Source organism: Musa acuminata, chromosome BXJ2-1, assembly GCF_036884655.1.
Source record: "Musa acuminata AAA Group cultivar baxijiao chromosome BXJ2-1, Cavendish_Baxijiao_AAA, whole genome shotgun sequence".
Taxonomy (NCBI): Eukaryota; Viridiplantae; Streptophyta; class Magnoliopsida; order Zingiberales; family Musaceae; genus Musa; species Musa acuminata.
In genome coordinates, this window is record NC_088338.1 from 11,581,208 (window position 1) to 11,693,948 (window position 112,741).

Here is a 112,741-nt window from a genome sequence, read left to right on the forward strand (position 1 = left end):
CTACTGGGACCCACGTGGACTCCACCTGCGGGGCCATGGCTGAAACCGACATCGGGGCAGCGAAACAGCGAGTAAGACAAACGGGTAAGCGAATGGCTGCTCGTCCAGAAAGCGAACAGAACTCCGAGGCGGTCGAGTAAGGGATTCCCCACCTTCGACCGGCGCTACTTTTCCGTCGGAACACGTTGCAATACACCTTTGGCTGAGCCGTACGGAACGACGCTCGCCCCCACCTCGTACGAAGCGGGGCCCACCCCGTTAGATGAACGCGTCAATCTCAAAAGGCCACGCGTCGTCAATCAGTTTCCCTTCTCTTCTTTCTCGCTCTCCCCTTTTTTTTTTTTTAATCTTTAATCGCCTCTCGTGGGCTTTCTCCACTTTAGAAAGCCGTCGCGATGCGCCTGAGGCGCGGATCCGGCGGGGCGTCCGCCACGCCGTCCATCGAATTCCTGCCAATCGCCGCTGAGGAGCGGTGGGCCCCACGGAAGGGGAAGAAGACGATTGGTGGGGCCGTGCTCCCGGAGTGGGTGGGTCGGCATCCGGAGGAGCGACCATCGCGCCGTCCATCGACTTCCCACCAATCGCCGCTGGAAAGTGGTGGGCGCCCATGGAAGACGGTTAAAGGCGATTCGTGGAGCTGGAGCTCCGAGTAGGTCCATCGGATCCGTGCCCACTCGCCGAGTGTTGCTGATCTTAGACGATCGCTTCCCCCTCTCTTCGAAGTCCTCTTTTCTTTTCCGGGAAACCCCAGCAAGGGACACTTATGGTAACAAAGCAACAGGCCCTCATAAAAGAAAACCCTTTATCTTTGTCTCACCTCCTTTGTTTGCTCTTGCTTGCCTCTTCCCATCTTCGTCGGTCGGTGAGATCCGAGATCTCCTCCCTTTTCCTTATCTTCCCTGCTTGCGTTCTACTTTGATCTCGTTCTGAATCTTTTCTTTTGGATCGATCCGAGAAAAGAAGCGGGAGGAAGGGAGGGGGGAAAGAAGAGGATGGTGAGGGGAAAGACGCAGATACGGCGGATAGAGAACGCGGCCAGCCGGCAGGTGACCTTCTCCAAGCGACGGAGCGGGCTGCTAAAAAAGGCCTACGAGCTATCTGTCCTCTGCGACGCCGAGGTCGCCCTCATCGTCTTCTCTTCCCGGGGGAAGCTCTACGAGTTCGCCAGCTCCAGGTTAACATTCCAAACCCACCCTTTCTCTCCCTTTGCTCTCTTACTGCTGCTGCTGCTGCTGCTGCTGTCGTTGTTTGTGTGTTGCTTCTTGATCTTCTTGTTGCGAGCTCGTGCTTAGGGTTTGGTGAAATGAAGGATGGCCACATCGCACGTGCCCCGTACTCATGCTTTTTTCCGGATTAATATTTTAGCCATCTACTCAAATTTGCAGTGGTTTTCAGCATATCTTTCTATCAATTTGACGTCATGTAGTTTTTTCCTCTTTGAATTACTCCAAACCAAAGGAACTTGGAATTAAGGATACACTGTCTAAACATTATCCCATCGCGATCTAATTAGGTTATCATCATCCTTCTCCCTGTCGACGTCTTCCATACGGCCTATTAACTGTTCTAAGGAGTGAAACCTAGTAGTCTTGGGTCCCGGGTCATTGAATTCCGTCTTTATCTTTTCCCGTTGTGTACTTGTTACTAAGGGAAACAGTATGCCTTTTCCTCATGTCTGTGATCCGGTATACGTGATTTGTGATGCATATGTGATCTGATTTGACGTACAACTACCGCGTGTATATGACTGTGCGAACTCCACAATGATCTCCTATGTATTTTTATTTTCCATACATGTATTAACTCCTATAGAATTAATACGTGATTAGTCCATACATGTATTAACCCTCTTTTACTTTCCATACATGGTACACTAAGTTATTAACTAAGAGTTCAACAAAAAATTTCTTTTTTTTGGTCATATTGCATGCATTAATTGATCAACAAACTTCTAGCTCTATGTTATCAGGGTAGAGAAACAGAAGTGTATTAATTTTGTTTTATTTTGGAACACACTCCATATATTTGAAGTATCTGCATAGACAGACAGTGTATTTATCTTCACCATGAAAAAGACTTTTTTTTTTCATTCAGAACAACATGAATCTTTTGCAGATTGTTTCTATGTTTCATTTCTTTGCCATACCATGGTAATAAGTTGGCTTATCTCAGTTATTAGTTGCCACCTTAAGTGTTTGATGTGATAACAGTATCTTAATGAAATCATGCAGTCCTTTCCCATATTACTTGTCATAGAACATAACTGGGTTAGCACAAAAGCAAATTCTGCATTCGTTTCAAAAATCAAGTGCGTTTCAATAATTCCCTTGCATTTCAGCATTTCACATGTGATCCATTCTCTCGTTTTTTAAGTACACCCTTTTGTAAATGTTACTATGACCTAGGCTTTCAGAATTGAAATGACTTTCATTTTCATATGGTAGAACTTGGAGCCATATGCACTATTCTTGTGATCTTTTGGTGGCCAGAATTTAAACTTTTCATCCTTCTTTTTTTTTCCCCCCTTTTGCAAGATTACCCACAAATGCCTGAAGTTCTTATAAGAATTTATTTATCTTTCATCCTTAAAATCTAACATCTATCCAATATCATATAGCCAGCGTTTTAAACAAGCTAAAGATCGGCTCAAATAAACTCATATTCACAGATGAGCTCGGCTTAAGACAAGCGAAGCTAGGTTGGACTAGTCCCAAGCTGTAATATGCTTCTCTGGATTGAATTTTACTGAATCAACTTCTTGTTTGACTGCGTCATGTTAGAAAAAGGTGACGAGGGAAGACATCGAGTTGCATGTTCGTTGTTGACACGTGGATATATTCCCTACATCGACACTCATATTGGTTCCATGGACTACTGTACCATTTGAAATAACATGATAGTAATGGTATATATCGGTTCGAGCATTGGGCGATATATAAACTAACTCTATTTTAATGATTCGGTTAAAAAATAAAAAAATAAAAATAGAGAGGCCCAATTTAACTCAGTGTTTAAGGAAAAATAAATAAATAAATTAGGGCTCACGAATGTGAGCCCTCCTTTCTCATGTTGTTATTATTGTTGTTGCTTGATATGGGATAAATAAATAAATAAATAAATAAATAAATTTGTTATTACTAATTTAACTCAGTGTTTAAGGAAAAAATAAATAAATAAATTAGGCCCACTATTTTTTGCTTACCCAAGCAAGAAAGAGTGGGGTATTTATAGACCCTAAATGACTTCAAAAATAAAGCCAAAAAAGGACTTATCCTAGGTTTTTGAGGTATTGGCGGTACCATCGTCATTACTGGATGGTACCACTGCATGTAGCCCTGCCAGTTGATAGTACCACCACCCAATCTAGGCGGTACTACCGTTTGGCAGACTGACACTGGGCGGTACCACTGCCCAAGTTTCCCGGAGGCATACACTATCTCACAGGTGGTTCCACCGCTTAACCTGGCGGTACCACAACCTGGGCTAGCTATGGGTCACTGAATGAGCCTTCCACTTAGCCCAAAATATCCCTAACTTAGGTCCAATGGGCCCCTAATTGAGTTAGCCTGATTATATCCGAAACTAACTCAATTAGACCTAAATTACTTTGATCTAGACACAATCGATTATAAACACAAATCCTATGTTGTCTGACATGTTATTGGTTCATCCGGCACTTCGTCCGATCCTTTGGTGTATTGCTCGATCGGCATGTTGACCTCTCGCAACATTTGATTTCTTTAGCGCAATATTCGATCCTTCGGTCCAATGCCCGAACTCATGACACAAAGTCCTTCTAACATGTCAACTAGTCCTCCGACTTGACGTTCAATCTTATGACATGATTCACTCCGGTCCAACGTCTTATTCTTCCTGCTTCAATCAATTTGTCTTTCTATGATCAAAGTTAGTCCTGTGTCACTCTAATGCATATTAGATCATAACTTCATCAATTGATTTCATCATCAAAATTCAAGATTTGACAATCTTTCCTTTTTGGTGATGACAACTAATTGATAATAAAGTTTAAACTAAACTCCCCCCTTCGTATTGAAATAAAGTAAACTCGAATTAAAAAAAAAAATCTTTTAAATTCAAGTCAAAATAATATTATTGCATGCATTATAATATCAAATCATGAGTTAAAATATCATTACATGAATAATTTGAAATCATCATATTTTTAAAACATTAAAGTACATCATACCATGCATGATTCAAATTTTAAATCATCATCATAATTTCTCCTCCTTTGTCATCAACAAAAAGGAGAAAAGTACAACCAACAATTATTTTTAAAACATGCAAACTAGTAATTTAGCAAGTTTTACATTACTTTAGAACATACAAACTAGCAAGTTTTTAATTATTTTAGAATATATAAGCTAGCAAGTTTTTGAGATGTGCAAACTAGCACTTTTGATTCTCTTGAGATATGCAAGTTGGCAATTCTTACTTCTCTTTTGAGATATGTAAGCTAGTAATTCTTTGCTTCTTTTGAGATGTACAAGTTTTAGCAATTCTTTCTTTTTTTAAGATGTACAAGCTAGTAATTTTTGCTTCTCTTTTGAGATGTGCAAGCTAGCAATTCTTCGCTTCTCTTGAGATGTGTAAGTGTTCGCAATTCTTACTTTTCTTGAATGTGCAAGCTAGCAATTCTTATTTCTCTTTTGAGACAAGCAAGCTAACAATTCTTTGCTTCCGTTGAGATATGCAAGTTTAGTAATTTTTACTTTTTCTTGAAGTGTGCAAGTTAACAATTCTTTCTCTCCCTTTGTTATTATAAAAAAGAAGGGAATAATACAATGTTGTAATTCTTTTCCCTTTAAATCAATTTTCAAATTATGATAAAAAAATTATCAAGAATAAATCAATTTGGTGATGATGTACATATAATTCATGAATATAAGAGAGTCATTTGGGATAAATAAATTATGACATGAAAGATATTAATATCAAATCTTGAGTACCAAAATATATGATTTATTTTGACAAATCTCCTCTTAAATAACAAAATTTTTTTTTACGGAATCAAATAGTAAAAGATCTTCAAAAGAAATTTTAAGTCATGAATCAAGAGAAAAATCATGATTCATTTGAATAATTCTTTTTAATAAAACGAAAGAATCATAGTGAACGATCTTGATTTATATAAAAATCTCAAGTTATAATTATCAAGATCATGGTTTGTTTACATAATTCTTCACTTTAGTAAATGATCAAAAGAAGAAATCATAGAAGATAAAAAAGATTTTGATTCCCGTAGAAGATACCTAAGTCAAGAAATCAAGAGAAAGTTCATGATTCGGTTGGAAAAATCTTATTTAAATTCAAATCATCAAAATTACTTTTATAGTTCAAGAGATTCAAAAATATCATAAATAGATTCATTAATCTCTTATTAAAAAATTCGATAAGCTTAAGAGATACAGAAATTTTTAAGAAAAAAATATTTTTTTTTTGGTAGTTTCAATTCATACGATTGATTTCATACAAGCATGCCCTTGTCTTTTATGCTAAATCCACACATCATCGTTTAAAATCGAAAAACAAGTTTCATCACAAAAATCGTCAAGATAAACATTTAAGCATTTATAGAATTATTCTTATTTGGTATACAAGCATTACATTCAAATTTAATTTTATATCACTTATTACACAACTGCTTAATGAGTTATGTCTACTAACAAAACATCTTCAATCAAAGGTTTGATTTGTTACAAATAATTTCAATGCTAATGATCATTCCTTTGTTGTTTCAGCTAGTGAGCTTCAAAAAGTGTAGTGGATCTCCGATCATAAGCTTTGAGCATCCACTATCAAAATTTTATTTTTGCTCCTAGCTTTCGATTGTAGATATTTCTATAAGAAAGGTGGGTTTTGCTATAGGTACCAATTTGACTTTGAGGTCCTGTCTTGTTTATTAGCATTAAATCCTTTATGGTTCTTTTAGGAACCCAAACAAATTTATGCGAGCTATAATTTTTGAATGAACATTTATAAGCAAAATGACTATGTCTACCACAAAAATTATACTTAGCCTTGGGGGGACATGTAATGTTAGTCCTTCAACAAAAGTAGTTGGCTTTTGTTGAGTGTTTCTCACAAAGTCGATTCTTTCCTTTCTACGTATATGACATTTATTAGCAATAATCATATTTAATGATTTGCTACCAATTTTAATTTTTTTAAAGTTTATTGTAATAACAAATTTTCCTTTTTGCATGAATCTAATTCTTCACATTTAGTACAAGGAGTTAACAAGCATTTATCATACTCATTTTTAAAAATTTTAAATTCATTAGAGAGAGATGCATGATTCTTTTTTAACAATTTATATTTTTATCAACTAATTTAAAATCATCATATAAATCATGAAAAGTATTTAGTAATTCATTGAAAGGTAAATGAGTTTTGATGAGTCACTTACCTCGTTATTAAGAGCCATCATTGTATAGTTCGCTACCTCGCCTTTCTTGGTTTGCTCCTCATCTATGGATGTACTTGATTCGTCCCAAGTCCCCTTGAGTACTTTCTTCTTCTTTGGTAACTTATCTTTGGAGTGCCCTGGCTTCTTGCATTCATAGCAATTTGTTATGTCCTTTTTGAGTTCATTTTTAGATTCTTGTTTTAATTTAGTCTCGTTCTTTTTCATGAACTTTTTGAATTTTTTTGTGAGTTCTATGTCATCTTCACTTGAGCTCTTGCTCGAGTGATCTTCTTTGGTTCTAAGTGCAATAACCTTCCTATTCTTTGGAAGGTTATCCTCATATTCGTCATGTACCAAATAAGTCATTTCATATGTCATTAATGACCTGATGAATTCTTCTAATAAAAAATTATTCAAGTCTTTTGCCTCTTGTATTGCAGTTACTTTCAGATCCTAACTTTTTGGAAGGGATCTTAGAATCTTATTTACAAGTTCAAGAGAAAAATATTTGCCAAGAGCTTTCAAACTATTAACGACATCCATAAAACGGGTGTACATGTCTCCAATGGTTTTGCTTGGCTTCATCCGAAATAATTCAAAACTATACATTAAAAGATTAATTTTAGACTCTTTAACTTTACTTATGCCTTTATGTGTAATTTCGAGTGTGTGTTAAATATCATATGGAGTTTCACATATAGAAACACGATTAAACTCATTTTTTTCTAAAGTGTAAAACAAACTATTCATAGTTTTTGCATTTAACGGAAATAATTTTTTTTCAAAATCACTCCATTCACTCATAGGTTTAGAGGGCGTTTGAAAATAAAATTCAACTATATTCTATACGTTAAAATCTATAGAAAGCAAGAAAACTCTTATACGTGTTTTCCAATACGTGTAGTCCGTCCCATTGAACATAGGAGGATGAGTGATAGAGTATCTCTCTAGATTGTCAGTAAAAGCCATTCTCTTAGGTATTAAATCAATCGAGAAAAACTTAGCTCTGATATCAACTGTTAGGACCGTTTCGATACTGGGAGGGTGAATCGGAGCTTTCAATAAAAACATGAGTTTTGAAAAAATTTTGTTCAATGAAAAATCGTATTGGAAATGTGCTTGACTTAGAGCAAATAAACTAAGCAATTAACTCAGAGTAAATGAGCTAAGCAATTAACTCAGAGAGTAATAGCAATAACAAGAAGAATGTAAATGCAAATCAAGTTTATAGTGGTTCGGTTGTCGCGACCTATATCCACTCCCGACCTCTTCCGTCGAGGCTATTGGCATTCACTAACGATCTTCTTTTAATGGATGAAGACCAACTACCCTATTTATAACTCATTTTCTTTTTCATAGGTTTAGGAGATAACCTTTACAAGTCTCACATCTCTCTTAGAATGATTATAAAACTTTAAGAGGACGAGGACACTTAGCACTTTTTAATCTTTTTAAACTTAGAATCATAGCCTCCTTCTACTCTATTTCTTGCTTACCCAAGTAGGAAAGAGTAGGGTATTTATAGACCTCAAATGACTTAAAAATTAAGCCAAAAAAGGTCTCATCCTGGGTTTCTAGAGTATTGACGGTACCACCACCTGTAGCCCTACCAGTTGGCGGTACCACCGCCCAGTATAGATAGTATTATCACCTAGCAGAGTGACACTGGGCAGTACCATCGCCTGACACAGACAGTACCACCGCCCGGGTTTCCTGGAGACGTACATTATCTCACAAGCGATTCCACCGCCTGACCTATTGATACCACCACCTGGGCCAAGGGTCACTGAATGGGCCTTCCACTTGGCTCAAAACAACCCCAACTCAAGCCCAATGGGCCCCTAATTGAGTTAGCCTGGTTACACCTGAAACTAACTTAATCAGACCTAAACTACTTCGATCTAGACACAACTGATTACAAACATGAATCCTATGTTGTTCGACATATTATTGGTTCATCCGACGCATCGTCCGATCCTTCGGCGTATTGCCCGATCGGCATGTTGACCTCTTGCATCATCTGATTTCCTTGGCACAATGTTCGATCCTTCGACCCGATGCCCGAACTCATGACACAAAGTCCTTCCAGTACGTCGACCAATCCTCCGACCCGACGTCCAATCTTCTGACATGATTCACTCCGGCTCAGCGTTTGATTCTTCCTGTTTCAATCAATTTACTTTTTCATGATCGAAGTTAGTCATACATCATTCAAACATATCATAACTTCATCAATTAATTTTATTATCAAAATTTGAAATTAAATAATAACAACAGACCCAAATGGACATAAGAAAGGGGAAGAGCAACAAAAAGAAGAAGAAGAATAATAAGAAGCTTCGCTCAATCTCTTCTTGTTTTTACTCTTTTATCTTTATAGAGCTTAAGAAACTCAACCTTATTGTTCATACAATAGAGTACCTTCTAAATTGAGCATCAAAAAATTTGGTTCCTTGGGAACTCTCTCCTGTTTTGTAGGTTTCTTGGGGGAAGGACGCTTGTCCTTCAGCGGGACTCTTGGATCTTGTTGCACCCAATTATATTGGGATAACTTAGGAGTCCTGTAATTGATAACTCACTAGTCCTATAATTGATAAGAATTTGACTTTGTCTATAAACATAGATAAGGAGTTGTCGGACCACATTGTTTTGCGTTGACTTTTTATATGCTCGTTAGTTGTTAATCTTTAGTTTCTCTTTTAGTTTCAAGTTCTTCTCGCTCAGTTTGAAGTTATTCTCGCTCTCTCCAACAAGTGGTATGAGAGCCTAACATGTTCAATCTAAAAAGATAAAAGGGTTAATTTTGATCCCATATTAAAATAACTAGATTAGATTATTTTAATTTGACTAGTCTTAGTTCTCTTTTATTTAAATGCTAACTTACCTAATTTACTAGAATATTTAGGTTATTAGAAAAAAAGAGAGAGGTCGTTTAATCAATCTTTTAATTTCATTATTTGAAACACAAATATTGCAACCTTTTAATTGGACAACAATTTTCTCCGTCTGACTCATTGGTTAAAAATCATAGTCTATACAAATCTTTACCTGTATGTATGTTGCTCAACATTTTATTGCATGAAAATCAATATATGTCTATATTAATGGTGTGTACAGAATCTTGAACCTATAATCTACACAAGTTTGTACATTGTTGAAACTAGTAAGTTTTTATTTGTTTTGAGTCTTTTGACCAATACTAAAGCATCCGCGTTACTTGTTCCACTAGTTGAAGCTGAATGTACTAACTTCTTGTTGTTGTTTTAGAAATGGTAATCTTGATCTTTTTTCGGAACTATATCTTTTGAGAATGACAATAAGTGCCTTTTCCAGATGTACATTCTCCCCATTAGTTTCATGAACTGACCTCTATTACCTTTATTCCTCGAAATATCAGTGTACAAATGACTATTGAACGGTATATGATGCACACAAAGGATGCTGGTATCAGTAAAAAAGCAACAGAACAGAGTACGCAGGTACTTCTTGATTCTTTGTTTAAGAGGTATTCTTCTGAAACTCTGGAGCCAGTGATGTCAGGTATGATATAATGTTCTACAAAAAATCATATAATTAATGCAAAAATGAAGGACACAAAAGGCTGCAACACTTTTAATGGCATATGTATAAAGCTTTCAATGTTGTATCCATCATGTGCTTATTAACTTCAGAGTTCACCAAGATAAGAACAACGCTGTGAAATATGGCTGGCTGTTTGTAGATCTAGTTTCACAGTAAGAATACTCTGCTAGTTAGTCAGATCACATTGGACACAGCCAGAATGTTTGATATCTTTATTTGCCAAAGATTCATTTAAATATCAATTTGTATATTGTTTCAATATTCTGAAATCATGATACCCAATCTGCTGCAGTTGAAGTTTGAAGCCACAAGCATGACAGAGAGGATCAAATTCCTTGAAGATCAGAAGCGGTGCTGTGAATTGGCTCTTCTCTTTTTTCCACAAATAAAATCCTCTTTTGGTGAATGCAAAAAAGTACAAACAACTCACCTGTAGAGTTTAAACGCAGGAAGTTATTGGGCGAAGACTTGGTATCATGTTCGGTGGAGGAACTGAATGAGCTAGAGCTTCAGCTAGAGACAAGCTTAAACAGCATCAAGCAAACAAGGGTAAATATGAGTAGCAGCCATTTCATTTGTTTTGGTTAAGACTCATCAGTAATGTCATGTTCTTTTGTAGCGACGACTTTTACTCGAGAAAATTGCACGGCTAAATGAGGAGGTAATTTACATTTTTTACTTTCTGTACCATTTACAAATATATCAACTTAATATTTCATTCAAATCCAGGAGACAGAGCTTCTAAAGGAGAACGCATTGTTGCGGCAACAGGTATGCCGACAGAAAAAAAAAAAAAAAAAAAAAACCTAAATACTACTCCAATATATATAACTTGAAATTGCATATTTAGGTGAAGTACAAGTCGGAAGCTACGCCAAAGCAAACTGCTATCCAAGAAGCTGATTTGGATGATCATGCGAGCCAAGAGAAGAATATGGAGGTGGATACAGAGCTGCTGATTGGAATGCCAGGAAGTGGTTAGGCCAAGCAAACAATATTGTTTAGTAAGACAAAAACAGGTATGTTCATGTCATATATGCAATCTATGTACCTTAAGAGCAATAAATTGATGCAAGATCTGTATTTAGTGTATTATTGGCAAAGTGTAGAGTAAGTCATTGTAACAATATCCGTTACCACTGCCTTTTTCTTGATATATCTGACACAACTTTTTAATAGAGAAACCAAAGTTGTTTGCAAAATCAATGAATTGATGTTTTCTTTCTAAATCGGATCTTATGCAGTGGCCGTCCCTCGTGATGTGAGGCCGTAAGCTGGACCCGCATCTGTCTCCGGTTTCTCATGTCGTATTCCTTCAGTAGCCTGACATCGTGCACGCCTGTGCTCTCTTTCGTTCATCAAGAGAGTGTGGGTTCCATTTGGCCTGCCTTCGAGAACGGTAGATTTGACCTTGCCATGGTACATTGGAGCCACCACAAGTCTCAATCACCAGCGTTTCCCTTCGGTAAAAATGAAGGACACAACAATAATTCCCAGGAAACCACGAATCCCTCATCCTATCAGGTGTACCTCACCTGCTCCTGGCCTTCCGTCCCCATCATCTGGTCATGTCGACGATGATGACGCGCGCCACAGTCACACCCGTCGGTTCTCAGTCGGGGAGGGACATGTAGGTGAGTAAGAGGCGAGGCCCGCTCCATGCCGAAACTCAACTCACGAGTAGTGGCGCACCCACGTCCTGCTCCCTGGACGTAACCCAAGTCGTGACCCGAGTTGCAGCGATGGCCACTGTCGTTGTGACACGGTAGCTACCAACGGATCTGCGAGAGGCCTGAGAGCCTCGTCCGAGTCTCGACACGTATCAGCCATCGGAGAGAAAACACGACAGACAGTTCCAGGAAAAGGTGGAGCATCCGGCTCCCCTACGCCCCCGTAGGGCAAGGACGGCACTAGGCGGAGTCAGATGAGGTTGGTGGGGATTTCAGAGTCGAAGAGGAAGGTGGCGATGGTGAAACAAGAGACACGAAGCGTCCCTCTCTTCTCCTTAAATATTGGGAGCAGCACTCCGAGAGGAAACCTCGTAAGAGTGAGTGGTCGCGAGCATCTCGTCAGCATCATCATCAGATGGGGAGACGAAGAGTGGAGCTGAAGAGGATCGAGAACAAGATCAACCGGCAGGTAACCTTCTCGAAGCGCCGTAGCGGCCTCCTCAAGAAGGCCTACGAGCTCTCCGTCCTCTGCGACGCCGAGGTCGCCCTCATTATCTTCTCCAGCCGCGGCAAGCTCTTCGAGTTCGGCAGCGGCGAGTAATTCCTTTACCCGCTTCATGCATCGCATCTTGTAGCTGCCGCTCCATTTATATGGGTGGATAGCTTACTTCACTATGGGCTGTCAGTTAGGTTTCCATTTCCATGAATGAGAGGGAGGAGGAAGGATACTGTCTCTTTAATTTATTACTTGGTGAACAGCAAAAGTTGAGACATCCGAGTATCGAAAACTGCATTCAACTCCCTTCCGGGGTGTTAGATACTTTTGCCCACTTCAAGGAAACCAGCCGACCAAGCCAATCTACATACCCATTGTTTTCTCTTTCTTCTGTAGTGCCTTTCCTATTCCTTCTCTAGATGTCCGTCAAACAAGGCTTAGGTATGGTGTATAGTTCATACGTAGACGGAACGGGTTGGGAAGAGAAGGAATGAGTGTCAATCATGTAAGTCCTTTTTGTCTGTATCCAATTCCTTATTTTCTTTCCTTGCTCTGCCCATCACTTAGGTTGCAGATATAGTTTGGAGTTATTACGTAGGTTGTTCTCTTCTTGGCGACTTGGGGTTCCTTTGTTTAGCTGCATTATTATCTGCTCAAGAATCAGAGAAAACAAGTTAAATTAGATCGGAACTATTTCGAGGTTGGATAGATGCCGAAAATGCTGCTCTATTCCTATGGGAATACATAGGAATTTCTTTGGTTGATCTATGTGAAAGGGAAGAGAGGTTCTAGATATAGGCTACAGATTTGCTTCATTACCCAAACAGTTCGTCAGGAAAAGACACCCTCATGCATGTATGATCTGCAATGGTATGATCATGGACGAAGAAAGGAAGCTGAAAAGGATTTGTAAGATCTGTAGTGGGATTCTTTGTAGATCATGAACCAGTGAAAAATATAGCGCTTACCAACTAGCTATTTTCTTATTGGTAGGGACGCCCTTTTCAGTAAGCTGAAGCCAACACTTCAAAGCTGAAACAACAATTTCTGTAACCGATACAATCTGGTTGTGGCTATAAACATAGAATACGTAACATTTAGAGAAAGGTGGGAAGTATATTGATTTCACTACTTCTGAATCAAATAAATGAAATATGGCTTGAAGATAAGCTGGAGGGTGTTCTTACAGATCGAGGGTTAGAATGACTTGTTGCCGTCAATGTCCTTCGAAGTTAAAAACATACTGATGGTGTGGTTTCTTGCTGTGCTGTCAGGCAGTCAAGCACTGAAATAAGGCTCATTTTCCTTCAATCTGTGGCAGCAACAAAAAATCTGCTTGTATTAGGGCCTTGTTTTGATGCAACAAAGTGTTGATCATATTTGTGACCCAAAATTCTTTGGTAGATTATCAACAAACATTTAGCTCCATGTCATGTCAATTGTAGTTTAGTTTGACGTCATAGTCTAAGAACAATGATAAGTGATGGTTCTTTTCTTTATGTTGAAAGAAAATGCTGGTTCATATCTAATTCTTTCAAATCAGTTTTATCAGGATATTTTTAATATAAATCATATTTGATTTTGTTAGTTTTTGACTCACTGTACTGATGTTAATTCTAAATCTTTAAAGTCATGTTTTTTGGGATACTTGGACTTCATAATGGCCGAAAGAACATTAAAAAAAAAATTGAGTTATGTTGGAATTAGTCACTTGAATTTTTTGTGGAAGATCAAGAATCGAGTAGTAAGCTTCAATCTACTTATCTATGGATAGATAAAATTTAGTTGCTCAAGACAGTTGTTTCAAGTAAAAGCTTTGATGATGTCCTTTCCTAGTTGTTCTTTGAATCCCTAAATTTTGTTGTCTCAAAGTGTTACTGAATTATAATGAAAAGAAAATGCTAATGAATATTAAAGAAATTGGAGCTGAGAGAGCTGTCAAATTGAAATTTGGTTTTTAATATTTTAATATTGTTGATAAGCTGTAAATGAAACTGCATTTGGCATTCATAATAAATTTTAGAAAATAAGTTGGAACTATGTTTCAAGGCATAAAAATTCCAGGAAGAAATAACCTCAATTGGCACCTGCAAACTCTCAGAAAATACAAAATTGATGCATAGCATGTTAAAAGTGCTTCTTCCATCTCGTCATGTGAAATGAATCAATACATCAGTACAACACAATCTGATGAGCAAGCCATCATAAATGAGCATAAGTCTTATCAGATAATGATAAGCTTAACAGTGTGATGGTTTACTGAAATCTCTAGATGAGTTTAGAACACAATTTGAATAATATATATATTCTCTCAATATCTAAGTCCAAGTCTGAAGACCAGAGTTTTGTATGTGTTAGAGTCTCCTAAGATTCTTAAATGAACATTATTGAGTGTATTATATTGACTGGTAAGCCAGATGGAGGACATTAATACAATGTTCTTAATGAAGTCAACCATTTGGTGCTTAGGAAGCATCCTATATGTCCAATTTGAGTATTAGCTGACATGAAGTTATTACTTGATGTAGTTGAGAGCAATCAAACGTGGATAATAACAATTAAACCTAATGTAGCACAATATTCTAGGAGACCAGAAACATGTAGGTGATGCAGAAAACAAGATGAAGAGGATTAAACATGTAACTCAATATTGTTTGGCAAAATGTATGATCATATACACTTTTGCTCTTTATTGAAATGGCTAGTGGTTTCCAGAATTAGCACTTTGAATGAAGCACAGATCACAGCAACATGAAGAAGAAGAAGAAGAAAAGGAACATAATCTTGGTGAATAAGTTTATTTTTGTCTAAGACTTGAGAATTTATCTGATCAGGTAAAGATGTCTTGTGACTCCTGAGAGTTTAATTCTAGTCTTGATTAATGTTATCCAAAATGGCTGTGGGTTTATGCTGTAAGAATGTGTAGAAGTAAGTTTGGGCAGCATGATCTTCTCATGATGTCTGTTATCATAGTGAATATAATAAACTCTGTTAAAACTCTAAGAAATCAAACCTGCCTATTTCTAGAGAAATTCAAATCCTTTCCAACAAAATAATAGACTAGAAAAAGAAAAAAACATGGACTCAGTTTCTTGGTGCCTTATGGTGATTAAATGTCTTAAATCACAGGAAGAAGATGAGTAGCCTCCCATAATATGCCAAGAAAACTTGCTCCCATTAGAGTTAACATAAAAACAACTCTCAATTACATCAATAAATTATCCTAATTTAATTTAATTTTTCAAAACAAATAAAATGTGAACAAATATAAATAAATTCATATAGAATTAAAAATTATGCAAGAAGCAACTTGTGTGTCCTAACATTATCATGCGTACATTGACAAGAGATCAAAAGTATTCCTCCTATTATGATATATGAATTGACAGCTAAAGAATGGAAATTAATGGAAGATGTTATAGAAAATGACAATTTTGCTTTCTGTTCTTTGAGCAATGTTCAAATCATTTAGTCAGGATCTTGTGACCTACACATATATAAAAATCCAGATATAAAGTTTATATGATAACTGTATCGATATCGATATGTCTGAGAAAAAAAGAAAGAACAAGCAAACAGAAGTTTATATATTGTTTGTTATCTTACATGAAATGCAGCAGTTGAGATATAGTTTCTTGAACTTACTGCATATATTCAAAACCAACATGACAATTCCCAATAATTATTTTCTAGAATTGCCACATTTTTTATGTAAAGCCATCAAACTGCATTTTTCTTTGTGTGCTTGATTATGCTTATGCAATTAGATATAATGAAATTGTTAGTTTGATGACTTGTTATATTCTATGTTTGAGCCTTTTTGACGTTTGACGAATTTGTTCACCTTGAAATCCATAACACTTTGCTCCCATCCTGTTCTCAAATCTTTGATGAAGCATGATGTCCATTAGTCCTCAGTGTGATTATTCAGGTTCTTAATCTTTCAGATTAGTCTTCCCTATGTCTTCTATCACATAACTTGATCAATGACTAGAATTCCAATGTCTCATAAAAAGAAGAAAATATGTTTCAGCTGAAGAAAGAGTAGAACAAGAAAAGGACTTTTCCTTGACATATAAAGATCAATCAAACACATCATCACAGTCACTACAAAAATATCCCTGGATTTCTAGATCGAATAAAAAATATTATTTTTCTCCATAAGGAACCTTTAAAATATGATCTACTAATATTGGTACCAAAAAAATTTTAGTCAAAGCATGTCAAAACATTGTAATCTACACCAATCTATCTTTAGATCCATCAGTCTGTAACAATTCGAGCTAAGCAGATTCTTACCTTGATGCTGAACTTGCAGCAGAGTGGTTGGAAACAGCTTGTTGTTTCCCAAAGCTTGGTTTTCTACTAGAGATGTTTTAGACTGCCTGCACTGCCAAAATGCATTGGCCTATCAGTGAGTGAGTGATACATAGTACATGTACAGTAATGCTGCTGCAAACCCTAATGTTACAAGACCTACTTACATCATGTTGTATCATTTCCTACCTCGAGCACCCCATCAACTTATCTTTGTGAAAGCTGGAGAACAAGTCCTGTTCACAGTGTCAGATCTCCATTCTTTTTGTGCTCCGTTATATCATGTCACTGAAACGACCATTGCTAGGGGCAGTGCTATCACTATAAAGTCTCTTCCAGGAAATATGGGTACTTTGTTCATCCTTCCTTTTTCTGTCTCTCTTTTCATAGCAACAAGACAAGCTTCCCACCACCACCAATATCACTCTAGTATCTCTTTCTTCAAAGCAGGAAATGATATTGCTTTTCCAAATCAAATTTAATGCTCTCAATGCACTTTTTTTCATATCATTATTATTACTCAAGTCACAGTTGCTGCATGGAATTGCATGGGTAGACAGGTACAACATATCAGCAGAAGGCTTTTCTCCCAGTTTCCTGGATCCGTAGAATCGGAATTCATCACTATGCTACACAGTTGAGATGAGAATAAAGAGCTTGTAGACAAACAGTCTCCCTGCAGGCGCTTCTCTCTAAGAATTTGATGCCATGTGACTGTATTGGTTGATCTGAAACCTACAGAAACAACAAGCAAATGAAGATGGCATCACCATCCATCTCTTTTCGAGGACTATGGACTGGATTAAACAGTGTTCCTTTTTGCTACCATGTTTAGGCTCATCCTATCACAACTCTGAAATATTTTGGTATATAATGCATAACCTGATATGTCATTTTTTACTAGGGTATGTAAAACACTTGAGCGGTATCAAAGCTATCGTTATGCATCTCAAGAAACTAATGTGGATTATCATGAAACTGAGGTAAGTATTTGCCTTCTTCAGAAGCAGCCTTGATCATTTTTCTTTCCATGTCATATACATGCTTGTATAGCTATCATTACCAATGATCTGCAGCTAAGCTCTGGGTATATGATGGGATACTAAAATTTCAGTGCCAATTCATATGTTCACTAAATAAATATACATAATGCTAACTTATCTTTAGTGTATGATGCCAGACTAATTCCTCTTCAGAGCTAGTAAACCAAAGTCTGTAAAATGTAGTTAAACATGAGAGTAAGTTCTTTGAGCATCAGTAATCTATCATTAGCTTTGTTCTTCAATGAAACTGAAGTGCATTTAATTGTATTATATGGTACATAGATTCATGTCAAAATAATCAACTTGATCTGTTAATTAATAAACATTCAAGATATAATGGAAGCCTTTGAACTATAAATGTTACTGTGGATTAGGAAGATCTGCAAGGGCCTTAGAGGGCACCAATTATTACATATATCAACTGTTACATTGACATGGACCAACGAGTGTGTATGTAAATATGTGTTATCTTATTCTCAAAAATGAAATATGGAGTGTGCATGCATATAGGATCTATCAAAAGCATGAAGTTAATCTTGAACAGATTATTGACCTTGAAGAAGGATTCTATGGTAAAATGAGCAGAAGAGATTGGTATTGCAAGATCCCCATCTTCTCTAGATAAAATTTTATGCTGAGTCGTATTCTTTGACATGTTTCCTAAATTCATCTTGCCTCACACCAAGGAAAATAAGTTCTGACAGAATATTTTTGGTGGATTTTCCCTGTATTTTCCTCTTTTGACAGCTTTACTCATCACGACTGCAGATTCCTAATGATAGCAATTCTTTTGTTGTTTCTTGTGTTAAGACACAAAGCTGGTATCAGGAATTTTTCAAGTTGAAAGTAAAATATGAGTCTCTGCAACGATCATACAGGTCAGTTTCTTTTATTGGATCATCAACACTTGTTTGACTTCTATAGCATGTTCTATAGATCTGTTGATGTTTCACTGGAGAATCAACTGCTTATGGCTGAAACTACTATCAAAAACAAAATGTAAACGTGAATTATATTCAGGCATCTGCTTGGTGAGGATCTTGGAACACTAGGTGTGAAAGAACTGCAGCAACTTGAAAAACAACTTGATTTGGCATTGTCTCAATCCAGACAAACAAAGGTATTGACTTGTCATTGTCTTCTTGCACAGCATTTAACTTATTCTTTTCCATCTAATTCACTAGTGTAAAGAACCTTAAATACATGATACAATGTATTTTACCTCTTAATTTTTTGATTCCATTCATTCTAGTTCTTGATTCTTTGTATGTTCAGAAGATTGAACGTAGTGTACCTGATTGCTTGGAATTTGCTGACATTTTTTACCCACTTTTATCTATGCATGAGATAATAGGTAATGATGAAATTGCATATGAAGACATAAATTTGTAGGTAGTATAAACTTTGGCTTCTTCGCCTTCTCTTGCCTGATTGCTTGGGATTTACAGACACATGCTACCCACTTTTATCAATACATGAGATAATAGGTAATGATGAAATTGCAGATGAAGGCATAAATTTGTAGGTAGTATAAACTTTGGCTTCTTTGCCTTATAGAAGACTGATTGATAGAAGACAGAGAATTATAAATACCTGATGGTAGCAATGTTCCTTAAATTCTATGAGAATTAAGTTACATACTGTAAAACATCATGAGTGGATGATTAGATAAAATTAAGATATAAGATATGAATTTGAGAAAATCAGTTTAGGATATATGATATTACTAGAAAAGATATAAATGAAAAACAGTTACTTTCATGGATAATTAGGTAAAGCTCAAATTAGAAGATAAATCACATCTGGAAGAGATGAATAAATACTTCAACCAAATAAAAAAAATTGATTAAACTAGTAATCTAAGTAGAGATAGAAGAACATGTACGATAGTCTTACTATAAAAAAGAAAAGGAGATTTGATTGGTTTTAGTTTGAGAAGTGATATTGCTAGGTTAATAGTGGCAAAAACTGGTATATATGACCACAAATACTTGAGACACTACTAATATACTAGAGTTATATATGATCATTGATTTGGTTGACTCATTATGCCAAACTTGTTACAATTTCTAATTTTTTACCATATATATGTGATTTCCATCTCATATTTCACTTCTCTTATGATAATCTCCACTTGATAAAATTTTGTTGGATGCAAAATTTAGTTCTCATAAACTTCTTCTTCATGCAGTTAAAACTATTGATGGAGCAGATAGAAGAACTCCAGAAAAATGTAAGCTATTTCATCCTCCCTACTGGCTGTTTCTCAGGAAGTACATATGATTAATGTTTGAGGGAGTACAATTTCAGATGTTTTGTCGCTGACCATACTGTGTGATCTTTATTGTCCCTATTATTTTCAGCTTAGAATCCTTCTTGTCTTCATCAATGTATACCATTCTTCTAAACTATACCTACTTGCTTTCACTGTCTTGATTTAAATGAAAGCACCATTTTGTAGATTAACATGACATTGTGTGTGTGCGCGCATATACTTCATACTGCACATGAACCAAAACCTTTCCTCAACTTAATTAGCTTCAAGCTGACATGTTTACTGCCGTTAGAATCACATAGCTTTGCACAAAAAAGGTCTTATCAATGTGCTGTGTGAGGAGCTTTCACCTTGTCCGTTGCATTTGCAGGAGCGTCACCTGGAAGAGGTTAACAGGAAGCTAAAGGATAAGGTTCTCTTTGATCCAAGATGAGTACCTCCACATAATTCTCTTCGTGCACCTTGATGACCTACTAGCTATCGGCATTTGCTTTCAGCTTCAGGTGGAAGGCAGCTCTTCCACGGCCATTCAAAGGTGCTGGGAATCCAAATCCATGGCTGAAGGCAATCCCCTCCCCTTGCATCCTTGTCCTGCGAACGCCGCCTACCCTGAACCAACTCTGCAGATTGGGTATGAGCTTTGTCTCTCCAGGAGCTTCGAACAACATGGAATCATCTGTTGATTCTGTGCTTCTACTCCTTCGTAGGTATTATCAACATTTTGGCCGCCCTGAAGCTGCCACCACAACGGGCGCCGCTGGGGAGAACAACGTCATGGTGGGCTGGCTTCGTTGAAGTCACGCAGCAGATCCTATATCATGGACAATTCATATCACTCCGCAGCAGAAGTCAAGCTCATCACTCAAAACCTGAGTCTATCCTTGCTCTCTGCTCAACCTGGTTCTATCTTGTGTCTGTATCATCAGTATTTCCATTTCCTCGGCTTCCTCTTGTTTCAAACCTTATGAAATCTTCTAAGCATGGAAGGACATTCTACAGCCTCTGATCCACATATTAGTAGTGTGGTAGGTAATATTAGGCTCATTTTTTTCAATATTATCGTGCCGAAGAATGAAATACTACTCTCGAGACATACTGATTGTTTCTTTAACTATAACTTCATTTTTCGAATTTTCTTACTGTTCTAAACATCGAAGACATATTTGCAACATAATGGAGCAATCTCCAGCTGCTTTTGTAAATATTATTCTAATAAATAATATTATTATATAGTTCTATTTCATACTAGGTGGTATGTGTGGCTCTAATTTAGCCACGTGTCGTAGGAAGAGGTGGAATGCTTTGGGCGTTATTGAAGACATTGTGCGGGTCAATTTGGGTCTTCGCCTTCACCAACCGGTCGTAATTCCCCAAGAAGTACCGCTGCCCCCACACCCGAGCCTCACCCACCGCATTCCGGGGCCCACCTCCGCTCCAGTCCACCGTCCCCAAATCCAGGTCGACGTAGTTCACGTACGCCGCCCGGGGTTTCTTCGACACGTATCGCCCCATGTACTCGTAGAACCCTCGCAGCCACGCCACGTACCCCTCCCCCGTCTTCTCCGCGCTCCAATCCACCATGTACTGGATCCCGTACAGGTTCCCCCCTCGGTGAGGGAACGCTATCCGATCGCTTCTCACCCTCCCCATCTCCCCGCCGTAGGGATCCAATATAACGTACGCTTCTTCCTTCTTTGATAGCCAATCAAGGGCTGTGATCAGCCCATTTTTGCCGATCGGGGCCCGCACGTAGTCCGACTTGGCTTTGAAGAATGCCCTCCCCCGCGATGTGCGGCTCGTCAGGTCCGACACCGAGTCCAATCCGGCGAATCGGACCGCCGACTCGATCCAGCTCACCTCGTCGCAGTCCGACTCCGCCAGTCCCAGCTCCGGGAATCGCTGACTCAGTATGGAGATCGCCGCTCCTCTCGGGACGAGGAAGAAGCCCGTGAACGAGGCGGAGACGTTGCCGCCCCCTGACCCGGCGATGTACACGGACAGGTACAGCTCGTCGGGCAGACTCGGCGCCACGTACTGCCACTTGTGAACCAACTCGGCTACCGAACGCGTCGGGCCGGACCGAGTGGGGGTGCACGCGGTGACGCGCTCCGGGACAGGGACGAGTCGCAGCTTCCACGCGTAGATGGCGCCCCAGCTGCCGCCGCCGCCGCCACGGATCGCCCAGAAGACGTCCTCTCCCATCGACTCCCGGTTCAGGACCCGGCCGGAGGAGTCGATCAAGACCGCGTCGAGGACGTTGTCGGCGGCGAGTCCATACTTCCGGGAGAGAAGCCCGAACCCGCCGCCGGAGATCTGTCCGCCGCTTCCGACAGTGGTGCACGACCCGGCGGAGAAGGCGAGCGACCGATTCGATGCGGCCACGGCGTAGTATATCTCCCCCACCGTAGCGCCGGACTCAGCCCAGGCGGTGAGGGAGTCAGGGTCGACTCGGACCTTGTTCAGGTTCATGAGGTCCACGACCGCGAAAGGAACGTGCGGGTCGCCGGTGTAGGACAAGCCTTCATAGCTGTGGCCGCCGCTTCTCACCCTGATGGCCAAGGAGGCCTTGCGCAGGCAAAGAACAGCGTTCCGGAGATCCTCTTTCGTGCATGGGAGGATTATAGCGCTGGGTTTGGGGGTGTCAGGGCCAGCGAAGCGAAGGTTTCGGATGGAAGAGTTGAGGAGGAGGGAGTAAGAAGCGGAGGGTGGAGACGAGGAGACGGTGAAGTTTTGGACACCAGAAGACCGGAGGCACGAGGTGAGAATTGAAGTGCTCGTACTGATTCCACCAGCAGTAGTAGTATTGACCTCCGAGTGGATGATGGTGAAGAAACAGGAGAAGAGGGAAACACCGAGGAAGAGGACACGGTGGTTTCTTTCCATGGTGGTGGTAAGGATGAGAGATAAAGAGGAAAGAAGCGAGTTTATAGAGAGAAGTGACCTGCGCCGTCGCATTGGACGGATACAGCACACTATCAAATGATTTGAGTAATCCAAGAAGGCTTTTCATGTCTTCCTGAACAATGATTGGTAGCCTTGCCTTGGGTCAACGAGAAGAAGCGTGACAACTGCGGCCGAACTCGGCGTCTTCCTCGGTGCGTAAAGCTGACGGATGGATTCTCTTTGAGTCATCTCGAAGCCGGCTGGGTTGACATGGGAACAAGAACAAGAAGAGGGATGAAGCCGGCCTGTCGCAGTGAGAGGTCAACCCAAGCTTTGATGGGAATGAAGGCGTGCAGAGAGGATAAATGCATTGGTCCAATGGCATGATGTTGTTGAGATTTCATATGGGATAGAAAGAGACAGGCTTCCGGTACTTTTACTTTTCTCCTAGAGAGGTCCACGGATCCAATTTTTCTACGTTGATGATTATGATAATGTTTATTGGTCAAAGTAAAGTTCAAATCAAATTAGGAGATCAAACGTCTGACTGTAATGAACTATGAGCTTTTTCTTCGCCCTCCAGTGAAAGAAATCCTAGCCGAACTTGTTTACTACTTCCAAATGCCACGACCTTCGAAAAATTGATCTGAGTCGGACCGATTTCACCACGTACTAAAATTGATCGTATCAAAAAACAAAATTGAATTTTATGTTTCAACCAGAAAACATTGTCTTAACAAAAAACATTCATATTCTTTACTATATAAGAATTAAGAATTTTCTTCGATTAACCCAAAGCCAAATCAGAATCCTTGTATATTCTTGTCACGTTAATTAGAAAAAATTATTCTCAGATGTATTATATAACCCTAAATGCACTCAGAAGTGTTTTACTTTTATCCTTTGTCTCTAAGACCAACCAAACCTTGTTAGTCGTATCCAATGAGAAGGATAAGATGAAATTTTTTTTTTGTCATTTATGATACAAGCTTCCTTCTCGTAATTAATGATAAGAAAGACAATCACAAGCTTCTTTCTCACTATTTACGAGGAGAAACATAATCCTAAGTTTCTTTTGTGCTCTTTACGATTAAGTATAAAAGCTCACCTTTAACATAAAAAATGAGAGAGGACTTCTCTTGACTACTCGTGTCCATACTCATATATCTCGAATTACTAACTTAAGTATCAGAGGGATTGGATCGGGAAACCTTTCTTAACCTTGATTATCGTATAGGTGATACCTCAGAAGCACGACGTTTCCACCTCGAAGACACTTTGGACAATCCTATGTATATGAGTCCGAACCACGTCAGGCTAACCAGGATATCAACGATATTTTTTCCTAATATTTTGGCGCTAGAAAGAGGGTCTGATATCATATGAGTGTCCACTCGCTAATCCTCTCAATGAATACTCCATTGAGAGGCAACTGTCATCCTCCGCACATATGGATGCATCAACTTTGATATAAATAACGAGGTACTAACGTCTGTTCAATGACCTAGGCCCCTCACCCCGAGGGACAAACTTGAACCACCTGCTCATCCCTACCAAGGTGTTCCTAAACCTCACCCATTATGTGTAGATACTCATGGGCATGTTGTAATCTATCACCTTACTCTTGTCTCAACTAGCCCAACAAAAGGTACCACCATCTCAGCCATGATTGACACCTTAACCACCACTAGCACCAATACTCATTGGAATCCCCCAACGGGTCACCCAAGGTCCATGGAATTGCCAATCGAAGGAGCACTCCACTCCCCAATACTATTGAGTTCAGTGCACCATCGCACCACCACTCTACTCTACCTAAATCTGAGATCCAATCAGTGAATTCAATGAATAATTCCTTGAGGGTCCAATTGAGGCAAATGGACCAATGCCTATACGAGATGCAGGGAGAATTCCAGCAATTCAGGTGGGAGAATCCGATCGATCCCACCTCGGGTCGGTCCCTATTCACCCAGAACACATTGCTGCCTCTCATCGTTGGAAGCCTTTAACGGCAGTATCGACCCGATTGAACACATTGTTGCCTTCCGCACCCAGATGTCTCTTTACGGCATCTCGAACGCTCTAATGTGATATGCATCCCCAACAACGCTGAGAGGCTCGGTGCAAGAGTGGTACATTCATTTGAAGTTACTCTCGGTCATCTCCTTCACTCGGCATGCAAAGGAGTTCAAACCATACATCCTTGGGAATGTACACCCAAGACCATTTGTGACAATGTTGCTCAGACTCAAGCAAGGAGAGGAAGTGATACTCTGTGACTTCATCGTTTAGTTCACCAACAAAATCTGAAGTGTGCATGAAGCCCATCCATCACTCATGATTCAAGCCTTCATGATGGGGCTCAAGCCCTCTCACCTTTTCTAGTCATTGGTGGAGAGGTCATCAACGATCGTTCTCGAGGTCCTCTAGATGACCAATCAATACCTAGTCATCAAGGCGATGGTCTTAAGTAAGTGCGAGCGAGGAGATGCATAAGAAGTCATGGTAGGAGCGACCACCATTAGTTTCAACCTTAAAGTCACCTTGGCGAAGAAAACAAGATCAACCTGAGTTGCCTCTCTCGAGACTTGAGTTGACCCCCCTTAATATGACAAGAACCGAAGTCTTCTTATAGATAAAGGAAAAAAGATTCTTGAAAGACCCTTAATTAGTGAAGACACCATTGGAAAAGATGGATATATTGAAGTATTACCACTTTCACCGTGACTATGACCACGACATGAAAAACTATCGTGATTTGAAGGAATAAATCGAGGAGCTCATTCATCAAGGGCACCTTGGGAGATTCATTCGAAGACCTTAGGAACCTTTGCCTTAACCTCGGGGCCCAATGGAGAGATAGATCAATGTTATCATCGGGAGACCTTCCTCGGAGGGGATAGCACCTCAGGTCGCAAAGCCTAAGCCTGAACCACCATCAAGAAGTGCCCAAGGTTAGAAGATGACTCAAAAATAACTTTGAAGGACAAGGAGATGGAGTACCTCGACCCAAACCATGATGACGCTCTGGTGGTCTACATAAGAATGATTAACACCTAAGTAAATAGGTCATGATCGACATAGGTAGCTCTATCGACATCCTTTACTTTGACGCTTTTAAAAAACTTGGGCTCTCGACTAATTATGTCACTCCTATTACTTCTTAGCCAATGGAGTTCATAGGTGACTCCATCTCCCCTCTCGGGACCATGAGCCTGCATGTTACGCTCGGCGATGAACCCTGCTCCAAAACAATGATGACCAAGTTTATAGTGGTTGACATCCCCTCGGCTTATAACATGATCATAAGTCGACCCACACTCAATAGGCTGAAGGCTATGTCGTCGACCTATCACATAGTGATAAAGTTCCCAACAAGAATCGATGTTGGGGAGCTAAGGAGCGATTTGAAGGAGTCTCGCTAGTGCTATCTGATGGCAGTCTCTTTATCAAAGAAAGCCTAACTTAAGGCACCACTGTTAGACCCCTAAGATTTCGCTAAGCCTCTTTCACATTCAAAACCAATGGAGTTACTAGTTGAGAAACCTTTGGACAAGGCCCATCTTATTCGAGTTATCAAGATTATGGTGACACTCCCTAAGGAGAAGTGAATGCAGCTCGTCGACTTTCTCAGGGAAAATGGCCGATGTGCTCATATGGTTACTAAAAGATATACTAGGAATAGACCCCAATGTGGCCCACTACCATTTGAACATCTCCCTCAAGGTTCGACCTATGAAGCAAAAGCTTTGTAAGTTCACTCCCAAACGCAAACGCTAGCAGGCAATCAGCAATAACGTGTACAAACTACTAGGGGTAGGGTTTATTGTCGAAGTATAGTACCCTCAATGGTTTGCTAACATTGTATTGGTTAAAAAACCTAATCTCAACAAAGCATGTCTAAATAACAGCTACCCTCTTCCTTAGATCGATCAATTAGTTGATGCTATCTCGAGCTATGGGCTCCTCACATTTATGAATGAGTTTTCGAGATATAACCAAATAAGGATAGTGCCTCAGGATCATAAACATACCTCCTTTATCATAGACCAAGGCATATATTATTACAAAGTCATATCATTTGGATTGAAAAATACGAGGATAACATACCAAAAGATGATGAATAAAAATACTCAATAGGTTGAAGGCTATGTCGTCGACCTATCACATGGTGATAAAGTTACCAACAAGAATCGATGTCAGGAAGCTAAGGAGCAATTTGAAGGAGTCTCGCTAGTGCTATCTGGTGACAATCTCCTTATTAAAGAAAGCCTGACTTAAGACACCACTATTAGACCCCCAAGATTTCGCTAAACCTCTTTCACATCCAAAACCAATGGAGTTACTAGTTGAAGAACCTTTGGACAAGGCCCATCCTATTCGGGTTATTAAGATTATGGTGACACTCCATGAGGAGAAGTGAATGCAACTCGTCGACTTTCTCGGGGAAAATGGCTGATGTGCTCATATGGTTACTAAGAGATATACTAGGAATAGACCTCGATATGGCCCAACACCATTTGAACTTCTCCCTCAAGGTCCGACCTATGAAGCAAAAGCTTCGTAAGTTCACTCCCGACCGCTAGCAGACAATTAGCGATAAAGTGGACAAACTACTAGGGGCAGGGTTTATTGCCGAAGTATAGCACCTTCAATGGTTTGCTAACATTATATTGGTTAAAAAACCTAATAGAAATTGAATAATGTATGTTGATTACACTGATCTCAACAAAGCATGTCCAAATAATAGCTTTCCTCTTCCTCAGATCGATTAGTTAGTTGATGCTATCTCGAGTCATGGGCTCCTCACCTTTATTGATGGATATTTGAGATATAACTAAATAAGGATAGTGCCTCGGGATCATGAACATACCTCCTTTATCATGGACCAAAGCATATATTATTATAAAGTCATATCATTTAGATTAAAAAATACGAGGACAATATACCAAAAGATGATAAATAAAATATTCAAGCATCAGACCGAGAGGGACATCGAGATGTATGTGGATGACATGATAGACAAAAGTAGAATAGCTAACTTACATTTGGTAGACTTGGTCGATATGTTTCAGATTTTGAAGAGATATAACATGCGTTTCAACCTGTCCAAGTGTGCTTTCGAAGTTAGCTCGGGAAAATTTATTGAATTCATTATTCACCAGAGAGGAATAGATGCAAATCCTAAAAAGGTTCACACCATATTGGAGATGCATCCACCTTGGTCAGTGAAGGAAGTGCATAGTTAATAGTATGAATAGCGGTGCTTACCCGGTTCCTATCCTAGTCTAACGATAAGTGCTTGCCCTTCTTCTGGGCATTGAAAAATCCAAAAGTTTTCCTATTGACCAAGAAGTGCCAAGAGGCATTTGATAAACTAAAGCACCACCTCGCCCCAGGTGATCACCTCAAAAGCATAGTAGAAAAATTCATTCTAGGTGAGGCTCTCAACCTCTATCTCACTACCATCGAGTAGGTTCCCTTCCCCCCCTCCCCCCAACTAGCTTGTATGCTAGTATTAGCGATAAGGAAGCTTTGTCCCTATTTTTAAGCATATCCTATATAGGTGATCATCGACTAATCACTCAAGCAAATCCTTTTGTGATTTGATGTCTCAGTGTAGGAGGTGGTCGGTAGAGCTGAGTGAATTCGACTCTGATATATACCTAGGGTTGCCATTAGGGCTTAAGCATTGGTAGATTACATATTGAAGTTGACCCCCTCACATGAGATCGAAGCTAATAAGCACACCCCCTTGGCATGGACCATGTTCGTAGATGGAACTACCATATTAGAAAGCAGCAGTGCTAGACTTGTCTTGAAAGGTTCGAACAAGCAAGTGCATGAACAAGCTTTATAGTTCGAGTTTAAAATCTCCAATAATGAGGCCAAATATGAAGCATTTCTCATAAGTTCCAACTTGCCTGAGAGCTCCAAGTGGAAGATTTGACAATGTTTAGTGACTCACAATTGGTCATGAGCCAAGTTGACGGGAGCTACGAAACTCGGGACGGGACCATGGCAAAATACCTTGTCGAGGTGTGACAGTTACCCCGAAGCTTTTCTCAACTCAATGTGTTACAGATACCTCGCACAAAAAAATACCTAGGCTAACTTACTAGCTAGGTTAGCCTCCACTAGAGCTCCAAGGGGAAGCTGATTGATAGTCGAGATGCTGCTAATTTGAACTATTGAACGGTACAACATGGTCATGGCCGAGGAGGAACCAAGTTGGATTGATGAGATCTTGCACTACAAAAGAGATGGAGCAATTCTTGTTGACCTCATGGCTGCTCGAAGGGTCAAGCATCATCAAGCGTGTTATGGCATAATTAACGATCGCTTGTACTGTAGGTCCTTTAGCAAACCCTTTCTTAGGTGCTTAACACCACAAGAAGTCGAGAGGGTGCTCATCAAGATGCACAAAAGTATTTGTAGGGAGCACATAGGTGGACAGACCCTTGCATTCAAGGTGCTTCAGTAGGGGTTCTACTGGCCGACGTTACGTAAGGACACAATCACTTACGTCTGAAGGTGCCACGAGTGCCAAATGTTGGTACTACAGTAGTCGACGGTCCTTTTGAGCTTGATCAATTGCACATGGCCTTTTGCCTAGTGGGGCATGGACATCTTAGAAACCTTTCCACCAACTTTCGACTATAAGAGGTCCCTCATCATGGGAGTAGACTTCATGAAGTGGGTAGAGGTCAAACCGCTACCTTAAATCACCGAGAAACAAGTCGAGGGGTTCGTATGGAGAAACACCATTACCCACTTCGGAATCCTCAAGGGCCCTCACAACGGGATTCAATTTAATAATGTGAAATTCAAAGAGTTTTGCTAGTCCCATGGGATTCAACTAAGATTTAACTTAGTAGCTCATCCTTAAATAAACGAGCTCGCATAGGTCATTAATTGAGCCATTCTCGAAGGATTAAATAAGAGGGTTGTCAAAGCGAAGGGCACTTTGGTGAATGAGCTACAAAGCATCTTGTGGACCTCTTGGACGACACTCAAGACTATCTCAGGGGAATCGTCGTTCAACTTGGCATTCAGCACCAAGGTTGTTCTGCCACCCGAGATAGTCTTCTTGACACCTCAGGTCGAGAGCTTTGACAAAGAATCCGAAGAGGGACATCGAGCCAAACTTGACTTGATTAGTGAAGTTAGAGTTGAAGCACATCTATGGGCACTAAGATATAGAAGGATGGTGGCCAAGCTCTACGATCAAGGAGTTCACCGTTAGGGGATTGGACTATAGAACATGGTGCTCCAAAAGGCTGAGGTTAGTGACCCAACCAGGTCCCAAGATAACTTGACATTGAATTGGGAAGGGCCATATCGAATCGTCGAAGTCATCCAAGATAAAACACATCGCTTCAGGACAACATAGGGTATGACATTATCGAGAACGTGTCACATCGCCAATTTGAAGAAGTTTTATCCCTAAGGCCTCGAATGTTGTAGACCGGGAAAGGCTACCCTTAAGCACCAAATGTTGGAAAAGAGAGTTCCATTGCTCCTAGAAGCACATACACCTACAAAGTCAAGCTTTTACATCTGAGATGATGCCTTGACCTATCAAAATAAAATGCTATTAATGCAGACAAAAAAACAAGTTGGATAGACTGACCTAATGACCAAAAACAGAAAAGGGAGAGATCAACAAATGGAGGCAACAATTTAGGCGGTTGGGTGAGGAGGCGAGTTAGTGCTATTGTCGAAGGGCACCTCAGTCGCCATCGGGATGTTATGGTCCTCAGGATAATTTATGAATGGATCCTCCTCGAGCTCTAGCTCGGGGTACCTCGCCTTGAAGTGGGCTAGGGTGATCTAATACTCGAACTGGTACAAAACCTGCATTGTCCTCTCCAAACCCTTTTGGAATTTGACGGATATCTTATAATTGGTGATAGCTTCCTCTTAGTACTATGATATGCAGCTCCACTCACCCTCCAATACTTCCTTTAGCTTGTAGGCCTCCTTAGTAGCCATTGCAACCTCCTCGGTGAACTCCGAGCTATGTATCTTCACCGTGTCCAACACTCAAGTGAGCTTTGAGTTGCATATCTTCACTATGTCTAGCTCTTAGGTGAGCCACAGAAGCTTGTCCTCCATTGCACGATTATGGCCTCGGACCTCCTTTTGTTGCTTAGCGAGAGTAACTAGGCACCGCTCAACATCCTCTAATTGATAGGTCAATTTGGTCACTCGAGCCTCAACCTTGGCGATAGTAGAGGATGCTTCCCTTTTTTTCAACTCCTCGACTTCAGCTAGGAGGTCGTCAACCATAGTAGACTACTGGTGAATGATGGTGCTAGCATCTTGGACATGATCAATTAGAGTCGTCACATAGTGGTGATGCTACAAATAAAAAATGAACAAGTTAGCGAAGTGAAGCCGAAGGAGCTAGTAGCAGCCTAACTTACCATCATTTCATTTCCATAACAAATGTCAATTAGGACCTCTGAGGGGGAGCAATAGAGCTGCTTCACCATCCCCGAGCACAGGGATCCACGACAGTACAATTCTGTAGTCGAGCCTTCACCCCACACCTTTTGCATCTCCCTCAGATCTTCCCATCAAGGCTGTAACGATGTCTCCGAGGTCGGGTTCGACAAGTCGATAATCTACAAGGTCGTGAAGGGCAAGAGCTTCCCCTCGCACAGGTCCAACATCGGCCATAACCTTCTCTCCTTTTTTCTGAAGCCCAACTTAGAACTTCCACCTCCTAGAGGCACTAGCATTATAGTCGGGGGAGGCTCCATTTCCTAAGCCGACTCTTCGGGCATGTTGCCCTTTTGAGGGCATGGGGTCTTCTTCGCTATAACCTTATGTTTCTTTTTTAGTCAGTTGCTATTGTCATGATGGCCAGACCAAGGCGGATCTGATGCCTCTACCAACGGCTCGCAAGCAGTTGTTAAGACCGAATGGGGCTCTGCCACACCCGATGAAGAGCCAAGCTCTTTCTTTTTCAAGGTGTGTAGATTCATGCTTGTAAAGAATCCAAATCACAAAATTGAATATTAAAAAGAAAGGTCAAGTCAAACGAGGGAAAGTTCAGGTCGTACCCCAAGGAGTTGAGCTGAGACCCGTATCGATCGCTCATTCCTCATCTATCTTTGAAACTAAATCGGAGGAAAAAAGTATGTCCCTCAGTTGAAGCATTTGATCTGCCTCCTTATCCAACAAGAAGGGAGGGGTATTATCAATGCAACATGTTAACTAAGTGAGGTTGAACCCCTAATCTTGACTTGAACTCATAAGAAAAAAACACTCCTTCCGGCTCTTGTTGTTGGAAGGGGCATCCCTGACCTTGAAGCCCCCCCCCGGATCGGATAAGTAGTAGCTATTTCTCCCATTGCACAATCGAAAATAAGTGACAAAAAGGGTTTGGGTCAAAATAATGTTAGCACATTGGTATTCCCCGATGAATACTATCAAATGACATTATGAGTTGGGCACCATTTGGGAAGATGACATTCCCCACCATTGAAGGAAAGATACTATCACTGGGTGAAAAGAAAGATGAAGGCCCATCTCAAGGGCATCACAAGATAAGCAAAAAGACCCTAGGATAAGATCAAAAGTGTGTTGACTGGGTTGGGGAACTTGTAGGTCAAATTTGGTTGAGATAAAATACCTAGTTCATAGGTGATCCAAGAGAGGTGTGCTCACCACTGAATCACAATCATGAGAACTTTTGGACTCCAACCCTCAACAAACCGTCAGTTCACAAGAGAGGCCCCTTTCAATGAAGAGAATCCGACCTCCTCCACCCTCGAATTATTTAAAGATGAAGCATAAACCTCAACTAACTAACAGATAAAGGATCGAGAAGAACTTGTATGAGAGAGGAGAGACATCCCGACCTGAGATAGAAGAGCAGAACTTATGTCGAGATGAAGGACTCAAAGTCAGCCTACCTTATCGAGAACCGAAGCGATAAGAGAGACGCTCCTAAGGAGGCCCTTGGGGTGAGGCTGAGAACTCTTGAGGCTCTAAAGACTCTAGACACTAGAGGCTTAGATGGAGGAATGAATCACACCCTACGAGGTGAGGGGATTTATAAGGAGGAGATCGAACTTTGTCCTCTTGTAATAAGACAAGTGTCCTTTTGGGGGCAAATCCCAAGAGGCTTGTCGCGATAGGAAGGTCTAAGACCTGCCACAACGAAGAGAGGACTTGAAAGCTATCATGACGGAGCAAGAACTCGAAGCCCACCATGGTAGGGAGATCCAAAATCTGCTATGACAAAGAGAGGACTTGAAACTCACTACGGTAAAGAAAGAATTTCAAGTTCACTGAGGCGAGAAGATTCGAAATCCACCACGGTAAAGAGGGAACTTGAAATCTACCATGAAGGAGGGAGAATTTGAAGCCCACCATAGTGGCAAGATTGAAAATCTACCACGGTAGAGAGAGGACTTGAAATCCATCACGACGAAGGCACAAAGCTAAATGTGCCCGAGGTGTGTGAGTCGGAAAATCCAACCTGCACCAAGGTAAATCCGTTACGACGGAGGTGTAAGGCCAAATATGCTCGAGGCATGTGAATCGGAAAATCTGACCCGCACAAAAATATTTTTTCCATGATGGAGGCATAGGGCCAAATGTACCCGAGATGTGTGAGTTAAGAAACATAACTCGTGCCAAAGTAAATTTGCTATGGTAGAAGCACAGGGCCAAATGTGTCTTAGGCATATGAGTCAAAAATCTCAACCCGCACTAAGGTAAATCCATCATGACGGAGGCGTAGGGCCAGATGTGCCTAAGGCATGTGAGTTGGGAAACTCGACTTACGCCAAGGTAAATCTATCATGATAGAAGCGCAAGGCCAAATGTGCCTGAGATGTGTGAGTTGAAAAACTTGACTTATGCCAAGGTATATTCGCTACAACAAAGGCACAGGACTAAATGTGCCCAAGGCGTATGAGTTGGGAAACCCGACTCGTACCAAGGTAAATCCACTACGACGGAGGCATAGGGCCAGATGTGCCTAAGGCAAATGACTTAAGAAACCCGACCCATACTAAGGTAAATCTGTCATGGCAAAGACACAAGGCCAAATATACATAAAATGTGTGAGTCAGAAAAACCCGACTTGCATGAAGAGAAATCTACTACGACGAAGGTGCAAGGCCAAATGCTACCAAAACATGTGAGTTGGGAAAACTTGACCCGCATTTGCTACGACGGGGGCGCAAGGCTAAATATGCTCAAAACGCATAATTGAGAAAACATGACCTGCGTAAAGAGAAATTTGCTATAGTGGAGGTACAAAACCAAATGCGCTCGAGACATGTGAGTTGGGAAAATCCAACCCGTGTGAAGAAAAATCTGGTATGATGGAGGCGCAAAGCCAAATGTGTTTGAGACGTGTGCGTCGGGAAAACTCTACCCATGTTAAGGGAAATCTACCACGGTATAGACATAAGGTAAAATATGCCTAAGATGTGTGAGTTGGGAAAACCTGACCCGCTTGAAGAAAAATCTACCATGGTAAATGCATAAGGTAAAATGTGCCAGAGGTACATGAGTAGAAAAAATCCGACCTACATAAAAGAAAAAAGTCCACCATGGTAGAGGCATAAGGTAAAGTGTGCCCGGAACGCATGTGTCGAGAAAACCTAACCCGCAAGAGGAAATCCCAAATGCTTATACGTTAGATGAATTAAACATCGCACTTCAAGTCCCTCTCAAAAGAGCCCTAAAGCACAACTTTAGGAGGGGGACAATAATAGGAGATACACTGACGACTAATCATCCGACACATTATTACCACTTAGCTCCCAACGAGGAAGGATAAGACGAAGCTTTCTTCTTGTCATTTATGAAGAGAAAGATAATCACAAGATTCCTTCTCGCCATTTATGAGGAGAAAAACAATCGCAAGTTTTCTTCGTACTCTTTATGATCATATATAAAGCTCACCTTTAACACAGAGAAGAGGGGATAACTTCTCTTGACTATTCACGTTCATACTCATATATCTCGGATTACTAATTTGAGCGTTAGAGGAATCGGATCGAGAAACCTCTCCCGACCTTAGTTTTCATGCATGTGACACATCGGGAACACGACGTTTCTACCTATGAGACACTTCGAATAATCCTACGCATACGGGTTTGGGCCATGTCAAGCTAATCAAGGCGTCAATGAAATTTTTCCTTAACGCATACTTAAGTTAATAATTTGGAAGGAGAGTAATTTAAGATTCCAAACATTCAAAGAGTTTTGGGTGAGTTAACGTAGATGATTTTTTTCTAGAGGGCTTTGGTTACCATTATGATTGAGGAGTTATTCATGCAAGCAATTTCATGTGGTTATTGAAAATTACTGGGACAAGAGTTACCTGAACCATTGAACCTCGTGGTTGGTGCCACTGTGCCTACCACGTGGGCCACTTGTCTTGGGGCTGAAGAGGCTTCTGAGTATGGTGTGATGTGTTGTTAGGTTACCCACATGTTAGACCCCTTTGTCATATGCCCCCACTATACTTCAGGATAATGAAGGGGTTCAAGACAGGATAACTTGATCACATCACCTAGATGACACCATTATTTTAGGTTTGAATTATTATAAGATTTTAGATACTTCGTGATTGAATTTGACTACACAAAGGATCCTTTATGATTAAATTTGATCATATCATCATTAAAAAAAGTTTCATTGTCAAATTCAAGGATCCTTTATGATTAAATTTGATTATATCATCATTAAAAAGAGTTTCATGGTCAAATTCACTAGTGTTATCATTGAACGACACTTTATAGTCAGGGTGTTGAAGCATGCTTTAAAGTAAAGATGACTACATTATTATCGTCGAAGGACATATCATGATCAATAACATAATAGTCAAAAGATGCTTCATGATTTGATAAAAATATCCTTCATGATCATATTTAATTTAATATAATTAAAAGATGCTTCAAATTTAATCAAACATCAACACTTTTTGTAGCTAATGCTCTCTCAAGTAAAAATGACTTGTTAGCTTGAGAAAGTGGATGAATATTTTAGCTATACACCAACGTTTGACATCCAACAAAATGAAATTTAACATCCATGAGAGTAGATATGCTCTCTCAAGTACCATTTAGCAGGTTCAAAGCTAAGCACCGAATAAGACAGGATTAAGAACAGTCAAATCATAGAATGAGTGGATCTCAACCATTTGGTACAAATATTAGAAGAATGCAGAGATCAAACCTTTCTGGCCCTCCAGTAGACAACAGATTAGTGCAAGCTCAGCCTGATGTTTAGTGCTGCAGGTGTCCATAATATATTGCTAGGGCAAGGTCATCATTTTGCATGCTTCAACCACAAAAGATGTAAAATCAGATCTCATGAATAAAAATATGTAGCCAATATAAAGAAATAATTCACATTTGGAATCTAAGACCGACGAAGTTTGCCCGAGCAGTAGTTACTTCTTACAAAATTCGAAGTCCTAAATGCAAACAGAAAAAAGAAATAAAGAACAAAAAGAAGAGAAACACTAGAACCTAGGGGAACGGAAGAATTAGATTCTAAAACTCAAAAAGGCGCAGTTCAACCATTGATTCTTTCCTCTTAGGAGAAAACCAAGCCAGAATTTTCCCAGATTTTAACTTCCTGAAAGAGTAGCTCAAGCCAAACATGACATCATCAACACAAGGCATGTGATTCCCAGATGGGGATACCAGGGATACTCTGGAATCCACAGAGAAGACTATGGGCCCTGCCACCTGTAAAAGAAATGGTTTATTGCAAGATCCAGATAATGAAGGAAGATAACTTACCTAAATATTATCAAAAACATGCACAAAACTATAAGAAAAGGATTTCCAATTATTACCAGTTATTAAAAATTAAAAGGATTCTATGTTACTAATGACAAGTAGTTAAATTTGGTTTAACAATACAACCAGTGGTCCTTTTTTATTAGTGAAATTTCAAATATATATTAGACTTTCTGCTAATAATATACAGAATGTACCAAGTACAGAGTCTAGAATAGCATGTGATATAATGCATCCCTTGGTACTGTTAGTTCAGTTGCAAAATGCTCATAAAGCTAACCAAAGGGTTGTCAAAGAGAGTCACAGTTAAACTAGGTACAACTCTATAGCTATATGTCAAAGAAAAAAATTATATATTGGACATGGCATCGAGCATATTATGAAGAGAAAAACAAGAATAAGGTAGAAAGATATACCTGCTGTTGAAGGATTACATTAAGCCTTGGGGTAGCAAGAGGATTAAATTCTGTGTCAGCTTGTCGTTTGGTAGTGTCAGATATCAGATTGCTGACACCTTTCATAAATGCTGAAGCTGAACAAATGTCCAAGCGAGCACTTATTCTTCTAAGATCATTGAAATCCTTCTTAAATTTTCCAAGCTGAATCGTGTAGCATAATGAGCCAAAGAAGTCTGCATGAAACTGATTTCTTCTTTTAGGATTTGAAATGTTGCCATCTCCAAACCATGCTGCATAAGTACCACCTAAGAAATGAAAGAAAGAAAAAACAAAGATTTATGTCAGAAGCATAAAACTTGCATAAAGACATCAATATCAATCCACAGTTAAATGTTACATCCAAAATTACCCATCGTACAATGTCAAAATCAATTCAACATCCAAATGCACTGCTTTAGTTGCAAAAACCAGTTGGGAAGGTAAATGACCTTAAGCAAAGAAAAGAAAAGAAAGTAGGGTCTTAAGATGTGGGCCCGATGAGCATATGTTCAAACAGATTTTAAGGTGAACTAGCACCTAAGCAAAACCATGTACATAAATAAATTCGGACGGAGAGCACAGGTGCTCAACTTAATCTGCTTGAGCCAGCATAGGCTTCCTAGCACGGAATCAACTTGAAATCCCATGCAATGAGAAAACATGAAAAACTAATATTGTGGCCAAGATTGGCTATTTATTAGTGTGGGCACCTAATTTGCCAAGCTAGAAAATGTTAAAACATTCTAATCCAATTTTATCATTCCAGTGAAGTTCACAGTCCTAAACCAAACTACTGCTCATGACTCCAAAAGCAAGAGACTAGCAATATACGTACAACAGAAGTTAGAATACAGTGGCTCCAAATGAAATACAGCCAGAAAAAAAATTGTTCATCAAAACATCTAACTGAATCAACTTTCAGTAATGCAAATCATATAGAGCTAAGCTCTACAACAACCTTTGAACAATAACCCAAGTGGCAGGAATGTTCAGAAAACCTTTTTGTAATGCCGTAATGCCAGGTAAAGATAAACTCTATGCATGACACAAATGAATAGGTCAAAATTCTAAGAACAACAAAGAACTATAGTTAACACTTGAACAATCAGGTACAAGTAGTTGATAGTCCTTACGGGAGGTTATTGCTGTCACCAAAGCAATGGCACATGGCTTTGCATACAGGCTGATCCAGTTTATTAGATCACAATCTGGAAGAACTGGCAGAGGAGTTGGCTCCAAGTAGGCCAAAATTTGGTGGCCTCAGAAAAGATCAACATAAGAAATAATTTTTTAAGTGTGGTTTGATTATGACCACTAAAGCAGATACCTATGCACCTTTTTCTTAATAGTCATGATATCTATATACTTCTATTGAATTTTTTATTTAAAATCACAAGCCAATCCAGATAGGCCAGCTGACACAAAATGGCCAAATCCAGCAAAACCAAAAACTCTCATCAGGCTCAGGGGACTGCAACTGAAATGATGGTTTGGTAAATCAACTTAATATAAATTTGATGAAGGGACCCATTCTTTTTTTACAACTTTGCATGTTTCAGCAAAACCATACGTCATGAGATTAATTAAAAGAAACAAATATTTGAACAAACTATATAATAACTATACAACATCCAAGTGATTGGAATATTCATATAATCATAAGTTTTCTATAAGAAACTCAATAGCTAAATATTCTAGATAATTTTCTCACCAATGATTCCTGATATTGTTGCATGGGGTTCTTCGAGTCGTTCATCATAAGAGGATATCCATGCAGGTTTCTTGACCAAATTTCTTGCTCTAGTACTCTTCTCCTGTTCCCTCCAAAAATCCATGCTCTTCTCATATGAAACAGCTGCTTTGGCACATACTCCAGGCAGAAGAGTCAAGGGAATATCAGTAGATGAAGAGTTGCGAGCTTCAGGTTGCCCACTGTTTTTGTGTAAGCCAAAACGATACCACAAACCAGTGTCAGGTATTAGAGAAGTTACATCTAGGGATACTGAAGTTGGAACATCCCAATAATTTCCCTTACTGTCCAGAAACAACTCAGGCCATGCTGCTTCTATTGTAACATCATGACTTGGCAGCTGCAAAGGCACAAGTAACCAAGAATTACAGCTAGACAGTAAAATAGCACAGTTCAAGTAGAATGAATCATACAGAACCAAGACACAACAATTTATCCCAAAGAGGCACCCAAAGATATGTATCCTAATTTAGGAGACATTTAAAATAAGGTCTGCAAGAGGACAATTATCATTAACTTCATATAATCTGGATTCCTATAACTTCACTTGAAAATTATATTACCTGACATAAATAATTCAAAATTTTAATTACGCTTATTGCGACTAAACTGCGTCTGAGTTGTCTATGACTAGAAAGTGCAATAACAAAATCTGCCATTAAAAGATGAACTATTTCGTTAAATTTACCTCGTGCAAGAGCATTGCTTTTGCACGTTGGCCCGTCTTATCACCATGTCTTTCCACATTGAAGAGTAATGAGGTCTCCGGTGTTAGAGAAATTTGCGAGAACAAACCAAGTGCATACAGCGACTTGTCCAGAAAATGCTTTGCAACGTCCTTGAACTGAGGCAACTCTAGCTCATCTCCCATTGTCACTTCTTTCTTGATATTTGATATCAATTTTCTTGGACGGAATTGGCCAACTAATCCCATCCACCTAACAATCGTCCAGTATAGGATCACAAGAGCACGCCATCAATTCCTTGCAATAGTGCGCGATATAGATCTAGGGATACATAGCAGAATCAGAGGGGAAATGGATGCTTACCACCTGTCGGAGGAGGGGCCGAGGAGGAGGGACTGGATGGCGAAGGAGCCGAGGTCCTTGCGGGGGGTCGGGGCGAAGGAAGGGACGAGGCCGAGGGGGAAGGCGCGGGAGAGGAAGGAGAGCTGCTGCGGGCGGAGGAGGCGGCTCGCCCGGGCCATCCCCAACGGCGCCGCCTCCCCGGGGACGGCCCGGGCCGTGCCCTCCAGGTTTTGCGCCGACGACACGTTCAGGTCCCAGAACGCCGTGTCCATCGCCAGCCGAAGACTCGTCATCACCCTTCTTCTCCGGCCTTCTCCGCCCTCTCTCTATCTAGCCACTCCAGCCTTATCCCTCTCTCTCTCTCTCTCGCTGCGCGCTGCTGAAGCGAAACAGGGGTTTATAGGACATTGTCACATTGGGTTTAGGGAATGGCATTTGAATTGGGCTATGGCTTTACTACTTTGGGCTTGTTTTGGGCCGAATGGCGTTTTCTTTGAGAACTAATGTAAATTTTTTTATCTTTATCATTTCAATTGCTAATATACTCATTGCATAAGAAGCAAAAAAGCATCATAAATGTATAAATATATATTACGTTGTCCGGAGTGAGCATGTTTGGAACATTAATATAACCCTCCATGCAATCACAATTTGCTGATTATTTTAAAAAGGCAAAAAAATATTTTTTCTATCAAATCAAGAAATTGGATATCAGTTATTATGTACACAAATTCGGAGATTTAGAGAACAGATACAGAACATGTACTGGATCAGCAATCCGAGAAGTGAACTTCTCCATCACAATCTTCTTATTCAATGTATAAATGTGGTTGCAGATGTCTTGATCATCAGATTTACCAGATAATTAATTCAATGTAACAAAAACCAAATACAACCAAAAGGAAAATGTTTATGTTTTCGTATAAAATTGTACCCCAGTATATAAGTTTCGATGTTATGGTGTTTCTATGAGTGTTTTTCCAATTTTCTTCTCTAACATCAGCAGTGTTCAGGATTGTTGTACCCTGTTCAGTTCTTCCAATGACATCCAAAGCTTTGGATCTTCATAGTCCTTTATAAGGAAAGAAGCTCCTGCTTCTATCAGAGACTTCTCAGGGTTCCTGGTTGTTAAACCGAAAACAGGCATTCCAGCAGCTACACCGGCTTTTATTCCTGATGCTGAGTCCTTCAGAAATGATGAAGAGAAGTTAGGATTGATGGTAGGAAAGGGGAAAGTCGGGATGAGTGAGACAATATAATTTAAGAAAAGCAACCTCGAAAACAAATGAATGTTCAGCAGATGCCTTGAGTTCCTTGAGAGCCTTCAAGTAAGGATCAGGGAATGGTTTAGCTCTCTCACATTCGCTCCCAACTACTACAACTTGGAAGAAATCAGTCAGACCGAGCATTGAAATCATAAGCTCTGCATTAAGCCTTGGGGCGTTAGTGACTGCTGCACGCTTCAGGCCTCGATCCTCGACCCACTTGCATAGCTTGTGAAGACCTTCTATTGGCTTCAACTCTTTAGATACTAACCTGTACATTCAAAAGTGCAATCTCTCCTCTGAAAAATAATATATGTGACACCGTCCCTCAGTGCAAAAGTCAGAAATATACCTTCGGAACATTGCTTCCTTATCATCAACAAATTTAATGGCCTTCTCATGATCCCAGTCAGGAAATAAGATACTAGCAATATCATCATTGTGCCTTCCAGCAATATTTTTTATGAAGAATTCTTCATCTACGGGGACTCCATTATTATAGCCAATCTGTAAATTTTTTTTCAGTCAGAAGCTCAAACTCCACAAGGATTGATTATCACAATTAAAGCTATTGGAAATCGTACCTCTAGCAGCATTTCTCGAAAAGCATAATAATGAAGAGGATCCGAATCACACAGGGTTCCGTCAACATCAAATAGAACTGCTTCAACCGGAGCAAGTCCAGTAAGAGAACTGCCACAAGTCAAGGAGATAAATCAGTGCTGACCCATATGAGTGAAGCAAAATTCTAATCGTAGATTGGACCGAGAAGACATTATCCGTCTGTCTGATCTTGCAAATAAATAGTCAAGCAAACCAATAATAGGACATCTTCAACATTTTATTCAAATACTAACCAGCATAATAGTAACTACTACAATGGTATAGTTATATACTTATTAGTAGCTTAGGAACAACAAATTGAGCATGGATTTTAATAACAAACAAAACTATGATGATTTGTCATTAAAACATTGTCCTACCACGGAAAGCATGCTACTTGACGTTGAAAATCCACTTCTTTAAATGGTTCAAGTAGAAAAAAAGAAAAGAAAAAATGTAGTTGTTTTGTTTAGCCAGATCAACCAAGCCGACGCTTTGAATCATCTTAGCAATTTATCACTGAAATTCCATTCCTATAACTCACTACAATATTAATTGATATTTATTAGATATTTACACTATGATATAAGTGTATATAAGAACTCGTTGTTGCTAATAGCTCTTATTTACTTCAACCTCTTTTTAATTATCAGTCTATCTTCTGTGTTCTCCACGAAACCACACTGAAATAGAAAAGAATCATAAATTTCTAAAGAGAAATTCAAAAAGTACATTAAGATTATCTCTGAACAGCCCTAGGTCTCAGACAGGCGCTAATAGTTTTCACATACTCTGAAATAGGATTGATGGTATGATAAAAAAGAAGCACATAATATCATAAACCATCAATTTTGACCTATGCTTGTCACAAGCAAGTTTAAATTGACCAAAAGAAGGTTAATGGACATCCAACTAGGTCCAACATAATATTTCAATCACAAGTAGGGGTGGAAGAGAATAACATCCATCGCAATCCATTTCCATATATGGATGTAGCTGGATGATCAGATAAATGAACGTATATCATTTAAATGATCCATGTCCAAATTTTGCTTCATCTTGCTGAGACAGGTAGCAATGTCAGTTCAATTCTATCCACACCCATTTATCCATATATCTATATCTCTAAGCATAAAATTTCCCAAGAAAAGCATTACCTCTGAACTAATGTTATTTGATCAAATTTCTACGTGTAATAATGCACTCGTTTTGTCTCTTTTTCCATTCTTCCATTTGTTTGATTAAAACATCCTATCTAGTTGCTATAAAATACTAGACACATGAAATATTCAATTATTTACATATTTATTCATGTTAATCTAATTTGAATATGCATTTGTTTCACATCAATGTCCGAAAATCATAAGTGGATACAGATATAGTTTTTCCAATATCCAATCCAGATTTCATCCATTTTTTCCCCAGTTGCAATTCACAAAAGAAACCATCTACCTCTGCACAGAGCATTGGAGTTATATCCAGTCCAGATTGGATCCATTTTTGCTTCTACTTGGACTTTGCAAAAGAAACATTCCACCCTCCAAAGCAAGACAGCCAGTGATGGAATTTGATTTCTGTGCTCTCATTAATTATCTCCAGTGTGTTGTGAAATACCATAATCAAACTAGTAAAAAATCTCGATGCTAACAGTTCCATTTTTTTCCCTACCAATCTCAACATCAATTTCAATTCTTCTTATCTTGAAACAAATAACTCATAGATCACCTTTCATCCTCAGACGTAGGCAATCGCTCGACTCCAAGCAATAAGGACTCGATTTCCGAGAAGAAATCTCGAGTGTTCACGTAAATAGATGCATCTACGATGTCTCACTCCAGACGAGAAGCTACAAGAGGGGTAGGAAGCAGTACCTTTCAGGAGCGTGCGAGTCCGGAGAGATCGACATATTTCTCTTAGAAACGAAGGGCAGAAAAGAGACGAATCTACGGGAAGGTAGAGGCGGCTCGCCGGATCTCGCTCTTGTTCCTCCTCCTCTCGTCTTCCTTTACGAGAAAACGGGGGGCTTCTCTTCTGGCAAGCGCTCCCAACACCACCACCGCGTTTGATACTGCCTCCTTTGTGGCTTCTCCGTCTCCTATTTTTCCGCGTTTGACCACTGGCTTTGAGACCACAAACGCCACGTGTATTCTCCGCTGTTCCAAAGAGCCCCTTTTAACACCACGAACCGGGGGAGCATATTCGCATACAGAACAAGAATCGAACACCTCGCACGCACTAAAACTCTGCCAATCCGACGGCTACCACCATGAACCGGGCTGCCAAAGCGTCCTCTCGTTCACATTCGCCTACAGGACAAGAATCGAACACCTCGCACGCACTTTGGACGCGTAATTTCTCGCCGACAGAACAAGAATCGAACACCTCGCACGCATTAAAACTCTCTGCCTCTCTGCCAATCCGATGGCTACCACCATGAACCGGGAAGCCGAAGCGTCCTCTCCTTCACATTCGCCTACGGTACAAGAATCGAGCACCTCGCACGCACTAAATTGCTGCCAATCCGACGGCTACCACCATGAACCGGGAAGTCGAAGCGTCCTCTCCTTCACATTCGCCTACAGGACAAGAATCGAACACCTCGCACGCACCAAAAACTCTCTGCCAATCCGACGGCTACCACCATGAACCGGGCAGCCGAAGCGCGCTCTCCTTCAAGTTAGCCTACAGGACAAGAATCGAACACCTCGCACGCACTAAAACTCTCTGCCAATCCGACGGCTATCACCATGAACCGGGCAGCCGAAGCGTCCTCTCCTTCACATTCGCCTACAGGACAAGAATCGAACACCTCGCACGCACTAAAATTCTCTGCCAATCCGACGGCTACCACCTTGAACCGGGCAGCCGAAGCGCGCTCGCCTTCACGTCAGCCTACAGGACAAGAATCGAACACCTCGCACGCACTTTGGACGCGTGATTTCTCGCCGACTGAACAAGAATCGAACACCTCTCACGCACTAAAACTCTCTGCCAATCCGACGGCTACCACCATGAACCGGGCAGCCGGAGCGCGCTCTCCTTCACATTCGCCTACAGGACAAGAATCGAACACCTCGCACGCACTTTGGACGCGTAATTTCTCGCGTGCGACTCAATTGATGCCATGAACGCGACGTCGGGTCAGGTTGAACTCCAATTGAGTTCGAGCCCTACTCGATCAAACATCACAGTCACCATACGAAAGTTTCCGTGGTGACTCGGCCCTGCTGCCTCCTCGCCTTCAATCTCCGGCAGCAATGGCGAAGAACACGTACTGAATTATTAGTGATGTGAAAGCCTGTATTCATTAGCACATTTGCTAACAAACATCTAATCCGCATCTCCCTTACTGCACATTTTCCTTCGAAATAGGCAAAACTTCTGATGATGTGTAAGTATCGGATAGATTCTCCATGGATATGCATGCATTTATTTATCGGCATTCACTTGACGTGCTGTGCTCTCTGTATGGGTGTCAACTCCATCTCCTTATGAACTACTGCTTTGCTCAGTGACCCAACCACGAGTGGCAGTTCATCTGAAGGAAGCAATGACGCCGCCCTCTTCCGCTTGTTTCCTCCTCGCGCTGGCCCTCCTCCTCTATTGCCACCTTCCTCCTGCCGACGCTTCGGTGGAGGAGACATGCGAGGCCGCGGCTGGCAACGACCCCAACATCCACTACGACTTCTGCGTGAAGTCCCTCCATGAAAATCCGGGAAGCTGCTCGGCGGACACGAAGGGGCTGGCGATCATCGCCGCCAACTTGTCGTACCCCAGAGCGGCCGCCACTAAGTCGAAGGTCAAAAGCTTGCTTCAGGTAGCGACGGATCGCAAAGCGAAGCAGTGTCTGCAGACCTGCTTGAGCACCTACAGCGATCTGATCCCCGCCCTCACCGAGTCGATCAGCGCTCTGGAGGATGATCGTCTCTGGGATGCCAAGACGTATCTCAGCGCCACCACGGAGTCACCGCAGGACTGTGAAGATGGGTTTGAGGAGCTGCGCGTGTCCTCACCGTTGTCGGAGGAGAACGGTGAGGTGGGGCAGCTTTGCACTATTGCGTTGGCTATCACCAATATGTTGGGATGATACGTGAGGAAATGTTGGGAGAAGTGTTGTAGCCTTTATGTTATCTTGTCATGCAACCTCTTCCATGCCGAAGAAATGGAATAATTTTATGAAAACAATTATAGGAATTATTATTATTATGTTTTATTTTTTTAAAAGGATAAATTATTGTGTCATTTCATTAGTAGTGTTAGGAAAAAATATCGCTGGCATCTTGGTCAGTCGAATGTGATCCGGCCTTATATGCGTAAGATTGTTTGAAGTGTCTCCAAGGTGCAAATATCATATTCCCAATGTATCAATTGCACAAAGACCGAGGTCAAAAGATATTTCCTTTCTTGGTCCCTTCGATATTTAAGTTAGTAACGAGGTATATTACTATGGACATATTTTCTTTCCTAGTCTCATGCTCAAGTTAGTAATCCGAGATATATTACTATGGACATATTTTCTTTCCTAGTCTCATGCTCAAGTTAGTAATCCGAGGTATATGACTATGGACATAAGTAGTCAAGAGAAATTCTCCCATTTCGCAAGTTTTTATAACATTTATCTTTTTCCTCATAAATGGCGAGAAAGAAGCTTATGGTTGTCTTTCTTATCATTAATGACGAGAAGAAAGCCTGCGATTTTGTCTTTCTCATCATAAATGATAAGAAGAAAGCTTCCTCTTATCCTCTATCATTAGGTGTCATGTGGTAGTGACGTGTTGGATGTAGTCATTAGTATATCCCTTATCATTATCTCTCCAAAGGCATGCTTCGAGGCTCTTTCGAGAGCGACTCAAAGTGTGATATTTAAGTTATCCGACAAATGAGCATTCGAGATTTTCTCTTGCGGGTTGAGTTTTCCCGACGCACGCATCTCGGGTAAACTCTACCTTGTTCCTTCGTAGTGGAAAATTTTTCTTTACATGGGTTGGGTTTTTTTTATTCATGTGCATTTGGTATATTTTACTTTATGCCTCCGCCATGATGGATTTTTTTTCATATGGGTCGGGTTTTCTCAACTCATGCACCTAGGGTTCATTTTACCTTGTGTCTCCGTCGTGGTGGATTTTTCATCATACGGGTCGGGTTTTCCCAATTCACGCGTCTTGGGCACATTTGGCTTTGTGCCTTCGCTGTAGCGGATTTCTTTTCACATGATTGGATTTTTTCGACTCATGCGTCTTGGGAATATTTGGCTTTATGCTTCTATAGTAGTATATTTCTTTTCATGTAAGTCGGGTTTTCTCGACTCACATCTCGGGTGTATTTAGCCTTGTGCCTCCATTGTAGTAGATTTCTTTTCACATGGGTTAAGTTTCGTAACTCACGTGTCTCGAGTGTATTTGGTCTTGCATCTTCACTGTAACAAATTTCTTTTCATACAGGTTAGGTTTTTCTGACTCATGCGTCTCAAGCGTATTTGATCTTACACCTCTATCTTAGCATATTTACCTTAACATGAGTCAAGTTTCTTAACTCACATGTCTCGAACACATTTGGCCTTATACCTCTATTATGGCGAATATACCTTAGCACGGGTCGAGTTTCCCAATTCACACACCTAGGGCACATTTAGCCTTGCATCTTCGTTGTTGCAGATTTACCTTTGTACATGTCGAGTTTCTTGACTCACATGTCTCGGGCACATATGGCATTGCACTTCTGTCATGGTGTATTTACATTAGTGTGGGTCAGGTTTCCTGACTTATACTCCTCAAGTACATTTGGCCCTCTCCCTCCATCATGATAGATTTATTTTAGTGTAGGTCAAGTTTCCCAACTTATATGTCTCGAGCACATTTGGCCCTATTCCTCCACCATGGCAAATATAGTTTGGTACGAGTTGGGTTTCCCGACTCATACACCTTAGGCACATTTGGCCTTGTGCCTTTGTCATGGTGAATATACCTTAGTGTGGGTTGAGTTTCCCAACTCATATGCCTCAAGCATAATTGGTCTTGCACCTTTGTTGTGGTGGAAGATATATATTGGCATGGGCAGGGTTTCCTGACTTACATGTCTTTAGCACATTTGGTCCTCCCTCTCCGCATGGTGAATTTACCTTGGTATGGGTCAAGTTTCTCAAATCACACCTCAAGCATATTTGGCCTTACACCTCCATCATGGTAAATTTACATTGGAGCGGGTTGGATTTCCTAACTCACATGCCTTCGGCACACCTATCTACTATAGTAGATTTGAAGTCTGTCATGGTAGGTTTCAAGTCCTCTCTTCGTCATAGTGGATTTTGGATCTCCCCGTTATGGTGGCCTTCGAGTTCTTGTTCTATTATGGTAGATTTCAAGTCTTCTCTCCATTGTGGTAGGTCTCGAAATTTTCTGCCATCATAGGCCTCTTAGGATTTGCTCCTAAAGGGACACTTGTCTTGATCGTGAAAGGAGAGAGATTAGTCTCCTCCTTATAAATTCTCTCCCCCATAAGGTGGAATTCATTCCTCTATTTGAGCCTCTAGATTTCAGAGTCTTCGGAGCCTTGGTAGTTCTCAACCTCGGCCCTAGGGCCTCCTTAGGTGTATCTCCTCCCTTGCCCCAATGCCTAATAAAGTAGGTTAATCTTCGATCCTTCATCTCGGCATTAGTTCTACTCTTTTTTCTTAAGTCAGGATGTCTCTCCTCTCTTGTACAAGTTCTTCCTAAACCTCTAGTCACTAGTCGATCTAGTCTTAAGTCAGGATGTCAAGTCCTCTTCTAATTCACCCAAACCCTCTCTTAGTGTTGATTCATTCCTAACAGATATCTTCCATGTGATGACTTAAATATTTATACTTTTGTGCTATTCCCCTCTTTTTGCCTATAATAAAGGGGGAGAAAATAAATGATGAATATTTGGTATCATATATGAAGTGATAAATACTTAAAAATATTAATATCTTAGCATCATAAATGTTATGCCCAAAATAATGTATCATGAATGCTTGAGTATTAAGTATGATATGCCCATAGTGATGATTGATTTATTTTGATCGTATGCATGAAGTAAGGATGAAATGTAAGATTTTGAAATTATGCATATTTTAATTTGAAACTATAATAATGCACAAACATATTAAATTAAGAATGATACTTTATCGTTATCATGATTTAAAAATTGATGTAAAGGGAAAAGAATTAGAACATTGTGTTATTCCCTTCTATTTGACAATAACAAAAGGGTGGTAAAATTTGTTAGCTTGCATGATGTAAAACTTGCTAAATTTGCTATGTTACAAATTGTAAAGAAAAAAAAAAAACTTGCTATGTAGTAGAATTGCTAGCTTGCAATCTCACGAGAAGCAAAAGTGCTATCTCAAGAAGCATAACTTGCTAACTTGCAAAGGAAACAAAAATTACACTTCTTAGAAAAAAAAAAAAATACTAGCTTGCATAATGATAAAACTAGATATTATATTTATAATGTAATGATTTGAAATTATATATAAAAAATTTGCTAGTTGCACTTCTCCTTTTTGTTAATGACAAAAGGGGAGAAGTCATGATGACAATCATGCATGGGATGATGTACTTCGATATTTTGATTATTCATGATTTTATGTTGCATTCAATGATATGATTAATTAGTTCTTTCAATATTCATGATGCATGCAATGGTATAATACTTATAATTATATGAATTATAAAGTTCTATCAATACGGCATATTAATAAAGGGAGTTAAGGTTAATTCCGTCATCAATTGGTTGTCATCATCAAAAAGGGGTAGATTGTTGAATCTCGGATTTTAATGATGAAACTAATTGATACTGTTTATGATTTGATCTGTATTTTGAGTGACGTAAGAAGCTTCGATCACGAAGAGATAATTAAAGTAGGAATAATCATGTTAGGCCATAGTGAAACATGTTAGAAGATTGGACGTCGAGCTTCAAATTTAGCATTGATTGCGTCCTCAGATGCCATAGTATATGACTCCAAATCTGTGATGTTAAGATTTCTCTTTTGTTGACGGGTTAAAGGCATGTATAGGTTTGATAGAAATCAGTGAAAGTTTGCTGCAGAATTGTGTTGTCTTGTAAGAGCAGAATTAACGTCGAAGAAACAGCGGTTTCTCGATGAAATCTCCACAAAAAATTTGAGAGATTTGAGGAGGGAATTGACAGCAATATCTCAGTTTATATGACAGCAAGGATGTCCAATTTAATCAAGAAAATTTCGGCAGTAACAGCAAGAAAATTGGTGTAAGTTACGATAGCAGAATTCTCGTCGAAAAATTTCAGCAACTTACGATGAAATTTGCAGCAATATAGGAACGAATTTTTTCCATGGGTTCAGGCATCGACCAAGAAGAGCAAAAATTACATCAAGGAAATTAGAGTTGCGGAGGTCAACTAGTTGATTGGGCAATAGGCCACAAGAGGGGACGATGCGCCAAAGATTCGGACGAAACGTTGATGTACCAATGACATGCCTGACAACATTTGATTCAAGCTTTGTAATAATTGTCTAGATCGAAGTAGGTTTTAGGTGTAATTAAGTTGAAATTGGGCCAACTCAATTAGGGGCCAATTAGGCCCAAGTTTTGGTTATGTTGGGCTGAGTGAAAGACCTAAACAATTACCCAAACTAGTAGAACTGTCGATAGCATAGTCTCCGAGATTGTGTCAGGTGGTGGTACCACCTAGACTCAGTCTCCAAGACTGTCAAGCGATGGTACCTCTAGTCTAGGCAGTGGTGCTATCTAGACATAGTCTCCCAAGTGGTGGTACCGCCTAGTGTTAGTGCTACAAGTGATGGTACCCTCAGCACAAGTGGTGGTACCGCCAGTACCCCAAAAATTGAGGATGAAATAATTTTAAGCTCCAAATTTTAATCCACTTGAGACCTATAAATATCCCTCTCATCCCTAGTTAACATACATAAGCACATAAAACTTAAAAGTGGGAAAACGTTGTAGAAATCACTATGAGAGATCCTCTTCTCTAACTCTAAGTTTAGAATTATATTTAGGGAGGAGTGAGTACTTATAAAAGGTTGTCTCCGTGAAAAGGAGAAGAGAGGTGTAAAAGGGTAGTTAATCTTCACCTATTGAAAGAAGATTATTAGTGGATATTGGTGGCCTCGACGGAAGAGGAATCGATAGAGTGGATGTAGGTCATGATGACCAAACCACTATAAAAATCAGGTTTGCATTTATTTCTTACTATTTACCTTTATTACAAATGGAATTCTTACTTTCACTACGCTTCCACATGCTTTCAAGTTAAGCATTTCAGATATCGATTTTCATCGAATGAAAATATTTTTGAACCGATATCTTTTTTATCCGCTGTACTAATTTACCCCCTCCCCCCCTTAATGTCGACTCGATCCTAACATCACTAACATAGAGAACTAACTTCTCTTTTTTGATGATGCTCTCAACCTTCCTCAACATTTGAGGAGCTTAGGGAGAGTCACCTCAAGCTTGTTAATGTTAAAATTCATTATGAACTATGAAAAGGAATCTGAGAGGGATTGAAGTATAAGATCTACGTATAGGTTATTCTCTAGACTATTCTAAGACCCGTGAGCTTCTCTATCTACTCAATCATCTTAAGGACATGATTCTAAAGTGATGTCCCCTCAGTCATCTTTGGGAGTCATAGAGCCTAACATTTAACACTGAGCAAAAGTGGAATTATCTATATAATTCACGTAGTGAGCAATCTTATCTTCATTTGCTCCTTCCATAGGAACGAGCATAATTGTATCAAGGACATACGTGATTTTCTCTATCGTGAGAACAATTCTCAAGTTGTGGAGTCAATCCGTATAGTTTAGACTAGTGAGACGATTGAAAATTAGTATGCCACATAAGGGATTTGCAAGTAATATATTTCTGAAAAGTAAAGATGTAGTAGAAAATAAATAACATGTAGATTTTAAATTTAACAAAAATAATTAAGACATGGACTTTTATCTTAGTTTACTCCCACTATTTTCTCACGGAACACACGACACCATCCGGCATGTGAATCAAATATATCCAACATATTTCTAGTATAGATCAGGACACAATTGACATCTTAGTATGACCTCGGGGGATTTGACTAATTACACTAAGTCCAAAAGGTAGACAACTCTTGTCAATCATAACTCCTTATTATTCTCGTCCTATTTAGCCCCCAAACTATGACCTCGAGGGACTCAACCAACTATGATGTTTGATTAAGTCAGCACCATCATTACAATATGAGTTTGATTCGATGATACAACCTCAAAGGACTAAACCAAGCATACCATGTCCTCAAATCACTGATAACATCTCTATATCGTAGGCAATATCTTAAATACCAATATAGGTGAACCTCGAGTAACTCAACCAACTCAACCTATATCAAAAAATAATTTTTGCCTATAATGATGGAAGGCCACATGGGTCAATCTAATTACATCATGTTTGTAAAGACAATTAGATATACCTTCAAAGGACTTAGCTAAGCAAACCATGTCCTCAAGTCACCGGTAGCATTTATATATTGTAGGCAAGATCTCAAATTCCAATATAAGTGAGCCTTGAGAGACTCGACAAACTCAGCCTATATTAAAAAATAATTTATGTCTATAATGATGGAAGGCCTCGTGGGTCAATCGAATTACCTCACGTTTACCGACTTAATATTATTATTATAGAGATTTTTTTATTCGATTCGGTCTCATAGTTAAACATATCACATCATACACACACACATATATATGTGTGTGTATATATACACATATATATATACATATACATATATGTATATACATATATATATATATACATATATGTATATACATATATATATATACATATATATATATATATACATATATGTATATATATATATACATATATGTATGTGTATATATATATATATATACATATATGTATGTGTATATATATATATATATATATATATATATATATATATGTATATATATATATATGTATATATCTGTATATATATGTATATATGTATATATCTGTATATATATGTATATATATATATACATATATATATACTTATACATATATATACATACATATATATAAATATACATACATATATATACATATATATACATACATATATATACATACATATATATACATACATATACATATATATACATACATATATATATATATATATATACATATATATATATACATATATATATACATATATATATATACATATATATATACATATATATATATATATACATATATATATACATATATATATATACATATATATATATACATATATATATATACATATACATATATATATATATACATATATATATATATACATATATATATATACATATATATATATATATACATATATATACATATATATATATATATACATATATATACATATATATATATATACATATATATATATATGTATATATATATATATATGATCAAGCCTGAGCCAAAATATATTATCATTCACAAAATCTCTATGTGTGTCCCAATGCATCTCCATACCTGGTGATTATTCGTCTCGTCCTCATCGGTCCTCGGCACCTCCATACTCCCACTATACTTTCTCGTATAATTACAACTCAATTACATGCACACATGCCCAAATATGTACATATCATATATAAGAGAAACCTTGATCTTATCAAAGGAGATAAGGGAGATAGAAATGCATATCGGATTTAATAAGAGAGAGAGGGAGGCTTGTAGACCTCATTAATAATCACATACACATATCACACATAGTCCATGATCATTTGCTAACATCATACATCATATGTATATGTATATATCGGACTAACTAGGTAATAATTAATTAAATTCTTTAATTAATTTTGGATAACTCTTAATTAATTAGACTTGGATTAACCATTAATCCAATTTGGGAAACTCTAGTAAATCCATGGTGCAAGGTGCCCCTAGCGGCTAGGAAACCCTAGTTGCCTAGCACCATTGGACGGCTAGGAAACCCTGGCCGCTAGGGCTGCCCTCAACTAAACATCCCTTGGCTAGAACGAGAGTAACAAGGGCTACTCTCGGCCAAGGCTACAGGGCAACAATCCTTGTTGCCCTTTTCCTTGTCAAATCTAATGTTGACAAGTTTTTAGATGACTGAACACTTCATATGCCAAAAACTACGCTATTCTAATCTCAAATCGGTGAAAACACAATTAGTTAACAAGAAAACTGATTCTACATAGTATGTAGTTAATAATCAATCATCACATGAGCAACCTAGCTCTGATACTACTATTGAAAAACCTTAGGGAGAATCACAAGTGCAAAAAATAAAAATAAATTTTGATTTTTCAAAATGGATTTATCGGATCGTCGTGTAATGATCGAGAGCGTAAAACTCGAGAAACCGAAAATCGCATAAGGGGTGTGAGATGTTCTCACCTAGAGGAACTCGTATATCCCCTAAGATCACAAATCATAGTCAATGAATGAAGGAGCTCTCACGAACTCCTCTCTAGCTATGATCCACACGATGGACATAGCAACAATGCACCTCCTCGTACAGTGCATTCTTTTCTCATAATTGCACACCACCATGCAATAGCAAACAAGGAGGGATTGGTCCCTCTTGCTATCCTCTCGCACTAGAGAGGGGGCTGACAGCTGGAGGAAGAAGGGGGAAATAGATGAGGAGGGTGGCGACTATAGGGTATGATCATCTGTTGACACTCAATTACCTTTGTAAGGTTGGTTGTCATTCCCAATGACTGCCTATACTAGATTTGGAACTTCCAGACCTATAAGTCTGATATCAAAGTACGGAGTATTCAAATAAGGTATTCTTGATATCTCAAGTCTAAGGACCAAAGACACAATTGGGACTAAAGAATCACTATTTGACGATGAGGTATCATTAACCATCTAACATTTTATAAGCATATTATTCAGTGAACTCATTCTCCAATAAGCACATACACTATATCTCTAGCATCCCTATACAAGCAACTATGAGACTAGTTGCCTCATCATATGGATGGGTATATAGTACACTAGTTTGTCCGGTTACCTCGATGTCCTTCTCGAGTAACCTATGGCCAGAAATATTTAGGATTTGTGTTTAAAAGTGAATTGGTCTCATTATCATGATATCATCATGATTCAATTTTCATTACATAGATTCAAGGACATCACAATATATATTCATCATATAACGTAAAGTGAGAAAATATCATTATTAATATTAACCAAAAAAGATTATGCAGTGTATCATACATATCATCACTCACATGATTGGCTTGTAGAGCACTAGTAACTAGTATGGTCATCAGGTGACCTCTCCAGCAATGACTAGAAAAGACAAGAGGGTTTGAGCCCTATTATAAAGGCTTGAGTCACGAGTAATAGATAGGCTTCTTTTGCACCTCGGATTTTATTAGTGAATGAAGTGACGAAGTTAGAGAGTCTCTTCCTCCCCTTGCTTAAGTTCGAGCAACATTACCGTCGATAGCCTTAAGCGTACATTTCTAAGTAGAGTTCAAACTCTTTTGTGAGCTAAGCAAAGGAGCCAACCAAGAGTGGCTTTAGATGAGTGCACCACTCTCGCACCGAGCCTCTCAGCATCATTAGGAACACATAGCACATTAGAGCATTCGAGATGCCACAAAGAGACATTTGGGTACGAAAGGTGATAGTGTGTTCAACCAAGTCGATACTATCGTCAAAGGCTTCCAGCGATGGGAGGCGAAAGTTGGTCGGAAATTGTTCCACTTGGATGTTCTAAGTGAATAGGATTCGAACCGAGGTGGGATCGACCAGATTCTCCCCCCTGGACTGTTGGAACTCCTGTCACATCTCGTCTAGGCATTAATCCATTTGCCTTAGTTGGACCCTCAAGGATGTTCCTTCGGCTAGTAGTTTTGTAGACCTCGAGCGATCCTGAGATGTTGGCATTGCATTAGTTGGGGGATTCCGATGAGTGCCAGTGGCAATTGAGGTGTCGACTGTGGTTGAGATGATGGCGCCACTTGTTGGGTTAACTACGGTAACATCAAGGTGATAGCTTACAGTATGCCTGTAAGCATCTGCACATGATGGGTGAGGTTTAGGAACACCTCAGTGAGGATGAGTAGGTAGCTCGAGTTCGTCCTTAGGGTTGAGGGGCCTAGGTCATTGTACAAATACCAATACCTCGCCCGTGTCCTCACTGAAGAGGACACATCCATATATGGGAACGATGATAGTTGCCCCCTATGTAAAAGAATCATGGGCTGGAGGTAGGGCCTCCTCGTTGGAGCATTCGTTGAGAGGATTGGTGAGTAGATATTTTTACGATATCAAACCCTCTTTTTAACACCAAAATATTAAGAGAAAATGTTATTGATGTCTTAGTCAGCTCGATATGGTTCAAACCCGTATGTGTAGGATTGTCTAAAGTGTCTTCAAGGTGAAAACGTTGAGCTCTCGAGGTGCTACCTGCACAAAAACCAAGGTCGAGAGAGGTTTTTCGACCCAATCCCTCTGACGCTCAAGTTAATAATCCAAGGTATATGAGTATGGATATAAGTAGTTAAGAGAAGTCATTCCCTTTCTCTGTGTTAAAGTAAACTTTTATTCTTGATCGTAAAGAGTATAAAGGAAGCTTGCGAGTATCTTTCTCCTCATAAATGATGAGAAAGAAACTTATGATTGTCTTTCTCGTCATGAATGACAAGAAAAAAAATTTGTGATTATCTTTCTCACTATAAATGGACAATAAGAAAGTTTCATCTTATCCTTTCTCATTCTGTGTCATATGATAGTGATGATTAGCCTCAATATATCCCTTTATCCTTTCTCATTCGGTGTCACTATCAGTGTCATATGATAGTGATGATTAGCCTCATTCGGTGTCATATGATAGTGATGATTAGCCTCAATATATCCCCTGTCAAGTAGAAACCAAAAAGGGTATCCACATTAGTACAAAATTGATTGGGAAATCATTTGTCCAACTAGAAATACCAGAGTTAGAAAAATTTTCATAAAAAATGAGTACAACTTGTTTGATTATTACGAAAAATAAAGGAGATACTTATTTTGTTATGGAAGACAACATACTTCGACTTGATCTCTTTCTGAAGAAATGGTTGACAGAATGAAAATAATGATGTGAACAGGTTATTTTTTTCATCTTTAAAAGAAAATATATATATGAAGAATAAAGGCAAATATTATTTTAAAGAATAATATGATGATAAAAAACCATAACCATGAGCACCAACGTGGAGCAGCGTTAAATCTCAAGTTTAGTACTTCGAGCTTGTAGAGAACACATTCAGAATACCTTCAATGGCACATCAATGCAACTCGAGAGCTTCAGTTACAAGAGATCATAGTGACATGACACAACACATCTCACCACTTTGCAGGATCTGATAAGCAGCATTCAACATTATTAAGATGTACCAGCCTTATCTAAACAAGATATAGACCAATGAACACCCAAAAGAAAACTGCCTCACATATTGCAACAGTTCCTCATTCAGCTTCAATTGCCAAAGTTTAGGATTTATTCAGCATGCAATAGGCACAACTGCTTAACCACGGCCTATCTGCAAATGCAAATGCTATGATCGACAGCATAAGCATGTATCTAAGAGCTGGCACCATAAACCCGTATCCTCTCCTCAATTCTGACACTGCAACAGGGGCAACTAGATTTGCCCTCCTTCTCATGCTCCTCATTGCAACTTCCGCACACAACCTGATGAGAACATGGTAGGAAGACAACTGAGACCTCATCCTTCTTGCAGATGATGCATGCTCTGCTGCGATTCAGTTTGTTGGAAGACTCTTGTTGTTTCTTGAGCCCAGTGAGTGCCTTCATGTTGGGTTCTTTAAGATTCTTAATATCTGCTGCATCTGCTGTCCTCGAAGCATTCGCTGATGGAGCAATCAGTGAATTTGATCCTGCAGATGCCTTGAGACGAGCAAGTTCTTCGTCAAGCCTCTGAACATCATCCTTGAGGCGTTGAAAATCTATTTCTCTTTTTCGCCGAAGTGCCTCATGTCTTCTGTTGGCATTTACTTTAGCTGCTTCTTTGAGTCTACGCTCCTCCTCAGCCAGTGCAATGGCTTCTTCCTTGGCCTTTATTTCTTGTTTCCACTTCATCTGCAAGTCAAAATTATTTTGATGTGAAAATTTGCAGCCAACTTTAGTATCCAGTGACAAACATGGTAACTTAAAGCCACTAATCAACTAAAGAGAAACAAAGACGTCTCTACCTATGATTTCAATTGTCCAGATCTCGAGGAGACAGTTGGTATACCATCACTACTGTGTGCTTAACTTAGGTAAAACGGATATGGCAGGATGGGAGAAAGAACAGAAGCACAGTAGGGAAAAAGATGTGAAATCAAAATTTCAACATTGGGCAAGGATGCCGAAGTTGGAACAGCACATGCTCATAATTCAATTGCTAATTGCTCCCGTACAGACAAGTAATAGTCGTGTGCCAAACATGAAAAGGAGAGTTGTCTTGTGTTTCAGATAAGTACTTAAAAGGAAAATTGTTTTGAGACACCATGTAAAAGATTACTGAGATCGAGAGTCTTCTCAGGCAGGTCTGCTAGCAGTGTAACAATCTTAAATGTTTGCAAGGAATAGTTTTGATTTTGATAATTTCCAACATGTCTTGTAGCATTATTGTAATCATGCCTAGTGTACAGGAACGGACTTATCATATCCAAATCTAAATCCTATTAAAAGACTGGGCTTTATCGCCCCTAAAACATAACCAGAATGAATAATTTGCTTTTAGTTCTTTTTTCTTAATAACATAAAAGTGAAATAATATTTGTCAGTGATAACAAAGAATTATCAATTTTAATTGCATGAAACACTTCTTAGAATAGTCAATAGTGTCAACCAGACACCCACCTTGCCTATAATTGAGCTTCTGCTAAGCAGCTTGGAATGTAGGTTAGGTCTGGTGAGGTTTTTGGCAAAATCATGCCTTGGATAATCTCTAACCTACTTCAATACGTTCTATTTGCACTTTCTACAGAAAATTCTTAACACACAAACTGCTTGGCCAATCATCACATCAACGCCATCTCAATGTGAAAAATCACACAAGGATCAACTTTTAGAACAAAAAGGAAAGAAATAAGTGGGAAGTGGAAGAGAAAGTATAAAGGATAAGGGGCATGCACTTTCTTTTTAGCAACATAATTCTTGTAATACATTCCATCTGACATGATCTTAAAATAGCAAGGTTACAACTATTTCTGAGAAAACAACAACATCAACCCCCATTTTAGGCTCTCTCAATTGCAATTTCCTATCTAGAATGCATGTCCTTTTAAGGACTCTTCTGGATAGAATTTATGCAAGTAATGATAGACCCTTAAACAACTTTAGCATCTTTTCCTTGTCCATTTGGATAACTCATAAGCCAACTCTGAGAAAAGCCTTAATATAAAGAAATTAGAGATCTATACAATTATTTGTCTTGATCCTAAATCTAGACTAAGTTCTGTCCCAATATAGCTATGTCAACTTTCTTTTGTCATAAGGATTGTGCCCAATAATCTTCAGAGTTAAATCCATTTCAACCACCACCAAACCCAAATCAAAAAAAAAAGAGGAAAGAAAGAAAAAAGAAAGAAGGACCATGCCAGAGCCACTGCTAGCAACATAATGAGATTTTTCAGGCAACCTAAAGTTCTAATATATTTCCTATGCAAGGACCAGAATTTCTTAATTTATCATATTATTTCCTTTTTAAAATCAAGTTCCTTCTTTTTCATTTTTCTAAATTACTTCTAAAGATTTTCATCTAATATCTGACAAATTTGACAATATAAGTATTCTATATGACAATTCAATCCAGACCAATCCAATCCAACTGTATCTCCAAAATACAGTGCCAGACCTAAAACCAATTCTATTCTTTGGCCATTGGCTTCGATATTGATGTGACACCCGATCCTCAACATAATCAGCTTCTCATTATCTCCATTGCAGCATAAACAACACCCACAAAAAATTCAATTTCCCTTTGGTATTTCTTTAATCATGAATTTAAAATGAGTATATCTTTAATCAGATTCAAAAATGCTTTTGAACATAGATGTATCAACCAGGTTTCTCACAGTTGATTCGTCGATCCTTGAAGTATCTCACAGAGTCATACATGTTCAGAATTTTCTTCAGTTTTATATTATAGTGCTGAAATTTCTTCTCATCCTCTGCCACTATCAAGATCTTCTTCAATCATTCAACTTTGCCCATTCATGCATCTTTGTATTGCCTTTATAACCAAATTAATATTTACATTATACTTCTCACAAGTACACATGAACGTTAAATCAATAGTTATGAGACTGGTCATATTAAAATTTAACTGACAAGCTGCAAGGAAGAATATATTCCAAAAAGAAATTTACATAGGACTACAGTATGATATCGTCTAAGAAAACAACAGCTGGAAAGTTCACTTTTCTCAGGTCAGGAATACAATTGTTAGATAGTTAAAGCATCACAATCTTAAACTGACTTTGTTTTATATTTACTAAATTAATACACAACAATTTTTTTGTTATAAAATTAATTTTGACTTCTAGCAATTTAGACTTAGGCCAACTATAACTTTCAGGATCTACAGGATTTCAATCAACAGGTCATAATATAACAAAATCAGATCTAAAGTTGACTCATGGACATGCCTGATTTCTGATGGATTATCAAGGTATCTTGGCAAGGACAACAACTCATGACTCAAGCCTTTTGTTTCATTGCAGGAAGCAACATAATCAGGCAAAAGTTCAGGGCGCCATAAAACCCTTAAGAGTAGATCTACACCCCATGTATAGCTTGGTGAATACTCGACCATATCACAAGAAATCCTTTTGTCTTCCTTGTGTTCCTACAAAACATTCTAACATGTTCTCTGCCCCAAATTAAAAAGAAAAATATTTGGTCTTCATCATCTCAAACATGCAAGAAAATAGTAACCAATCAATAAAACAGCATTGTAATGCTACTCAACACCACAAAATAAGAAATTTTAAAACAATAATGAAATGCAAATTAATGTGACATTTTCATGCATACCTCGTATTCCTTTGTTGCAGCCTTGACTTCATCCAACTCCTGTTGCATCAGCCTGATCTTCTTCTTCTCCTCAGCAATTTCCTCCTGCATCTTCTCCCTCTGTTTCTCCCAGGCCACCAGCTTTTTAAGGCATTTCTTCTCCCTCCTCGTCACCTCCGTACATGTCCTTGAAGACTCTGATGCACTCAGTTTTGATGCCTCTATTTCAGCTCTTATCTCTGCATTTTCTGTCTCCAGCCGCCGGACTACAGCATTTGCTCGGTCCACCTGCCCACTTACCTTCTTCAATGCATTTTCCATCTCAGTTAGTCGCTTCATGGTTGTGTCCTCCAATGCCTGCTTCCCCTTCTTCAAGCGCTGGTTTTCCTCCCTTTCCATCCTCAGCAACCTCAGCTCTGTGAGGTCATTGCTCAGCTTGCGAGCAGCCTGCAGTGCCTTCTGTTGAGCCCACTCCTTGCGCTCCTTCACCTGGGACTCTAGCTCCCGAATTTGGCGAATGACATCCAATATCATCTCTTTCTTGGGATCCTCAGTGCCATTGTCATCTAGACTCATGCTTTCCAATGCCTTCAGCACAGAATCAACGACACCAATGTCTGGGGAGTCATTCTCCACTCTAGCCGCAGAAGCAACAGCATTGACCTCCTTCGGTTGTTGCTGCCCCGTAGCCAAATCGGAGGTCTCTGGCTGTGGAGATGGCTTTATGAATGGGCGAAAACCAGAACCAGGAGGAAACGTGCAGGCATTCTGCCTCAGGGTGGACTTCAGAGAATGCAGGAGATCGTAGCACCTGGGATCAGCAACATCACTGACGCCGGTGGTGGCGGCTGCAGTGGCGGCCGCGTCATGAAACTTGCAAAGACTAGCAGTTTGAGTAAACTCGCCGGCATCACCGCCAGCGGTGGCTGGGGCGGCGGCAGGGACTCCGAGCGGGGCTAGGGTAGGGGCAGGATAGGTGGCGGCGGACGGTGGCAGCGGCGGTATCTCAATGGTGCTGGCGCGGCCCACGTGCAGCTCGCTCATCAGGAGGCACCACATCGCACCGCCACGAGTGAGAGTGGGGCGCACTTGCTGAAGAAGGCAGACCATCCCGGCGAGGGAGTACTCCTGGAGGTGGCGAAGGTCGGTGAATCCGTTGCCAGGCACGGCGGAGGAATCCTGTTGGGGAGCTGCAGCTCTCACGGCCGCCGACTGAGGCAGCGGAGACTTGAGATGAGCGAGGGCGTTGTGGAGGATATTGGAGAGCACATCCATCGATCCGTAGCAGTGGCCGCTGCAGAGGATGGCACGGAGCGCCGTCTCCTCATCGTAACCCAGAGAGACGAGCCGCGAGAGCGCCTCCTTGTAGATGAAATCAAGGTTCTTAAGGAGGATCTCCTCCAGCTGCTCCTCCGTGCAGTAGCCCCATCCGGCATCGTCGTAGCCGGCGGGGGCAGGGATAGGACTAGAATTCGAGCCGGCGAGGCCGGGGTCAGGATCGGCCGCGGAAGCTGCGGGGTGGACAGGGAAGGAAGGGGCGGCTGCCGGGGCGCAAGGGGCCTCTGGGGGGGCGGACTCCAGCGGGTGCTTAGCAGCGCGGCGAGCCCTCCGACCGCCCCGGAGCGATTTATCCCTTCCGTTGCTGCCCATCGGGGACGGGGGGATCGATCGGCGAGGGGTAAGATGTCGATCGGGGGGTCGACGGGTTTTGGTTTTTTGAGGGGGGTGGGGGGGAGGGTGAAGATGGGAAGAGTGAGGAGTGCTGGGTTGGGGAGTTTGGTGGCTCGGGGAAGCAGCACGTCAGCGGACGAAAGCTGTGCCTCGGTGAGCCCCGTGGGCCGTTGGATCGGTTGATGGGATGTGTTGACGGTGGATGATGAACGTTAGGCATATGTTTGGCATTGTTCATGGAACTCACTTCTTCGACCAATTCAAGATTGGTTTGGAAATATATGATAGTGATTTAGATGGGGAAAAAAACGTGAACATATTATATATATATATATATATATATATATATATATATATATATATATATATATATATATATATATATATATATATATGTTTTGTGTATTTTTAATTAAGCACTATGTGGACGCAAATGGTAACTATTGGTACACAAAATTCACTTAGAAATAATGCTGATACTATCTACTGCACTTTTTATGGATCCATTAGGTAATTTAGCATGAATTGCTTTGATGCGTCTTTGATTTCACATTCCTATTGTTTCAATGGTCAAGAAACTGAGAATTGAGACCTAATCGTGCAACTCCTATACTTGGAAGAACAAGGTACTAATTAGCTAACAGACTTAACTGAACAGCTCTATTAAAGCTCTAGTCTCCATCTAATCTTGGAGCTCTTCTTTGTCCAACTATCTTTTCTAGTCCGTGCTGTGATTAGAATATCTAGAAAACAAATGTAAATACACATTTCATGATCCTGTTATTATTAAACACAAGAATAGCTTGTGATGCAATCGGCTGCAGCAAATCTTCTTTCTTGAAACAACAAGATAATGCCACGTACTTGATCCCCATTTTTTCAATTGTCAGGCTTCACCAAGTAGCGAGCAGAAGTAATTAAGATGCGGTACTAATGTCAATTTATAATATTGATCATACATATATTCCAACATACAGGTATATATAAAGCATCTTACTGGGCGAAAGCCAACACAAAACTGTCTCCAACCATCTACGAATCCTGGGTGAAATTGTAGTCGGAAAAAAACCCCACAATTCAAGTTCAGAGACAAAATCCATGATGCATAACACAAAGACAAAGTGGTCCGTAATACATCTAGCCAGGGGACATAAAACCCTTTTATGATGCAATTACATATTTAGAAGCAACTAAAGTTCAAGGAGATAGCAGAAGGAATTACTACATCGCAGCTTCCACTTCAGAGTCGGCTTCAACAGATTCCGTCACCTCAATGTTCCGACCTCTTAAGCGAGAAGAGACATTGTCGATTGCATTATTCAGCTGGCTGATCTTTGCATTCAGCGTTTGTCGTGTCCTCTGCTATCAGAATCGAAGTACAGAATACCATTAGAAAGAGTCATGTCTATGTATTAATTGTTAGCAATACAAGCTAATTGATTTATTTGTCACCTCTAGGCCATCGTCATAATATAAAGGTCGCTTGGCCTTCCGGAATCCATGTTCATCTTCATTCAGCAATGATCTCCTTATCTGCACGACAGCCAAAAAGAAGCCATGTTTCAACCACTGCTTGGTTAGAACTACTAACAAGAAACAAATTTAAATATCAGCACGATGTAAAACCATCTAGCAGTGATGCTGTTTAGAAAGAACTTCACAAGAAAGAAGACCATGAAGTTACAGATAATAGCATCAAAAAGTTTTGAACAGATGTATCTAAGACCCAAGCATCTAGTGTAACAAGGAACAAAGACAAAAGAATCAACTACTTATTCCGTGGTAACCTTAGTTTAGTCCCACACCAAATATGGGAGAAGATTTGAATGGGTTTATAAGGACTAATGGATATACAAATATTAACTTAGACTTAAGTAATTTGGACCATGTGGTTCTAGGCTTATGTTAGTAGGTTAGCTATCCCATCACCTGAGTCCTCCAATACATTAACATAAATTTAGAATGCTTTAAAAAAAAATAGAAAGTGAAATTTATAGAATTTGCTCTATAAACGGGTTATCACCTGTGGAGCAAATACATAAGCCAGTGTTCCAAAAATAGCTCCTCCTAAAAGAAAACCTGTAACAAAATCACCACCTCCACCTTTGGAACTATCACTGCATGTTCATAGAAAAGTTCACATTAGTGTAAACCATAATCGAACCCGACATGACCGAGATACATAAGATGGAAAGGAAACCAGAAACATATCTTATGATCCTAACATAAAGTTAAAATAATCAAGTTAACAACAGGCATGCATCACACCATCATGTATGCAAAGAATGATGATAAAGATCTCAATGAGGCATCCCCAAGTGGTGCTAAATCCACTTAGGTGACCAATTTGTGACAAGGACCATGTCCTCAATAATAGAATCAAATTATCTTGTCATCTGAAAAGATCACCAATAAGTACAAACCAGAGGAAGCAACAAGTAGTAGGTTATTACTCAATCAAGGAGATTTCAACTAAACTATTGAGCTGAACATCACTTTAATTGGATCTACAGAATGGACCTCCTCCTTTCACATCAGCAAAAGTAAAATTAAAGAAAAAAATAAGACAATCACTAGATAAACAGAATAAACACAACATGTGTGTTTCTGTTCTCACTGAAGAATCATAACGATCAGCACTAGACAGACAATTTAAGTACTAGATGAAATCAGATTGGTATACCAACAGTGTATGAGCATTAAGTCAGTATATACCAATGCTAAGAACATAAACAAACATATTCTAATTCTACACAGACCATGTAAACTTAAAAATAGAGAAGAAGACTGATATTTCTACAGTAGTCAAGGCAACCAAGAAAACCATGCTTCCCGGCCAATGTATTGGTACTACATAACAAAATTCTAGCTATAGGTACAAGTGTTTTCCTAAAAAGCAGCTACAGTAACTATCATAACTCCACCCAATTCCAACCCTCCCAAAAATGAAAGGGAAAAAACAAGAAAAGCAATGAGAGATCAGATCATAACTTCATAAGCATCAGTGGGAATTGATTTCTGAGGAATTCAGGCGGCATGGACCGACAATTACCTGTGCTCAGCATGGACAGACAAATTTGGGCGGCATTTTAGCAACTTTGATTTCTGAGGAATAGCCAATCGAGATTGATAAGATTTGAGCTTCTCATTCTGCAACCTCAACTTTGTTGACTGAGCTACGCTGCCTAAGGCAAAGAGAAAATCATAGCATAATAAACTTTAAGCAGACATTCAGACACTAATCTAGACACTAATCTATTCATAACTCCAAATAACTCAACTTCATGTTGTTCCTTCAAGGAGATGATAACATTGAGAATGATGAATAACAATAACAAAGAGATTGAACGAATAATGTTGCTCGAGTTTTGGACACAAACAGAAGCCAAATTAATAATACAAGTCCTTACTTATAATCATAGTTCATAGTTCAATTTGGATTCAAAAAGATAAGAAATTATTTGAACAAAAAATCATTTTCTTTTTGAAAAACTTTAACCAAAGTGCTTTTAGTTCTATAGTCCAAACAAAACCATACTGCTTGTCACAATCAGTTCAATTCGGTTCAGTTAGATAGTTTAGACCATATTGTGAACATCCAAGTCAACATAAAGAGAAACCCTTTCTTTAATATGTCATGCTTATAGACTTCGAATTACATCCAAATATCTACCACCTAAATAAAGCCATACGAGCCAATTAATACCGTCAATCACAAAGGATTATTGAATAGAACAAAATCAGGCACACAATCACCAAATTGACCTCCCATCCGATGTAGGATAAATTTAAGTCTGTTTAGAAATCATTTGATATTGCTCGATGCTCGCTAGAAAAGACAACCAGCTACTAGTTGGAAGATATTTTCCATCAGTTTGGAACCTAAATTCCCCAACAACAATTAGGAAAATAAGTAAACTACTGGACCTTCTTGCATCATGTGCAATCCCTAGACACTTCCATTTTCAAGTATAAAGGTTTTGTGTTTGCCACTTTTGCAGCAGTGTAAGTCTATCAGCTAGAATTCAATTTAAGATCTTAGTTAACACCTTGGATTAAGGTATACAAGTTGAATATAGTCCTTTATAAGGTGGGTTAATTCACAATGTCTCGGTCAACACAGCCTATGAAACCCTTCTAAATGCCAAATGACACATCGAATCTTGTCGTTTTTACATGGCAAAGTGTTCGCTGGAACGCTGGAAGGAAAAAAGTTCAGGAATGTATGCTCCTCCTCAAAACCATCTTCCGTTCAATTACGTCTCTAACATCAAAACCTATTGAGTGCCCTACTCAAAGTTAGAATTTTACAGAACTCATAACAATAAACCCACCATTAAAGTAAGGAAAATCAACCAAAATTGACGAAATGCTGGGATAAAAATCAATAAAAAGCATCTTACACTAGGTCAAGAATCACAATCCAAGAACTTGGAGCTAAACGAACGGCCTAGATAACTCAACCAACGAGTCGTCAATCAACATTTACAATACCGGCAAACCTAAGGGACACAGTTAACTCCAGAAAGAACGCCATTCGCTGCGATCCCACAACACATCGCGACACTTCAAGAATCGACAACGATTCCTACCCTAGAAAATTAAGATAAGCATGGATCGATCGAAGAACCCTAGCCTTTCGTAACCCAAATCGAATCAGTCCGATGGGGCAACAAAATCAAACGTATGAAGCCAAGAATCTGCACAGAAGTTGGACTCGGAGAAAGGAATCAGGTCTCACCGGTGACGAAGGGAGTCGTCAAGGAGGTCGCCGTCGCCATGGGGTGGGGGAAGAGAGACGGCGGAATGAGGGCTCCTGGCCCTGTAGCCTTTTCACTGGGAGGGCTATGAAGGTGAAACTCGACAGTTCCAAAAATATCCTTACTACAGAGGCCGAGAAGATCAATCAAATAAGATCTTAACCGTGGGATAGTGTTTGGACGGTAAAATCGCTATGGACTTATGAGTAATTTTGGATGAAGACAGAGGCCAAACGAAGAAATAAATATTTCTGATAAGACTGGTTAGCTTCGATGATAACTATGCGTGTCGCTCGGATCTTTTCGTTTGAAAAGAAAAATTGGAACTCACCACGAATAACGGCACCCGAAATTTCTACTCTCAACGACTCGAGGGTCCACCTGTGGGACCAACTGAATTTCCTCTAGTTACCACAAAGGTGTGAAAAGCGGGTAGAAATAATGATTTAGGCCCAGCCTGGAAGAGCAAATGTAGCCCGTAAACCCGGTCCGGCGCGCAGACCGGCCCGAATCGACCCGTAATAAGCCTGGGATTAGCCCATAAATCTGAATCATAAACACTATCGACTTGTCATGCATGATTACATGACTAAATTGGTCCCGATATTGATTAGACCAGAAATAAAAGTAATGTAGGACGATCTACAGTCATGTTTAATATGATGAGAAAATTGGATGAGTGGTGGGAAAGGTATTAAAGAGAGAGAAGACAACTGTACAATGCTTACTAAACATACACAGCATTTTCATAACTGCGCATTCACTCAAATTATTTTTTCTAATTATATATTAAAAATATAAAAATATATTTTCAAATGTGACTTAAATAGATTAATTCTTCTCGGCGCAAGGTGTTGGGTTGACAACCCATATTCAGCCCAAAGTGGGCTTTATCATCCCACAGCTCATCTCCTTCTTAACTTAACCCTAATTTATATTAAGGGTATGGTAGAAGAAATAGAAAAAGGTAGCAAGGAGGTAGTTTTTGGTAGCCAACGGGATTCTAAAGAAAAGAAGAAGAACAAGACAGAAAAAGAAAAAAATAAGGACAATACAGAAAGAAAGATTGTCCTCGATTATCTAGTAGTGCTTTCATCTCATGTTAGATTAGATCTATAGTAGATTCGTGATTACCTAGGGAGAATTAGGAAGGATTTATATATTGTGCATAACGACGTGATCCTTGTATCTCAGTTATTCTCTTATGATTATTGTTAGGATTCTAAGCAAGAGATTGAGATTTGTATATTTATTATTATTATAGTAAATTATCTCTAGTTTATCCTGTGATTTTTATCCTTCACATTGAAGGGTTTTTCATGTATATCTTGATGTTTTATTTAATTTCGATGTGTGTTATGACCTGCTAGTATTTATTCATATATAAAAGTTTATTTCTCTTTATATCTAATCATAAGCATCACAGTATTTTGAGGCATTCTTGTAATTTGGAAAACATAGCTAAATGCATGATAATAATCACTGACAAAGGTTTTAACTTAACCATGGTTTTACTACTGATGTTTCCGTTTGAACATAGACAAACGAGAGTAAAGTAGCCAAAGTTGCAGAAGAATTCGCGCATAGAAATAAGCACGCATTATAAGTTTAATTGGTTCATGTAGTTCTTGGATTATTGTGCTGCTTAGCCCAATCTTATTACATAAATAATATGATTTTCTTTTGACAAAAGATAAATGATGAGGACGATAGATATATGGTTTATTTATCCTATAAATAAATTTATTAAGATTGGATTATTTTATAGATTAAATAAATTTAGTTCTTTGAATAATTATATTCATATTAGGAATCCAACCCAACAGAAATTAGACTGCTAAAAGATGTGGTTTTCTCATGGCATTAAGGCTGTGAAAGCAGGAAGCATGTTTTAATTGCTAAAACCCTATGCATATTTGTGATATTAATGTATAATAATAAACTTAGTGATGTTGCATTCCATAATTTAATGAAACAGTCAAAAACACAAACCTGTCATCTTCAAATTAAAGAAAAAAGTGAACCTGAAAGATCATCAGGGAAGAAATGAAGGACAAGAACTTTATTTTCCTTCTCAAAATCCAGTGATTTGACTCACATTAAAAACTTGACTCCAAAGAAATCGAGAGAGTAAAGTGGGAGGGCCATTAGCAGTTTCCAATGCCAACACCTTCTTGTAGAGGTGAGCCAAATGATGATGATGGTAGGGTCATTTCTTCTCTCTTTCATCTGTTGTCAACATCTCATCATGAACAAGGTATAGTGTCCTAATTCTTTAGTACCATCAAGCTCTGTAAACAACAACACATCGGTCACTGTTGACAGCTAAACTGGACCTGCATGACTGATAATTATTATTCTGTGCTCCTCAGTTTCAGCTGCAGCATGCAGTGCAATGATAACCCAGTTTTACTCCTCCCCAGAAGGAGAAGGATCTTAACCCCTCTCTCGTAGCTCGACTGCTACAGACTCTAGCAGTGACCTTCGGTGGCTACATACTTGGCATTCATGCTCCAACAATAATTCAAGTTGATCTGGTGGATGGGAACCCTGACACCGGACTCTGAGTTGTGTGTGTCTGCACTACGTTTCCATGCAATAATGTGGAGAACTTCTGATTGCTTCGCGCTGGGCCCAATTGTTTCATCTTCTCCACCTCACTTCTCCTCAGACTGTCATAATCTCTTATTTATCACGATGAATAATTAATTCATTAACCCATCGAACACCGGTAAGTATATTCAAATATTTGCCTAGATAATTACAATATCTTACGTTGGAAGGGTAAACCGAGGTGTCTTGTAATGAATTAGTGATCTGAATTAGATCTGAGCACCGACTGTCGGTTTGTCTGGGTATGAGACAAGGACTCGTATCTTGGGGTGGAGTTAACTAGATCTTCTTCTTCTTCGCTTTTGGATTCCATTTCTTTGTTCCTTTCTACTGAAAGGGAAAGCTAAAAAGATGACCAAACGGTCAATCCCACTGGATCTCACGGGCACCAATCTTTTGCAGATCTTTGACGCACTTACCACCGGTCGCAGGTTGAAGGAGGAGGTGAAGATTTCTCTCGTTCCTGTGCTTCATTTCTCTCTGTGACAAGACGCTTCCTTTGGAGGATAATGTAATGACTGCAAGGTACGTAATGAGGAGGTTTGCCGTACACAAGCATTTAGGTCGTCGTCTGTCACATGCAAAGTGATGGTATTCTGCACCTGCCAGTAGATGTTGTCTACCACTGAGTTTTTATACCTTTTCCTTCCACTCAGCCTGACATCCTGTAAGCCCTGCATATGAATTAACTCTTCCTATGTCCAAATGTGATCCAAATATCAAGAAATAAAGTTAAACATTAGAAAAATTGATATAAGATTTACTTTCATGCGTATATATATATATATATATATATATATATATATATATATATATATAATATTTGTTTTATAGTTGAATTGTATAAGAAGAAAGCCATCCAACAACCAGGATAAACATGGATGAAAGGAATAGGGTTGATGGGAACAGAAGGGGTCCGCCACAACCTTGTCGAGCCCCTTTTACTTCTTGATGCACTTCACATGATTCTGTGCACTACACCAGCAGAAGTGAGCTCATGAACACAGTCATGGTGGAGTTACAAAGCCAGCTACCTTTTGACCCTTCCCTCAAACCAAGAACTTGTCCTGACGTCTACTGAAATAATTGCTCTTTCCACACTGTTCTTCCATCTACCTTCTTCTTCTTCTTCTCCTCCTCCTCCTTCTCTTCCCCTGTCTTCTGGAATTACTACTGCCCAACTTTTCCTCCCCTTTCCCAAACCTTTCTCCCACCTCTCAGACTGCAAGTCACTCTCCAAGGTCAACAATGCTGCCCTCCAAACCCAAGTGAGTATCCTCCCCTAACCGGATCTAAATGTGTTCCTTGCAGCTTGCCTCTCTTCTTTCACTGCAAATCATTCAGTGTCAGTGTCAATTGTGTAGTGGCCAGTGGTTGATCACTTAGTGTTCTTGTTTGATTGTGCTTGGAAATTCTTTGTTGCTTGCTTCTTACTGTATAATGGCAGCTCTGACACTAATTTCTGGAATAGATCCGCCATATTTGAAGCTTCCAACAATAAGAACACACAAGGAGCACTTAAGGTTAGCAGAACGAGCAGAACTGGATCTACCAAGCCGGACGCTGGATCCACTTCTCCCATGGCGAAGCAACCTTCTCCCATGTCAAAACCGCGTGTCTCTGTTGATCGGTCTCCGAGATCAGCTGAATCGAAGACTGCAAACAAGAACAGCACTACTCCTGACGTAAGGATTCTTCTGTTTTCGGTATTTAGTCCGAGTAATCCTGTGTTCCAACTGTGTTTTTGGTGGTGAATTTTGTTTTCGGTCTCAGAAACTTCCGCGGGCAGCCAAGGCGTTGGAGATGCAGGAGAAGTTGCATGCGGTGGAGAAGGACCTGAAGAAAGCAAGGGACCAGTTGGCTTCTGTCGAGCTAGAAAAGATCAAAGCTGTCGAGGAACTGAATGAGGCGAAGCAGCAACTCCAGCAAGCTACTGAGGCGCAGAGGAGGGCTGAGGAGAGCTTGGGGATGGAGAAGCTCCGAGCCAGCGAGCTGGAGAAGTCAGGCAAACATGCTTCCTGGAAGAGGGAGGAGGAACTTCAGAGGGAAATCGAAGGACTTCGGAGCCGACAAACTCTTGATGCTTCTGCAATGAGTTCCATGGCGCAAGAACTCGAGAGGATCAAAGCAGAGCTTGTTGATGCCACCAATGCGAGAGAGCTCGCATTGACCCAAGCTGATGACGCAAAGAGAACCGCTGAGCTCTTGTCCGAGGAAGTCGGCCGTTTAAAGGCCTCACACGACTCCAAGCTGGATGACGCAAGCAAGGAAGCGACAGAGATGATCCAAAAGATGGATGCCGAGGTAAGTGCTATGCAACTCGAACTCGGAAGAGCAAAGGCAGCTGAAGAGAAGCTGGCTCAGATGGAAGCACTGGTCGAGAAGCTTCAGATCGAGGTGGCTGATGCTAGGAAGGGCAAGTCAGATGCATCCGAGCTGGTCGACGAGTGGAGGAAGAAGACAGAGATGCTGAAGGCTGATCTGGAAGAAGCATACCAGTCAGAGAAATCTGCGTCAGATTCCCTGGCGGCCATGATGGTACAACTGGAAGAGAGCAAGTCTCTCTTCGAGGACGCCGAATCCGAGATATCGACTCTCCGAGGGAAGATAAAGTCACTGGGGATCGAGGTGGCGAAGCAGAAGACCGACCTCGAGGAATCAGATCGGCAGCTCGATTCAGCGCAACAAGACGCAGTCAACATTGGGAAGACGGTGGAGCTACTGAAATTGGAGCTTCAGACTCTGGAGGAGGAGAAGCTGCAGGCAGTAAACAGGGAAAAGGTTGCTGCTGCGAAAGCTGAGAGCCTGACGGAGGAGAACGACAAACTCATCAATGAGCTCAAGATAAGCAAAGACGAAGGGGAAAAGGCCAGCAAGGCAATGGAAGGATTAGCTTCGGCACTGCAAGCCCTCTCCAGAGAAGCCCGAGATAAGGAAGAAAGGCTTCTGAGAACAGAGGCCGAGGTTGAAGAAGCTCAAGCGGAGATAGAGCAACTCAACATAGCTCTCAGAAACACCGAAGAGAGGTACGAGGTGATGCTCGACGAGGCGCGATACGATATCGTTTGCCTCAAGAAAATAGTCGAAAGATTCGAAGCCGAAGCGAGCAAATCAAGCAGTGAGTGGGCTGCAAAGGAGCTGATCTTTGCCAACACCATCAAAGAGTTGGAAGAAGAAATTGCTGCCATGAAGGTTGAGATGGCAAGAATGGTGGAGTTGCAGAAAGCCGCTGAGCAGGCAACACAGGAAGCCAAGGCAGACGCAGCTGAGACGATGACTAAGCTAAGACAAACGGAGACCGGCGCGATGTGCGCTTACGGAGCAGCAGAGGAGTCAAAGCACGAGAGTTTGCGGTTGAGGGAAGCATTGTTAGACAAGGAAACGGAGCTGCAGAGCATCGCGCAAGAGAACGACGACCTCCGCGGGCAGGAAGCAGTGGCACTGCAGAAGGCCTCTGTCTTGCTCACACAGGCCACGGCCAAGAAGGTGGAAGGCCAGCATCTGAAAGGCAACGAGGAGGACGATGTGGCATCGGAGAGGGATCACGAGGAGGAATCGATCGACGACGACGACGATGATGATGAAGACATGGGATCGAATACGGATGGCAGCAGCATCAATCTGACGGATGGAACAAATGGGAGCACCGATGATGGGACTGCTTCCTCGCCCGCCAAGCAGCAGCAGCAGCAGCAGCAGCAGCAGAGGAAGAAGGCATTGCTGCACAAGTTTGGGAACCTTCTGAAGAACAAGAACTTTTAGTCGGCTTTCTACGTTGTTTGGTGTTATTATTCTTTATGGGATGTGCATTTGGAAGAGTGGATGTGGTGTTACAGCTTTTAATGCTTGTATTTGTCCTATTAAAGCCTTGCCTTGGATTCTACCAAAGCAGCGTATTTAGCACTCTTCCTGTTGGCGACTCCGGCCCGAACCGGCTGTCTCAATCGAGAAACTGGAAATCGGATCTTGATGTGGAAGGTTGATTCTTGTACATCCCATTCTCTTACTACTATCATGTCATCGATAGAATACTGGACAATTAAATGAAGAAGCGATCAAGTCATCCTCTGTTTCATCTGACACACAACTTTGAACAGATGGAGTCGAAGAAGAAGAAATAGATTGACTCTGGGCCTGTATTGGCGCTTGCAACAGTAGCAATCGACAAAAGGAACCCAAAGAGATGGGTTGATCTCCCTTGGGTCAAAGAGTTCAGAAAGCTTCAGTCCAAAAGCTTACATTGGCTTTTCCTGTACCTTCACTTTCATGATGTCAACTCCCATCAATTTAAGATCAAAAGCAATAGACAACATGAAACAGTATCATTCATGTCTCAACATGCAAATAAGATGACAGATAGCCCGTAATTTCTACATCACTGATCCATGAAATATGATATTTAATTTCCATGAGCAATTTGACTCCGGTGTGCTCATCCTAAGGGTGCATCAGGCCATGGCGACATGACTGCGATGACAGATAACATTAGTGAGTGACACATGAGATCAAAGATGGAGTAGCTCACTCTAAGATCTCTTTCCAGCCGAAATCATTGTCTAAGTCATCCAGGTTTAGGGCATCCCAGTCCTCAAAGGATGTACTAATAGATCCCTCGAGAGAGGTGGTCTCACTCCTGCTCATGTTTTCTGGAGAGACTGGATCCAAGGAAGCTGTAGAATTCGAGGTGGGGAAAACACAAGTAGCTGTGCCACAACCTTTATCCTTCACCGTACTTTCCCAGCTCAAATCATCTGCAGGTGCCGGAGCAGCAGCTACCGCTTCTCCACCGCCCACGGAAAGGCTGTTGGCCAAGTGCTGCAGACCCTCTCTCGAGGCCGTGGGCGTCAAACTCTGTAGGATGACGAGGCTCGAGAGCTGGCGGATCAAAGCTAAGACGTCGTTCGGTCGGTGGTTCCTCGGAGCAGCAGGTGCAAAGAGGCGGAGCAGGTCCAGATTTGGAGTGGCACTGCAGGTCTGAACAAGGTTCTGCACCAACTGCAACTTGATCAAGTGTGCAGCATCTGCCTGCTGCTGAAGGGAGTTATCCAGGAAGCTCGTCAAGCTTCCCAAGTTGGCCACTGTCAGTAAGCCGGGCATGGTCGCGAGCAGATTGAGGTCGGTTCTTGGCTGATGCGTCACGGGGTCGATGCCCACTTGGAGGAGCTTCTTCCTCATGTTTGTGTTCCAATAGTTCTTGATCTCGTTGTCGGTCCTCCCAGGTAGCCTGGTGGCGATGGCCGACCACCTTCGAGTCAAGAAGCCAATAGAGAACCATTCAAGACCGCAATCTATTACTACCGAACAAGGAAAGAAGATGAAACGAAGGAATTAACAGGAGTTATATATACTTGTTTCCGAGGACAGCATGAAGCTGAAGTATGAGCTTCTCCTCTTCGTCCGTGAACTCCCCCCGCTTGATATCGGGACGGAGGTAGTTCGTCCACCTAAGCCTGCAGCTCTTGCCGCACCGGTTGAGCCCCGCAAGCTTCGGCAACCGCCGCCAATTCCCCTGCCCGTGCTTCCCAATGTAGTCCTTCAGCTTCTCGTCCTCCTCCGGCGTCCATGGCCCCTTCTTTAACCCGAACTCATCGCAACATGGTGGCCTCCCCATGCTTCCTTCCTATGAGAGTAGGAGAGAGAAGAGAAGATGTCCAACTGGGTTTCTTTGCCTCGGAGGGCGACGGGGTTTTATAGGGGAACCATCTTCTCTGATTCCAACTAAAACAACGTAAAATAATAGCATAGAAAACAGTCTCCGAAAAGAGGGTCTGAGAAGACTGCGAAGGATTGATATTACGACAAAACCCACGTACGTCATTGCCCATGCAAATAATCTAATGCATGCATGCGTTGTACGCAGCATCCAGTCGAACAGGGATCCATGTATAAAGATATGAAACAGGACGTTCTAAGGACTCTCGACGTACTCCAGTTCTATAACAGGCATGCAAGAAAGGAGCTGCAGGAACTCTTCTCCCTCGTGCATCACACAAGTAGACTAGAGTTAGGGTTAGGGTTCGAGGCGGTGGGACCCAGGCGAAAGGAAGGCCACCTAATTGGCACAAGTTGGATGAATCATTTAGAGTGGACCGCCGGAGGGAAAACTGTGGTTTATGCCCACAGAAACATGCATGGTTTTGTGAGCAGAGGAGTCAGCATGACATGGTTCTGCTGGAAACAGTTCTGTTTATTGGATTCTAATCAAACTGGATCAATTCCATATATGTTTCTATCAATTGGTCTGACACATACATAGAACTATAGTATCCAAATAACTAATGACACAACTAGATTACATGTATGTGTACATGTTTCGGTCATCTTCATGTTGGTTCAAGAAATCATTCAGCTTAAGCTCCCAACTCAGGGCTTATGGAAGTCTTAAGGATTCTTCTTCTTCTTCTTCTTCGTCACTGTCACTTCCATAATCTCATGCACTCGATTATTATTGTTAGTGATTGGTTAAGGTTCCTCAATCAGCAGCATTTAAATATCTAAGCAACTTGGGAAGGTGAGCAAATAGGTGAGTGTAGATTTTGCAAGGCAGCATTTTTCAATGAGTCATTCACAAAGAATGATGTCTGAAGTTCAAAAATTCGCACTTATTATTTCAGAAATTAAAATCCTCATGGTGTTTGGACATGCTATAATCCATCAAAAAGTGGAACAAGGTTTCTTCCTTGTGTTTTGATGGTTAGAGTTGCAAATATTTTTCAAGCTAATTTAAAGAACAAAGAATAAAATTGAAGTATGGAAAAACTTTTGATTATAGAAAGAAATAATAAAAATAAAGATTTATTTTTCTATAAATGTTTGATCTTCGTGGGGGAGAAGAGGCAATACGAGAAAATACTCTGAATACTCCTGAATTTTTCTCTAATAAATTTAAAGAGGATGAAAAGGATAATGAAAATTTTTCAAAATGTTAGGTCATGCAAATCTTGTGTTCATTATTTTTATATAAATATTTATTATTTATATTTGTTTACTTTTAGTATATTAACTTGAATTTGTACTTTTACTTTTTTTTGGAGAATAATTTAGGTATAATAATTCAAAATCTGTGTTTTGTACCACTAGCTTTTAGTTAAAATCTTTGATGCACTGATCCATTGCTAACAATCATAAGATAATCATTTTCTTCTAGCCAGTTTTTATTATATGCACAGCTATAATGTGAGTGGAGAACAGGAGACTGTCTGTTTTCGATGACAATAGCAGAAGGACATGGGGAGGGGGAAGCAAACTTGATAAAGAGGATTGCTAACTAAGTTTGATAGATCCTTGTCGACCAATGCAAAGAATTGAGAATCTTTCATCAGTACAGATTTGGAATCGATGTATATATGAATACTGTTGTCAGGCATAAGTTGGTTGAGAATTGGTGGTATACTAAACCAAGTCTTTCTTGGGGTTGGACTTGAGGCAATGTTGCTTTACATGTGTTCTTGACAATGCGGATGTAATGGATTATCTTGAAATAAATAGATGTGACTTTTCAGTCCAATCTCACATCAAAAGTAAAAATAACTCGAATGATAGGAGTCGAAATGAAGAACATGGGATTGAGCTTTATATACACAATGTTAACATTTGATTTTATATTAGTTTTTGACTCTTTATCATTAACATAAAGAGATCTATAAGAACTAGATGAGTTTACAACCATTAATTTGAAATAAGAATTTTGTGTTGATGGTTTATACTCACTAAGTTAATGAGTAAATTATTTCATTAAATTGAATTGTAACAAAGGATATTAGCTAGCTCCAACCTATATAATAAAAGATTCGTATCTATGGCAGAAGACATGCCATTAGATGGTACCACTGACCTTATATAAATCACATCAAGTTTGTATCATGGGATAATGAATCCATTCAAAAAATATTGGCATGCCCTAAAAAAGATCAAGTGGAATGATGAAAGTGGGAGCAAACGATACCTCATACATTATGTAATCTATCAAGAGTGTTCCGTGTCCTACTTTAGCAAGGAAGAACTTTGACATTAACAATCATACTGAAAGTACATGTTCTCGATAGAATACTTCCTGTTTCAATAGCATAGTCATGTTATATATATATATATATATATATATATATATATATATATATATATATATATATATAGAGAGAGAGAGAGAGAGAGAGAGAGAGAGAGAGAGAGAGAGAGAGAGAGGAGAAAGATTAAAAATGAAAACAAAAATTTTAGAGATTAACAAGCTAAAAATATATTAAAAAATTAATTACAAATTAACATGGTTAGGTAAATATATGTGTATATTGAAGAAAATTAAATTCTTCAATATATGAGATCAATTATATGATCCTTCAGTTATCCCCACTCAAGTATGACTACCTCTTGTTTACCTCATCACTTTTTCAACCATTTCTAAAAACCTCATAGATTGCCCGTGGGAGCACCTAAAGTGTCTTGCCCCTTCATCTCACAAAGATCCTAAAACTAATATATGAACAAACCCTAATTCACTAAAGAGTTTTAGTTTAATTAGGACTATTGACTAATTTACATATAATTAAGACTCATAAGGACTTATCAACCTTAATAATCTCCATCTTAATAAGTATTTTTTTCATTATGTCTTTTATAGAAACTGAACTATTGCCTTGAAAAATTTACCATAACTACACAGACTGAATCAATTCATGATCTAACACTTGATTCTAATAAGTTCACTCATGCAAAATGTATAGTTGAAATCGAATCAATGGTGCTACTTGATTTTGGAAAGAGATGTCAATCTCATATTTTTATCATTAGTAGAATTGTTTTCCCTCGTAACCGTTTATATCCTAGAAATCATGAATATCATCTTTCATTTTTTGCACTATAAACTAAGCTCGTTGCTATAAATACCTACCATCCCCTACACATGCAACATATCTTCAGTCCTTTAAGATTTTTACTTTACTTTCTTTTAGACGGTACAACTCTTGATATAATTTTTTTTATTAGGACCATACAACCCTTAGTAACATTTAGAACTCTATCTTTTACCTTATAATCATAATATTGAAAATCTAAAGGACACAGCAAAATTAGATTCTTTCTGTTTAGAATATAAAACACATCCTCTGAAATATACACTGCTTCATTAATTGTTATACTATTAAGTCCTAAGATGACGTGTTTATCATTAAATATTTTATGCTTATGATTTTGAAAGGTATTATATATGATAAGATGCATGCTCATATTCATATACTTATTGAGTTATCATTTACTATAGACTCTATTTTGTGGGTAGGACACTAGTATCTCACTCAAGTAAGCTTATGCTACGGTAGATATGGATAATAACTTATGAGTATTTTTGTATATATAAATTTTGGACATATTATGTATGTGTGTTTTCTTTTGATTAGATGTTTATAACAGGTGGTAAAAATAAAACTCTATCATTTTATTTAATAAATTCGTATGTTTTAAGATTATCCATTTTTTCACTATATTGATAGTAATATTAAACTAAAATGTGATATCCTATTTTAGTATGGAACTAGAGTAGGATGTTATAATAAATTTGTATATTTTAAGATTATCCATTTTTTCATGATAGCAATAATAAACTGAAATGTGATATCATATTTTAGTATGGAACTAAGAGTAGGATGTTACAATAATAAAATGTGTTTGATTGATCATTTACAACCTATAAAGATTTAAAGGCTATACTTTGACTCTTGTTGACCTCATACTTAGGATAATGATTCATCAACAAGTTGGGGTTAACTTGAATAATATTTGTTGGAACATAAATAATATAAATTGTGTATCTATTAGTAGTTGTTAATAGTAATTTAGACTATTGTTATTATAGATTTTAATCGTTCAATGTATCATAATTCAAAACCAATTTCGGTTCAATATCAAAACTTATCGTAAGCTTCAGTGTCAAGTGAATAGTTAGATTTTCTACAAAATTGCTTTGCATCAAGGCATGTTTCAATGCTCAAGTTAGTAGATAAGTTTAGAGGATCAAAAAATGAAGTATAGTACTAGTCAAAGACAGCTCTCAAGTGGTGCTTTGTAATGGTTTCTAGTAACGAGGAGTGGTCGAGCGTTGCTCAAACTTAAAAAGTTATCTGAATAATCGAACATTAACGTTAGTGCAATTTGCATTGTATTAAATTGATAGTACATTTAAATAATATATCAATTGACAAGACACTCGAGTTGATATAGTATCGACAATGATGTGACATTTAATCATCTATGTCTTAGACAATCTTATCAATTGTCAACTCAAAATGGGAGTGTTAATTTCATATGACTCAGATCTTTCAAAAGATTAAATGCTTGGATCCCATATTTGAGACGAGATACCACCCAACTTGAAAGTTCCTTTCGATTCGGAGTTTCAACGAAAATTATGACATGGAGATTCCTATAAAGTCATCTAAAGCGTCTCCTTCGACATTTAAACTAAATTTTAATTAAAGTTCTTGACATTCTTGAAAATATCATCATTTTTATAATTTCTTCACGTAACCTTCAACAACTTCTAAAGATTAAGGTAAATATTTCATTCTTAATGTAAAAGCGTTTTGGTAAGATGGATTGACTAGGGTTCGTATGTCAGACATTATGAAGCAGATTGTGGTCTACATATTCAAGAAGAATAATTATTATAAAGTCATGATTTACGATTTAGTATGGTACATTAGGTTTTATATTTGCATAAATTATTTACGATCAGCACTTGTGAGAGGATCTCAACTTTTCTAGATATCAGTTGTGTTATATCACATATCAGTCTTGCTATGTTTTATCCATTGTTCTATAGCACATTATTGAAGCCTTTTAAGATGTTCATCATGCAGTTTAGTATTTTTGAAATTAGAAGTCAAGTTCCCATCATCATGCAGAATAATAAAGATGCAATATGAAGTAAGAATCAACTAATGGTGAGATAATATGATTATAAATGATCAAGTGGTGTGTTCAGAATATGATCTTAGAGAAGAGCAGCAAATGCCCCTCACTTCTTGTCTGACAGTCCACATGATAAATTTTCCTATTGGAATAGTATTTATTAGTAGATATGCCACTTGAGGAGGTGATTAATGAAAGTATCTTTGTCCTCATTGTCTAATTCTAATGAGCAACTTACCATCTACATCATTTATCATGCATAATTTTGCAAAGATGCCTTGGATATTCTTCTCATGAATGCGTTTTGGTTGTAGGTTGTGACATAACATAAGGAGTATTCCTCATGAATTATGTTCCATGATGTCTTCACAAGGAATATGATCTTATCAACCAATTTAGACTCACCCTAGGAAGAACTTTTTCCTTTTTATGGTGTATTAACACATGATATGTTTTGAACCAATCAATTAGTTTGATGATTATAGCTTGACAACCAAAATTGTAATCCTTTAAACTACCACTTACTTGATTAAGACTTAATATATTACGAGGAATCTTAGCTTTGATATAGTGATCAAACATGGTTCCACAAACAACCACAAATGGCACTTGATTTTTATGATAAACCCTTTGGCTTGCCCGTTGTGAGAGCTTATGCTCAACTTGAAATCCTTTGTTTGATTGGGATGTCAACTCTTTCCAATAAAATATTTATGGAACAAAAAATAATATTGAATAATGAGAATATCATTGTTGAGATGTTTAATAAATAATATAGTGTCAATTTTAGTTTTTGAAAGATTATCTTGAATCAAGAAAAGAATAAATCCATAAGAGTTTGTTATAAACCATAGAAAATCTTAGACAATTTATAAGTATGATCTAGATAAAGATTATTTTCAAACTTAGGTGGTTGTTCAATATAAACTTCTTCTAGAATAAGATTATTAAAAAAAAATATTTTTAATATTTATTTAATTTTTTTTTAAATTATAAAATATATATAGATAAGGAACATTCTTATAGCTTCAACTTTAGTCACAAGAGTAAAGATTTCTACATAGTATTTTTTTTTTAGTTGAAGCCTTTGGTTCCTAATCTAGACTTATTTCGAATCATGACATCGTTTTCATCTTTCTTAATCTAAAGACTCATTTAGTATCAATTATAAAATAAAAATAGGTTTAAAAATAAGTGATCAATCTTTAATTATTTTAAATTAATTTAGCGCTTCTGTCAAAATTTATAAGTTATCTTTAAGAGTATCATTAATGCATTTGGATTCAATTTGAGAAAAAAATTAATATTTACATAATTATCTTTAAAAAAGAATGAGCTTGAATATCTTTGATGTGTCCTCAATAATTGGCTCCCAGCATCTACATACTTTTATTCTTTCGTCAAAATTATATTGAAAATATATTTATCTAAGTTGCTTAGGGAATGAGGAAAAATATTTTTAAAATTTAATTTTTCAAGTTCAAAACAATAATCATCAAAATCATTTTCAATGATTATGGATCTTTTATTGAACACTTGATAAACTTTAAAATTACCTTAATTAGATTTAACATCAAACCTTCATAATATATCTTTGTTATTCAGAATAAAATATATCACAATAAAAAAATAAAATATAAATAATTAGGTTTTTATTTTTTTTATTACTCATAAAATTTTTTTAGTAGATAAGATTTTATAAGAACCCTCTTTATGACATGACATGTCATGTTAATGATCAATCAATCAATCAAAAAATATTTAGGTATATTATGTTCATTAAGAATGTTTCTTATCATCTCTTGTAAACTCATATTTTTTTTCTTCTAACAATATTATTTTATTATAGATTTTTTACATAAAAAAGTTATTGTTATACTTATTTAAATCATAAAATTATTAAAAAAATCATGATTTTAAGATTAACCCCACGGTCACTTCAAATCGAGATAAAGGATGACAACACATGTAGCGAAATTAGATTAATTATGATGATGTGGTATAGACTACTCCATTATATGCACTGAAGTAATTTATAATCGAGATTGATGTTATGTTCGGTAACTCATTTTTTATCTTATATAAAAGTGATAGACGCATCAAAATTAGATTGATTTTGTTGATGTGGTATAGGCTACTCATATATGCACTAAAGTGATTTTTAATTGACTTTGATGGTAAGTCTTCTAACTCCTTTCCTATCTTATATAAAAATGATAATATCATATAAATCAAGATAAAGGATATGAACATGTGCATCGGATTGATCTTGATGATGTAGTATACACTACTCTATTATATGTACTATAGTGATAGACTCATGGAGGTATAAACGAAGATAGAGGATGACAATATGTGCATCAAAATTAGATTGATTTTAAAGATGTATTATATGCTAATCCATTATATACACTAAAGTAATTTTCAATCGGAATTCGAAATTCATGTGGACTCATTAAGATACAAGAGAAGAGGATGACAACATGTGAATAGAGATTAGATTAATTTAATGATATGATATCTGCTACTCCATTATATGCATTGAAGTAATTTAAGTGATTCACCGGCAGAGAGAGGAGTTATAATCTCTTTCGCATCCTGCATATTTATTATTGATAATAAATCTTAAATATACTTTCTTTGTGATAGGAAGAAACCTGAAGATGTAAATGTTGCTTCCACTTTCAGAAAGTAGCTTAAAGTTCCTAGATCTTTGATGGAGAATCGATCGGCCAAGTATTTTAGAAATGCCTGAATCTTCAAAGGATCATTTCCTGTGATAATAATATCATCCACATATACTAAAAGATATATTGTACTTGTATTGTGTTGGTAAATGAATAACGAGGTATCAGACTTGGAATTGATGAAGCCAATTGAGATAAAAAATAAGCCAAGCTCTGTATACCAAGCCCTTGGAGCTTGACGAAGTCCATAAATAGTTTTTTGAAGTTTGCAGACATGCCTCAAATACTGAGGATGAACGAAACCAGGAGGTTGCTGTATAAAGACATCTTCAGTAAGTGACCCCTGTAAAAAGGTATTGTTAACATCCAATTGTCGTATGTGCCAGCCCTTTGAGATGACCAAACTCAAGATAAGATAGATTGTTATGAGTTTAACAATGGGACTAAATGTCTCTATGAAGTCGACACCAGGTTGTTGATGAAACCCTTTGGCGACTAGACGTGCTTTATATCTAGCAACGGATCCGTCTGGGTTCCTCTTAATTCTAAAGACTCATTTACACCCGATGATATTTTGTGTATGATGAAAGGATACTAAGATCCATGTAGAGTTATGGAGGAGAGCATCATATTCGTCACATATGGCTTTACGCTAGTGAAAAGATTTTTGAGCTTGAGTGAATGTAGTGGGTTCACTGGCCTCAGTGGAGGAACTTGTTATAGCATGTAAGTCAAGGACTTGACGTGGTTTGAAAATATCACTTTTGGAGCGTGTTGTCATTGGATGTCTAAGGGGGATGGAAGTGGTAGATTATATTGGTGGTATAGCCAAGGGCGAGTCACTATCATGGACTGGGCCAACCGTCGACACGATAATGTCACTAGGTTTAGGAGAACGTAAAGCCAGTGGTAATGTTGCCGAGGGTATTACTTCATTAATAGGAGAAACTTGTGAGGAAGGGAGTAGAGAAATAGAGGGAGTGAGAATCTGTTGAACCGGAGTTAAGGTAGCATGCGGATCTTGAGGGTAAGGACTGGACGGTGTCATTGGAAGTTCGTGTGATGAGATCGAAGGGATATTCCAGTGATGTATGTTTATCGGAGTAGCCTACATAGTAGGATTGTTTTGAAAAGGAAAGACAGACTCCTCAAAAATAACATGACGTGATATAAAGACTTTTTTAATTTGGGGTTCATAGCATCGAAAAGCATTATGTTCAAGAGAGTAGCCTATAAAAGTGGAAGGCTTAGATCGTGGTGTTAGCTTATGTAAGATATAGGGACGGAGCCATGAATAACATAAACAACCAAAAACTTTGAGTTTATGAATTTTTAGAAGCATGTGGAATAATTTTTCAAATGGTGACTGATATTGTAAGACTGGAGTGAGCATACGATTAATATGATAAACTGCAGTTTGAAAAGCTACTGACCAAAAAGGTGGTGGCATGGATGCTTGATGTAGAAGGGAGAGACTAGTTTCAACGATATGCCGATGTTTGCATTCGGCAGAGCCAACCAATTGGGGAGTATGTGGGGATAACTTGAGGTGTTGTATGCTACGTAAAGAGACAGGATGTGAGGGCTTAATATTCGCCTCCGCCATCAGAGTAAACTGTTTTAATAGAAGATTGAAAAAAATTCTCGACCAACTTTCGAAAGTTGGTAAATACTGTGGAAACATCAGACTTATGGTGGAGAGGATATAACTATATGTACTTAGTAAAATAGTATACAAAAATGACATAAAAGCGAAACTTGTCAAAAGAAGGAATTGGGGCAGGGCCCCACACATCGGTCTAAATGATTTCAAATGATTTAGAGCAAGATATGGAGGTTGTCCCAAAAGGTAGTTTATGACTTTTATTGTAAAGACAAGCATCGTAATGATTGACGGTGCTATTGATTTTCAATGTAGGAAGAGAATAATGAGAAAGTAATTTTTACTGGATAAAAGGGGAGAGATGATCAAGACGACGATACCATACATCAACCAGAGCTGCGACTGAAGAGTGAGCAGTAGGAAGGGTAATTTACGAAGCGGATGACCACTCATAAATGTTATCTTTATTCTGGTCCTAGACGAAAGATGCCCCCGTGCTTAAATCCTTGACAAGAAAAAACTTAGGAAAGAATTCAATTGAGGTATTATTTTGTTTACAGAATTGAAAAACGGAAATGAGATTTCTTTTAATGTGAGGTGCACATAGAACATCATCGAGTGTAAAAGTTGTGGTAATTGAACTAAGCGTTAAGGAACCAGAATGAGTAATAGGAATTCTTTTACTGTCACCGATGATGATATCTTCATTCTCGTCATAGTTGTTGTGGATGGACAAGTTTTGAAGATCAGAGGTGATGTGATGAGAGGCGCCCGAGTCCATAATCCAATTAGGTTGGGTAGGAATTGGAGTAACCATGAAATTCACCTGAGGCCACTGTGATGGAGTAGGGAGTCTGGGGCGAGACCGATAGACTTTTGTGGAGTGTTCGACTTTATCACATAGTTGGCAAATGACTCGTTGGTGTCTTATGAAGTCATGACATGATGGCTGAGGATTATGAAAGTTACCACCTTGATATGGATAAGGGGGTTTTGGTCTGGGCCCCATAGAGCTAGAAGGCAGCTTAGCCAGATCGTTGTTGATGTGCTTATTGTACTGGTTGCTCTTCCTCTTGGATTTTTGATTGACCTGAGCTGTAATAGGTGATCCAGGCAACCTATCATCACACTTCAAGTACGTCTCATAGTCGATCAACTTATCATAAAGTTCTTCGAATGATATTGGTGAGTCACATACCCGAAGTACTGTTGTCAGTTCTTTGTACTCGCCTCCTAGGCCATTGAGGGTATGGATTAAGACTTCTTCATCACTGAGAGAATGATCTATCAAAGCTAAGTCATCGATGATAACTTTGATATTTTGTAGATAATCAATAATAGTACTTCCCTCTTGTTTCATTTTCATCAGATTGGAGAGAAGTCCGAGCATGCGAGTACACGAGCAATTTACCAAAGTTGTTTATAACTTGCACCATGCTTCTGCAGCAATCGTACATGAGGATATCAACGGGGCAATGGATCTAGCAACGGAAGCTTGAATAGCTTGGAGGATGAGGCAATCTTAATGTAACCATAGTTTGTGGGTTGGATTTGGTACTGGACTGGGTTCGCCTGGGATGTTGATCATTTCAGGTGGACACTGGAGAGAGCCATCAATGTAACCTAGGAGATCATAGCCAAATAGAAGATTAGAAAGTTATGCCCGCCAAGATGCATAGTTGCCGCCTTTAGATAATTTGAAAGGAATGAGTGCTGCAGCATTGATGGTGATAAGACTTTGAGAAGTGCTCAGAGTCCCTACAGAAGAGGCTGCAGCGATGCACTGCAGAGGAGGCAGTAGGAGGTTGCAGCGATGGGCGAGGAAGCTACAAAGAAGGCTACAGCGATGCACTGTAGAGGAAGTTGCAGCAATGAGGCTGCAGCGATGCATTGCAGAGGAGGCTACAGTGATGCACTACAGAAGAGGCTACAACAATGAGCTAGGAAGCTGCAGCGATAAGCGAGAAATCTGCAGCAATTAGGTGAAAAAAAAAATCTGTAGCAATTACAACTGCTGAAGCTTGCTATGGCAGTAAAGATTATTGTGGCAGAGAAATTGCTGCAGCAGAGGGAAGTAGCTGCAGATGGAAGCTATAAAAACTACAATTGTTCCTGTTACCGCCGGAAGGCAGTGATGGCTATGGCGGGAGGTGACTGCTTTGTTGCTTTGGATTAATGTTGCCGAGGTGCGCCGAGGTAGAGGAAATGACAGGCGGCTGCCAGCTAAGGTAGGAGAACACTACGAAATAGGGTAAGCAATGTCGACGTCGAGCACCTTGACGAGGTTGTGCAACAAGGATAGCGACAGCAGTACTTCTCGCTCAAGTGAGATGTGGGAATGAGGAGGAGAGATCGCTGGCCAGGGAGCAGTTACGAGGACGACGGCCACCATGGTAGTGTAGGCGAGGTTCTTGTGAGGGCAGGAGGTGGCCGAGCAGTCTCCGACTCCGAAATAGGAAGTAGCGGCGCCAGAGGAGAGGTAAGCAGCAGCACTACCCTTTCCAATTGAATAGAAAAGAGGAGCAGTAGAAGGCTTCGGCAGAGCTGCCTACATCCACAAGGAAAAAGGCTTTGATACCATGTAAAGAATTAAACAAAGAAGATAGAAAGATAGAAATTGTAGAAGAAACCATGAAATGCATAAGAAGTAATTGCCTAATTCATTTAGATAATGAACTTTTGATAGCTATTTATACACATTCAATAGGGAGGATTTTTCTCAACTGCTTAGAGATATCCTCAAATGCCTTGAGGAAATCTTATCTGCTTATCAATATGCACTAACATGACTTTTGTTCAAGATTAATGTGATAGAGTATGATAGTATATATATCAAAAGTAGATTGATTTTAACGATATAATACGTAGCACTCCATTATATGAATTGAAGTGATAGACTTGAAGATACAAGTTGAGATAGATGATGATAATAAATGTATTGAAATTAGATTAATTTTGATGATGTGATACACACTACTCTATTATGTGCACTAAAATGATTTTTAATTAAGATTGATGTGATAGAAGATGATCGAAATTAAATTGATTTTGACAATGTAATATATATACATTACTCATTATATGCACTAAAGTGATTTTTGGAGCAGAGTTGTTATCAAACTCCCTTAAATCATCAAAATTATAAAAATTATGACTTTTAACTTCACCTTTTCTTGAAAAGATCATAAAATATTTTATATTTTAAATATTTTAAAATTTTTATAAATTATTTAAAATAATTATTTTTATATACCAAGAAGTATATTCAAAGTATAGGCTCTCACTTGCTATTTTCTCCCTACTATTATTCTAGCTTTTGCCCGTACTCTTATCTCTCTCAAACCTTTTTTGTCCTTATCCTTGTAATCCGAAATAATTTTTACTTTAATCTCTCTGTATTCAAAAGGAACTATCGTGCTCGACCACCCCACCAACCTTCATGGCATTATAGAGGATGACAACACCTATTGAAATTAGATTGATTTTGACGATATGATATACATTACTCTATTATATGTACCAAACTACATTAATATCCATTAGTATATCTGTTGATTCCTTTCATTTCTCACACGGAAGTGAATTTATTGTTCTAAAACATTTTAGGTTGCTTGTTCTTCCTTGTATTTGAAGTTGCTTAACACTCCTTTTTTTTTATATTTGATATCCCTATTTACTTGATTCTCTCTTGAAGTAACACTTTTAAGTGTTTTGAATGGTCAATATGTTAGTTATTAGGGACTAAATTAATATTATTTTAAACTTTAAATTTTTTTTAATTTTTTTTATTAAGAAGAGAGACAAATATGAAAAAACTTATTCAACCAAGAAATCGATGCAGATAATAGCATAAGTAAATATAAAATAATAAATTAATTTATAATAGTTCGATCATCCTAATCTACATTCGCTCACGATTCCTTTTGACATCAAGCCTGATAGCAACAAAATATAATAAATTGTATATCATATGTCTATTAATTTTCATATCTAATTTAATAGATATGGTCATTATTATATTGATAGACTTAATATTAACTATGTTGAATATGATCAAAAGTATATTTAGTTGGACTAATAAAAATTATATCATTTAATTATTTGATTTGTATAATGAGAAAAAAATTTAAATTTTGACTTATTCTCTTAACAAAATATTCATATAAAGCTCATTGTAAAACAAAAAAAATAATATCATTAAAATAAATTTAAATAATAAAAATATCATCATTAAAATACTTAATAAATAATATGGTATGAATCTTATCTTTAAAAAAATTATCTTGAATCATTATATACTCATTTTCTTTTATTATTTTATATTGTTTCAGTTTAAACATCTGCCAATATAAGAAGAAAAAAGTAATTGTATCATTTTGCTTATAATATATAAAAAGTATGCATGCATCCTTTTATGAGGAGATTTAGCAATATCTAACAACAAGATGGAGTATATTACGGCACCACCCACTCCGTATCGTCACATCTGTGGCTGCCTGTTCGAGTCGGCCACCACAGGAACCCTGCCGCCGCGCGGCACACGCCGGCGGTGCCTCCGAAACCTCAACCGCCCCGTCTCCCCGAACCTCTTCTTCTCCGTCTCCACGATGTCGCACTCCGGGAACGGCGCCGGGTACCGCACTCGGTCGTAGCAGACGGAGTAGCTCATGTACTGCCTCCGGAAGGCGCGCATGGCCCGCCGCTTCTCCGGGGTCATGACTGCTAGGCCGGTGGCCGCAATCTCAGCCGCCGCCGCGGGGCAGCCGCTCCGGGTCGTCGGCACCTGCTGGATCGGGTCTAAGCGGCAGCCGAGGAGGGTGAGGTCGGCGAACGACGACACGAACGGGGCGTACTTGTAGTTGACCTTGTACCTGCCACCGGAGGTGGCCCAGTTTGACGCGTCCCAGATGGTGGCGTACAGCGACATGGGTTTCGACGGGTAGTCGCCGCCCATGGCCTCGGACCGCCGCACCTCGCGGATAGGGGTGTCGTCGACGTAGAAGCTGGAGAAAGAGTGAGAGGGAGATTAAGGAGTAGCATTACTGCATGATACACTGTTGTCGAAACAGAGGAGGGGCGTACATGATGTTGTCAGCAGTCCAGAGGATGGAGTAGCGGTGGAAGTCGGCGGTGGGATCGAAGGGGAGATAGTAGCGCTCCTCCCTTCCGCGGCTGGTGCTCCCATTGCCGTACACGTTGGTCTGCACCCTCCACTCTTTGCCGCGGATGTTCCCCAAGAACTCGAAGTCGAGCTCGTCGTGGCTCTTCTCGAACACGTCCCCGTTCGACGTCTGCATATGACCACAGCGGAGACGTCCACGTCAAGGGTCTAAAGCCAAGCGCATGCAGGTGCAATGTCTTACGTAGAAGGCGACCACCACTCCCGCCGTGTAATCCGATGGCAGCTTGATGGAGGCGCTGAAGAGTCCATGGTGATACATATCCGACGATATAAATCCCGATCCTGACACAAATAAGATCGAATCAAAGCCTGCACAGCTTGCCGTATAGGAGGAGGGGGGAGTTCACCGGAGTAACGGTCGAGGAGGAGGCTGACGCTCCTGCCGTCCGCGGACCGCACGAGGTTGCCTTTGCCGAAGAGCGGGGCGTATCCATCGTCGAACGCCAGGGTCGTCACGTTGACGGATGTAGCCGCGACCACGGCCGTCGAGACCAGGACGACAACGGCGACAGCGGCGGACAATGACGGCCGCGTTCCGCCATCCATCTCTCTTCTCTCGCTTTCTTCGCTGTTCGCTCGTTCCTTCCTTCTCTCCTAGCGGCGACGGAAAAAGGGGAGAGAGGACCGAAGGGTTCTTTGTGGAAGAAACGAGAGGAACACAATCTTTCTCCTCTGTGTTCGAGATCGAGGAAGCAACGAGGTGGGCAGGAATGAGGACCGGAAGAGGAGGAGATGGTGTTCTTGTTGAAGTGTTGGTGAATGGAAGGGGTTGTTTGACCGGGTCGCATGCATTAAGCGTTGGTGGAATTCATTACCGGATCTTGGAACCTCCTTCCGCCATTGATCTTCTTTTATTATGCGGAATAATTGCAAACTAATTCTTAACTTAGACGACACAAATTATTATAATATTATATATATATATATATATATATATATATATATATATATATATATATATATATATATATATATATATATATATATACACTTTTGTAACATAAGACTATTAAATATGTCATTATAGTTAATATTAAACTGTAATAAATTTAACACTCCTTTAAATATGAGTATTTTAATTAAAAAAAGCTTTTATTGTCGGGCTTTTATCTAATGGTCTCATAATTGGTTTTTATGTGAGAGCGATCCTTTTTCGTCGTTTTAATGAAAATACCTTTCGTCACAGCCGTCGTCCCTGACCTCCGACACACCGCCGCCACCACCTCCTCCGTGACTTTCCACTTTCCCACAGCTTCTAGCGTCGCCGCCACCACCCCGCCCTTCACCAACTAACCCCCTCCATCTTCGACACGGCCTCTGTGCAGCCCCTCCACGACCTCCGGCTCCCCCCTCTGTCTTCCAACGCCAACGCCACTGCCCATTGGGTGACATCGGCCTTGGCATAGTAGAAAATATCATTGTAGAGGGACTTGGGTGCCAAAGAATACTGTTGTGGTTTGCCAGTATGTTGGTGGTGATCATGAAAATATTCAGATGCTTGGCAGCCATGAGCATGAACAAATGCTACTGGTGTCTATTATAGTGAAGCCAAAACCTGCAAAAACAGAAGATGGATCGAACGAGTCATCGCAGAACCCTTATTTATTGGCTCACAGTTCTTAGGGAAGAGGATCTCCAACTTGTTATTATTAATGTGTAGATCGATGATGGCAGTGTAAGTCTGAAGAGCTTTTAAAAGGTTAGTACAAGACTTATCGTTGGCCTTAATAGAGATGATATTAGATAGGTGATCTTAAAGCCTCGGATATAGATATGGGGTATCTTTTTTCTGATGACTCGATCATTAAGGATGTTGATGAGAATTTAGGACGCGGGATAGGGGGTCACCTTGTCTGATCCCCTTACTGGAATCCAGTAAACCATTATGTAGGATAGTTGTTAACGATGCATAGAACAAATGGGTGGAAATGTAGGATAAAAGTCAATCAGCGAAGCCGGAGGGAAATATGATAAAAGCTTTGGCAAGGTTTAGCTTGATAGGGATGAGAGGGATTTACCGTTGGTGTTAAACGTAAAGTGAGAGAGTTCGTATGCAATGGTGATGTTGTCATTGTCATGAATGAAGAGACCGGGGATGAATGTAGATTGGTTTTGGGTTATAAGTTTGAAAAGAGAGTTCATAGCTAGCACTTTATTAAGATGAGTAAAAATATGAGAATGACCAAAGTGGCTATTACATAGGTATAGCAAGAGCCCAAGAAATCGATATCGGTGAAATTATAGTTATAAATAAAATCTCTAAATGCAATCGTAAAGGAACTTGATGAAAACTGTTTGCCACCATATTTCTCAAAAGCTAAAAGAGTATAGTTGTAATCACTGTATAACATCTAGGGGATATCAGGAAATTGAAGATTGAAGAGATACTTCCAAAGAGAGTTTCGAAGACTAGCTTTAGTATTAGCATAAATAGTCAATAGAAGCTAGGGAGGCAAAACTTATTATTCTATTATTAAATGAATAGCTTGTTAATATGTACTGATGGTATACAATTTGATGATATTGTAAGTGTTGAATCTCATATTTTGATGATAAAATTAATTGATAAATTTTTTAATCTAATCTGTGTTGAGATAAGTGTGCAGGATTAACTACGATAATGGTAAGGCATAAATCGGATAATGAACCGGAGTCGAAGATACAAACGATATACCAGAAGTGTGTCCAGAGCTCGCCGAGATTTCATCGGAAGATCATCGAGAGTTCGTCGGGAGTTCGCTGAGGGTTTGTCAGGAGTTCGCTGGGAGCTCGCCGAAAAACTCGTCGAGAAGTTGATCGGAGGATCGTCGAGAAGTTGATCGGAGGATCGCCGAGAGAAAACTCAACATACCAAATAGAGATTGCTTGCCTTAATTGTAGTTCGTACATTAGTAGAGTTAGGATTGAGAGATAATCCCATTAACTTAGTTAGGAGCCAACTGGGCCCTTAATAGGGCTAAATTAGGTCGGTTGAACAGTCCATTCAGCACCTGAAGTCACGGCCGATGGTGGCATCGCTTGGGGCTTGATCTCCTAAATATTCTAGGTGGTAGTACCATCAGTAATTAATGTTGCCAGGCGGTGGTACCACCTAGTGTCAGCTTATAGGTGATAGTAATGCCCAATAATGACGGTGGTACCGTTAGTACCCCGAAATCCAGAGATGTGATACTTTTTAGCCCCAATTTCGAAGCCACTAGGGCCTATAAATACCCCACCCTGTATAAAAGTGTATGAAAGTGTGAACATACTCTTAAATTATTGGGGTGCTAAAAGTATTGTAAAAGTACAAAGAGTCCTCCTTTCTTTCTAAGTGTTGAGATCATTCAAGAGATATATGAGGCTTGTAAGGGTTATCTCCTAAACCCGTGAAAAGGATAAAGCGTTGTAAAGAGATGGTTGGTCTTCGCATATTGAAGGAAGACTATTAGTGGATGCTGGTGACCTCGATGGAAGAGGAATCAGAAGTGGATGTAGGTCACAATGACCGAACCACTATAAATTTTGGTATGCTCATTTTCATTTTGCTTTTCATCACTATCATTACTTTCTTAGATAACTACTAGTTCTTTAATTCTAAAGTCAAGTACTTTTTGAAATCGATTTTCGACGAACGAAATATTTTATAAACCGATGATTTTCTCTACTACACTAATTCACCCCCCCCTCTTAGTACCGCTCTTGATCCTAATAATTGATATCAGAGCCCGGTCACTCTCGTTTGGTTTGAAACCCAAGAGAGATAGTAGTTGCCGGCAATCAAGAGGGTCATTCAATTACACGTCCTCCCATGTTCAATGGGACAAATTACACATATTGGAAGATGAGAATGAGGATCTTTCTAATTTCAATGGATTTTGAGTTATGGAACCTTGTGAAAAATGGTTTTCAAAAGTCTTCTCTTCCAATGAATAATTGGAATGAGTTGGAGAAGAAGACTTTCGCTTTAAACGTCAAGGCTATGAATGCCTTGTTTTGTGCTTTAGATAAAAATGAATTCAATCGAGTGTCTATTTGTGAAATGACTTTTGATATTTGGCGCACACTCGAAATCACTCACGAAGGTACTAGTAGAGTAAAAGAGTCAAAAATAAATATTTTAGTTCATACTTATAAATTATTTCGGATGAAGCCAAGCGAAACTATTGTCGATATGTACACCTGTTTTATGGATGTCGTCAATAGTTTAAAAGCTCTTAGCAAATATTTTTCGAACTTTGAACTTGATAATAAAATCTTGAGATTTCTTCCAAAGAGTTGGGACCCTAAAGTAACGACCATTCAAGACGTCAATGATTTAAATAATTTTCCTCTCGAAGAACTTATTGGGTCACTAATGACCTACGAAATGATTTATAACGCTCATGAATAGCTTGAGAACAACCCAAGAAAGATATAGCACTAACAACTCATGAAGACCATTTGAAAGAAAATTCAAGTGATGAGGACTTTAATGATGACTTAACACTCTTGACAAGAAAGTTCAAAAAGTTCATAAAAAGGAATAAATTTAAAAATGACACTAAAAATAAAATTAAACCCAAGAAAGAACAAGTAATATGCTACGAATGTAAAAAGCCGGGACATTTCAAAAGAATGTCCCCAAGCAAAGAAGCAGCAACCAAAGAAGGAGAAGGCTCTTAAAGCAACTTGGGACGACTCAAGTGCATCTGAAGAAGAGGAGCCAACCAACACAGAGCAAGTTGTTCACTATGCACTAATGACTATCAGAGATGAGGTAAGTAGTTCGTTAGATGCAAATTTATTTTTCGATGAGCTTTTAAGTACTTTCATGAATTGTTTGATGAATATAGATTTTTAAGAAAAAATATAACTCTTTGAAAAAGGATCATGCCATTTTAAATGTTGAATTTGAAAAACTTAAGCATGACGATCCTTCTTTGCCTCCACGTACTAAGTATGAACACTTAGAGGCACTTAAGAAGGAAAACTTGCTACTCAAAGAAACGTTAGAAAAGTTTGAGATTGGCAGCAAGTCTTTGAACATGATCCTTGCTAATAAGGGTCATATTCATAGAAGAGGCAGAATCAGATTTGTGAGTAGCTCTTATCAAAATCCAACTACCTTTATTAAAGGCTCTACCTTGCATATATCACCCCACACCAAATGTAACTTTTGTTACAAACTTGTACATGTTACCTATAAATATCCACTTAAAAGATATAGTCCATACAAATTGATTTGAGTTCCTAAAGAAATCATAAAAAACTCTATGCAAAACGATAAGTTGAGTAGATCGATTTTTGAGGTACCCAAGGTCAAATGGCTACCTAAAAATTACCATCTTTTGTAGAAATATTTACTATCATAAGCCAGAGCAAGAGATAGTACCTTGATAGTAGATGCTTAAGGCACATGATTGGAGATTCATCTCGATTCTCTAAGTTCACTAGTCTAGATAAAGGGGATGTCATATTCGGAGACAACAACAAGGGTAAATTCATTGGCAAAGGAACCATACGTAATAAATCCAACTTTTTAATTAAAGACATATTATTGGTTGATGGCTTAAAGCATAAACTTGTGAGCATTAATCAATTATGTGATAAAGGATACATCATTAGGTTTGAATCCAATGCTTGTATTATTGATAAACTATACAAAAATACATCTATGATTGCCCTAAAACAAAATAATGTATACACTATCGACATTGATGATCTTTGTAATGAAATGTGTTTTTCGGTTTTAAATGATGATGCTTGGCTTTGGTATAGGAGATTAGGTCATGCTAGTATGAAACTAATCTTTTAAATCTCATCTAAAGAACTTGTAAGAGATATTCCTAACATCAAGTTCGTTAAAAACAATGTGTGTGATACATGTCAACGAGGAAAATAAATAAAAGGTAGTTTCAAATCAAAGAATCAAATAAGTACCTCTAGACTATTGCAATTGATATATATGGATTTATTTGGACCAATTGATACATCAAGCCTATGAGATAGCAAATACGCTTTTGTAATTGTGGACGATTATAGTAGATACACTTGGACATACTTTTTAGCACATAAAAGTGATTGTTTTAGGTATTTTTTAAAGTTTTATAAACTTGTTCAAAATGAAAATGGCTTTATGATTTCATCGATTCGGAGTGATCACAGTAGCGAATTTCAAAACCATGATTTTTAATTTTTTTGTGAATCTAATGGATATGACCATAATTTTTTTACTCTGAGAAATCCTCAACAAAATGAAGTAGTAGAAAGAAAAAATAGAAATTTACAAGAAATGGCTAGAACCATGTTAAATGAACATAGCTTACCCAAATATTTTTGGGCCGAAGCCGTTAATACGACATGCTATGTTATGAACAGGGTTCTAGTAAGGCCATTACTTTTCAAAACTCCTTATGAATTATGGAATAACAAAAAGCTTAGCATTTCATATTTTAAAGTTTTCGGTTGTAAATGTTTTATCTTAAATAAAAAAGATGTCTTAGGAAAGTTTGATGCAAAATCCGATGAAGGGATTTTTCTTGGCTATTCTTCTATTTCTAAAGCCTTTCGTATCTTTAACAAAAGAACTTTAGTTATAAAAGAATCTATTCATGTTGTCTAAGTTTTCAAATTTAAGAAAAATGAGTTTGATGATGATCTTAATTTTGATGCTTTGAATTTAAATGAACCCTCTCTTCCAACTAGCAACTTGGATACATCTTCTTTTGAAACATCCTTACCCAAGGAATATAAGTATGTAAATGCTCATCCTAAGGAGCTAATCATAAGAGATACATCAAAAGAGGTTCAAACTCGTTCTTCTCTTAAAAATTTTTGTGCCAATGCCACTTTTCTTTCTCAAATTGAACCTAAATGCATTGACGAGGCCTTGAAAGATGATTCATGGGTCATCACAATGCAAAAAGAGTTGAACCAATTTGAAAGAGACGAGGTGTGGAAGCTTGTTCCTAGGCCAAATGACCATTTAGTTATTGGTACTAAATAAGTCTTCATAAACAAGAAAGATGAATTTGGTATTGTGGTTATAAACAAGGCTAGATTAGTGGCCAAGGGTTTTAACCAAGAAGAATATATCGATTATGAAGAAATCTTCGCTCCTGTGGCGAGATTAGAAGCCATAAGGATGCTCCTTGCTTATGCTAGTAGTAATAATTTTAAGTTATTTTAAATGGATGTTAAAAATATTTTTCTTAATGGCTTTATTTCCGAAGAAGTTTATGTTGAATAACCTCCCAGATTTGAGAATGATAATTTTCTTCTTAATGGCTTTATTTCCGAAGAAGTTTATGTTGAACAACCTCCCGGATTTGAGAATGATAATTTTTTGAATTATGTGTTTAAATTGACTAAAGCTCTCTATGGATTAAAACAAGCCCCAAGGGTATGGTGTGAGAGACTTAACTTCTTTCTTATCTAAAATAATTTCTCTAAAGGCAAGGTCGATAGTACATTGTTTATTAAAAATTTTGAGAATAATTTTCTTATTATTCAAATTTATATTGATGATATTATTTTTGGTTCTACAAATGAATCTTTATGCGAATCATTTGCCAAAAGTATGAGTCTAGAGTTTGAAATGAGTTTAACAGGGGAACTAACTTTCTTTTTAGGCTTCAAATCAAACAACTTAGTGATGATATTTTTCTTTGTCAAACAAAATATATATTTGATAAGACCCTAAAAGTCTTAAGAAGAAGAGAAAGGGGATGATCACTTCGAGGGGATCGACCTCCTTGATCGCTTCGAGGGGATCGGCCTCCTAGGGTTTGTCAAAAGATAAAATAATATTTTTCATAGATTACTGAAAAGAAGTAGTTATATCCCTATTTATAGAGTTCCACCCAAAGTCCATCAGGACTTGAACTCTAATAATAAATAAATATTAAATAAACATCTACTTGACTCTAACTGAACCAAACAGACTCAATAAACAACTAGACTAAATAGACTCAATAAACATTATTTAAAACCTCAGAAAAAGATTCCTAACAGTTCCCCCCTCTTCAAATCAGTCTTGTCCTCAAGGCTGAGCAGCATCAATCTCGGGGAACTTGTCTTTTAGCACTTCAGTCATAGGCTATATGCAACGCATCACAACCCGTTAATCAAGTAAGTATGGTCTCCACTTTTTGACAGTGTAAGCAATAGGTCGATCTTTCAGTGTAGTAATCGTTGCAAGAAATTCTTGGCCTTTGCTATCATAAGTTAAAATCCATCCATCAGCTTCGAATATATCACAGCCTTCAATGTGGTGGGCTAATTGGGCTGTAACTTTTCTATCCATAAAATTATTAGTGCTATCTGTATCAATCAAAATAGTAACAGGTTGATGCTTCAAAGTTCCTCCGATTTTCATAGTTTGTGGGTTAGTGTAGCCAGCCAATGCATGTACTATATGTGTGATGGCTTCAATATCTTCATCGGTTTTCATACCTTTATGATCAGAGTCCAACTCTTTTACTTCCGGTTCCTCTCTAATTGGCTCAATCATCAGAAGTTGCCCTTGTTTACATCGGTGCTCCATACTCCACTTTTCATCATAGTACAAACCCTTTGCTGATCTTTCCTTAAGTTCTTCTTGGGTTAGTTTTCGGGTGTCAAGGCTTTGGTTGGGAATAGATAGGGCTGGTGGCTTACTGATCATCTGGTTATTGTCACTTCTGTTTCCATGATTTTCCCTGTTGATTTTTTTCTCATGTAGATGTGTGAATGAGATCGCAGCTATCATAGTGCGAGGTTGATGAGCCTTAACTTCACATCGGATCTCTGGAATAAGACCTTCAATAAATGTATCCAGAAGTTATCGTTCTGACCAATCTCTAGCTTAATTTGATAATCTTTCAAACCTACTCTGATATTCCAACACTGTGGAAGTCTGACAAATTTTTGAGAGATGTCCATCCACCTTCATGTATGAGTAGATTGTGTCACAATCTTGGGGCCCTTTTTTAGTATTTCCAGATCTGTGCAATATAGAACTTGAGCTCCCACCTTGTTGAAATTTACTAAGGCTCCCTAGTAAGTCCTTTTTGAAATCATTAAGTACTTCTTATAACCGGTTCTCAATTCTAATTTCCAATGCTTTCATTTGTGCTTTCACTGAGTTATCGATGGCCATTTCGTAAGACTACAAATCTATAATCTCAACTCTTATTTTTGGTGTTGGTTAAGGGCATCAATCACTGCCCTATTCGGTGCTGCTTTTGTGATGCAGTCGGTGGCAACACTATGGGAATGAAGGGTTGCTGCGAGGATGCGGGGATATAGCTGCGGTCGCTGCGTGGGAGGCAGGGATGCTTATTGTGATCGCTACATAGAGGGATCATTGTTGCTGAGGGCTTGGAGGCAGCGATGGTGGTGCGGCTGGGGCAGCACCGCCATGGGCTCACCGCTATGATGGCTACGACGGCACGGATGGAAACAAGAGCAGAGCAAGTGTGCTCTGTTTCGGTTAGATGCAGAACACGGTGGAGCGACGACGGCTGGGAGGCGAGCGACGGTCGTCGCACGGTGGCCCATAGCGGTGATGGGTCGGCTGGGCGGCGACGACACTCGAGGGGAAGAGGAGTGCTGGAGGAGGCACGGCTGGAAACAAGGGCAGCAGCAATTAGTTGCCCTGTTTCGGTCGTCGTGAGGAGGGGGGCAACCGGCGGCTGCAGCTACGACCCAGCGGGGGCACGATGGTAGAGAAGTTAGGGCAGCGTCGCCGAGAGTATCAACGACGAAGGGGTGGTCCGTTGGTAGGGAGACGGCGCTAGTGATCCTTCTCGCTCGAGCGAGATGGGAAAGCGAGGAGGAGAGGTCACCGGCTGGGGGGCAGTGGCGACATTGGTCGATCCATCGGGAAGCAGCGTCGGCGGTGGAAAGGAGGCAGCAAGGGAGGGTGCGGCCTGCCGGAGAGCAGGGGCAGCGGCGGGGAAGAAGGGAAGCAGGGAATTCTCGATGGTCGCCGGATAACAACCCTTTTCTCCCTTTTTTTTCCTTTTGTTTTTTTTTTTTTGTTACGTTGCAGCGAGAATGCCAAGGATCGCTACTCTGATACCAAATGATAAGACCCTAAAAGTCTTATCCTAAAACAGAAGAAGAGAAAGGGGATGATCTCTTCGAGGGGATCGGCCTCCTTGATCGTTTCGAGGGGATCGACCTCCTAGGGTTTGTCAAAAGACAAAATAATATTTTTCATAGATTACTGAAAAGAAGTAGTTACATCCCTATTTATAGAGTTCCACCCAAAGTCCATCAGGATTTGAACTCTAATAATAAATAAATATTAAATAAACCTCTACTTGACCCTAACTAAACCAAACCGACTCAATAAACAACTAGACTAAACAGACTCAATAAATATTATTCAAAAGCTCAGAAAAAGGTTCCTAACAATATTAGACTTGCTAAAATGGTTTAAAATGGATAGTTTAAATGCTATCAATATTCCTATGAGTACCTCCACTAAGTTAGACATTGACGAAGGTGGAGAAAGCTTTGATCAAAAAGCTTATAGGGGTATGATAGGTAGTTTACTATGCCTCACCGCAACTAGACCGGACATTATTTTTAGCGTAAGACTTTGTGCTAGGTTTCCATCTAACCCCAAGTAATCTCATTTAAAAGTTGTTAAAAGGATTTTTAGATACCTAAAAGAAATTCCTAATATAAGATTATGGTATTCAAAATCTAAAAACTTTGAATTGCTTGGTTATGCATATGCTGATTTCGCTAGCTAGCTGCCAAATAGATAGAAAAAGCACATCCGGAATATGTCAATTTTTAGGACACGCACTTATCTCTTGGTCTTCTAAGAAACAAAATTCGGTTGCACTATCTACAATCGAAGCTGAGTATATAGCAACAGGTGCATGCGTGCTCAAGTTATATGGATGAAAAATACTTTAGAGGATTATGAAATTTACCTGAAAAACATACCTATAAAGTGTGATAACACTATTGTAATATGCTTAATAAAAACTCATATTCAACACTCTAGAATTAAACATATTGATATTATGTATCACTTTATACGAGATTATATTAATAACCATAACATATCTCTAGAATTTATTGATACAAAACAGCAATTAGCTGATATTTTTACAAAACCCTTGATTGAGGAACAATTTGATTTTATAAGAAGAGAATTATGTATGTTAAATTTCTCTGATACATAAGTTCCTCTTTAAAATTTTCTTCGGATTTTCTTAATTGAGTTCTATTTTTTGAGATCATTCACTATTATTTTTCACTTGAGATAAAATTTGAAGCATGAATTTATGGTATGAACCATATGAATTCTTTCATACAAATTTTCTCCTCTTACAAAAGTATAACTTCAAAAATCTTATATGATGTTTGTGTAAATAAGTGTGTGCACCAAATAATGATAAAGATCTTATGTGCTGGAACCATACAATGTCGGCACCACACCACAATGCAGCAAGTACTCACTGCCTATAGGCAGTGGCACTGCCCAACTAGCAGTAGCACCGCCAGTGCTCTCTTGTTGTAAGCAATGGCACTGCCCGCAACTCAGCACTATAAAAACCCAAGTTAGGCTCAGCGGTAGAACCGACCCTAACTCACTCTACACCTCTCCAAAGAGCCCCAAATTCCTAATTCCTCTTGCTCTCCCTATAGTAACTCAAAAGAATCCTCATCCTTTACTAAATCAAGGATCAATCTCAAACCCCCCTTTTGGTGATCACAAGAAGGTTAAAGGTAATCCCTAAACCAAATCGTTTCCTTCTTTGCATTACTTGTCCTTGCCTCTCATTTATTCTTAATAAATGTAGTCTCCATAACTTCTAGAAGATCCTCAAGGGATATAAGAAAGAGGAGATTAGATATAACCTATGACTCCTTACTTTTTTATTCTCCTCAAACATGCTCTTAAATTTCCAACCATAGAGATTAGAAATGTTCATAAGGGGAAATACGTAAATTTAGAGGAATTGAGCAATTTGGAACCAATTTAATGGTTTGCTAACTTAGATATCCTCTCACTCCTTCAAATAAGTGAACATATCTATCCTAGACTTGTTAAGTTATTTTACAACAACTTGCATGTGGATGAACACGATAGGGTCTCAACTTATCTCTTAGGATATCATATACCCATTACGGATAGCATAATTTGTAATCTCATAGGAATTACTGAGAAAAGGAGAGGTTGTTACTTTAGAGGTCAATGGGACGAAGAATCAGTTGGGACCACTTATTCTGATGCCTTAGATACAATTTTTGGTAATTTAAACATGTCTATCCTTCCAAAAAGCTATGAACACTTACTACCTTTCAACACCGAATTGCTTCATCACATCTTGATAAGTATTATACTCCCAAAACAGTATAATCATGATGAAATTAGCCAAATAAAATTAGGAACGATGTATTGGATTATGAAGGGACATGATAATTATTTTGGTTATCTAATACAATAAAACATGATTGAACTATCAAAAAAGGACATGATGCTTCCATATGGTGGCTTGATCACTAGACTAATCCATGCATATGACATAGTCATTCCACCTGATGAAGAAATCTTGAAACTAGATAGGTTCAATATCATAAATAAAAACATGTTAAGAAGGTTAAGATGTATAGTCAGAAATGAGACTTGAACTAGATACCTAAAAAGACTGACCCCCTCTCACCTGATCCAGAACCTAAAACATCAATATTTAGGGAACATCAATTTTCTCATACTAGTCCCTTTGAGGCAACTCCTCCAACAGAGCAAGCACCCTCCTCCTACGACATAAGTACTCGAATGGATCAATTTGAATAATATCAAGATCAAATTATAACTGAGATGCAGCAGATTCATTAATAACTTAATACTTTGTTTAGACATTTTGATTTATCACCACCTGAATAGCTAATGAATAGCTAATGCATGTCTTTTTGCTGATGACAAAGGGGGAGAAGTTGATGGAATCTCTCACCTTAATGATGTGAACTTTTGATGTTGTATTCACTTTGATGTTATATTCACTTTTATATTATATTCACTTCGATGTTGAATTGATGTTGTGATTTCTTTAATATTGATAACTTTTGATATTGTGATCTCTTTAATGTTGATAATTTTAAATGTTACTATACAATGATGCAATATCATATTCTTAATATTGTGAACTTTTGAATGCTACCATGCAATAGGCATAAAAGTTATATCATGATGCTTTATGTAAGTAATAATGTAAGGTTATGCCTGAATCATTTTATCATGCATGAATTGATGAAATTGTGTATTTAATATCTTTATAACTTGAAACTGTAATGATGCACAATTGATTTCTAATTAAAATCGATTAAAGCTTGAATTCAAGATTGTGAATTCAAGTTTGTATTCTCTTAAGTATGATATATAAATAGGGAGAGTTAAGGTTAACTCTGTTACCAATTACTTGTCATCATCAAAAAGGGAAAGATTGTTGAATCTTGGATTTTGATGATGAAATCAATTAGTAAATTATTTGATCTAATCTATGTGTTGAGATAAGTGTGCAGGATTAACTACGATAGCGGTAAGACATAAAGCAGATGATGAGCCGGAGTCGAAGATATGGACGATGTACCGGAAGTGTGTCGGGAGCTAACCGAGAGTTCGTCGGAAGATAGCCGAGAGTTCGTCGGGAGTTTGCTGAGGGTTCGTCGAGAGTTCATCGGGAGCTCACCGGAAAACTCATCGAGAAGTTGGTCGGAGGATCGTCGAGAGAAAACTCGACATACTAGACAGAGATTTCTTGCCTTAATCGTAGTTAGTACATTAGTTGAGTTAGGATTGGAAGGTAATCCCACTAACTCAGTTAGGGGCCAACTCGGCCCTTAACATGGCTAAATTGAGCCGGTTGAATAGCCCATTCAGCACCTGAAGTCAGGGCTGGCGGTGGCATCACTTGAGACTCGGTCTCCTAGGTATTTTGGGCGGTGATACCATCAGCAGTTAATGCTGCCAAGAGATGATATTGCCCCTGTCAAGTAGTAGTATCGCCAGAGCTCGATCTCCGAGCTCTGGCAAGCGATGGTACCGCCCAATGTCAATCTGTAGACGATAGTACTGCCCAATAATGACGGTGGTACCGCCAGTACCCCAAAATCCAAGGATATGACATTTTTTAGCTTCAATTCTGAAGTCATTTGGGCCTATAAATACCTCACTTTTTTCTGCATGAAAGTGCACGAAAGTGTGAATATAATCTTAAATTCTTGGAATGCTAAAAGTGTTGTAAAAGTGCAAAGAGTCCTCCTCCCTTTCTAAGTGTTGAGATTATTCAAGAGAGGTGTGAGGCTTGTAAGGGTTATCTCCTAAACCTATGAAAAAGAGAAAGTGTTGTAAAGAGGTAGTTGGTCTTCGCCTATTGAAGGAAGACCATTAGTAGATGTCGGTGACCTCGACGGAGGAGGAATCAAAAGTGGATGTAGGTCACAATGACCAAACCATTATAAATTTCGGTGTGCTCATTTCCATTCTGCTTTTCATTACTGTCATTACTTTCTTAGATAAGTGCTAGTTCTTTCATTCTAAAGTCAAACACTTTCCAAAATCGATTTTGGACAAACGAAATATTTTATAAATCGACGATTTTTTTTCACTGCACTAATTCACTCTTCTCTCTTAGTGCCGCTCTTGATCCTAACAATAAATTCCAGGCGACTATAATTCCTCCTCCTAAGTATCCTTGAGAGGGTACGAAGCCCTCCCACCCCTTTCCAAGTTTCTAGATGAAGATTATGGCTTTTTGTTTAGATAAGTGGGTCTTAAGCAACACTAGGATGGAGTCCTTATGAGAGTTGATAAAATGTCAAATGTGATTAGGTGTAGAGCTAGGTTAATGGTCGTTGGGTCTATGATACAATGGATTTAATGGGCTTATCATGCCTATTAGGCATTTCAAGGGCTTATCATGCCTAATGGGCTTATCATGCCTAAGTGGGGTGATTTCCATTTCAAGGCCTTCTCTAAACTTTGATCCAAGGCCCCATACAAATATGCAAATATCACCAGTGTTGTTCAGCACAAAAGAGGATGTGGGTTCGCCGGTGCTTTGCTTGTCGAAGTCATCCTTGCTAGTAGGGGCCGATTGCTCCAACAACTTGCTTTGGTTGCACCGATTAATGTGGTGACTCGTGATTCGCATGAGAAATAGAAGTTGGGAAGGTTTTCTTAGGTGATAGTTTGAAAGAAGTTTGAATCCCATATTCTTATCCATGTCTCTTGAGGAAGTAGTTGAGAGTGGTCGAGCATGGGCACACACTGTTAAATCTTCCCCTAGTTCTAGAGGTAGTGATAGTGTCAACCTATAGCGATTTTTTGTTGTAAGCAGCAATCTAAAAGAGAATTTTGGGGAACATTAACTTAATCAAGAGCACATGGAGCTATAGCCAAGTCGGAGTAGTCGTTATGGTTTGTTTTTGTTGGGCTGACAGCCCACAAATTCAGCCCATAGTGGGCTTGGACAACCTACAGCTCACCCCCTCTTAACCTAACCCTAAACATTAGGGGGGTGTGGTGGCTGCGTTTTGGAGACAAAAAAAAGGCATAAATAGGGCAGCAACATGGGAGAAGGTAACAGCCACGGGATTCCAAAGAAAAGGAGGAAAACAAGGCAGAAAAAGAGGAGAAAGAAAGGGAAGAAGACAAGGACAACGCAGAGAGGCTGTTCTCAATCATCTAGCAATGTTCTCATCTCAGGTTAGATCAAATCTACAGTAGACTCTTACTGTGATTACTTGGGGAGGTTTTAGATATTGTAGATAGTGACATGATCCTTGTATCCTAGTTATTCTCTTATGATTGTTGCTAGGGTTTAGGGCAAGAGATTGAGATTTGTATATTAATTATTCTCATAGTGGATTATCTCTAGTTTGCCCCGTGGTTTTTACCCTTCACATTGAAGGGGTTTTTCACATATATCTTGGTGTTGTATTTGATTGTGGTTCTATTTAATTTTACTGCATATTATGATATTCTAGTATTTGTTCATATACAAAGGTTATTCCTGTTTATATCCCCATCAACTGGTATCAGAGCAAGGGTTTTGGTGATTTAAATTTTGTATTTGAACATGGAGGCCAGTAATGTTTCTTGCATGATTAGTTTAAATGGAAACAATTGGATGATATGAAAACCAAGAATGGAAGATCTCTTGTATTGCAAAAATTTGTATGGACCTTTGTAGGGGGATAGTGCAAAACTCACAACTATGACAGATGATGAGTGGAAGAGGTTAGATCGAAAAACAATTGGATTTATTTGATAGTGGCTTGATGATAGTGTTTTTCACCATGTTTCTATTGAAATTTCTGCATATTCTCTTTGAAAAAGTTGGAAAGTCTCTATGAAAGAAAAACAACTAGCAACAAAGCTTTTTTGATCAGAAAACTTATGAACCTAAAATATAGAGAGAGTGCTTCTATTGTTGAACATTTGAATGAAATGCAAAGTATTACTAACCAGTTATCCTCTATGAAAATTTCTCTTGATGATGAGTTGCAGGCATTGTTACTTCTCAGTTCATTACCAGAAAGTTGGGAGACACTGGTGGTTTCCCTAAGTAATTTTGTGCCAGATGATGTTATCACTATGAGTCAAGTAACAAGCAGTTTATTGAATGAGGAGTTGAGAAGAAAGAGTTCGGCAACATCTCAGAATGATTCACAAGCACTTATCTCAGAGAACAGAGGAAGGTCAAATTCTAGAAGCAGTTCACGCATGGGTAGAAGAAAGTCAAGATCAAGAAAAGATATTATTTGCTATAATTGTGGTGAGAAAGGACATTACAAGAACCAATGTAAGCAACCTAAGAAGAGCAAGAAAAAGGGAAAAGAAGTGGAGTCTATAGAGTCAAAAGATAATATCACAACTACAATGCAAGGTGGTGATTATTTGATTTTGTCTCATTCTGCTGATATTTTTTCTTGTGTGTGTTAGGATCTTGAGTGGGTGATTGACACAGGTGCTTCTTATCATGCTACACCATGAAGGGAGTTTTTTGCTACATACAGGTTTGGAAATTTTGGTGTTGTCAAGATGGGCAACTATGGCACAGCAGACATCATAGGCATGGGTGATATCCATTTAAAGACCAACCTTGGCTGCAAGTTGGTGCTTAAGGATGTGAAGCATATGGTTGACTTGAGGCTGAATTTAATTTCAGTTGGAAGGATAGATGATGAAGACTATGATAGCAGATTTCACAAAGGGCAATGGAAGCTCAGTAAGGGTTCTCTTGTTATAGCTAATGGAAAGAAATGTCATACTTTGTATAAGTTGCAGGCTAAAGTTTATGGTGAGTAGTTAAATACTACAGAAAAAGACTTCAGCATGGAGTTGTGGCATATGCGACTAGGACATATGAGCGAGAAGGGGCTGCAAGCTCTTTCCAAGAGAGAGGTATTACCAGACCTCAGAGGTATACATCTGAACCCTTGTATTGATTGTTTGGCAGGTAAACAATATAGAGTTTCATTTGCTAGTTCTACTTTGTCTAGAAAAATGCATGCCTTAGACCGTGTTTATACAGATGTATGTGGTCCTTTGAAGACAAAACTCATGGTAGATCTGTTGATGTTCTTGGTATAAGTGGTGCACTTTATTTTGTCACTTTTATAGATAATTTTTTCAGGAAAGTTTGGGCCTATGCTTTGAAGACTAAAGATCAGGTGATTAATGTCTTCAAAGAGTTTCATGCTAGGGTTGAAAGAGAGACAGAAAGGCAATTGAAATGCATAAGATCAGATAATGGTGGTGAGTATACAGGATTGTTTAATGACTTTTGCAGGTCACATGGGATCCAACATGAGATGACAGTTCCTGGTACACCTCAGCATAATACAATTGCAGATAGGATGAACCGCACCATCATGGAAAAGATCAGATGTATGCTTTCACAAGCCAAGCTACCAAAAGGTTTTGGGATGAGGCTTTGAGAACTGCAGTTGATGTGATCAACTTATCACCATGTACAACCCTAGATGGTAATGTTGCAGAGCATGTATGGTCAGGGAAAGATGTTTCCTACAAGCATTTGAGAGTGTTTGGTTGTCGTGCATTTGCACATATTCCAGATAATGAGAGGTCCAAGTTGGATGGTAAGACTAAAGAATGTATTTTTCTTGGTTACTCACATGATCATTTTGGTTACAGGCTTTGGGATCCAGAAAAGCAGAAGGTGTTTAGAAGCAGAGATGTAGTCTTCTTTGAGGATCAAACTTTTGAAGATTTGAATAAGAAGGCACCAGCCAATACTTCTACAGAAGGATTAACATATTGTGACCCAATTATTCTTCCAGTATATCAAGGTAATGGGGGAGATGTGCAGGAAGATGGTGTAAAGCCTGATGTTGATCTACCTGCAAGACATGCTGAGCAAGAAGAAGTAGGAGAGCAAGTTCCAACAGAACCTCAATTGAGAAGATCTTCTAGACAACGTCAACCTTCCAGAAGATACTCTACATATGAGTATGTGATGCTTACTGATGCAGGTGAATCAGAGAGTTACCAGGAAGCAGTTGAAAGTGAGCAGAAAGAGAAGTGGTTAGTTGCTATGCAGGAAGAGATGGATGCTCTTCAGAAGAACCACACTTATAATTTGGTGCTACTACCAAATGGAATGAAGGCCTTGAAGAACAAATGAGTTTTCAAGTTGAAGACTCAAGAATATTGTTCTCAACCAAAGTACAAAGCTAGATTGGTTGTGAAATTCTTTGGTCAAAAGAAAGGTATTGACTTTGAAGAGATTTTTTCTCCTATTGTTAAAATGTCTTCTATTCGTGTTGCTCTTGGTATTGCTGCTAGCCAGGACTTGGAGGTTGAGCAGTTAGATGTGAAGACAGCTTTCCTTCATGGAGATTTGGAGGAGGAAATTTATATGGAGCAACCAGAAGGCTTCAAAGTTAAAGGTAAAGAGAACTTTGTCTGCAAATTGAAGAAGAGCTTGTATGGGCTAAAGCAAGCTCCAAGACAATGGTACAGAAAATTTGATTCATTTATGATAGAAAATGGATACAAAAGAATGACAATGGTGAGGATTTTATTATTCTCTTACTTTATGTTGATGGCATGCTTATTCTTGGGAAAGATATGTCTAAAATTAACATATTGAAGAAAGAGCTAAGTGAGTCTTTTGCAATGAAAGACATGGGGCCAGCAAAGCAAATACTAGGTATGCAGATTTCTCATGACAGGAAAAATAAGAAGATTTGGTTGTCATAGGAGAAATACATCGAGAAGATATTTGAAAGATTCAGTATGAGCAATGCAAAACTAGTTGGTTCTTCTCTTACAGGTCACTTCAAGTTATGCTCAGAATAGAGTCCGTCAAGTGATGATTAGAAGGAGAAAATGCAAAAGGTTTCTTATGCTTCAGCAGTTGGAAGTTTAATGTATGCAATGGTATGTACGAGGCTAGACATTGTATATACAGTTGGTGTTACTAGCAGATTTCTTGCAAATCCAAGCAAAGAGCACTGGGCAGCAGTGAAGTGGATTTTTAGATATCTCAAAGGGAGCTCTAAGGTATGTTTAAGCTTTGGAGGTGGACCACATGTGTTGACAAGTTACACAGATGCAGATATGACAAGAGATATAGATACGAGAAAGTCTACTTCAGGTTATGTACTTATTTTTGCAGGGGGAGCTGTGTCATGGCAATCCAAGTTGCAAAGTTGTATTGCTCTCTCCACCACGGAAGCAGAATATATTACTGCTACAGAGGTATGCAAAGAAATGTTATGGATTAAAGAATTCTTACAAGAATTGGGGCTGAAATAGAAAATTATGTGGTGCATTGTGACAGCCAGAGTGTCATCCATTTGTGTAAGAACCCAATGTTTCATTCCAAGTCAAAGCATATAGATGTCAGATACCACTGGATTCGAAATGTATTTGAAGAGAAGCAGTTGCAGCTTTAGAAAGTTCACTCATCCCCTCTTAACCTAACCCTAATTAACATTAGGGGGGGTATGATGGCTGCGTTTTAGAGGCAGAAAAAAGACACAAATAGGGCAGCAACGTGGGAGAAGGTAACAGCCATGGGATTCCAAAGAAAAGGAGGAAAACAAGGCAGAAAATGAATAGAAAGAAAGGGAAGAAGACAAGGATAACACAGAGAGGATGCTTTCAATCATCTAGCAGTGTTCTCATCTCAGGTTAGATCAAACCTACAGTAGACTCTTGCTGTGATTACTTGGGGAGGTTTTAGATATTGTAGGCAGTGACGTGATTCTTGTATCCCAGTTATTCTCTTATGATTGTTGCTAAGGTTTAGGGCAAGAGATTGAGATTTGTATATTCATTATTCTTATAATGGATTATCTCTAGTTTGCCCCGTGGTTTTTACCCTTCACATTGAAGGGGTTTTCCACGTATATCTTGGTGTTCTATTTAATTGTGGTTCCATTTAATTCCGCTGCGTATTATGGTCTTCTAGTATTTGTTCATATACAAAGATTATTCCTGTTTATATGGGTTTAAAGTTCTAATACCAGGGAAAGGTTGAGGGCATAACATTTAAGGAACCATAGGTCTCTAGTGAGGATGTTTATCATGTCTTGCTCGATTGGAAGCAAAAATACAAGAAACCCCCATGAGGTCTACCCTTGCATATTGTACCTCAACTAGATTGAGGGCCAAAACATACTGAGAGGAGCTTTAGATCATGGCAATCTTAGCAACAAGGTCAGCATCAAAGCTGCATGGGTCAATAAAAGAAATCTGTCTAAAGAGACTAGCCCAAAACGAGAGAAGCTTGGAAGAATGATTGGCATTCTATTAAGATATTGTGGTCATCGGAAAGAGATAGTAATGGATAGATTAAGAGGTTCCAAGAGTGATCGTGGAAGGAGGAGCTTGCTTAGCAGGAAGAGGAATTGGTAAATGTAAGATAGAGATGAGGAGAGCTGAGGGGCATAAATTTATTCCTACTTGTTGATATGTATTATTACTAAAGATTTGATATCATCCTATAATAATCAAATTAATCAAAATTAATATATATATATATATATAAGATTAGATATAAATTCAATCTAAAAACAGCTAAGTCAATCCTAATAAATATCATTTGGTTCTTTCAAATCTTAATAATATAAGACTGTTCATTAGCCTTTTCTATCTCATATGAATATTCTCTTAAAGGTAGCTCTACTTATAAAAGCCTGACCTGCAACTCTTACTTTTTAAGCCTCGCAAAGATCATCATAATGCACACACACACTCTAACAGGGAAGTAAAAAAGCCACCTGTCTCTCTCCATGAACAGTTGACATTGATTGATCACCATGAAACTGTAGTCTACTTTTAGTGCTCACTGGGACAAGCAAAACATCACGTCTAAGTCTCTGTGTTTTGAGATCATGCCATTAATCAATTAACAAGTAGCAGTAGACAAAAAGGTGTGGACTTCCAATGTTTAGTCATTAATCACACCAAATAGGCCTCCTTTGTGAGCTATGGTTTACTTCTTATCAATCAATTTGAGGAGTCCTTTCTCCATCCCTCCTTGAGGATCCCCATGCTCACCTCATGTATGCATGCTTGGTTTTCTGAAAAGAACTTCTTGGATAAGAAAAGATAGATATCCGTGATGTCACAAGCGAGGGCAAAACTTTTGACTCTCTGATGCTGAAGTGACCTTGGTGACTTCATGGCACAGGACTCTCTCATGTAGGCTTGATATATGTAAGAGAGTAGCACTGATACCAATGGAACTAATGAACTTAAATTGAAGGCATTAAAATGCACTCTTGTACATGTATCATCTATTTGCTGACCCACCACCCTTAGGTATACTGTCATGCATTTTATATGCCTCTACTAACAAATTTTGTGTTAGAAGAATGCTACTTCGATTTGGTCCACATCCGAAATGGAAGGATAGTTAAGTTGGTCTAAAAGAATTTAATAAAAATATTTTTATCAATTTGAGCTTAATATTTTGAGATATTTTGTTTAGACTCAACAAATTAATAGATCAATTATTCCATCAGATCGTATGTACAGAGATAACGTAATATTACACATGGTGAGTCGCATGATGAATGGTTAGGAAAAGAAGCTAATCATCGTATGTACGAAGTTGAGCATATTAAGATTTGATTTTAGGTTGCCTTTCGATTCTTGATAAGAATATAGAATATACATGCATGACGCTTGAGTTAGAAACTATGATTTTTATTCGATTTAAATAGAACTAGAGATATCATAAAATAAAATCATCACTTGACTAACCATCATATATGTCATGATAAGATTTGATTTTGGATTTTGTTTAGATGTTGATGACAATATTAACCTTTAACTAAGGATAGTTGTAACGCCTCCCAATTGAATCAGATCCTACGATCTTGGTTAGAGCCGAGTTGAATTAAAGATACATAGAGTCACCACTAGGCTAAATCTTATGCTCGTCGTACTAAAATTTGATTTGTGTGCTATATCTAAACTTGACAATAAGATCAAACCTTTTAAGAGAGAGATTATAACGCGATCGAGCCGAGTCGAATCTTATGAACTCAGTTAAAATAGGAGAGGCAGCATATGGTAAGCACAGAAGAGTTTGATTGAGTTGGATCCTCATACAAAGTCTACGAGACTGAGAGTAGCCATCTACATTATCTTCTTCACATTGTGATTGATGGCGGTCGACGTAGATTGTCTGTAGTGCTTGTCGTTGATGCTAGTAATCGTTGTCTGGAAATCATCCATCTGAT

General features: G+C 38.9%; 11 protein-coding genes across 15 annotated transcripts; 4 read left to right on the forward strand and 7 right to left on the reverse strand.

The window, feature by feature from the left end:
* The first annotated feature begins 599 nt into the window (after nucleotides 1–599).
* LOC103996244 (MADS-box transcription factor 50) lies at nucleotides 600–11,445 on the forward strand. 3 transcript variants are annotated; one of them, XM_065093441.1, is made up of 9 exons: nucleotides 729–862; nucleotides 961–1,174; nucleotides 9,828–9,909; nucleotides 10,305–10,363; nucleotides 10,462–10,561; nucleotides 10,632–10,673; nucleotides 10,742–10,783; nucleotides 10,863–11,031; nucleotides 11,257–11,445. In XM_065093441.1, exons 2-8 carry the CDS (start codon nucleotides 993–995, stop codon nucleotides 10,992–10,994), a joined length of 639 nt encoding a protein of 212 aa, XP_064949513.1. In that variant the 5' UTR covers nucleotides 729–862; nucleotides 961–992; the 3' UTR covers nucleotides 10,995–11,031; nucleotides 11,257–11,445. The 3 variants fall into 3 exon arrangements, with proteins under 3 accessions (XP_009415401.1, XP_064949513.1, XP_018686023.1); XM_009417126.3 differs by lacking the exon at nucleotides 11,257–11,445 and having other exon boundaries at nucleotides 600–862; nucleotides 10,863–11,214; XM_018830478.2 differs by lacking the exon at nucleotides 11,257–11,445 and having other exon boundaries at nucleotides 840–858; nucleotides 10,863–11,214.
* Nucleotides 11,446–11,932: 487 nt separating this feature from the next.
* On the forward strand, nucleotides 11,933–20,811 carry LOC135598935 (MADS-box transcription factor 6-like). The gene is made up of 8 exons (XM_065093442.1): nucleotides 11,933–12,279; nucleotides 17,400–17,478; nucleotides 18,349–18,416; nucleotides 18,559–18,658; nucleotides 19,730–19,771; nucleotides 20,184–20,225; nucleotides 20,311–20,444; nucleotides 20,521–20,811. Exons 1-8 carry the CDS (start codon nucleotides 12,098–12,100, stop codon nucleotides 20,606–20,608), a joined length of 735 nt encoding a protein of 244 aa, XP_064949514.1. The 5' UTR covers nucleotides 11,933–12,097; the 3' UTR covers nucleotides 20,609–20,811.
* A 101-nt stretch (nucleotides 20,812–20,912) lies between these two features.
* On the reverse strand, nucleotides 20,913–22,769 carry LOC135598934 (berberine bridge enzyme-like D-1). The gene has a single exon (XM_065093440.1). It carries the CDS (start codon nucleotides 22,766–22,768, stop codon nucleotides 21,083–21,085), a length of 1,686 nt encoding a protein of 561 aa, XP_064949512.1. The 5' UTR covers nucleotide 22,769; the 3' UTR covers nucleotides 20,913–21,082.
* Nucleotides 22,770–36,046: 13,277 nt separating this feature from the next.
* Nucleotides 36,047–40,080, reverse strand: LOC135585307 (protein TRIGALACTOSYLDIACYLGLYCEROL 4, chloroplastic-like). 2 transcript variants are annotated; one of them, XM_065093444.1, is made up of 5 exons: nucleotides 39,720–40,080; nucleotides 39,356–39,605; nucleotides 38,629–39,007; nucleotides 36,897–37,183; nucleotides 36,047–36,426 (listed from the first exon to the last, which is right to left on the reverse strand). In XM_065093444.1, the coding sequence occupies exons 1-5, from the start codon at nucleotides 39,986–39,988 to the stop codon at nucleotides 36,229–36,231; spliced, it is 1,383 nt and encodes a 460-aa protein (XP_064949516.1). In that variant the 5' UTR covers nucleotides 39,989–40,080; the 3' UTR covers nucleotides 36,047–36,228. The 2 variants fall into 2 exon arrangements, with proteins under 2 accessions (XP_064949516.1, XP_064949515.1); XM_065093443.1 differs by having other exon boundaries at nucleotides 39,717–40,079.
* Nucleotides 40,081–40,461: 381 nt separating this feature from the next.
* LOC135598936 (haloacid dehalogenase-like hydrolase domain-containing protein Sgpp) lies at nucleotides 40,462–43,632 on the reverse strand. The gene is made up of 5 exons (XM_065093445.1): nucleotides 43,435–43,632; nucleotides 41,545–41,653; nucleotides 41,313–41,467; nucleotides 40,970–41,231; nucleotides 40,462–40,881 (listed from the first exon to the last, which is right to left on the reverse strand). Exons 1-5 carry the CDS (start codon nucleotides 43,467–43,469, stop codon nucleotides 40,705–40,707), a joined length of 738 nt encoding a protein of 245 aa, XP_064949517.1. The 5' UTR covers nucleotides 43,470–43,632; the 3' UTR covers nucleotides 40,462–40,704.
* A 1,352-nt stretch (nucleotides 43,633–44,984) lies between these two features.
* LOC135598937 (putative invertase inhibitor) lies at nucleotides 44,985–45,653 on the forward strand. The gene has a single exon (XM_065093446.1). It carries the CDS (start codon nucleotides 45,114–45,116, stop codon nucleotides 45,648–45,650), a length of 537 nt encoding a protein of 178 aa, XP_064949518.1. The 5' UTR covers nucleotides 44,985–45,113; the 3' UTR covers nucleotides 45,651–45,653.
* An 11,174-nt stretch (nucleotides 45,654–56,827) lies between these two features.
* Nucleotides 56,828–62,372, reverse strand: LOC103996198 (MND1-interacting protein 1). Its single transcript, XM_009417061.3, has 2 exons — nucleotides 60,653–62,372; nucleotides 56,828–57,706 (listed from the first exon to the last, which is right to left on the reverse strand). Exons 1-2 carry the CDS (start codon nucleotides 62,279–62,281, stop codon nucleotides 57,188–57,190), a joined length of 2,148 nt encoding a protein of 715 aa, XP_009415336.2. The 5' UTR covers nucleotides 62,282–62,372; the 3' UTR covers nucleotides 56,828–57,187.
* Nucleotides 62,373–63,388: 1,016 nt separating this feature from the next.
* LOC135585299 (uncharacterized) lies at nucleotides 63,389–67,203 on the reverse strand. Of its 2 annotated transcripts, none has more exons than XM_065093448.1 (5): nucleotides 67,044–67,203; nucleotides 65,355–65,487; nucleotides 64,326–64,419; nucleotides 63,755–63,835; nucleotides 63,389–63,664 (listed from the first exon to the last, which is right to left on the reverse strand). In XM_065093448.1, the coding sequence occupies exons 1-5, from the start codon at nucleotides 67,081–67,083 to the stop codon at nucleotides 63,524–63,526; spliced, it is 489 nt and encodes a 162-aa protein (XP_064949520.1). In that variant the 5' UTR covers nucleotides 67,084–67,203; the 3' UTR covers nucleotides 63,389–63,523. The 2 variants fall into 2 exon arrangements, with proteins under 2 accessions (XP_064949520.1, XP_064949519.1); XM_065093447.1 differs by having other exon boundaries at nucleotides 63,389–63,661; nucleotides 67,044–67,194.
* A 3,460-nt stretch (nucleotides 67,204–70,663) lies between these two features.
* On the forward strand, nucleotides 70,664–73,518 carry LOC135598938 (WEB family protein At5g16730, chloroplastic-like). The gene is made up of 3 exons (XM_065093449.1): nucleotides 70,664–70,943; nucleotides 71,147–71,360; nucleotides 71,449–73,518. The coding sequence occupies exons 1-3, from the start codon at nucleotides 70,924–70,926 to the stop codon at nucleotides 73,435–73,437; spliced, it is 2,223 nt and encodes a 740-aa protein (XP_064949521.1). The 5' UTR covers nucleotides 70,664–70,923; the 3' UTR covers nucleotides 73,438–73,518.
* A 439-nt stretch (nucleotides 73,519–73,957) lies between these two features.
* LOC135598103 (transcription factor MYB41-like) lies at nucleotides 73,958–75,311 on the reverse strand. Its single transcript, XM_065091631.1, has 2 exons — nucleotides 75,024–75,311; nucleotides 73,958–74,920 (listed from the first exon to the last, which is right to left on the reverse strand). The coding sequence occupies exons 1-2, from the start codon at nucleotides 75,284–75,286 to the stop codon at nucleotides 74,197–74,199; spliced, it is 987 nt and encodes a 328-aa protein (XP_064947703.1). The 5' UTR covers nucleotides 75,287–75,311; the 3' UTR covers nucleotides 73,958–74,196.
* A 13,945-nt stretch (nucleotides 75,312–89,256) lies between these two features.
* On the reverse strand, nucleotides 89,257–90,737 carry LOC135598104 (probable xyloglucan endotransglucosylase/hydrolase protein 30). The gene is made up of 4 exons (XM_065091632.1): nucleotides 90,394–90,737; nucleotides 90,228–90,328; nucleotides 89,947–90,155; nucleotides 89,257–89,867 (listed from the first exon to the last, which is right to left on the reverse strand). The coding sequence occupies exons 1-4, from the start codon at nucleotides 90,590–90,592 to the stop codon at nucleotides 89,345–89,347; spliced, it is 1,032 nt and encodes a 343-aa protein (XP_064947704.1). The 5' UTR covers nucleotides 90,593–90,737; the 3' UTR covers nucleotides 89,257–89,344.
* Nucleotides 90,738–112,741: the final 22,004 nt, after the last annotated feature.

What these genes read in the sequence shown, in the direction of transcription:
- LOC103996244 (XM_009417126.3), top strand. Translation starts at nt 993, where the DNA reads ATGGTGAGGGGAAAGACGCAGATACGGCGGATAGAGAACGCGGCCAGC. An exon ending in TTCCTTGAAGATCAGAAGCG is followed by an intron (nt 10,364 to 10,461) that starts GTGCTGTGAATT and finishes GTTTAAACGCAG; the next exon opens with GAAGTTATTGGGCGAAGACT. An exon ending in TTGCACGGCTAAATGAGGAG is followed by an intron (nt 10,674 to 10,741) that starts GTAATTTACATT and finishes ATTCAAATCCAG; the next exon opens with GAGACAGAGCTTCTAAAGGA.
- LOC135598935 (XM_065093442.1), top strand. Translation starts at nt 12,098, where the DNA reads ATGGGGAGACGAAGAGTGGAGCTGAAGAGGATCGAGAACAAGATCAAC. An exon ending in TGGATTATCATGAAACTGAG is followed by an intron (nt 17,479 to 18,348) that starts GTAAGTATTTGC and finishes TCTTGTGTTAAG; the next exon opens with ACACAAAGCTGGTATCAGGA. An exon ending in CTCAATCCAGACAAACAAAG is followed by an intron (nt 18,659 to 19,729) that starts GTATTGACTTGT and finishes TTCTTCATGCAG; the next exon opens with TTAAAACTATTGATGGAGCA.
- LOC135598934 (XM_065093440.1), bottom strand. Translation starts at nt 22,768, where the DNA reads ATGCGACGGCGCAGGTCACTTCTCTCTATAAACTCGCTTCTTTCCTCT.
- LOC135585307 (XM_065093443.1), bottom strand. Translation starts at nt 39,988, where the DNA reads ATGACGAGTCTTCGGCTGGCGATGGACACGGCGTTCTGGGACCTGAAC. An exon ending in GGCCCCTCCTCCGACAGGTG is followed by an intron (nt 39,606 to 39,716) that starts GTAAGCATCCAT and finishes GACGATTGTTAG; the next exon opens with GTGGATGGGATTAGTTGGCC. An exon ending in ATGTAATCCTTCAACAGCAG is followed by an intron (nt 36,427 to 36,896) that starts GTATATCTTTCT and finishes TTTCTTTTACAG; the next exon opens with GTGGCAGGGCCCATAGTCTT.
- LOC135598936 (XM_065093445.1), bottom strand. Translation starts at nt 43,469, where the DNA reads ATGTCGATCTCTCCGGACTCGCACGCTCCTGAAAG. An exon ending in TTCGAGAAATGCTGCTAGAG is followed by an intron (nt 41,468 to 41,544) that starts GTACGATTTCCA and finishes AAAAATTTACAG; the next exon opens with ATTGGCTATAATAATGGAGT. An exon ending in AACATTCATTTGTTTTCGAG is followed by an intron (nt 40,882 to 40,969) that starts GTTGCTTTTCTT and finishes TCATTTCTGAAG; the next exon opens with GACTCAGCATCAGGAATAAA.
- LOC135598937 (XM_065093446.1), top strand. Translation starts at nt 45,114, where the DNA reads ATGACGCCGCCCTCTTCCGCTTGTTTCCTCCTCGCGCTGGCCCTCCTC.
- LOC103996198 (XM_009417061.3), bottom strand. Translation starts at nt 62,281, where the DNA reads ATGGGCAGCAACGGAAGGGATAAATCGCTCCGGGGCGGTCGGAGGGCT. An exon ending in CTGCAACAAAGGAATACGAG is followed by an intron (nt 57,707 to 60,652) that starts GTATGCATGAAA and finishes TTTGACTTGCAG; the next exon opens with ATGAAGTGGAAACAAGAAAT.
- LOC135585299 (XM_065093448.1), bottom strand. Translation starts at nt 67,083, where the DNA reads ATGGCGACGGCGACCTCCTTGACGACTCCCTTCGTCACCG. An exon ending in GACGACTCCCTTCGTCACCG is followed by an intron (nt 65,488 to 67,043) that starts GTGAGACCTGAT and finishes TCTTTGCCTTAG; the next exon opens with GCAGCGTAGCTCAGTCAACA. An exon ending in TCTGTCCATGCTGAGCACAG is followed by an intron (nt 64,420 to 65,354) that starts GTAATTGTCGGT and finishes ATGAACATGCAG; the next exon opens with TGATAGTTCCAAAGGTGGAG.
- LOC135598938 (XM_065093449.1), top strand. Translation starts at nt 70,924, where the DNA reads ATGCTGCCCTCCAAACCCAA. An exon ending in ATGCTGCCCTCCAAACCCAA is followed by an intron (nt 70,944 to 71,146) that starts GTGAGTATCCTC and finishes TTTCTGGAATAG; the next exon opens with ATCCGCCATATTTGAAGCTT. An exon ending in AGAACAGCACTACTCCTGAC is followed by an intron (nt 71,361 to 71,448) that starts GTAAGGATTCTT and finishes TTTCGGTCTCAG; the next exon opens with AAACTTCCGCGGGCAGCCAA.
- LOC135598103 (XM_065091631.1), bottom strand. Translation starts at nt 75,286, where the DNA reads ATGGGGAGGCCACCATGTTGCGATGAGTTCGGGTTAAAGAAGGGGCCA. An exon ending in CATGCTGTCCTCGGAAACAA is followed by an intron (nt 74,921 to 75,023) that starts GTATATATAACT and finishes CTTGACTCGAAG; the next exon opens with GTGGTCGGCCATCGCCACCA.
- LOC135598104 (XM_065091632.1), bottom strand. Translation starts at nt 90,592, where the DNA reads ATGGATGGCGGAACGCGGCCGTCATTGTCCGCCGCTGTCGCCGTTGTC. An exon ending in CCTCCTCGACCGTTACTCCG is followed by an intron (nt 90,329 to 90,393) that starts GTGAACTCCCCC and finishes TATTTGTGTCAG; the next exon opens with GATCGGGATTTATATCGTCG. An exon ending in TGGACTGCTGACAACATCAT is followed by an intron (nt 89,868 to 89,946) that starts GTACGCCCCTCC and finishes CTCTTTCTCCAG; the next exon opens with CTTCTACGTCGACGACACCC.